The following is a 141,922-nucleotide window of genomic DNA, read 5'->3' as shown; positions in this document are numbered from 1 at the left end:
CAAGCAAAAACTCAGAGACCATAGCCCTCACATACAAAATGCACAAAAGTTTTGTCCAGAATATATAAGAAATCTGTACAAATCAGTTTGAGAAAGAACAAACAACCAATGTATAAATGGGGGGGAAAAAACAGGGGTTTCAAATAGAAGGAAATATAATGATCCATAAACATTAGTAATTGGGGAGATGCAAATTAAAACCAAATTCGATGCAATTCCAAAACCACCAACTTGGCAAAAATTTTAAAGTCAGTTAATACCAAGTGTCAGGGAGTGTGGTGGGCTGAATAACGGCCCCCAATGTGTCCACATCCCAATCCCCAGACTCCGTTAATATGTCACCTCACATGGCAAAAGGGACTTTGCCCTTGGGTATAATAATTAAGGATCTTGAGATGGAGAGATGATCCTAGATTATGCAGGAGGCCCCAGTGATATGGTCACAAGAGTCCTGAAAGGCAGTCAAAGACAAGGTGAGATGATGGTGAGAGCAGACAGTGGAATGACGCACTGTCAAGGCATCCAGGCAGCTGAAAGAAGTGGACTGTCCCCTCAGAGCCCACACAAGGAGTCAGCCCCCAACACCTTGGCTGTAGCCCAGGGAAACTGAATTCAGACTTCTGACTCTGGAACATTACAAGAATAAATTTGTGTTGCTTTAAGCCACTAAGTTTGTCGTAATTTGTTAGAGCAACAATAGGAATCTAATACAGGGAAGATGTGGATCTAAAAGGTTATGCACTGCTGGTGGCAGTATAGATCGGTTTATTTATAGAACCACTTTGGAAAGCTTGTAATTATCTAGATAAGCTGAAGATGTGTATGCCGTGTGGCTCAGTCATTCCATGCTGAGGCAATGCAAAACAATGTTTACAGCATCACTACTCTTCATAGAAAAAAAAAAAAAACTACCCAAATGTCATAAACAGGCAAATTTATATGTAAATTACAGTGAAATCATACAATGGAACACTTTACAGGAGTGAAAATTAGTGAAATACAAATCAGTTTGAAAAAGAGCAAACATTAATACTGATGATTCTCAGAAACATAATTATGAGAGGAAAGAGCAGAATTTGGAAAAAACACACATTAATAAAATGTGTACATATTTTTATGTATATACAGAACAGGCAAAATTAAACTACGTATTACTTAGAGATACATATATGTCAAAACCATAACAAAAGGAACAATAATTATAAAATTCAAAAGAATGGTAAAACATCTGAGGGAGGCAGAAAAAAGTGACAATTATGTTTTATTTTCCTTATTAACATGCTCTTTTTCTCTTTTTATCCTTCAATTTGCCAACCTTATTTTAAAAAAAGAAGAAGAAACTTTTAAAATTCATTTCCTTTTCCCTCCCAACTCCTCTTGAAACATTTACAACGTTTTTCCTTACCCCTTTCCCCTGACACCAACCTCTAGATTACGGTAAGATAATTTAATACTTTCTTTTTAAGATTCTTTTTCTTGTACTTATATTACACAATTCCAGAAAATTTACTTATATAAAAATATATATATACATTTATATTTTTTCTTACCTTCCTCCACTTTGAGATTTCCCTCTGTTTTTTTATTGTTTTATCTGGATCTTTTCTCAATATTTTTCTCATACATGGTAGATGAGTGATATGCTCTATGCATTCTTGTCTATACACAAACATATTTTTCCCTGCAGGTGAATGATATTTGAGCTAGGTATAGAATTCTTGCTTGGAAGCCCTTTCTTTCAGTAGTCTATGCAAATTTTTCTACTTTTTTTTAACCAAAACGTATGTAACACACAAAAAACTATTCATAGAAATGTATAGCCTTAAATACTTTCATTATTAAAAGAGAAGTAGGAAAAAAATGGAGTTAATCAGAGGTGAATGTACTATAGCACTTATGTGACTTCAGAGCTCATTTTCATAGACCCTTATACTTAATTTTGTTCATAATTTTATAACATTTTTCTTGAGGAAGTTTCCCAAAATTATAAAAGTTTCAGTTTCCACAAAACCTGGCAAAAACCTTGTTGTTAAGTGCTCAACTACAGAAATTGGAAAAAGAACAATAAAAAAAAACTATAGAGAAAGAATTGATAAAGGTAAAAGCTGAAATTGATGAAATAAGAAAAAATAGTAGAAAATTTTTTTAAATTTCCAAAAAGTTGAGTTTTTAAAAAGCCAATAAAATAGATCAACCTCTCATAAGTCTGTCGATGAAAAAGAGAGCGCATACTCATTGATAAAGTCAGTCAGAATGACAATGACACATAATCCGACACAAACAAGAATAAAAAAAATTATCAGAGAACAGTGCATGCAACGTTATAACAACAGAAGCGTAAACTGAGAGGAAATGAAAACGCTCAAAAATCGATCCACGGAGAAATAAAAACCCAGATTCTTAGAAAGCCATTGAAAGGTGTTCACAGAATTCCTGTCACACGGCTTTGGCTCCGAGCCAGGGCGGGCTGCTCTCGCTGCGACCAGCGGGCTCTGCCGCCACCCCAGCACGGAGACCAGGGCAGCCCAGAAAGCCGGGACGAGGAAGAGGAGGGACGCGCGGGAGTCCTCGGAGGAGGAGCAGCGACCGCGCTCCCTCACCGAGGGCGGCCTCTTTCCGGGACCCGACAGTGGCTCGCTCCGCCTGCCGCCCCTGCCCGGGACCCCTCGCCACTGCTCCCCCCGTCACCCCACACCCCGAACCCCGCACCCCTCACCTCACACCCCGCATCCCCCCACCCCGCACCCCGCACCCCACACCCCCCACCCCACACCCCCCACCCCACACCCCGCACCCCGCACCCCACGCCCAGAACCCCGCACCCCGCACCCCCCCACACGCCGCACCCCGCACCCCGCACCTCACACCCCGCACCCCGCACCCCACGCCCAGAACCCCACACCCCGCACCCCCCTACCCCGCACCCCGCACCTCACACCCCGCACCCCCCCCACCCCGCACCCCCACACACCCCGCACCCCGCACCCCATCCCCCCTCACACCCCGCACCTCGCACCCCGCACCCCACACCCCGCACCCCGCACCTCATACCCCGCACCCCACACACTCCACACCCCACACCCTACACCCTGCACCCCACACAGCACATCCCCCACCCCGCACACACCCCGCACCCCACACCCCGCACCTCACACCCCGCACCCCCACACCCCACACCCCGCACCTCATACCCCGCACCCCACACACTCCACACCCCACACCCTACACCCTGCACCCCACACAGCACATCCCCCACCCCGCACCCCACACCCCGCACCCCACACCCTACACCCCCACACACCCCACAGCCCGCACCCCACACCCCGCACACCCCACAGCCCGCACCCCACACAGCACCCAGCCGCTGCGGGCCCTGCGGGCCCCGTGCGCACACCTGCCCTCCTGCACAAGGCGAGCGCCCGCGGAGCCGCACCCCCTTGGCGGTGGGGACATTGGTCGGGAGGCCCCTCTCTGCTGCCCCCCCCCCCCCCGTTCCCTCCGGCTTCCCGTATTGGGGCTGGGAGGGCTGCCCTGGCCTTAAAGGGGCCCAAGCCCCATCTCATCCTGGCGCCCCGCTCCGCTGTCCTGGCAGCAGCAGGTGCGGCCAGCGGAGGCGGAGCCTGCCCCCAGCCGCCTGTGTCTTTGTCACCCTGTGGGGCTCACACCCGCCTTTCTTCCTTCCCACCTTCCCTAGTCCGTGCACTAGGTGGGACAGCCCCCTTGGGGTACAGGCGGGAGGGGTGGAGTCCCCTCCCCTCTCTGCACGGGCCGCAGCCCACCCTGCCCCCAGCCTGGGATCCGAGTGCTGGAGGTGCAGTCACCCCTGCCCAGGAGACACCCAGATTCCCTGTGGCGGCCACCTAAGGTGGGCTGGGTCTGCTCACCCAACGCCACCTGCTCCCACCCTGCAGCCGGGGCGCAGCCCGCCCCAGCCCTGCCGCTCCTGCCCACCCGCGAGGTTCCGGTTCCACCTTCCCTCTGCGCACAGACTACCTCCGCCCGCTTGTGTCGCCTTTGCTCCCTGTTCCGTTCTTCCCCATCCGTCGTCGCTGCTGCCAGCGCCAAGGTCATCGCCACTGCCCGCTGCTCTGCCCGCACTCCCTCCCCCAAGGTACTCTTCGTGGCAGGGGTGCTGGGGCACAGCAGGCTGGGTTACCGACCACCCCAGTCCCAGGAAGGGGGGCCCCGCCCCTAGGGCGCTGCAGCGCATGAGGAGGGGCCCAAACTGACCTTCAAGGGCGTAACGGCCCCCTTCTCCCCCTGTTCTGTGGGGGGCGGATAGCCGTCATGCGTCCCAGCCTGGGGCTCCCCACTCTGGTTTCCTATTTGCAGTTACTGGAAGAAAAAAAAAAATCCTTTTCTGGAAACAAAAGATGTACTACTTTAAAAAGTTCCATGACCTTTTAGCTAACCTTTAAAAACTACATAATTCCAATGTGTTTTACATTGTTTACATAGAAAAAGATGGAAAGTTCTGCAATTTTTATGAAGCCAGAATACATTTAATACAAAAGCCTGAAAAATAAAAGGAAAAAAAAGCCATAGACCAGTCTCACTTATGAATATAGATGCAAAATTCATATAGATTAGCAAGTAGAATTCTAGCAAATTATCAAAAGAGTAGCACACTTCGAATAAATAGAGCTTATTTTAGGAATATATGAGACATTCAATAAGTAATCAGAAATCCCTCAAATTAATCTGCTACAACGGCACTGAAAAACTTTGCCTTAGAAGGCCAGTGACATTTTAGACTTTCAGGCTATATGGGCTCTGTTGCAGTTACTCAGCTACCACTGTGGTGCAAAAGCAGCCTTAGCCAAGAGCAAAGAAACCGGTGGGAATGTGTTCCAATAAAACTTTATTTTCAACAACAGGCATCTGGCCCTTGGACTGTGGTTTGTCAACCTGCATTACATCAATAAACTAATGGGGAAAAAATCACGTGATTATGCAACTGTCTTGGTTTAGTTTTCTCCAGAAGCATGTCCTGAGACAAGGATTTAGGTTCAAAAGATTTACTAAGAACATGATCCAGGGAACACTAACTGGGGAATGAGGAAGTGAGACAGTGAAGGGAGAAAACCAATACAGGCATGTGTCACTAAACCCGTAGCCACTACGAGCAACTGAAGCTCAGTCCTGCTGGGGAACTGGGATGCACTTTAGAGTTATCTCTACACGGGGCAAAGAAGCCGGGGAAGGGCCCCCACCCCATCTGTCAGTGGTGGGACTGCTGCAGGGGTGTTCCCTCTCTGCCACTTCAGGCTCGCCCTGCTGTGCTTGGCCAGAAAGAAAGACTCCCAGGCAGAGTCACAGCTGCTTGTAGCCAGCCACCCTGGGCATGTAGAGGTGAGCCCTAAGGGCACATGGGCAGGTACTGATAGCATTTGCTCTCTTAATAAATCCTGGGAAAATGTGTGGTAAAATTCAGCAGCCAATCCCAATAAAAACTGCATAAAATAGAAATAGAAGAAAGATACTTAAATATGCTAAAGATGATTTACCAAAAGCCACCAGCAAATATTGTCCTAAATGACAAAACACTAAAACTATCTAGACAGAAATCTCTGCTATCACCATCAGTTTTTTTAAGGTCTTGGAAATTTTAAACAATATATTAAGATACATATGAAATAATGTGTAAAAACATTTGAAAAGAAGAAAGAGTTTGGGTTTTTTTTTTTTCTCTGAAGATTGTATTGTAATCTAGGAACCCCAGGGGTCTTTAACAACAGCAACACAGACCATCTACTAGAAGATTTAATATAATTTGGTTAGGGGCTAGAATGTACTGAATTGTGTCCACCCGAAATGTTAACACTTTAACGCCCCCATGTGGCTGTATTTGCAGACAAGGAGTGTAGGGAGCTAATTAAGGTTGAATGAGGTCACAAATCTGGGGCCCTGATCCAATGGAACTGGTGTGCTTATAAGACAAGGAAGAGACAGCCAGAGACAACTCTCCCCATACACGCCCAGGAGGAAAGCCATCTGAGGACACAGACAGAAGGTAGTCATCTGCAAGCAGGAAAAGAGGTTTCACCAGAAACAGCATCACCAGGACCTTGATCATGGACTTCCAGCCTCCAGAACCGTGAGAAATTAATGTCTGCTGTTTACTCCACCCAGTCTGTGGTATTTTGTTACAGCAGCCCGAGCCGGCCCATACAGGGACACTTAGGGTACTTAGGAATAATTTTATCAGGAAAGACACGGAATTTATATTTTAAAACTATAAAATCATATTATAGAATATAAAAGGTCAAGACAAATAGGTAAACTATGTTTTTTTATGGGAAGGCATAATATAAAAATGTCAATTCTCTTCCGTTAATATGGCAATTTAATGCAATTCCCAACAGAACCCAACAGGAAATTAATATGAGGTTTTCTTGTTTATGTTTTAGAAATAGATAACCTGGCCTCAAAAAAAGTGAAAAGAATAAATGCCTGACAGTATCTCAGAAATAAAAAAAGAAGGTAGGAGTAGCCAGAGCCCTGGGAGATCTGCCGACCGTCAGGCGGCGCACATAAGCCACCACGCTTGCGTCGGAGACCTCGGTCTGCAAAGCGCATCAATAAAAATGAACAGAGAATCCTGAAATTCAAATGTTTTAAATGACAACTTTGGGATTCAGTTCCAGGACCCTGAGAATACCCAAATCTGTGAATGCTCAGGTCCCTGATATAAAATGGCATAGTATTTGCACAAAAGTAAATTTTATTGTAAAATTTAAAAAACCTATCCCGTCAACCCAGCAATTCTGCTCATGAAGACAGTCCTAAAGAAATACGATCACCAATGCGAAGGACACGTACAAAGACAGTTCCTGCAGCGTGTTCATAACGGGGAAACATTGGAGAGGAAGGGTCAGGCGCTTGCCGGGGAATAATATGCAGCCACTAAGCGACGACACCAGCGTTTTCAACCTTTCTTCTTACCGCCCCCAAGGAGCTCCTTAGACACTTTTCCCCTGACCGCTCCTCCATAAATCTCAATACCACAGAGGTACAGTGTGTCTGTTTCTGTGCTGTGCATATCTGTGCTTTGTATATTAAATTTTTTCACGCACCCTTTGAGAAGCGATGTTCAGCCCTCAAGGGCTCTCTCCCATTGCGAGGCTCGGATTACATCCATTGGTGTGGAGTGATCTTCTCAAGGCGTTTTTAGGTGAGAAAAGCAACATGCAGAAAAGAGCACATAATATGATTCCAGTTGTCAAACAATGATTGAAAAGCTTATATGTGTATTTGTGTGTATGTGTGCATATGGGTAAACGAACAGAGAGAGAAATATGGAAGGCCACGTTCTAGGTTGTTAATAAAGACTACAATATAATCACGTGTCTATCAAATTATACATGTAAATAAGCTTTGATCTTTCAGATGGACGTTCCAAGCCTCTAGCCTTATGGGCATGGGAGGGAAGAGAGAGACCTTAGCCTGCTGTTCAAGGACAGGGAGGGAGCAGCCCTCGTGCCTCCTGCAGGACAGCAGCACTGTCCACGGTCCACAGTCCAGGCTGTGCCGCCCACTCAGGTCAGCCCCCCCAGTCCGCAATGGAGAGAAAACAGGAAAATGCTTTTCTGACATTTTGTGACTCCTCCAGATCTTTTTGATATGTCACATTTAGCTGTGGATATGAACATTCCCATCTAAGTGGTGCTTTTCCCGGTTCAAGGAGAAAGGGGACAAGTTATGCTAGCACTTCCCAGACCACCCCTCCTTCCAAGACTTTATGTTCCTCTGGCCTGGAGGTCTTTGTTCCAGAAGGAGAAATGCTTCCACCCTGAGGTGTGAGCTTTTTCTCTGGGGCCTATCTCTGTCTCACACCTACTGTCATCTAACTCTGAAAACAATCACCTTTGGGTGACATCGGTTTAATTTCACAAACGTGGCTGAGGTCTCACACTATGCGAGGGACCATTAGGAATGATAACAGGAAGATCCATGCTGCCTACGCGGAGATGACAGTCGAGCTCCAAGGAGGGTAGGAAGGAGCCAGGACGGCTGTGGGCTAAGATGGAGGAGAGAATTAACCAGAATAGCAGGTCTGACCCTTGCCAAGGCGAGGCCAGGGTCAGAATTACCAAGTCCTCAGAGCATCACGCACTGGAGTCAGATGTGAGACAAGGTGACACCCGAGGGTTAGAGGGAGATCTCAGAGCCTGGGGCCGAGCGATGCTGCAGAGCCTCTCAGCGTCAGCCAAGAGGCAGAGGCGTGGTAGCGAAGGCAAAAGGCAGGAATGAGGAACCAGGTGCAGCGAGGAGCTGGCAGGAAAGAGGTTGCACAACAGTGACCCTGTGCCAAGGCAGGCTCAAGGAAGGCTTCCACCCCAGTGGATGAAGCCCGGAGCCAAGACAGAGCAGGCATGGCCTGGTCATGGCTGTGGAGTTGGCAGGGGCCCTGGGCTTTCCAGCACCGGGGACAGCCACAGGCTAGGGTCCTCTCAGCCGGGCAGATGGGGCAAGTCTGCAGAAGGAAGCCTTTAGCGACAATGCCAGTGGAGGAAAGAGCTGGCACCAGGTTACTGGGAAGAACAGACACCTAGGCGCAAAGCAATTAGAGAATAATTTGGAACACAGCACAATTAAATGCCAAAACATGTGGCACGGGTGAAGAGGGAAGAGGGCTTGTCCAAAATGGCAGCAAATCACTCCCTTCACCTATGTCTTTCTTGCCTTAGGGAGGAGACACGGTTATGGATTTCTGGGGTCCCTGGCAAACTCTATTGCTAAAACTACATTTCTTGAAGGTTTTGGGGGGATATTTTTTCCAAAAGTCTCATCTTGTCACTGAGCCCTGCGCAGCTGGTGGGCTGTGGCCAGGATGGTGTGGCAGGATCTCCACGGCTTCCTCCCGAGGGAAGCACCAGTGTCCCTTTCTGAGAAAGCTGACTTAATTGATTTGGCAGGATCACGGCCAGCTGCCCTGAGGAGGAGGAGGGAGAAGGTCTCCTCTGAGGTCCGGCCGCCCTGAGTGCCCGGTGGCCAGGCCGGCAGGGCCGAAGCATTTTCTCTCTCCAACAGCGTGAATTAGTGGGCGCATTTCAGTACCAACCTCGGGAAAGTCAGATGCCCTTGAAATAGATAACTCCGTGCAGGATCATGCCTCCTTCCCTCTCTTAACACCATCTTCTTTTAAATGAAAACAACTCAAAAATGCTGCAAAGTTAGTGATCCTTTTTCTTGGTGAAAAGAAGACTGATTAGATGAGAGAGTGGGAGGCAGAGGTGCAGGAAATCCAGGAGCACCCAAAGTCGGTGGGAAACTGGAGATGTTTTTGATCTACACCTCATCACTTCAGCATTTTCTGGAATGTGATAATTATTTCTGAGTATAGATATGGAAATAGGCATGACCATTTTGAATATATTCATTTATACAAATAATATATGTGTGTGTGCTATAAGGATGGAGGGGTGAACAGATGTGTGGAGGGACACAAGGATGGATGGATGGAAGGATGGAAGGATGGATAGAAGGACACAAGGATGGATGGACAGATGGAAGGATGCATGGATAGACGGAAGGATGGATGGGTGGGTAGAAGGACGGACATGGATAGATAGACAGAAAGACAGATGTATATCAGGTAGTGATACCCGCGTTTCTCCCTTCATACACAGTGGGCATAACCTGAGACTTTGGGCTCCGCCTGCAGCAGACAGGTCGCAGGCACTCTCAGCTGGCCATCTGGGCAGCAGCTGGCCTTCTGCCCCCACAGGGTCTGTCATTCCTGCCTCCCCAACCTGCTACCTGCGTCTGTCCCCTTCTCTGAGGCTGAACTGAGCCCTTTTGAGTGATCACAGTTCTTTCATCCTGTTCATGTTTCCATTCCCTGGAGGACTTAAGACAAGCCCCAGGGGTTGGTCTACCCCCACCCGTGCCCACCATGACCAACGAGCATCCGCCAGGCCTTTCTGCTCTCTCCGTGGTCGACATTCATTCTGTGACATCCCAGTAATCTTTTCCTACCTACCTACTTCCTTCCCACAAAAGCCCATGGTTCCTTATGAAGTTTATATAAAAGTTTGCGTCTGATGCCCCCAAGGCCAGACTGACAGCTCTTGACTGTCTCCCGGGGGTCCATGAGCCCTCGGTGAAGGCTGAAGTCCCAGGAGCCGGAGGCGACCCCGCAGGTTTCCTGAGGAGAGTGTGCAGAGCTCCGCTATGACCAATGCTACACACTTCACACACAAACGCACAGTGTACACGTGTGCACGTCTATTCATTCAGCAGGCATCCACAAAGGCTCACTGTGTGCTGGGTATAGACAGAGAGTAAAAATGCCCACAACTCACAAAACAGAGAGAAATCGAGAAAGAGGAATCTAAGCCAAGACACCAGCAAGGAAACACAAAAAATAACCCTCCCACGCCCCCATAATATAGCCACTCCTGCGGCTCTGAACTCAGGGCAGCCTGTCTTTGGACCCCCCGCCAGCTGCCCTTGAGCCCATCCTACCTCCACCCCTGCCCACGAAGCTGCCTCTTCATCCTGGCCCCAGGCGTCTGCCCAGCCGGACAGGTTAAGGGGGACGCTATTCCCACAAGGCTCCGGAGGAACCCGGGACTCTCCCAGACTCTACTCGGCCAGGCTGGCACCATGCTCTCCTCGCTCCCTTGCTACGGACACTGGTTCTCTGTCCACTTTCTCTCCTCCTAGGCTCCTGCCAGCACCCACACCAGCGCTCGAAGCTGCCTTTCCTACCACCAGCTTTTAGACGGGACACAGTCTCCGTGCCCTTCCTCGCTGTCTCTGGATGTGAACACTCCATGAGTGCATGCTACTCATTCCTGGGAAATGGGAACGGTTTTGCTGCTCTGTGCTGAGTTTTTTAACTCATTGCCAGGATTTAGAAAGTGAGACATTTCACATTAAGTATGTGAACTTTGGGCTTCTCTTGAAAATTTGCAAGCTTGGGGACACCGGGCCACATTTCCACCCAGCAATGATTGGCAGAAGTGATCCACCCTTCTGAAAATAGAACATGTCACTCCCCTGTCTCACCAGCACTAAGGCTTCCCCTGGCCACGGAACCACCCACCCAGCTTGCTCCAGCAAGTCAGGTCTCCTCCCAGGCCGTCGAGAGCGTTTGAGCTCTTAGCTCCTGTCCTGGGGTCTCAGACCAGGGTCCTGACTCTTCCCCCACAGGGGAGTGGTTTGAATTAGAGGGGATGTCTCCAGCCGTCAGGACAGAGACCAGTGCCTCGGGGAAAGGTAGGCTTCACCCCAACATGAGGGAGAACTTCTGCACAATCAGAGAGGTCTGCGGTGGGAGAGCTGCCTCAGGAGAAAGTGAGCTCTCCTCTCAGTGGATTCCCAGGACCTGATGTGTCTGTTGCTATAAGACAGATGCTCCAGGAAGTCAGAGTGGGGGACATCTCTGAAGGCTGGGGAGCTCAAGGAAGACCCCACAGAGTGGGGAGAATCCCTTCTGGGTCTAAAATAGCAAATAAGGCCCAGTGTGGTGGCGTGAACCTGTAGACCCAGCTACTTGGGAGGCTGAGGCAGGAGGATCACATGAGCCCAGGAGTTGGAGGCTGCTATGAGCTATGATGGACACCCCTGCACTCCAGCCTGGGTGACAGAGTGAGACTCTGTCTCAAAAAAAAAAAAGCAGATAATAATTTCTATTTGATTGTGCAGTAGATTAAGACAGAGTTTTATTTACTTAATTTTCACACCTGACGTGCCCCCCTAACTCAGCTGGTCGATTTCTAGTCAAAGCTGTGTGGGGAAGGGGTGCCAGCCAACTCAGGCGGTGGAGGACAGCCAACTGCCCCCCTACCCCAGTGGCGGCAAATCAAGAGTTAACCCCGTTTTCCCCTTGGAGCAGCTCCCTGCTACAACTGCAGACTGGAGATGCCCTTTGCAAACAGCAGAATCAAGGTGAAAAAAATTACAAGGCAACTTTTCTGGTTTCAACTTGTCCCCTACAGAAAGGAAGTAGATTTTAATATAAGATCTAAGAGACAACATGTTTAATAAACTGCAAAAAAATGTACTTTTGGCTGGATGTTAGCATGATGAGCTTCAGGATAAAAGGAGGTATTTTTTTCCTTTTTTTAAAGAACAGTTAGACGTGGATCCAAAAAGGGGCTGGAATCTACCTCCCACTGCACCACCAGAAAGCTCTCTAAGCAGTTGGGAGCAATCACCCAGCCCCAGCGCAGATACCACCCAAAGGCAAGATTAAAGGCTTTCCTGCTCCCTTTTCACCCAAATGGAAAATTTTATTGCAAAATCTCTTTGTGCAAGCCAAGCAACATGCAGTCTCCCTGTGATGGGACGTCACTTCCACACTGAACAAATCACATTCCCCAAGTTGTGGGGCCCCAAGCCGGCTGTGCCGGGAGCCAGCCCCAGGGGTCGGGGATGGGAATATTTCACTGCATCCACCCTGGCTCCCAAGTGAAGAAATATTTCATTCCCCTTCTCCATCGCCCAGTTCGAATCTCCAGTCTAGACAGTTTTCAGATAACAGCCACCGGAGACAGCAAAGGGGAATGTATGTGACTCCCAAAGATAAGCAAAGGCTCAGCTCTCTCGTAAGTTTTCTGGAAAAAGCTCTCAGAAGGCCCCTCTGACGAGCAACTGAGGGAGAGTGTCTGGAAACACACCCCAAGGTGCTGGGACACATTTTACCCGTGAGAGAGCCCTGGCCTAGGTCCTGCCGACGCAGCGGAACGAGGCGGCCTCCCCGCCAGGCGTGCTGAGACTCAGGTGCAGAGGCAGCCCACGCAGCGTGGGAGGCAGTGCCGGCGTCCGCTTCAGCCGCTCGTTAATTCTGCCATTTCGCAATTGTTTATTGAGTGTCTCCTACCTCTCAGGCATTTCCCTGGACACAGAAGACACAACCGTAAACAAGTCCAATAAAGACCCTGTTCTTGTGAAATTGAAATCCCTGCTAGAGAGTCCAGCAAACCTTCGTTCGAAGTGTGACAAAATCTAGGGTGTGCCTAGCTTTGAGACATAGTGAATGTCACTTTCCTGCCTGCACCCCCAAACCGCAAACCCCTCACCCTCTTCCCACGTCCACTGTGGTCTGCGGTGGGTGAGAAGAGCCCTGTGTCTCCACTGCAGCCAGGGACCACGTCTTCAGTCTTCCTCAGACTCCCTGAGTGTGAAGCATGGCTCCAGGCCCAAAACAGGCGCCCCCAAAATATGTGTATCGTTATTCATCGAGGAAAGTATTTTATGAACAATAAAAGGGGCACTCTATGGCTGTCAGCTCAAGGGTTGTCATAAATGCAAACTTCATCTTTCTGCCTTTGGGGAAAGGTGTATTCATGCTCGTCTAACTCTGTTCCCTTTAAGCCTGACTAGGCTGAGACTCACACCGTCTTTGTGTAACATCAATTCCTGAAAAAGCAACAGCCAGTTGACCGGGTCAGGCCAGATCCTAAAGCAGATTTGCAAATGGTTGTGTTTCTGCCACTTTTCTCACGTGAGCTGGGAACTCTACCAGCCTCTGAAGTGATGCCGAGTCTGGTTCCAACATCCCCGGGGCGGCAGCAAGGGCACACGCAGCCCCTGGGAAGAGGAAGAGGCAGCTTCTGACGGCTCTGTCCTTCTTCCCTGAAGCTGGACGGATGATGTCCCTGACCTCGTGCTCCAGTGCCTCCAAGGAAAGCAGTCAGCCTGGATCCCAGAGGGGATCGCCTGGATCGAAAGCGTGAGTGAGATTTCACCTCTTCTCTTGCCAAGATGTGGCTTTTCGAGGCTGGGCTGCTGATGAAAATGTCAACGATGCTCAAATCAAGAGGAAAATGCTCGTTCCACCCGCAAAGGGCCATCAACATTCCAGCAGATCAGTGATGGTCTGAGGTACCCTCGCTGGGCAGAGAGAACACACTTGCCTTCCCAACACCAAGGGGTCCAATGCGACTAGAAAATGTGCCAGCTCCAGAGGGGCCGTGTGCAGAGGAGGAGCTGAGGCAGGTGGTGCCCTCTGCCCCCAGAGGGATCCTTAGGTCCCTTAGAAAAGGCAGCTGGTCTCTCCTGAAGCAGTAGAAACTTGGGATCCAGGCTTGGAATCTGACCCCCTTTTCAAGATCTTACCAAGCACGTGCAAATTAAATTCGGTTTCAAGGGGCAACTGACTGGACAAATCCCAAATGCCAAAGATCCAAATGATGGCAGAATTAACTAGACGAAGGCTAATGTCCCTATGAGTCTATCTAACCCTAAGCCCAAGGCTCACAAATTAAACTATAAATGAATTATTTAGGGCTAAAGGACCTGACTGCTGAATCTTGGTTAAGAATAAGCTTAGAAGACCAGGGTACTGAGTGTGTTGAGATGGCTGAGAGAGGACTGGGTTTGTTTCAACCCAGGTATCCACTTGCTTTAACATTACTGACAAAGGAGAAAAAGATGTGAGAAAGTAGCAATGATACAATAACTGGCTTTGCAGGGATTCTGGAAAAGGAGGTGGCATTTGTTATAGAAATAAACACCCAGAATTAGCTGTGTTCTTGCACAGGATCAGACGCATCTAGTTGTGTGGTTTCCAGACTGTGCTGTGAGGAGAACAAGGAATTCCTGAGAAATCTCGGGCTCCGTGCGCCCACCCTGCTCGAGCTGAAGCAGCTGCATGAGCACCTGTTGATCGGATTGGGGTTCTGCGTAGGATGCTGTTTGAAGAAGTAGTTTTGCTGCTTGTATCAGATATGATTCCAGTTGCAAAAGCCAGACACCTGGTTTACACAAAAATTGATTTGGGTGAAAATAGTGACACACATAAGTGAAAACTGAAAGGCTGTGAGCTGCAGGCACAGCCGGACACAGTGGCCTAAGCAGTGCCCGCAGGGTGGAGGCCTGTCGGCTATGCTGCCACCTTCCGCGCTGGCTCCGTTCGGGCAACCTTCCTTCCCACGCAGCGGCACCGTGCCCGCCCAGCCGGTGTGGCCTTCCGTCCCCTCGTCTCGGAAGGGTGTCCTCCCCAACAGCTCTCTATCACTTGGGACTCGGTTAAGCTGCCAAGTAACAAAACTCGAAGTGACAATTGTTTAAATTAGCTAGAAGTTTATTCTGTCTCAGACAAACAAAATCTAGAGTAGGCAGTGCATGGCTGCGTAGTTGCCCCACAAACGTTAGGTATCCAGGCTGCCTTTTTTTTGTTGCTTTGCTATCTGCCAGAGGTGGCTTCCAGTTCATAGTCCAATACAGCTGCCTGAGCTGCAGCTATCTTGTCTGTGTTCCAACCAGCAGGAAAGAAAAGGTAAAAAAAGAATTCCCCCCTCCTTCAAAGACACTTTGGAGAAATAATATGTGATACTTCCTCTCATACCCTTGGTAAAATTTAATCATATCCCCACACCTCACTCTAACAGAGGCTGGAAGTACACTCTCTGTTCTTGGCCACCTATGAGCCTAGCTAAAAATCAAGAGTTCTATTACTAAAGAAGATGGAGAAAATGGATTTGGGAGGAAGACTGATAGCATCTGCCAAGCTGGGACTAATAGTTCCAACAAAAGTTCCTAAATTTTAGTCTCACAGGTGGGACTTTCATCGTGTGCCCATCCTGAACCAACTCCTCTGGCAGGATGGGTCAGGCCTGATCCTTGTGGCCTGCCTGGTCCTCGCAGAAAGGGAGCAGGGAGGGTGTGGGCAGGCGGGAACAACGGAATCCCACAGGGCACCCGCATTCTGGTGTAACTGCTCCGTCTTTCTCTTTTCCAGATGCAGAAGCCGAGAGTGCCGTGCAGTAAGTGCACAGCAAGCACTACTCAGGCACAAGGGGAGACTCTGTCTGCTTCTCTTCTTGCTTCCACCTTATTGCTCTCCACTATCAGATATAGTTCATAGAAATGTGAAATTTGAAATGGAGGGTCTATAATTTACACCATATTTGACTGAATACAATGAATTCAAATAAACTGCTCCTTCATATTTTTAAACCTTTGTGACAAAGATTGGAAAATGGCCAATGCATGGACATAGTTACGTAAATAGAGACGAAAGTGAGACTCCTTGCTTTCTTCCTCCGATGCTTCCTAATGAGTGTGTACTTGTGTTTCAACCACTGTGTGCAAGCTGTCCTCTCAGCATCCCAGATGCTCCCTCCTCCTGTCCCCTCTCCGCCCTTCCTCTCGTGAAGCTGTGTGCCAAGCACTCGTAGACAAAGCCGAGAGAGGTCCTTTCCCTCAGCGGCCCACCTTCCGATGGAGCGAACAGGCAAAGAGGCGATCCGGTAACACAAGGAAAACAGGTTTGCATGCTCAGGACTCCGAGGGGAACAGAGGGGGAAGGGCTCACTGTCGGAGGCCACAGGGAGTAACACTCAAGAACAGGCAGGACAGAGCTCAGGCACAGAGACCAGAAAGTGCAAACACGTGTGCACGGGAGGAAACTGCACGGAGTTCGGTGTGGCTGGAGCCGGACTGGAAAGGACCTGGAGAAAGAAAAGGCAAAGGAGGTAACAGCGTGTCTGGAAGGCGTTCGTGTGCCTTGGAAGCAGGTGGCTGGACAGCACCAAGACCCGGGGAGAGAGAGCGGCTTGAATTATTCTTCACTTGAAAATTAAAATTAATGCAGTCACCAGCCAAGTTCCAAAGCAAAAGAATCCTGTCTATTCTATGATTGTCTCTTCTTAAAACTCTGGTTCTGCCAAAGGGTGCAGGGGACAGGAAAGGGACGGGAGCAAGGAGAGTACCGTCGACCCGCATCGTTCACAGATCCCGTATTTGCAAATTCTCCTACTCACTGACACTTACTTGTGACCCCAACATCAACACTCGTGACACTTTTGTGGTCACTCGAGGACACATGCACAGCGGTGAAACATCTGAGTTGTCCGACGCCCGCGTCCTCAGGTGCATTGGACAAGGCGGCGTCTGCCTTCTCGTTTCCGCTCTCACGCTGTAAGCAAGTGCCCTTCCTGTGGGCCATGTGGTGCCGGGTTTTTGCACCTTTGTGCTTTTTGTTAGAGATTTCGCTGTGGCCCAAGTGTCAGGCTGATGTGCCGTCTCGTGTTCCCAGGGGCCAGAAGGCTGTGCTTTGCCTTGTGAACAAAATCCGTGTTAGATCAGCTTTGTTCAGGCGTGAATTCACTGTTAATGCTCAGTGTTAAAGTAGCGACAATATATATGTCAAATAAGGCAGCTTTAAACAGAAACACACATGAAGCAAGGTTACATATTGACTGGTTGATGGAGACACAGTGCCCAGAGGCCCGCAGGAAACTGACCGGTTTCCCCTGGGAGCGGTGGGTCGGCGTTCACTAACTCAGTGTCCACTGTGACTCTATAAAACCAACACTTTGAACCACGAGAAGCAACTGTATATCAAATGTCATTTTACTCTCTTTGATGTGTTTGATTTTAGAAGAACAGTTATTCAATGCAATAAGCACAAGGAAAGACTGCATGGGGTTTAAAAGTTGCCTTTAAACAGACAGGCTCCACTTGTGCCGGAGTGGTAACTGCTGTGTCCTTACAGCAAGTCCTTTCACCTCTCAGGACCCCAGGTTCTGCACCTGAAAAATAAAAGTAGCCTGATTGGAGACGGGAGTCTCTTTGAAGGAGCTACATTTTGGGGAACGTAGAGGAAGATTTAAAAGGTTTGGTGCCTCTAAAAATGTATCTCTCAGTTCCTGTCCCACCTATCCTGACTTCGTTCTGCACACCTGAGGGAAGGAGAGTAAGCGAGTTCTCAGAAGGTGCATCTGCAAACTTCTAAACATCGCCAACCTCTGCCAGGAGGTCTGACGGGCCCGGCAACCACGTGTCGCAGGCTTCCTGGTGTGGCCTTAGCTTCACGTGCTCTGTGTGTCCACGATGAGCTCATCTACATCCGTCCATGTGTCCTGACATGGAGTCCAAAATACACAGCGCAGTCTTTAACCATTTCTATGCACAATAGCCTCAAAGTCTCTGGGATGACCTGGTGCCTGTCCCCTCACCCCTACCACCACCACTCCAACCAGGCTAAGTCCCAGGCCACCACACACACACCCAGCCCAGGCAATTTGGCCCCAGTTACAAAGAGACACACTGAGTGCCTGTCACCTCCTTGTCTCCATAGCCCACGCTCATGTCCCCACACCATAAGACACCACGGATATCCCTTCATGGTGACTGAGGAGGGCATAGGGCAGCAGAGACTGACGCTGCCATCGGAGTTCACCTGGGGCCCCACCATGGCCCCCACAAGTACCTGGCCCGGAGTGCCACGCCCAGCCTTGCGACAAGGCAGAGGGGCAGAAACTGTCTTGCCAGCCTTGCCGAAGGGCCATCCCCATTTCAGCAGAGCCTCCGGGAGGGATGAGAGCAGAAGGGCAGGCAGCACGGATGGCACAGACAGGCAGAAAGCAGGGAAGCTGGCTCTTAGCATCACGCCAGGCGCTGTGTGGGCACCTGGTGGATCAGGTGTCATTTAATCCCGGCTGGGGATAATCCCACGGCACCTACCAGGAAGCTGAGCCTTAGGAGAGTTAGTAACTTACCCAGAGTCACAGCTGTTAGGCCCAAAGGCAGAGTCAAACCCACGCCCACTCAGCGCCAGCCAGTCCCTGAGCTGTCTCTGGCTCATTCTGCTCGGCCCCCGTGGGAAAGTCAGGGCCAGTGGCTTTGTGAGTCCTCAGGGATGGGAACCATGAAAGTGCTTTGAGAATTACGAAGTTCTGCACAAACACAAGGGGATATTATTACAAGAAGCCCTAAGGGATTGCCCACATGTTCTCAGAGCCCTAGAATCCGGTTGTGTCAAATGCTGCCTACAGGGAGAAGACAGGGCTTCACCTTGCTCCTGGCGTTCCAAGGATCCAACTTCTGGGCGTAACTTTACTTGGAGGCAGAATGTGTGAAAGGCCGCAGATGTCAGCACCTGCCCTCTTCATCCTTGCTCAGTACAGGCTAACAGGACCTTCAAGCGGGAGGCTTGTCCTTACCTAGTCACCACCAATTTCACTCTGCCCAAGACCTCGCTGGGTGCCCAGCCAGCAAGGAGCAGGCTACGTAGTCTCGGGGCCTGGCCCTGGCCCCTGTGCCCCTCTCAAGCAGGGAGCTTTTCCTAAACCCCCGGAGTGCGTACAACAGAACTTTGACCCGGTTTCCTGCTTTGGGCCCCAGTTCTCCTCCACAGTATGAAAAGTCCTGCCTTGAAACTCTTCATTTAAAAAGCTGAGAATTTAGCCAGGAATACAAGACGGACTGGTGGATCCAAGGATGCTCTGAGAGCAACCTGCCCCCTGTGGTGTGTCCCGAGGACAAAAGGAGGAGCCTTGTTGGGAACAAAGAGCAACCACCAGTGACCAGCCGGACATCTAAGGATGAAGACTGCTGCCCTCGAGCTTCAGAATGCGGGGATTTGGGTTGGATTCCCAGCCGCACCGTTCGCCTGCCGTGCGACCGTGGGCAGCTTGTTTCACCAGTGCCGAGCGTCATTTTTCCCATCTGAGAAGTGGGGGTGCTAAACTCTGCCTAACAATGCGATTAAACAGATTGTGCAAAATCACGAGTGTAAAACGTCCAGCTCAGTGCTGGGCACATAGAAGGTCCTCAATAAGTAGCAGATTTTGACTGACTTAAAAGACTAAAGAATTGAAAGGAGCCGTGTTCTCATGACCATGCCTTCGTGACGATGTCTCTGACTCCCCCGTTGGAAAAAAACAGGCTCTTACCTTCACCCTTCCTCGGCACTGGCAGTACCTCATTTATGTCCCTTGTCATGTGCTGGCTGGCATTTGAGCTTTCTAAATAATTACACGAAAATGACGCTATCATTTGTTGGACTCCTATGTTATACATGCGTACATACTTCTCGCTCTCTCATATGTAGTTGAAGAAACACAGCGGAGACGGTAAGTAACTTGCCTAACACACAGAGCTCCTAAGTGAAGAACCTGTCTCAGAGCTCAAGTATTCTGACCCCAAAGCCCACAGTTGTCCACTGGCTTTGCTGTTTCTTTGCTTTGCTTCCTTAAGGACAAGGGTATGTGTTCATTTTGCATTCCAAAGCCAGCGTAAACTTTTCAGGATTTTCTATTTTACTTTCACTTATTCCTTCTTTGATGCCTTTCTGAGCATGATAAATACATCTATTTACACACATTCGAGTTTCTGACCTATATCATTTTTCTTCTCTGTAAAAAACTTTTAACATTTCCTGCCATGTTTGTTTGTCTGAGAAAGTCTTCATTTCCCCTTCATTTTTGAAGGACAATTTCACAGAGTATAGAATTCTAGGTTAGTGGATTTTTTCCCCTTAACACTTTGAATATTTTGCTCCATTCTTTTCCTGTTTCCGTGGTTTCTGAGAAGTTGGATGTGATTCTTACCTTTGTTCCTCTTTAGGTGGGGTGTTGTCCCTCTGGAGTCTTCCAGAACGTCTTTCTTTATCTTTGATTTTCTGTAGTTTGGATGTAATACGCCTAGGTGTAGCTTTTTGGCATTTATCTGCTTGGTGTTCTCTGAGATTCCTAGATCTTTCGTTTGGTATCTGATATTACTTTGGAGAAGTTCTCATTTATTGCCCCAAATATAGTCGTGCATTGCTTCACAACAGGGAGATGTTCTGAGAAATGCGTCTTTAGGCGACTGCGTCCCTGTGTGGCATCAGCAAGTGCTCCTGCACAGCCTGGGTGGTCCAGCCTGTGCCCAGGCGGGCTGTGTGGGGCGCCCGGTGCTCCCACTCACCTGTGCCGAATGCTGCAGGCAACTGTAACACAGTCCAAACACAGAAAAGGCACTGTGCTGTGCTGTGACATATGGCAGCTATGATGTCACTAGGTGACAAGAATTTCTCAGCTCCATCGTCACCCTGTGGGACTGTCGCACACACAACCCACTGCTGACCAAAATGTCACATGCAGCACAGGACCGTACTTCTTCTCTTCCTTTCTCTTTCTTCTCCCTCTGCATTCTGCAGGTGCTATATATTGTGTACTGGTCTCGCAGTTCTCGGGTTTCTTTTTTTTTTTTTTTTGAGACAGAGTCTCACTCTGTTGCCCGGGCTAGAGTGAGTGCCGTGGTGTCATCATAGCTCACAGCAACCTCAGACTCCTGGGCTTAAGCGATCCTCCTGCCTCAGCCTCCCGAGTAGCTGGGACTACAGCATGCGCCACCATGCCCGGCTAATTTTTTCTATATATATTTTTAGTTGTCCAGATAATTTCTTTCTATTTTTAGTAGAGACGGGGTCTCCCTCTTGCTCAGGCTGGTCTCGAACTCCTGACCTCTAGCGATCCAGCCACCTCGGCCTCCCAGAGGGCCAGGATTACAGGTGTGAGCCACCGCGCCCAGCCAGGGTATTCTGTTCTGTTTCTTCCTCTTCGCTTTTCCATTTAAGAGGTTTCTATTAAGATATTCTCAAGCTCAAAGATTCTTTCCTCTGCTGTGTCCGGTCCACCAGTGTGCCCGCCGGAGGCGTTCTTCATTTCCACTATGGCGTTTTGATCGCTGGCATTTCTTTGTGGTTCTTCCTTAGAATTCCCCTCTCTGTGCTAACACTGACCATCTGGTCCTGCTGCTGTCTGCTGCATCCGTTAGGACCCTTAGCATATTCATCATAGTTGCTTTAAATTCCCAGTCTGATAATTCCAACATCCCTGCCACATCTGAGTGTGGTTCTGATGCTTGCTGTCTCTGCAGGGTGTATTTCTGGCCTTTCAGTATGCCTGGTAGTTGTTTCTTGATAGTCAGATGTGACGTACTGGCTAACAGTAGCTGCGGCAAGTAGGCCTTTAGTGACGTGGAGTGGGGGGAGTCTCAGTCTTTCACCCAGCTCACGCCACACGACTGTGAACTTCACTGGGGGCTCTCGATGCCCCCACCCTTGGGGGGACAGGATGGCTGGAGGGGGCTACGGTTGGGCTTTTCCCTTCCTCCAGGTCAGCGAGGCCCTGATTGAATAGCTTCTTCTGAGCGCAGGCCCTGCCGAGGAAGAGTGCCAGGTGTATTTCAAAGCGGATCATCCTCTCTTCCCGCGCCGGAAGCATGAGGGGGTTCCCCAGTATTCACGTGAGAACCAGGCTGAGTTCCTGGAGGTAAAACTTACAAAAGCGTGCTGCCCCCACCCCGTCGACTGGGTCCCCTGGAGTTTTAGCTCCCTGAGTTGTGCGCAGGGAGCTTCCAGCGGGTCACCAAGTGGAGCCCAGGTGTCCCTGTCGCGGTGCCGGCTCCCGCAGAGGTTCTGCCTGTGGGTTCCCCTACAGTAAGCTGTGACTCTCTGTATCCGCCCGTCTCTCCAACTTGGGGGCAGCAGTTCGCCCTGGGACCTCACTTCTCGCACACATCTAACAAGAGTTGGAGATGTTTTCAGTTCGTTCAGCTTCTCTACTTGTTAGGACGGAGTGACGATTTTCAAGCTTCTTACGTGCCCAACCAGCAAGCAGAAGTCTCCAGTGGGAGCTTCAGAAGGAGAAGAGAAAGGAAGGCAGGGAGGCCACACATCTGGGCACACCTGCGCTCCACGTGTCCTCCCTACTGGGGCTCCCGGGCAGAAGACACGCCAGACAATGCCCCGCAGTTGAGAGCCTGGGAAAGAGCAAGTTCCCTCCTTCCACCGCGACACCTGCCTCCTGCTATTCCTCCCAACTTCCTTGTGTCCCCCTAGGGTGATGTCCCTAGTGCACGCACTCAATGAGCCGGACACAGACCTTGGGCGTCAGGAGCTGGGGGCGGCTCTGAGGCCTGGGTAAGTTTGCACAACGCGCTGGCTGACGTGTCGGGTGTCCGGGCGGCGCACACAGCGGGTCTCCGCGCACGCCGACCCCCACTCCTCACGGCGCCTGCCCACCCCCCCACGCAGGCCTCCTGCCCTGGGCCGGCTCCGGCGACTCCAGCCAGGCCCCACGTGGGGACAACGCTCCGCCCCGCGGCCTTGGGAGCCAGGCAGGATGGTTAGCAAGGGCCCCCTGAAGGGGATGGATGCCCCCCGGGATGCGTCGGGAGCGCTGGCTGCTGTCCAGGTGCCTGGGAGCTGAGCCATTAGTTCCACTGTCCGATGGCAGTCTCTGCCTGGCCCCGGGGGCGGTGACGGGGGCGGTGACAGAGCCGGTGCCCTTGCCCGGGGCGGGGGGGGGGGCGACAGAGCGGGCGCAGCGAGGGAGGAGGAGCTGCGGCCGGGAGACAGCGCGGGTGCCACGACTGGCGACTGGCGACTGGCCTAGGCCAGGAGGGAATCTGGTGGGGTCGGGACGGAGCCCAGGGAGAGGCAGCGTCCGCCCCGTTGACCTCCAGGACGGTCCCCCGCGGGCCGTGACCCCGCGGAACCCGACGCGATGACGCAGGCACAGCGTGCGTGCGTGCGTGCGTGCGCCCCCCCCCTCCGCCCCCGGGCCCCAGACGCTCCGCGGCGAGACAGCCGGTGCCGGCCTCGTGGGCTGTCGTGGGACAGAGAGGACAATGAAGAACAGGGGTGGGGATACGCCGGGGGACCCTCGTTACTCTGATGCAATCTAGAAAGAAAAAGCCAATGCTCACAACCAAATAGTTATCGAAGGAAGTTTTGGAGGCACACGGGTGCAAAATAGTGTGAGTGCACAGAGTTAAAATACCGCAATCAATTCATCAGTGACTACCTGATAGATTAGCAGTCCTTAATCAAGACAGGGATAACATCTTTTCAATTCTGGGAAGTAGGAGGTAGCTTGAAAACACTCTCCTCCTCCCTCCCATACCTGACTGCGGTAGAAACAACCCGGAGGAGTTACAGACATAACCTTAGGATAATTTAGCATCTCTGGCCTTGAAGAGCTCACGCTCCTATCAGAGAGACCAGACTTTCCCACCCTAAACTATAACCAAACCAGGGAAGGTAGAAAACACAGAGATTCGGTCTCCTTGTTTTAGATAAGAAATCTGAAGCCCAGAGGAGGGAACAGAACTCGCCGAAAAACCTAAGTCCAGCTTTGCATATGGGAAAAATTACAGGTTTAATGTAAAACAGACGAAAACCTAACTGTGAACTGGTCCGCTCAGCAGCGTGTGGTGTGTAGCACCGTGGTTCTGGGTCCGCGGGCCCATGCCGCAAGCCATGGCAAGCAGCTTCTGGTCAACATGTAAGCGCATTTCTGAGACCTGCCAGTCCAGCAGTCCCTGGTGGGTAGAGCGCTGAGCTAAGAAGTCGTGCAACACGCGTGGGCGTGATCTGCAGTTACACCCCTAAGGCTCTGAGCGCCTGTCGCCTGGAGCACGCAAGACCTTTATGTCCTGAGTGATTCCAGGCACGATCGCGGCAGGAAGCAGTTCTACTCGAACAGCGAAGAGAGGCCGAAGGAAGGCAGTGAGGGTGAATGCAGACTGATTACTCGGAGAGGACTGCAGAAGTTCTAGAATTCAAAACGGGCCCTACATGGAACACTGGAGTCCCGCTTCTTAATTGACAGGGAGTGCTCGAGGCAGGCGGAACCTCAGGACAGCGTCCCAGAGCACGGGACGTGGCCACCGCAAGGCTGAAATGGAGATTTCCCTCCAGACCAGCCCTTCCCCAATCGTGGGGTCTCCCGGCCTCTCCTTTCGGCAGCCCTCGTGGCAGCTTTCTGAGGCCTGCAGGCTGCCATCTGTCACTGCGGGCTCTCTCTGAGGCTTGTCTTCTTGTCCCCAGTCCAAATCCTGGCTGTCAATCAGAAAGAGCTCGGGCACACTGACACTAAAATGCTTATTGGATCACTCACATGTCAAGTTTGTAACCTAAAGAGATAAACTGTAGTCCTGACAGGCAGCACTGGAAGTCAGCCCTACGTGCTAGGCCTTCCTGGGCGCCCCTCAAATCATCACATAGGGGGTCGCTTTCTCCCCCTCCGAGTGAAGGCAGATCCTCGGCTCTCAAGCAACTGCGATGGTAACTGCCCCCACGCTCCCTGTGTTGTTCCTTCCCTTGTAGCCTGAGTTTTCAGTGTTTGTGTAAATTGGAACCATATTCCAAGATCTGGCACTCACTTTCTCTTCTTTTAATAATAGCTCTATTGAGATATAATTTACATACTGTACATTTCACCCATTTAAAGTATACAATTCAATGGTTTTTAGTATATTCACAGAGTTGTGCGACCATTACCACAATCAATTTCAGAACGTTTTCATCACCCCCGAAAGGACCCTCTGACCCGTTAGCAGTCACTGCCGCTTCCCCAACCTCCTGAGCGACCACCCACTGCCCTCCTGTCTCTGTGGATTTGCCTCTTCCCGATGTTTCATATGATGGGGTCGTGCACTCTGCATCCCTTTGTGACTAGCTCTCTTTGCTTAGCATGATGTTTTCAGAGGTCACCCACGTGCTAGCAGGCTCAGTTCTTCATTTCTTTCTATCGTCCAGTGACGCTCCACGGTGTGGCTGGGACACACTTCTTTATCCTTTCATCAGCTGGAGAACTTCTGGATCGCTTCCACTTTTTGGCTGTCATTAATGATGTCGCTGTGAACGTTCGTGGGCAAGTGTTTGTGTGGAATGTGTTTCATGTCTCTTGAGTAGATACCTAGAAGTGGAATTTCCGGGTGATGTAGTAACTCTACGTTTAACTTTTTCAGGAACTGCCAGACTGTTCTCCAAAGCAGCGGTACCACTTCCCACTCCTGCCAGCGGTGTGTAAAGTAAGGATTCCAATTCCTCGCCACCAGGTTTTACTACCTGTCTTTCTGACTCTGGCTGTCCTGATGGGAGTGAAGTGGTATTTCACTGCGGTTCTGATTTGCATTTCCCTGATGGCCCATGATGTTGAGCATCTTTTCACGTGCTTATTGGCCATTTGTGGACCTTCTGAGGAGAAACGTCTATTCAGATCCTTTGGGAAAAGAACTGTAAAACTTTACTGAGGTGCATAAAAGATATTCAATAAACGGAAGAATGTGGTTTGTTCTTGGATGCACAGACTCAAAAACAATAAATCAATCCTCGTATATATTCTCTCATAAATTTAATGCAATTCTAATTTTTAAAATGGAAAACAAATGATCTAAAGTTTATCGGAAAAAATTAGCAACTATTTGAGCTAACAAAATCTAAAGATGTTAACAGTGTTGACTGGAAAGCTGGGAGAGGAGGGAGGGGCCTTTACATTTTATTTTACACCTGTCTTCACTGCTTAAACCTTTGGCCAAAAGCATGTATTGCTTTTATTTTTTCATTATGAAATATTTATGTATTGGTTTTTAGAAGAAAAACTACTTAAAATATACAATAATAATAAAGAAAAAATTTTAAAATGATATATCAGTTATTAAATTATAGTTAAGGTAAAATAAGCAAAAAGCTATGATAATTAACTCTGTTAAAGTAACATGCTACAAAAGCTCTAGAGAATAAAAGGGAAAAACCCAAATATGTATAAATATTTGGTATACCATAAAAATGGTAGCTAAGACTCCTGGGGAAATAATAAATGACTAATAACATCAAGGTAGCAGAATAAAGTTTGAGGGGAAAGAGTTAAGTTAGAGCTCTTGCTCATAACTTATTCAAAATTCCAAGTAGATTAAAAAGTTAAATGTAAAAATAACTGAAAGAAAATATAGGAATAGATTTATATAATTCTAATATGAAAGAAGTTTTTTAAGCTTAACACCAGTGGCAAAAAGCATGAAAATGACCAATAGATTTGATTAAGTAAAATGTTTACATTTCTGTTTTTAGAAAAACAAGAAGAAATAAAATTGAAAGATAAATAAATGCAAATAATATGTGCAACATGCATAATGTGAAAAGCATTTATAAATCAATAGCAAAATATTAACATTCCAATACAAAAACAAACACAGGACATAAACTGTGAATACACAAAACACTGTAAAATTTCAAAAAACATGACTAAATTTTTAACTTCCTTAGTAACCAATAAAATAAAAATTCTAACTACAGTAAAATAGCACTTTATGTTTATCTTACTGTAGAAAGAAATTTGAAGATAATATCCAGTGCTGGCAAGAATATAAAGCAAGGGGCAGTTTCCTACATTTCAGGTGAGCAGTTTGACAATTTGTCCAAAAAGCCTTTAAAAATGTGGTTCACCATTGACTCAGCAATCTAATTCCTAAGGCATTTATACTAAGAAAGCAATTTAGAATGCACATAAATATTTATGTACAAAATGTTTATCACAGCTTGACTCTTAATAGTAAAATATTGAGGAAAATGTCCAAAAATGAAGATTAACTTTAAAAATCATAGGACAATATTATTCTATAATTTTTATGAAAATGCAAAGGGCCTAGAATAATCGACCTTGAAGAAGAGCAGCTGTATTACCTGCATTCGAAACTCTTTCTTTTTTTAAAGAGAATTTTAAACATATAACAGAATATTAACATTTAGTAAATGCAAGTGGTAGAAACATGGGTATCCTACTATTTTCTGCGTTGGAAATGCTTCATGATTTTTCATCTGTCTCTAAGGAAAGCAGACTTGCTCTCGTGGGGGGGGGGGGGGGGGACGAAGTGAAAGTTCCGGCAGTGGGACCAGCCGCCTCCTGAGGAGGAGAACGCCAGCCTGGCTGCTGCGGACGCAGTGACGGTCCCAGTGACCTCCGAGGCCCCTTTCAACACTAAAAAGCCTGATTTCTGTGACTATGAAACTGGAATTCCTGCAACTGGACAGAGACTTCAGGTAACTTAGTAATTGTTGAGGGAAGATGATGAACCCGTGTCCATGCGTCTCACGAACATGCAGAGCGCAGCCCCAGCGCAAGCAGGACACGGACAAGCGAGGCAAGGGGACAAGGCAGAACCAGAAAAAGGCGAGCAAAGCCGCCGCTGATGGGACCGTAAAACCTAAGCAGATACAGGGGAGTGAGCAATAAGGAAGAGGGGATGGGTGGCGGGTTGGAAGGCTCGGGGTCCTGAAACACTGTCACTTGTCATTTGGCTTTGATACAAACACTCTCAGCAGCCAGCGTGCTGCAGAGCAGTTGGCTTCGTGTCACTGAATTCCAAGAGCGATCTCAGACCCTGCTGATGAGAACTTCAGTCTGTTCAGTCAGTCTGGGAGGCAATTTAGCAACATATACAAAAACTAATATACACTTTTAAATTGGACACAGCCTTTGACCCAGTAATTCCACCTGTAAGATTTTTTTCCTTCTGATCAAAAGGAAATGAGCAAAAATGTCCTTGAAGGTATATGTATAAGGATGTTTATTGCAGAGAAGGTATACATTTATAAAAATCAGAGAAAACAAATATCCAAGAATATAGTACTAACTAATTAGATTATGACATATCCAAATAAGAGGAAGCAACCATTTTTTAAAATGACATTCCTGAAGAATATTTAAGAATTTTAATAAAATACTCAGAGATTGCATTACCTGAATACGGCAGATTATAAAATAGTCTGTGTACACCGGGATGGAAGGAAGGCAGTGAGGGAAAGGAAGAGCGTCCCTTCTCACCCTCTAACCTTGGACAAGAAGCAAAACTTCTCTCAGTCTAAGCTACCTCTTCTGTAAACAATGATTTAATCTTTTGTAAAGATTAGATGCGTCATATTTAGGTGAGGGCTCTTTGTAAACTTCAGTGACAGTACAAATCAAAGGTGGTGGAGAAAGACAAAAACACTTTAAATAATTAGAAGGCACACGGCTGTGTCCTGGAGGTGTTTTCTTGGGAAACTGTGAAGTAAAAACTCCAAGTAAAAAACACAGAATCCTGGCATGGTCCCCCCATGGCCCTCCTGGCAAGGGGCTCAGCTCCCTCCCTGCCGTCCCACCCAGCTGCCCCCCCCCCCCCCCGTCTCAGCTCCCCCAGTTCCCTGTGCGCCTCCTTTGTCCAGCCTTGGCCATGCTCTTGCCTCGGCCAGGAACATCCCGCCCCATCTCTTCCCCTAGAGGACTCCTGGTCATCTTCCAGGATTCGGTTCCACTGTCATTTCTTCAAGGACACCTTCTCACAAGGGGCTTTGTTCTGTTCCTGCTCCTGCAGCATCCTGTACATCCCCAATAGCTCTTGATCGCAGCCGGGACTCATGAGTTCCACAGCTTGCTTTGTGCCTGCCCTCCCAGCTTCTGCTCCAGCATCTCACTCTCTGGCGTCTTCCCTGCACTGAGCACAGTGCCTTGCTGCCATGGACGGAGTGTCCCCCCCAAATTCACAGGTTAAAACCTGTCCCCCAAGGTGAGGGCTTGTGGAGGTGGGTCCTTCAGGAGGTGATGGGTCATGGGTGGCGCCGTCATGGATGGATTAGTGCCCGTACACAAGAGCGACCCCGGAGAGCACCTCAGCTCTTCCACTGCGGGAGGACACAGTGCGAAGATGCCCTCAGTGTGCCAGGAAGCTGGTCCTCACCCACACCGAATCTGCCCACAGCTTGACCTTGGACTTCCCGGCCTCCAGAACTGTGAGAAATAAATGCCCGTTGTTTGTAAGCCACCCCTTCCTGGGATTTTGTTACAGCAGCCCAGATGGACTAAGACACTAACACACAATGATGACTCTATAAACACGTGCCCAGTGAATCACAGTCTACTGCAACCTGGGTGGCCACGGAACCTATGAAGCATCCCTGGTATACATGGGAATCCTCTGAAGAAATTGAAAACATACCCTTGCCCAAGTCCCACCCCCAGAAAAACTATTTTCATTGGTCCAGTGAGGGCCTGGGCATGGGTACCATCTAAACTTCTCCAGATGATTCTAACATGTAGCTGAAAGTCAGAGTCACCAATGAGCATCCAAGACCTGTCTGAGCAGGTGTGCGTCTCATGTCTACTCGAGTAGGCGCAGAGGGCAGAGAGCCTTGGACCCGGGGCGCACCTCTCCTTCCTGCCCCGCCACCCTAGGCATGCGTGAAAACGCTCAGGGATGGATTTGACACAGCCCAGGCCCCTGGCCAGGCCGAGGAGAGGTTTGTTTTTACAGAACCAACACTTGATAGGTTAAAATCAAGCTAGACACCCTTTACATCCTTCTTGCTGCTTTTCTGGCGTTTCGGTTCACGGAGAGGGTGCTGTCCGCTTTCGGAGATCTGAGGGAGGCCGTGAGAACACGGGTTACACTAAACAGAGCCTCCAGCATCGGGAAAGGGCACACGCAGGGCCGGCTGCTCGTTTCATTTAAACAGTTTCTAAACAGTGTCATGAGATTCAGGGTCCATTTATCTGTAGCAGATGGATTTTCCCAATATACAAACCATCTCCAAACTGGACTGTCTCTCAGCAAAAGCTTTCTGTTTCCTGCTGCAGATGTTGTTTCCGTCTCCCCCCGTCACAGACTGCACGAGAGTAAACGGAATCAGACGAGCGCTTGGGAGCCTGTCGTGATGTCATCTGGGCCCCGAATACTCAGCGCGGTCCTCGGACCCGCGGCATGGGCATCACCTGGGAGATGGATAGAAGTGCAGCGTCCCGGCCCCGCCCGCAATCTGCATTTTCACCCCGATCCACGCGCTCGTGTGAAGTGGAGAAGCACCGGTCTCAGACTCCGTGTGCGCCGGCATCACCTGGAGCAGAGGTTTTAAAAAACTGTTAATGCCTAAGTCCTACCCCAGGGGATTCTGATTTAATTGATGTGGCTTAAACAACAAGATTTTTAAATTTTTATGTGAAGCAAAATGTGAGAACCCCTGATATAAGCCCATCAGTTCCTTCCTGCTGAGCAGACTGAGGCTCAGGGAGTTAAGTGACACATCCTACGGCCCGCAGTCAAGGCTCCAGGCTGGTGGAAGTGCGCAGCAGCAAGAGATCTTAGGCCCGGGGGGAGCACAAGCGCTAAAGTGTGCAGTATTTTGATCAGATCCTATAGTTGGTTGAGTGGTGTACCCCAAAAAGACACATCTAAGTCCTAACCTGCTGGTACATGTTAACGTGAACTTATTTGGAAATGAGGTCTTTGCCAATGTAATTAAGTAGAGATCTCAGGATGCACACATCCTGGGTTTAGGGTGGACCCTACCTACACCCAGTGCCTTGTAAGAGGAGGGGAGGCCCCTGCTGGGATCCCTGGCAATTTTGTTTTCATAATTCTCGATTCTCTTTCTTAGAATGTCCACCCCACCACACCCCCAAATTTTATAAGCTTCAAAAGACACAAAACATGAATCCACCCTTGCCTTCAGGGTAAAATGTAAGTTCTTAGCTGGGGAGTACTCAGCCCAGCCTCAGCCTGTCTCTCCAAACTCACCTCCCACACGCCTGCCCGAACCCTCCCCTCCGCTCGGCTGATCTCGGGCTCCTGCGCCTGCAGCTCCACTTCATCTTCCCAGCTGCAGCTCAAGACAGGCACCACAGCCAGCTCTGCATCTCCAGCCCAGACGGGGGACATCTGGAGCCTGCAGCAGACACACCATCTCTGAGTGACTTCAAAAGGAAAGATGGCCTGACAGCATCCCTAGAGACGTCTGCTTAATTAGCACCTTGGTTCTTGTGGGAACCTCAGAATTGTTGGCCACATCCCTTTATTTGGATAGTAAAGGAAAAGGTGACCCTGGAAAGCTAGACTACTTGGGGACATGGAGGAGATGGGATCAAGAATTTTCCAAATATAATTTTATATTATTTTGACCTTTAAACTTTATAAGTATCTTACATATTCAAAAGCTAAAATTAAATCAGAAATGAGGGGAAAACCTAAAACCTTAAATTAAACACAAACAGAAACAAATTAACCTGCCAGCTATCAAATTCATAATAAAGCTGTATTAAGAGTGCAGTGTTATTGTGAGTAATTTCCAACACGATACTCTGCACATCCTCAATGGCTCTATTCCCACCACCTGACCATATTCCAAGGACAAAAAGTTCTGCAAGGAAATATTAAATTTCTTTGATAAGTTTATTTTTAATAGCAATATTGTACTTATAATCATCTCAGCCATGCTCTTGGCTTCGGCCCTATCCCAGGCCTAGTTTGTTGTTACTGGTATATTCTAACGTAGAATCACAAACCAGTGAAAAGGATTTCTGCTTTTCAAGGCGCTTTGATAACCGTCATCTCAGCCGACTATTCCAACAGTCCCACGGGCTGGAGAGACGAGAAGATGAGTGAGTTTTGCAGGTGAGTCCACTGAGGCTTATGCTGTCCTGGCCAAGGGCACGCAGCTGGCATGTCACAAAGCTGGGCACACAGTTCAGTGCGTTGGCCTCTGTGGGCTGCAGCCCCGGCCGGGCAGAGCCTGCCGCTAGCATCGCGCCTGGTCTCTACCGCCCACCCCAGACCACCCGCTTGTGCCCTCAGCTGCCTTATCTCTGCCTGTCAGTCCGAGCCCCTCCCCCAACCAAAGCTGTCCTGTGAAGCTTCAAAGCGTCTATAAACCACAAGGGAAACGAGCAGGACATAAACCTTGGGCATCACCAGCATGTGACAGAGATGACAATAGTTCCTTGCTCATTTTCTTCCAGGTTCTTTGCTGGAGGCCAGGCATCGAACTAGCAGAGATCGTGGAGATGATCTAACCCTGTGGTGGCTTCCCATGGGAACCCGCGAGGTCAGTTAAGTACCAAGAGGACTCGCAGCCTCACGGTGGCAGTTGGAAGACTGATTGCAGAGAGACCAAAGAGACTGGCCCCAGGTGGCACAGCCGGACAGTGAGCTACAGCCCTCTAATCAGAGTCCCACGTCATCAGTCCTGTGAGGTAAGTGGGAAGCCCTGTGTCCGAGGCTCTCGGAGGGAAAGAGGGGCCTTTTGGGTCCTCTCTGCACCTTCTTTGTATTATTACAGTTCGCCGACGCTGCCTTAGCAAAGAACCTCCGACAGAACCCATGGTGTGGACCGGCGGTTTCTTCTGAGGCCTCTCTGCTTGGCTTGTGGGACGCTGTCACCGTTCTGTCTCCCGTGCGTGGGTCTGTGTCCAAATCTCCTCTTCGTATGAGGACACCAGTCGTACTGGAGGGGGGGCCACTCTGATCACCTCATTTTACCTTGTTTGCCTCGTTACCAGAGCAGTCACATTCTGAGGGACCGGGGGTTAGACTTCAACATAAGAATTTGAGGGGGACACAGTTTAGCCCATACCACTCTCCCTACTCCTAAGTGCTGAAATTGCTACTTGATTTAGATTAAAATCAAGGTGATTAGGAAATAAAAACTAACCTTTCAACTTTAACATTAATTAAGCATTAAAAAGTCCCCAAATGTCTTCAAGGTACAGGTAAGTTTCTAGGAAATGCTATTTTTGAGCTTGAAATCTTGTGTTCAAATTTATTAGCACAGAATGCTGTAATTCACAAGTAATTAACATTGCCTCTTTTTTTAAAAATCTGATGAGTTTTGATTTTAAAAGAGAAACTTCTAAAAATAGATATTAAAAAGGGACTAAAACAGGACACGTTGGAGCAGCTGAGTTTGAGTAACAACCATCCTGACGGTTCATTAAACAAAGTAACTCTGACCTCGCTTGTGTCTTGCGAAGGCAGGATGCTGGAGGTCAAAGGTTAATTGGTCTGGAACCGATAATATATTTATCAGCAAAATAAACTGAGAAATAGTGTGTGAGTAAAGGCCAATATGTTCGCACTGTCTCAAGTTCTTAGGAAAACACAATGAAATTGACAGTCCATGCAGTATTTACACACAAAGAAGGACGTTTTTCCTTTGTTGTGGACTTGAAGACTGTGCCAACACAAACTTCTGCTTTTCATCTTCTGAGCCGTCCAGGGCAACAGTGTTATCTCTGACCCAGGGACATGTTTTAGAAGCACTGGATGCTCTTCACACAAAATTAATGATCAGTGTGTTTTCAGATCTTTCCTGAGTGCCTCTGCCCCGATGCTCCCAACTCCACTCCCAACCGCCCTTCGCTAAACAAAAAGTTTGTGCAGATCAGGCTGTGCCCGGGGAGGCCAGGGCCAGTCGACCAGCAGTTTGCAAGTTGGATCTGCCACCCTGTGTGTGATTTGGGGCCAGTGAATTCAACCCTCTGGGCCTCCATTTTCTCAACTGTGAGACGCAGGGTGACTCAACGACCTAAGTGTTTGCAATGAGCTTTTTGTTCTTATTCTTTAAAAGGACAAAATACAAGATCTTGAAAAACATGTCTGTAAGCTTTACCCGGCTGAGAGAAGAAGAAGGAAGAAGAGGAGGAGAAGAAACCCAGCGGGTTGAATGAGCTGTGCCCCACGCAGGCGTCGCTGCCGCAGAGGGGCGCGAACCCTGGATGGGGTCCCTGCAGACACACCCCACAAGTGGAGAGCAGCGAAGCTGGAAGAGACAGAGCTGGGACTAGAACTCAGGTCTTCTGACTCCGAGCACGGTGTCGTCACTGTCCCACTGTGTGACCTTGGGGAAGTCACAGTACCTTCTCCGGCCCTCAGTTTCTTCACCTGCAAAAGGAAGGAGTTAGATCAGAGGGTCTCTGTCTTCTCTGGGATTGTGTTAGAGAGGCAGCTGGGTATCGTTAATTGATAAGGAAGCATTTCAAAGAGGATCCATCTGTTTTTAATTAAATTCCATTTGCAACATCTTTATAAATGCTCTGGGTCTAGGAGATAACATATTAGGAGATACTGAAAACATACATATTGAAGCCATATGGCGATGTATAAAGGACAGACCCAATTACATGGAATTAAACTCCTGACTGGTGAGGACTGGGGAGTCTGTGGTCTGAGAGATCTGAGGAGGGAGTTAAAGTTTACTGGGCACCAGGAACGTTGAAAGTATTTTCAGTGGGAATGGGACGCTAGCAGAGGCATTATTATAGGAAGCTGACATTCTATAGACTTTGACAGAGGGAAAGGAGGTAAGGAAAAGAAGAAAACAGAAGGCAGAAGTGAAATAGGAGAAGTGGTTGGGAACGTCACCCGTGGGGCTGTGGAGCGAGAGGAAGAGGCCCTAAACTTGGAGCAGATGACGAGTCTTACCCGCAACCCTACAAAACCCATGTTTTTGTTTTTATTTTTTTAATCATTAAACTTTATTTTTCAGAATAGTTTTAGGTTCAAAGCCAAACTGAGCAGGACGTACAGAGTTCCCACACCCCACACAGGCACGGCCCACCCGCTAGCAGCGTCCCTCATGGAGAGGCACGTTTGCGGCCATTGATGAACCTGCATTGACACTCCACCATCACTCGAAGCCCACACCCTACGCTTGGGCTCACCCTTGCTATTGTACATCCTGTGGGTGCTAATAAACATCCAGTGACACGTGTTCACCAGCACAGTGTCAGGCAGATGGCGTCACTGCCCTAAAAATCCTCTGCGCACAGCCTACCCATCCCTCCCTCCTCTAACCCCTGACAGCCGCTGATCTTCTTACTGTCTCCATGGTTTTGCCTTTTCCAGAACGTCAGGTAGTTGGAATCTGACGTGTGCAGCCTTTTTAGACTGGCTTCTCTCACTTGGTAGTACGCATTTAAGGTTCCTCCCGTGGCTTGATAACTCATTTCTGTTTAGCAGTGAATAACATTGCTTTGTCTGGATGCACCACAGTTTATTTATCCATTCACCTACCGAAGGACATCTTGGTTGTCCCCAAGTTTTGGCTGTTATTAATAAAGCTGCTATAAACATCTGTGTGCAGGTTTTTGTGTGGACATAAATTTTCAATTCATTTGGGTAAATACCAAAGAGTATGATCGTTGATTGTACAGTAAGAGTATGTTTAGTTTTGTGAGAAACTGCCAAACTGTCTCCAAAGGGTCTGTGCCAGTTTGCATCCCCCCAGCAGCGGAAGAGAGTCCGCGTTGCTCCACACCCCCACCGGTGTTGGTGTTGTTGGTGTTCTGGGTTTCGGCCATTCTAATAGGTATGCAGTGGCATTTCTGCTGCTGTAATCTGACATACAACGTTGCACATCTTTTCATATGCCTCTGTGCCATCTCTGTCCTTGCTGGCAAGGTGTCTGCTCAGGTCTTTTCAATTGGGCTGGTGATTTCCTCATTGTTGAATTTTAAGAGTTCTTTGTTTATTTTGGGTAACAATCCTCTATCAGACGTGTCTTTTGCAAATATTTTCTCCCAGTGTGTGGCTTGTCTTCTCATTCTCTTCCCCATGTTTTGAAAATAGGCAACATCTGGTTAAAATGAACAAGCCAACCCTGAAGGGAAACATAAATCACAGGGCATGCCCCCTGAGGGGGACACAATGGAAAGGTGGCCAGTGGAGGGACAAGAGGGGACAGAGCATAGTATATTTCTGTCCTGGTATTTATGTTCTAGCAAATATAGCCAAGGTGTGGATAAAAGTACTGAAGCAGATTTCTCATACAATACTGGAAAACCCATTTGAGAGAGTGTATAAAGATCTAGAGGATGACTGGAATGATGAACACCATGCTCTCTTCTTCCCATTCTTCTCATAGTTCATCCGAAACGTCTTGCAGGAGAGGGAGGGCTCTTATTACTACTAAGCTTAACTGTCCCTTCTTCCAGGAGGCTTTCTCTAGCCTTCTGGGCACTGAGCTGGTGCCTGCTGTCGTGCATGCTGCACCGTGCTGACCAGAGACTGCTGGCTGCATTCTGGCGGCCCGGCACGTGTCCAGCCCTCACTGGAGCGTAAGTCCCACGAAGCAGGCGTTGCTGCCTCATCGCAAACTGTATCCCGATGTCTAGCCCAGTTTCTGGCATACTATTAGCTCTCAACACATTTTTGCTGCGTGGATAAATGAAGCAAGTATTGGAAGATGAGACAGAGCCTCGTTGTGTTATATTAGTTTGCTAGGGCTGCCCTAACAAAGAACCACAAATTAGGTGGCTTAAACTACAGAAATGTATTGTCTCACGATTCCAGAGGAGGCCGGAAGTCTAAGATCAACGTGTCCGCAGCCCTGCTTCCTCTGAAGGTGCCAGGGCGGGATCTGTTCAGGCCTCCTCCCTGGCTTCTGGCAGTTCCTTGGCTCGTGGCAGCTTCACTCTAGTCTTCACAGGGCATATGCTCCTTGTATATGTGCCTCTGTGTCCAAATTTCTCGTTTTTATAAGGACACCAGTCATATTTTATTAGGGCCCACCCTAATGACCTCATTGTGACCTGCTTGGCTCCAAATAATATCATATTCTGAGGATCTGGGGGTTAGGACTCCAACATCTCATTTTGGAGGGACAAAATTCAAGCCCTAACACTCACCTAGGAACTTTGAAATTTACCCTGTGGGCAGATAGGCCCTTTAGAAAAGAGGGTGACACAATGAAATGTGCATTTTGGAGCGATTGTCCTGGCGGAGATGTGGAAGGTGGAATGAAGCAGGTGGTGCAGGACGAGGAAGGACACCAGGTAGGTCCAGGTGAGAGGTGAGGAGCCCCAGACACGGGCAGCGGCAGTGGGGATGGAGTTTGGAGATATTTTAGAGGTAGGTAGGCAAGGATGGTGACTAATTAGAGAGGGAGCCGGTTACTTGTTTAGGGATTACACACAGGGGAGCGGGTAAAGGAAGAAGGGAATTAGCTCAATTTGGGGCTTGCAGAGTTTGAAGTGTTTCACCCCAGTTCTGTCTCCCTGACCCTCTACCCTGTAAATGAAATGCAGGATAATTTATTAACACAATTCCCCATTCAGCACCGTCTATTGACAAAGAGATAAATACACGCGGATTGCTACTTAGCAAAGAGACCCTAGTCATTTTTTTTAATTTTCAATTTTTCATTTTGCAATAATTACACAAAATGTCTTTTTAAAAAGTCTTATATATCTTTCACTTAGCTTCCCCAAGTTACCATCGTACAGAACCACAGTATAATTATCAATCATGCTATTAATTAGTTATACGATTATTAATTGTACCACTAATTAACATGATTAATAATTGTATTATTAATTGATTCTAAGATTAATGTTGACACATAATATTAACTAATCTACAGGCAACCCAGTACTTTAAATTTTTGTCAAGGCAATAGTTAAAGAATTTCAGAATAGCGCCTGACACATATTAGGCACTCAATAAATACTAGTGAAAGAATGAATGAGTGAAGGAAGAGAAATGTCTGGAGGGAGCAAACTAACAGCCAGTGAGTTTCACCCCCAGAGCTGAATTAAGAACTTTACCTGAGTTATCTCATTTCATCTTCATTACAATCTGAGGCCAGCAAATAATTACCTCTGATTCCATAGAATGAAATTAAAGGTATAGCATTTTTGCCCATTTAAATATGCTAGATGGGGCTGGGCGCAGTGGCTCACGCCTGTAATCCTAGCACTTTGGGAAGCCAAGGAGGCAGGATCGCTTGAGACCTGGAGTTCAAGGTTGCAGTGAGCTATGATAACACCACTGCACTCTAGTCTGTGTGATAGAGCAAGACCCTGTCTCAAAAAAAATGCTAGAGGGGTTGAAAAAATAAAAAAGAAAGAGAAAAATCTCAAGGAATAAGTACAGCTTAGAGACACACCACGAGGAAGGGGCCTCCTCACCCTCAGAAGCATGGGATGAAGGGCCTGTTTCGACGTGTGGCCTGGCAAGGTGAACCACATACCAGAGATCACCTGGTTTTTCACACCTGCAGACCTGGCCTCCTCAAGCCCATTAAATCCTGAAGCAGTTGGTTCTGACAGTCTGCTCACTTTGCAGCAGGACCATGTCAGGAAAAGCGCCAGACAGGAGACGTTTGTGTTCAGGCCTCCCAACCCGCGCCTCTTCCCAAGTCCTCACCCCACCCACCGGCTGGAGATCGTCACGCAAAAGCCCATCAGCTTCAGATCTTCCTCCTCTGCCTAGCCCAGGCCCCCCTGGCCTTTCTCCTGTCCTCCATGTCCCTGCCTGTGACTGACTACTGAGGGACAGTGGAGAAATACAACTCTGCAGGTTAGACACAATACAGGGCTAACTTGTCCTCTTAGCAAAACTGTGAATGTGTGATGACAGCCTAGACAAGCACCCACTGTCCCCTAGTCAGGCCCTTCCCCAGGCACCTGGTGCCTGAGGCAGCCTGTCCCCCAGGAAGCCCTCTGGGAATCCCCTTGGGCCGCTCTCTGTTCCCCACTATTTCCTTCCACACTTCTCCAGGGCACTCGTCCACATGCTGTCCTGCCCTCACAGACTCTCCAGCCTTTGGGGAAATAGAGAAATCAGTCTAGGCTAAACATCCGTGAATATAAACATGCCTCGGGTAAGGATGGGGCATTTTACCAATTGTCCGAGATCAAAGAAGCAAATCTAATAGGAAGGCTTTGGGCCATTTCTTTGGTTACATAGTGATTTTTTAATCTCTGTTATGCAATGACCCTGCACATTACACACTGTCGTGTCAATGACTTAAATGGAGTAGAAACCTTGCTGACTAAATGCAGGGGATTCACTAAATTAGGCAAGGCACAAATCAGACTGATTTTCAAGGGTGATATGGAGTTTAATAGGGACATTATGCAAGTCTTACATTAAAGAAATAAAAACATACTACAGATGATATGGAGACCACTTGGTCCAGCATCACTGAGCTAGAAAAGGTATGCGGGTGTAGGGGACAAGTGCGCATGCGCTGCTGCACACAAAGTAGACTCAACCTCTGTTGCAGTTGTTGAAATTCAATTTGCAAAGAGAATCATTTACAAGTAGATCTGTTTCCCCCCAGCCATTCATTCTCTCAAGTGCCTAGTTATCCTCCCTAGAGACTTATTTATTGCCCCTAAACAGAATTACCTGTATTCCTCATCCCCCCCTCCCCTCTAAAACGAGGGTATATAAACTTCTGGACCACACTGGGGTATTGAGTAACCACTCTATGATTCTCCCTGTGCGCACAGTAAACAAATTTCTTTCTCTTGTATCTGCCTTATTGTGCGTTGATCTTTTGGGCAAACCTTCCAGGGTGAAAGGGAGGTTTCCCCTCATCCCTGCATATGTATGTTTATCCCACCTGTTTAGTGTCAAACTCCTACCTCACCCTGTCTCCAGCAAAATGCCTGCTTTTGACTCTGCCTCCCAGCCTACAGACTGCAACCCTTTATAAGGAACAACGTTCTCCTTTCCAAATTTATAGATCTGGTGACTTTAACTCAACACGTGTATCCAAGAACAAATGTCAAAAGAGCAATCATTTCACACTCTCAGAAGCAAAGATCTAAGTATGCATCCCTTTTTCAACAGTGCTAGTTCTTGGCGGGGGCTCGAGGGAATGTCTTAAATGTAAAGATAGCCTCATTTCCCATTCTGCCAATACCCCAGAATGCATATTACTATAAAGCTACTGTAGGAATTAATCCCTTGTGCTGGCAGCTACTTGTCCTTTATGAGAAAATTAGGCATGACTTCCAGTGCCCATGGAAGGCCCCACTGGGGAGTTGTGAGTTTCATCCCTAGAAGTCACAAGGATAGCTCAAACACTGCCCTACTCTAAGAAGGATGCTTGGACCAGATGTTCACCTGGCCCTTCCAATCTGAGGGAGATACAATTCTAACTCGTACTGAGTTAGGCTCCACGGGAGACATGGAAGCTCAATTGTCTGTCCCAGGTAACAACGGGTGTGTTCCTACTAGATGCCCGCATATTCCTTCCAGCCACGACTAGCTACACAATTTTTGAGGCCCAGTGTAAAATTAAAATGCAGATTTCCATCTTCAAAAATTATTAGGAATTTCACAATGACAACAACAGAACATTAAGGCAAGGCCCTTCTCAGTGCAGAGCCCTATGCAACTATATAGTGCAGAGCCCTATGCAACAAGCCCACAACACTGGCCCTGCCTCCAGCCCTGCAATTCCACATGTGCTGGTAAAGAGAGAGTCTGTAATTTCCAAACCCTCTTCCGCCTCCAATGGCAAGCCACAGATATGAACGGTCTTCAACATGAGCCTAAATAATAAAGGCAACGGACCCTCACGAATGACATCATTCGATCTGCTCTTCTCCCGCACAATGAAAGAAACACAAAAACACAAGTGAGAACAGCGCTTTCTTTCACAGGGAGAGTGCTCAGTACAACCATTGGGCATCTGTTCAGCCTGTTTCCTGAAACTGGGACACATGTTGCTTTGGATGGTGGAATTTAAATAGGAAGGAGCAGATGCTGTCAACTCAGGTATGCTAATAATCTTATCTCAGAATGCAATAAAGACAGACAAGCTTGTAAAATGGGAGCTGGCTTGAAATTACCAACAAATGCATGAAAACAAACAAAATATGCCTGGGGTTCTGCACACTGTGCAAGTGCACTCTAGGAACCAGAAATGAAAATGAGGAAAGTGGATCTGACCTCTCCCCACCCCACCCCAGTCATGCCGCGGAGCTTCAGAAGGAAACAACCACCAACAGCAACATTAGATGAAACAGGTGTGGCTTTGGTTAGCAGAGTGGCACGGCCAAGGACAGTTTAAAGTTTCTCTGGTATAAGGACACCTTTCAGTTGGATTCAGATCTTTGCAAAGGACCTGGGAGGAACTGCTTGGACACAAATAGAACAAAGCTCGGGAGGAAAAGGAGCTGAAGAGGAGAAATCGCCGGGGTGTGGGAAGCTGTTTGTAAGCGGGGTCTGAAAACGACCCATGATGGGTCAAAAGTTGAAGGTGAGTCAGTGATACAGACTAGGACCCCGTGTGGAAAAGTAGCTTTGTTCTGAGGGGGAAAGAGTTTAAAATGAAGGGACTAAAGGAATTCTCTCATACTATTCAGCACAGATGAATGCTCTCCCTGGAGCCTCTAAACACCAGAAGGTTCTGAGAGTCATACAAAAAGCTGAAGCTTTGGAATGGAGATCCTATCATAAAAGACAAAAAAGAAATTGGTTCATTTACCTTGACGAAAAGACAATGGAGGTGTTTGTGAAAGAATGTAAGATTTTTATCACCGTCTGCCTTCTCTAGTAAAGTCCTCTCACCCCACCCCCGCCAGCCTCACCTTCACCTGAGCAGACACCAGACATGAGTCACTCCAGGTACTTCGTCATTACCTGGACATGGGGGCTGGAATGCCCAATTACCTTTCCATCTGTCAAAACCCCTTCTCTCCTCCAAAGTTGATCCACCTGTTATAATCTCTCTCCTCCCACTCTCCCAATCTCCCCTCAAGAATGTGAGCTTGGATAGGACGTATGTGCTCCACGCTTTGTTCATTCTTCCACCCCCAGCTCTTAAGTGTCAATAAATATTTGTAGCATGAATTCATTTTAAAAGCATTTCTTGAGACTCTATTATGGACAGAGTAATATCACAGGTAACAAGTAGGGTTTGAGAAACTAGACACAGACACTCAAATTGCAAAATGGAGGAAAGAATGAATTTTTTTTCCTTTTTTATGTTGAGACAGGATCTCGCTCTTGCTCAGGCTGGTCTCAAACTCTTGACCTCAAGAGATCCTCCTGCCTTGGCCCCCCAGAGTGCTAGGATTACAGGCGTGAGCCACCACACCCAGCCTGAATTTTCAATACTATAGACTAATAGTTTGATTTCAGATCACTTAAAATATTAAAGGGTTTTTGAAAACATATAAAAGAATAAGATGATAGTTTGGGACTAGCAAAGATTCATGGATTATAGCTCAAGTCTGAACCATATTATTATCATTGTTTGGCCAGGGTTACTACATTAATAGATATAGTGGAGATTATATTAGAGAATGCATATGAACTTCTCAGCCTAGTTCTTGACACTAGTAGCTAAGTGAATGGTAGGTATTACTATGATGTTGATTTTAGCAAAACAGTTGACTACATCTCTAATGAGTAACAGTAATAACAATAAAAGCAATAGCTGGGTGTATTGGTGTGTGCCTGTAGTCCCAGCTACTCGGGAGGCTGAGGCAGGAGGATCGCTTGAGCCCAGGAGTCTGAGGTTGCTGTGAGCTATGATGATGCCATTGCACTCCAACCTGGGCAACAGAGCCAGACCCTGTCTCCAAAAGAAAGAAAAAGAAATGGCTACCATTTACTGAGTATTTATTATGTGCCAAACACAACCATAGTGTCTTACGTACAATATCACAGTGAAACCCCCACAAGGTAGATATACTGGGTCATCCTGGGTTGAATGATGTCCCCCAAGTCCATGTCAGTCAGGAACTTCAGACCCTTATCTGGAAATAGGGTCTTTGCAGATGTAATCAAGTTAAGATGGTCAGACAGGATTAAGGCGAGCCCTAAATCCAGTGCCTGGTGTTCCTGGTAGGGAGAGAGATATTTGAAGGCACAGAAGAGACATAAGGAAGCAGGCTGGTGAAGACAGAGGCAGAGACTGGAGTTAAGCTGCCATAAATCGAGGAACTCTGAGAATTGCTGGCAACCGCCAGAAGCCAGAAGAGGCAAGGAGGGATTCTTCCCCAGAGCCTTCAGAGGGAATGTGGCCTTTCTAGCCTTCCGAACTGGGAGGGAATATACTTTCGTTGTTTTAAGCCATCAGTTTGTGGTATTTTTTATGGTAGCCCTACAAAGCCAATACAATAGGTATTATTATATTCATTTACAGAGAGGACAAAGCCAGGAAGTTGCAGAACCCAAATCTCAGCCCCATCTGACTCCACACTTTTGACATGAAAACTGGCCCACACAATTGTAGCTGGTTTTGGCATCCAAGACCACCAAGCCCTAGACTGATGTTGGTGGGGTGTGGTGGCTCATGCTTATAATCCCAGCACTTTGGGAGGCTGAAGCAGGAGGATCCCTTGAGGCCAGTAGTTTGAGATCAGCCTGAGCAACATAGTGAGGCCTCGTCTCTACAAAAAATAGGGAAAATTAGCTGGACATGGTGGCTCACACCTATAGTCCCAGCTACTCAGGAGGCTAAGGCAGGAGGATCGCTTGAGCCCAGGAGTTTGAGGTTACAGTGAGCTATGATGACGCCACCGAACTCTAGTCTGGATGAGAGAACAAGACCCTGTCTCAAAAAAAAAAAAAAAAAAAAAAATTAAGAGGGTTTTAAAGAAACAAAGTCTGAGTGAGAATCAACCACAAGAAGTGCTATGTTAATGAGTCCGGTGTCCAGGCCCCAGAAAGCTGCTGCATGTGGCACGGTCAGAGGGACATTGATACACTGAAGTATGATGACGCCACACAAAAATTACATTACATGAGAAAGCAAGGATACTTACTCTGACTGGGGGGTGGAAGGGCAGGGTCTGTGCACTGCCTTAAAATATCTAAAGACTTGTCCAAATCTCGAAGAGGAAGTAGATTGAGTCTGTGACCCTCGGGGGAGAGGATGGGGACAGATGACTGGAAGCGTAACAGTCTCACTGAGTGCGAGCGGGACGTCCTCTTGTTCTTTCTCCCGCTGCCCTGCCCAGTCTGCTCGCTGGACTTGCTTTGTTCCACCCCTTGATGACATCTCTCAGCAGGTCCCATAGTGTTCTGACCCTCTCAATCAACTACGCAGTTCCATTTCAGCACTTAGAACATCCCTCCAATGGCACAGCAACACCCCAAACCCATTTACCTTAAGGCTTCCCTCCGCCCCTCAGAGGCTGGCAGAGAGGAGGTTTGGGGAAGAGGCCTGGTTGGCTCAGTCTCTCTCCTTCCCCATGTTGTCAGCCACTATTTGTGGTCCTTTCAGAGTCACACACGAGGGGGCAGGAGGCTGGGGGAAAGGGTGATATCATCCATGGTCCATATGGCTGTAATCTAGTGGCCATGCCTGCTTGGGGTCAGAGGGACAATGACCTTGTGTTTTGCAAGCACGTGGGGGCTCCCTGGCGGAGGCAATGCATAGTGCACAGCTCTTCCCTGGCATCCACTCGTCTGCTGGGCTCCCCTTGCCTCTCCCAAAGCTCCTCTTTCATGGAATCCCTTCTGAGAAGACCCAGACCAGCTCACTTCTACCTGCGGAACGTTTGATCCTGGGGAAACTGCTGCGCCATCAGGGAATCATGGCTCCCTTCTAGGGCAGCCTCTTCCCAAGGTGCCCGGCACGGGCAGCTGCAGGCATGAGCTCCTCAAAGTCCACAGGGACTCACTGGAAGCTCTCAGAATCTCTTCTAACTTGGTGTGAGGGGAAATGTCACAGCACTCCAATAGCCCCTTCAAAGAAGGTTCCCGGGCTGGCACAGAGAGCAGCTGACGGGTGATGCTGAGGAGCAGGTTTCACAGCCTCTGTAATGCGTGCGTGTGGGTGGCCAAGCTCCCAGCTCCGGCATGTGAGGTCCTGGCACCCAACTGCTGTTCTTAGCATTCAGGGATGTCTGTCCCCTCCCAACCTCATGTTGAAATGTGGTCCCCAGTATTGGAGCTGGGGGCTGGTGGGAGGTGTTTGGGTCCTGGGGGTGGAACCCTCACGAATGGCTTGGTGCCCTCCCGGCAGTCACAAGTGAGTTCTTGCTCTATTAGTTCCTGTGAGAACTGCTTGTTGAAGGGAGCCTGGCACCTCCCTTCCTTCCTCTCCCACCCTGTGATCTCTGCACGCACCTGCTCCCTTCACCCTCTGACGGGAAAGGAAGCAGCCTGCGGCCCTCCCCAGGAGCAGATGCTGGCACCATGCTCCTTCCACAGCCTGCAGAGCCATGAGCCAAATAAGCTTCTTAGAACCTCCACACCTCAGCTCCACTATCCCCTTACAGCAGCACAAACGGACTAAGACAGGGCCTTTGCAGAATTCTGAGACAGGGTAGCAGAAGTTACAGGAAGGTGGATTTCCAGCCAGTAAACAGTTATCTTTCTAAGGAAATATCCTTAAGCTGCAGTCTACCAATCTCTAAAATGGGTGCTCAAGCAGAGGCTGTAGAAGGAATTTCTGTGCTGAATGGGAGGTGGACAGGTAACACCTACCATCTGCGTTCTCACTCTGGAATTCTATTCTTTATATAACTATATCCATCCCTACACTTCAGAAATGTATACATTTTAGAATAAAATAACCCCACGGGGCCATGGAAGCGAGTGCCTGATAGTGTAGTGCAAACGGTACTCAGAAGCATTGAAGAGAATTAAAAGGAAGGAACGCTCTTGAGAGGGTACAGAGCTTAGTTAGAGGGGATATCTCTGCTATGGTGCTACTTATGCCACACTTTTAATGAATATCGTTTTTGATGTTCTGCTAGGCTGTGAGAGGCTCAAGGGTGTGTCTTACCTATAACCACATCCCAAGGCTTGGCGCAGTACCTGGCATGGCCGAGGTGTTGATGAATATCTGTAGAGTGAACGAATTGAGTGAAGAAATGATGACCTAAGAAAGGATTGAAGTAAGTATGCAAATATTTGGATTTGATTTAGGCCAAGAGAACATGAAATGTCCCTTAGGTGAAAATGTGGTAGGAACTTGGGGTGGGAGGGTTACCAGGAGGTCACGAAACACAGTGCCCAACTAAGAATAAAGGGGCTGTGTAAGAAAAAAAAGAGAGCCACATGGTAGAATTAGGGAAAACCAGTTGGTTTACCACCAGCGTTAGATCCAACAGATGTCAGGAAGGCATTCGAGTCTCCAAGCAGTGACCAATGCTATGAGACTGGAATTTTAGAAGGATTAATCTTTAGAGATAAAAAGACAATTGGAGCTCCCAGCTATAGATGGACCAAGGAAATGATTTAAGCCAGAGTAAGGAAATTAGATTAGGTATAAAGAAAGCCATTATGTGGAAAGGTTGTAAAATCTTTCCTAGAGTCCTTAGAAATCTGTGACTGCAGTTTCTGCTATGAGGCAAGGGAATTGTTTAGATAACTTTTCAAGGGCATTTCCATGTCATGGTGATAGGTTTCTCTGATAACTAAAACTGAACATGGAGTAGTAGTACAAAACTCCAAATGTGCTCAAATGCACAGAATAGGCTGGGGTTGTTCCAAACCACTCAATATCGCTAAGAGTAAAATCAATTGATAAAAGACACAAAGGAGAAAAAGAAGAAAGAGGAGGAAAAGCAGAGGGAGGAGAAGAAAATATTAGACTAAAGACTGATAGAAATAGAAATGCTTCATCTATACCACAGTCTTTGATCTAGGCACATCCATGGAAGTGTGTCTTAAATGGGATTGTTGCCCATTGAGTGTACAGAGGCAGAAAAACAGCTTGAGAGCCACTAGGTAAAAGTATTTCACCGATCCAGTCTTAACCAATCCTGCTTGGAGAAAAGCAAGTCCAGAATCACACACCTATCTCCCTCAAGCCCAATCACCAATCCCAAAATACTCATAATTGGAGGACAGAGCCCACCTCCCCAAGTGAACTCCTACTCACATGAAGACCCGATTTCACTCCTTGGGGACTCCTCTCCAGATGTGGCTATGTGAAGTGATATGAGTAGGCTGTGACAGGTGGACTAAAGAAATAAAACTTTATTTCCTCTTTATTCCTACTTGGTAGCAAGGGGGAAAAGAAAACTTCTAATTTGTTCAAAAAAACCTCTCTTTCACGTATTTTTTAAACCAGGTTGGGTTTTAAGCTCAGGCAATTCTGAGTTCTCCCTTGTCCTGGAGGAACCCAAGATCTAGGTGAGGGTGCATGTCATTCGGATCTGTAGGGAGGAAAGCTGGGCTCTTGTTCTGGAGTCCTCTAGAGTCTGCCTCGCCCTGCCTCGTCTCTGGGGATCCTGGGTTGTTATTCACTGGCATGTGGAGGTCCCACCTGGTCCTTTCAGGCACCACGCTGACAGCAATGTAGAAGTCCGCGTGTGCAGCCAAAGGCCGTCACACTCTGCAGCCTCCTCATCCCCGTTCCAGGCTTCTTCCATGTTACAGGATCTCTTGGCACTTCCACACTGGCTTGCCCGGTCATGGGCACAGACTGCAGAACAGGAGATTTGGAGGTACCACCTGAGACTCTCCAGCCTTGGCCATCTCCAAGCTGCCACCTAGATGGCACCTGGGCTGCTCTGGTTCCCAGTTCTGTGCTGAAAGAAGAGCTTCTGGTGCAATCCTTGAGAGGCAGTGAGTGAGACGCCCTTCCTCGGGCGTTCTGGACATCTCCACTGCCCCTCAGCCCCTCGCCCACTAGGCTCTTCCCAAAATAACATACACGAGTGTGTTTAGGGATGGGTGTAGACAATGACAGTATGACTTACTGTCCTTCAATTTCTTTTTCACCCAGGATCCACTTCCCAAACATCAAGAGAGCTTTCCTTGGGTTGTATTTGCTCTGCCATTTCCTGGGGTAAAAATAATCTGTTTTACCACCTAGTCTCAGTGGCCAAGGGCTGCAGGAAAAACCCCAAATATGCAATATACGAAAATTGTTTTCTTTGTCTACTCCATTCAACTGAAACTTTGAGGGAAGAGACTTTTACCTGTTTGAGGATGTTCTTAACTGTAAATATTGACTATGTAGGAAAACAGTTCTTAGGAGATCTTACTGAGTCAGTAAGGAAGCATCAGTTTTAGAGACAAACACTAGCAGACATTTAATGCAAAACGGGATCAGATGATGGAACAGAATAGAAAGTCCACAATAGCCACACACGCATACACATAAAAACTAATTTTTGACAAAGTTACAAGGCAATTCAGTAAAGAAAGGATAGTCTTTTCAAAAACGGCACAGAAACAACTGGATAATCATATGGGGGTATGGGGGACGGGAATATCTTCAATCCTTCCCTGTGGGCGGCAGAATAATGCCCTCCCCAAGATGTCCACATTCTCATCCCCCCAAATCCATGAATATGTTAAGAGAGTAAAATGATAAGCCATAGACTATGAAAAAATGTTTTCAAATCATATATCTGATAAAAGATTTTTCTCTGGAATATATAAAGAACTCTCAAAACCCAATAACACCCCAGCTAAATTCGCAGACAAATATAAAGGCCTCAGGAAAACATTTTTAAACATACAAGAACCCAAGAAATCAAGTTCCTTAAAAATTTAAAACTGACCTTAAGTCCAGCCAATAAAGATATAAATCAAAACAAATAAACAAACAACACCCCTCAGTAGCAGGAAAATAAATGCAAACAAAAAGTGGGCAAAACATTTGAACAGACAATTCACCAAAGAAAATCTATGGGTGGCAAATAAATACAGGAAAAGGTGGTCAAAATCATTCATCATGGAAAAATGAAAATTATAACCACAGGGAGATACCACTACACAGTGTTAACAAAGATACGGAGCAACTGAACTCTCATACACTGCTGTGGGGAATGTAAAATGGTATAACCACTTTGGAAACCAGTTTGGTAGTTTCCTAAAACGTTATACCATATACCCTATACCTACCCTATGATCCAGCCATTCTACTCCTAGATATTTACCCAAAAGAAATGAAAACACACATCCATGCAAAGATTTGTAAATAAATGAATGTCCATAGCAGCTTTATTTGTAACAGCCCCAAACTGGAAGCATCTCAAACAAGTGATGAGTACCAATGTAACAAAATAACTACCCGCATCTAAACAGAATGCATTGTTGACAACACAACAAGAGATGAACCTCAGAATAATTAGTCTATGTGAAAGAAGCCAGACCAAAACAAAAAGTGCACACCATATGATTCAATGTATATCAAATTCAAGAAAATGCACATTAATGCACTATAGTGACAGAAAGAAGATAGTGCCCGGGGAATGGCAGCTGGGGAGAAGCAGAAAGGAGGGATTATTAAGGAGCAAGAAGAACTTTTGGGGGTGATGAGCGTTTACTATTTTGATTGTGATGATGATTTATGCTGTACACATATGTCCGAATGTATCAAACTATCCAGTTTAAATATGTGTGGTTTATTGTATGCCATTTATACCTCGATAAGGCTGTTTTAAAAATACAATGAGGAAATTTTTAAACATATAAAAAGCAGGATGTTTAAAATATATTAAATACATAAAAGAGTGGTGCTAACAAATTGTATTGGCCAAGAAGCACCAGACAAGGGTAAGGTGGGTTTCTCTGGCTGCCTTGCAAAGAGATGCCGGTGGCCCGGGGAGCAGAACTGAGGGCTGGGTGCGGGACAGGAGTCTGGCGGTTGACAGGAAAGCCAGAGTTGGGGACGGTCCTTCTCCCGCACTTTCCCGGGCCTGTCCCGGGAGTTACCGAGGCGCCACGTGGATGCCCAACAGAAAGCAAGGATGGCCTGCTTCCTACTCTACTTCCAAAGACGAGCGAGCGGCTTGTTTGGCGTTTGAGCGGTGGGGTTGGGGTCTTGTGTTTGTGTCTGAGTTGGGAGGTGTAACCCACACGTAAACTGTGACGTCCAACCAAGACTAAAAATGACCCCTTGCCCTCAGCGATCAGAAACCACCGCGCCACAGTTAATAGCGGAAACGACACCAGAGGAAACGCAGAGCCTCAGCCCCCAGCGCCCGCGGGACGCCCCCCCCCACGGCCCCGCCCCGCGCGCGTCCTCCTTCCGGGAAGACGCCCCGCCCCCCAGGAGGCGGGGTCGCGCTGGGCCCCGCCCACGGCGCGCGCCCTCCCCCTCCGCAGCGCGCAGCCTCGGCGGGGGCGCTTTACGGCCGGAGGGGAGGGCGGGTCCTAGGCCCTAGGTAGGAGGCCCGGCTGAGGGGCGGGGAAGAGACCTTTTGCGGCAGGACGTAAGTGACAGCGAAGGCGGTGCGACAGCTGCTGGAGGGCAGAGGAGGCGGGTTCGTGTTTCCCGGGCCGAACCGGGCTGTGAGGGGCGCGGGGCCTGGGCAGAGGGGGTGACGAAGGCCCGCCGTGACGGCATGGAGGAAGGGGAGCGGGGCGGGGCAGGCCGTGGGCTGCTTTGGGCGGGGTAGGCTCGCGGGGCTGGCGGGCCGGAGTCCCGGTCCAGGCCGGGGGTCTGACCCATGGTTGGTGTCCTCCGAACCCGCAGCGCGGCCCGTCCTGTCCCCGCCATGAGGCCGCAGCAGGCGCCGGTGTCCGGGAAGGTGTTCATTCAGCGCGACTACAGCAGTGGGACCCGCTGCCAGTTCCAGACCAAGTTCCCCGCGGAGCTGGAGAACCGGGTACGCGGCTCAGCTCCCCCACCTGCCCGGGAGCGAGGGGGAGATTCCCCAGGGCCGGGACGCGGTGAGGGCGACACCCGGCCTGAGTGACCAGCGGTTCTGGCGAGGGCCAGGCACATTCCGGGCCCAGGAGAGGTGTAGGAGGGTCGCTGAGCAAGACTTGGTGTTTGGAGGAGGAAGAGTAAGGCCCAGCCTAGGATGTGATGACCTTACGGAACTTTATGTTGCCCGGTGCCGGGAATCTGTACCCAGCCGTCTTCTTCCCCTGCTGTCACCGGATCCCCTCCCCGGGTTATTGACAACCGTGATGAGGCGCTCATTCCTGAGGCCCCAGGCCACCTCACTCAGCGGTTTGTAAGCAATATTCTCCTACGTGTCCATGCAAGAGAAATCATCATCATTCTCGTGACCGGCGTTTGTGGTCAGCGCCTGTCGCACTGTTTGGCCGAAAGGGTTTGTTAAGTGCGATGCCAGGCAGTGCAGACAGGCCCTCTTGGAACCTAAAAAGTGTAGAGCATTAGATGGACCTGGACAGGAAAATATCCTAGAACAAGGCCCTAAACTTGTCACTCTCACTGGGAGTCGCCTCTTTTGTCTTGCCTGTCAGAACTGTTACCAGGGTATAGGTCCTTTGGCCACCCGCATGCAGAAATGAAAGAAGAGGATTTGTTTCCCCTTCCAACTTATCAAAAAAAAATCATTGTATCTTATTGTAAAGGTACAATGGAATGTATTTGTGTGGTTTTTTGGTGCCCATATGTGTATACCAGAAATTCTTTTGGTCTTGAGCCATGTTAGATTCTATTTCCTGTTCAGAGGTCAATTTCTGGTTAGCTGGAGCAGGTTTTGTGGCTCTTTACTCTTCTACAGGGAGGGTGAGGGCCAGAGGGGTGATTAGGCATCGCGTGGGTGTGGGGCTAAGAAATGTTGGTCATGGAATAAGTAGGTGTAGATGAGTCTGTGCTAGAGAAATGTGTAGCAGTCATTTAGTCAGTTTGTATCAAGGTGGGTTGCTCTACCTGATTGCAAAGGTTGGGAAATCACCAATGATCAATTATAGCTTCCCTCAGCTTGGTTTATAACTGTGGTTAGTGGCCCAAATATGTTTCTGCAAATTAAAGATCAAACATACCTTAAAAAGCTGGTGTGTAAATTAGTTTGTTGAAATGCTGCAGTGTGTTGTCAACAATGTTGTGAGTAAACTCTGTGTGACAACAGATGGACATTCACACAGTAGTTTGAAGAGGTAGAAATTGAGCAACTTGCTTATTGGCTAAAGCTAATTGGCTAAACAACATTCATGTTGTTTTTAAAATAATTTAACATCACAGTTAACATGTTTTACATAATAAGCCATGTGAAATCTATCAAATGTTTTATTTTTAATCCTCTTATGGAAACTTACACAATTTACGTACTTTAAAATCAGAATGTAAACTATTCTTTTTCACCTCACTTACTTGGATGTTACGAGATTCCTTTGTTTATAGGTTTTAAAGTCAAACTTCTACCTCATATATTTGAGCTAAATATATGTGTGCAGAATCAGACAGTAGCCTTTCACTGTGTGTGGTAGAGCCTTTAATTTTGTCATCTAAATACAGAAGCATGGTGTAATCACAATACTCCACTGATTTTTACAGGAAATTGATGTTTCTAAATTTTGGAGTCCTTTTACTTCTTTGATTTCATTTAGCCCAGAACTGCTTGTGGTACTGAGTACTATGTGGAGTGTTACATGGTGCTATTCAATAGTGCCTTTGAATTTTTCTTTTTGTCTTTAAATGTTTGGGTTAAAACACTAGCTTATACTATAGACCACTTAGGAAAGCTTTGATTTTTTTTTTTTTTTTTTTACTGTATTGAGATTAAATTTAAATTACAGGTTTAAATTTTCCTAGCTTTGTTTGATGGAAAATTGAAAGGTTTCTTTCTTTCTTTCTCTACTATTTACCCTAGAAATGTTCTGATTGCTCTGCCACTGGGATTGATTTTCCTTTTGTGAGAACATCACACTTGGCAACTTAATAGAGGAAGAAACCAATATACAAATGTTATGTATTACTTTAAAGCATTTTAAAAAATACACATTTGTGCCCTTTAATTTGGAAGCGAGGACATGTTCTGTTCACAAATTTACTTTCTCCACTGGCTTTTAGAATGTAATGCTTTGATGCTTAAGTGCTTTGTTGTCAGAACACTCTTTAAAGGAAGCTTTATTCTCATTTTAGCCAAAATACAAGTGTCTTAGTCACCCTTGGTCTGGGCAGAAGAAAAATGAGTGAACTATAATTGAGGCATTTGCTCTCCTACATACCTTTACAACTGTGTTCCTCCAATCTGGTCAGTAGCAATTACCTTTGATTTGCCACCCTTGGTCGGTGATCACATTAAGCTTCAGCACCATGCTTTCTACCATGTAGTTCAACAAGAAACAGAAATTCTGAAAAAATGAGCCTGATTCCTCTTTCCATTCTGACTTTGAACATTTATGGGGCCAAATTTGTATTTGGCTCCAACTTCACATATGTCTAAATTTTGATGTAGCTCTTATATCAGTGTCCAGGTACCTGAGGGAGAACACTGGTGGCAGCGCTGTATGTAGTTCCTAAAGGCAGTGAGATACAAATGCCTAATTTACTCTGCTGAGTCCTTGCGAGTGAAGTTTGTCATTTCTATCTCATGCTTTTTACCTTTTATTTCCCTTTTCTTTTTTAATAATCTCTCAAAAACTTCTTGACATTTACTTTTTTTTTTTTTTTTTTTTTGAGACAGAGTCTCACTCTGTTGCCCGGGCTAGAGTGAGTGCCGTGGCGTCAGCCTAGCTCACAGCAACCTCAAACTCCTGGGCTCAAGCGATCCTACTGCCTCAGCCTCCCGAGTAGCTGGGACTACAGGCATGCGCCACCATGCCCGGCTAATTTTTTCTATATATATTTTTAGTTGGCCATATAATTTCTTTCTATTTTTAGTAGAGACGGGGTCTCGCTCTTGCCCCGGCTGGTCACGAACGAACTCCTGACCTCAAGCGATCCACCCGCCTCGGCCTCCCAGAGTGCTAGGATTACAGGAGTGAGCCACCGCACCCGGCCGACATTTACTTTTTTTAACCTTTTATCCCTTCTTTATTATTATTAATAATCTTTTTTTTTTCTTTGAAATAAATCCTTGACCTTGGATTTTTTTTTAACTGTCTATTGATTTGCCGCCGTCCTGTAAGGCATTGCAATCTCAGAATAACTCTTAAGAGTTAGTGTTTGTGGTATGAACAGTAATTCTAATCTGAAATAAATAAGATGTTTCTGAGTTGGATCCCATGGTTTTGAATCATACTGTATATAAAGAAATGTAAATAATTCAAAGGACTTACGAGATCATAACATAGGCAGTTCAATTATTTAGACTTTTATAGATTTATCAGTAGACAAACTGAAGGCATTAACATAGGCATAGGTAGGTGAATGTAACAGTTTACCATTAATATTCGCTCACTGGAGCTCTTCTCCTAAGTCTGTTTTCCGGGAACGAGAACTGTGACTTAGGCACACAGATGGCTGTTCTTGACACCAACCACGTCTTTAAGGACCAGGTCAGTGAGGGAACACTGCCCTGCTCCTAGCACCACCTCCACCACCTGGCCCTTGTCCTGAACTCTGGTATTGTGGGAAATTTGAAGTAATTCCTATTGAAGAACAGGTAGAGCTTCCACCATTTTAAAGGTTACATTAAATTTTTTCGTGTCACTGGCTTATTGACTGTTCACAACTTTTCCACATGAAGGACAAAACAATGACTACGACAACTTCTAACCTGAGGGATTTGATTTTTTTTTTACTTTCTATTTTTTTAATTTTTTTTTTACTTCAGCATATTATAGGGGTACAAATGTTTACATTATGTATATTGCCTTTGCCCCACCCGAGTCAGAGCTTCAAGCATGTCCATCCCCCAGACGGTGCGCACCACACCCATTAGGTGTGTATGTATCCACCCCCTCCTCCTCCCTCCCATCCGCCCTACACCCAATGAATGTTATTACTATATGTGCACTTAAGTGTTGATCACTTAAAACCAATTTGATGGTGAGTACATGTGGTGTTTGTTTTTCCATTCTTGTGATACTTCACTTGTAGAATGGGTTCCAGCTCTATCCAGGATAATACAAAAGATGCTATATCACCATTGTTTTTTGTGCCTGAGTAGAACTCCATGGTATGCATATACCACATTTTATTAATCCATTCATGGATTGATGGGCACTTAGGTTGTTTCCACATCTTTGCAATTGTGAATTGTGCTGCTATAAACACTCTAGTGCAGATGTCTTTTTTATAGAATGTCTTTTGTTCTTTTGGGTAGATGCCCAGTAATGGGATTGCTGGATCAAATGGTAGTTCTACTTGTAGCTCTTTGAGGTATCTCCGTATTACTTTCCACAGAGGTTGTACTAGTTAATCTGAGGGATTTTAATAGCGTAAGGGTGATCATAAATCGTTTCACACTTTAAAAAATTATGTTCTTGGGAATGTTTTGTCTCATACTGTATATTGGGGTTCTTCGATTTTTTTTTCTGAGTCTATTTCTAATATATATTAAGAAAAACTTCATAAAAGAAAGAACTCATCAGTAAGTAGTTTTAGAAGTAAGGGAAGCCTTATGTGAGAGAAGTTCTAGAGTGAGGACAGATAAGAGTGTCAGTATTGCATGAAATACTCTCCCAATGGGCCTTGAAAGCCCTAGGATGAAGTAGTGAGGTTTGAAATCTACAAAGTACTATCAGAAGAAGAAAGTAAAAGCAGATGATTAGAGTGAAAAAATGGATCACAGTACAGGTTGAGTATTTCTTATCCAAAATGCATGGGACCAGAAGGGTTTCAGATTTCAAATGGTTTTCAGATTTTGGAATATTTGCGTATATATGATGAGCTATCTTGGGAATGGGACCCAAATCTAAACACAAAATTCATTGTTTCATATACACCTTATACACATAACCTGAAGGTAATTTTATATGATATTTTTAATAATTTTGTGCATGGGCTACACAGTGGCTCATGCCTGTCATCCCAGCACTTTGGAAGGCTGATAGGAGGAGGATTGCTTGAGCTCAGGAGTTTGAGACCAGCCAGGGCAACATATCGAGACCCTGTATCTGCAAAAAAATCTTAAAAATTAGCTGGGCATTGTGGCTCATGCCTGTAGCCCCAACTACTCGGGAGGCTGAGGCAGAAGGATTGCTTGAGTCCAGAACTCAAGCCTGGGTGACAGAGCAAGATGCTGTCTCTTAAAATATAAATATTAATAATTTTGTGCATGAAACAAAGGTTTTTTTTGTACATTGAACCATTTTATCCCCTTTGTAGGCATGCTTGGATGGGGAAATCTGGGTGTGCATGGGAAAGATATATGGCAGCTGAAGGGTGCTGGGAAGGCCTTTTTCCACTTGGGCACACTGAATGAATTGTGTGTTGTGCGCCTGTGTTTTGACTGTGACCTGTCACAGGAGGTCAGGTGTTGAATTTTCCACTTGTGGTGTCATGTCAGCACTCAAAACGTTTTGGATTTTTGGAGCATTTTGGATTTTGGATTTTCAGATTAGGGATGCTCAACCTGTAGTATTATTAGTGTAAATGTAGGATAAGGGTGTCACCAAATAGAAAGAGGTTAATAGGAATGACATGTACAAAGAACTGTGTGTTTGAGATTTTAGCTTGTTCAATGTGAGTAACAAAATAGTTACTTGAAAAGAGATAGATTGAGTAAACAGAATTCAGAACTTGCACATTTTTAATCCTTTTGCTTAAAATGTCTTTCCTTTATGCCTAGTAAATTCCAGTGTTTAGGTACTTGATTTAATATCACCTGCTCTCCCCAGATAAAGGGAACTTCTCCTTCCTTTTGGGCCTTCACTGTAGTTTATACATGCCTCTGTTAGAGTGCTGTCAGCTCGGTGCATTTTTGTGGTTATGGATCTGTTCTGCTTGCATAACTGTAAGTTCTGAAGGTTTAAAGACAGTGCCTTATTCATCTTTCTCTAAGGCCTGTCATAGTATCTAATAGTAGGTGCTCAGTAAATGTGAATGTAAGTAGATGAAAAGAATGTATAATGAAGTTTACTTGAAATTCAGTAGAAAGAGTAATGTACCATATTGAGCCTTGAAGATATCCAATACCCATAAAAGGGATAAAATTAAACCCTAAGCAGTTTCAGGAACTTAGGTCTGGATTTAATCACCTAAAAAATTGTTTAACAACTATTAGATAAGAATTTTGACAAAATAGCAAGATAAGTTAGTGATAGCAAGCATTAATAAGTTGCTGATCTTTTTTCTCAAAATTTATTTTTAAATTCTTCCTTCCCTACAGATTGATAGGCAGCAGTTTGAAGAAACAGTTCGAACCCTAAATAACCTTTATGCAGAAGCTGAGAAGCTTGGGGGCCAATCCTATCTTGAAGGCTGTTTGGCTTGTTTAACAGCATATACCATTTTCTTATGCATGGAAACTCATTACGAGAAGGTAAGACTACATTTGTTTTCACAAAATCTCTTAAAATCGTAAAGAGATGATTACATGGTAACAATTGCCATAAAATTTTGGGGGGCAGTTATATTAATAATAATTCAGATTTTGTTGCTTCTACGTCCAGAGCACATAGGAAAGTCCTGAGTCTTTCAGAAACAGGTCAAAATTGGTATGTCCATTTGCAATTGACATATTGATGCTCAGATTGGCCTAGACTTAAGAAGAATATAGAAAATCTATACGTTCTCATTCTACCCAGCTTTCTGAGAATCCTTTGGCTTTATTTCCCAATTTTCTATCTTCAGTCTTACCTTTCACCTAAGGTCTTGTTTTCTCTTCTCCCAAATACTGATATATCTTCAATTTTCCCATGCATTAACTTTTACTGATATCCTCTGCCAGTATCCCAGGTTGTGCCCTTATCTCTCTCCTAGACCGTTAAAGTATTCTGACTAATCTCATTTCTTCCCTCCTTTTGCTTTTCCAAACTATCTGCTGCTGTCTTAATAAAACATAGCCTTACTTCCTCTGCCGCTCCTGCTAAGTCAGAGACCTTCCCTGGCCTTTCTCTTCTATGTGTCCCTAAAACATTTTATTTGCATCTGTTCTCTGGCACTTCTCACTCTCTGCTTTGGGATGAGACAGTTCATGTTCTTGTCTTATTTGCCCTTTGAGTGTGTATTTTTCTTGTGGACAATGCCTTAACCATTTTTGTATCCTTCTTAATGCCTAACACCATGCCTTGGGTCTATTAGGCACTCGTTGGCTGTGTATTAAATGAATGTGCATTAGATTTCAGTCTTAGGGAACTGAATAACTTTTCCCTCTTCATCCCCCACACCTGAAGATGGTATTGAAAAGGCAGGTGTGCTATTAAACAAAATGTGGAGGTGGGAGGTTTGACTTCTGGACATCTTAAGTTGAGAAGCCAGCAACTCATGGGTCCAGCAGCCAGCTGGAAAGAGAAGGTACTTAAGTTAATCACAGTAAACCCCTGATATATCACTAAATTCTGACAATGTGTAGAAATGAAATGCTGTGAGAATATATTATACCCCACCTGACAGAAATGTCTTGCACTCCATGCAGTAGAGAGTGGATATAGTTGCAGCTAAGATATTTTGATATGTTGGCTGAAAGTGCTGCTGTATTCTGCATGAGCATCCTGACGTGTATTCTCTTATTGTTATTATAATTCTATCTACTGTAAAAGGGTATATTTAAGTATAGTACCTTATATCCTTCTCCATATCACATAGAGAAGCAGCTTTCATTCCTGTGTGACTTTCAAAATAAGTTATCGAGGACCAGTAGCAGCCTTCAGTCTGTGTTCAGCCTTAGTATCTTCTGTCTAATGTACTTAGTGAGGGAAGGGTCAGGGGATTCATTCATTTGATAAATATTTATTGAAAGCCTACTGTGTGCTAAGCAGTGTGCTGGGACATAACTGAACAAGGCAAACGTGGTTGCTGACCTAGTGGAGTTTATAATTTAGTGGTAACAACTGATAAGAACAAGGCAACAAAGCGAACAAAGTTATACATTGTGACAAGTTCCTGGAAGGAAACAAACTGGCCTATGACAGAAGATAGGCAGAACCTAGTTTAGACCCTGTGGTAAGAAGAGGCCTCTGGCGTCGTGCCATTTAAGCTGTTACTTGAAGGACGAAAATCCTGGGGCACTGAGGCTGAGAAATGAAATACACAAAGGCCCAGAGAGCTCACTTGGTCTCGGGAACTGAGAGAAGGCGGTTCAGCAGGAGAGAGGAGGGGCCCTGAACGGCTAGAGGTGGATTTGGAGAATAAAGCAGGATCCATATCGTACATGAGTATGTACTCCATGGAAAGAAGTTTAAATTTAATTTTTGGTGCAGTGGAAAGGTACTCAAGGTTTTAAGAAGGAGAGTGATAAGATCAGATTTTCGTTTTTTTTTTTTTTGAGACAGAGTCTCACTCTGTTGCCCGGGCTAGAGTGAGTGCCGTGGTGTCAGCCTAGCTCACAGCAACCTCAGACTCCTGGGCTTAAGCGATCCTACTGCCTCAGCCTCCCGAGTAGCTGGGACTACAGGCATGAGCCACCATGCCCGGCTAATTTTTTTTTTTTTTGTATATATGTTTTTAGTTGGCCAGATAATTTCTTTCTATTTTTAGTGGAGACGGGGTCTCACTCTTGCTCAGGCTGGTCTCGAACTCCTGACCTCGAGCGATCCACCCGCCTTGGCCTCCCAGAGCTAGGATTACAGGCGTGAGCCACTGAGCCCGGCCAGATTTTCGTTTTAAAGAGATCTCTTTGCTCTGTGGAAAAAGGCTTAACAAGTTAGGAGGCTCCACCAAATTCCAGAGGAAAGATGGTACAGCTTGGACCAGGAACGGTTAATGCTTAATAAACAATGTTTTCTTGAGATAGGTTTTAAGTGACGTGAAGTAATGTTTTAACTTGCATTTATAGATAATATATAATGTACTACTTTATAGGCCTAATCAAAGTCTCTTTCATTTTTGTTTTCGTTTTTAATTTTTACGGGCAGACCTCCAGACCAGAATAGGTTCAGATAGTCTCCCTGTATCTTTTTATAAAACAAATAATATAAAGCAAGTAAAAGCCAAGTAAAATTAAGAAACCAAGACTTAAGGCATAGCCACATTTTTTAAATAGGTGATTTTTTTCTTAAAGAAAGTGGACATGGGTAACTAGATCATGCAGAATTAATAACTGGAATGGTCATAATTGTGATATAATGTACCACACTTTTAAAAGAAAACTTTTTAAATGTGTATTTGTATTTTTGATAAAACAATAAAAATGTGAGGTAACTGCCCTCTCCCTTCCCCAGTTTGTTCCCTAGGAATTTCTGTGCTATTATTTTCTACTTATGAAATGACAGGGTTGAGTCATTTACTCTCTATTGTTTTAAACACTAAAATCCCTAGTCTACGAACAGTAAGCCAAATGTAATAGTGCTTATACTTTGTCATGTGTGTTAAATTTTTTGAAATTGTAAATAGGCCTTTTAAAACTCACTAGAACAATCATGCATTTTTCCCTATAATGTGCTATTTATTGATTTAATTAAAATGAAGATAAAGACTTCAGTGTTATTTCTCTATTGTTGGTACCCATTATAATTAGGGAACAAATGGGCTTGTAGAAGGTTCTCCTCTCAGTAGCTCTCTGCTTGTTCATCAACTAGAAAACATCCCTTCTGCCTATGTGCTGTAATTTCTAAAACAAACACAGGAGAGAACTTGGATATGTTCTAAAATACCAAGGTCCTGGTGTTCTCACTTAGCCTGAATCAAGCTGTTTTCATTGAAGCTCCCCAGATTACTATTCTCAGGGAGAACAGTAGTTTCTCCTGAGGTTTGATTGTGTTTCATTTTGTCGGTATTACACAAATTGAGGTTTTGTTGAAGGTTTGAGAATAACGGACGGATTTGATAAATATTATGGCCTGTTCTGACATCAATTTACCAAAACTAAAGTATGAATAAAATGTCAACATAAGGTTTCTTAGGGTGAGAATGGTGCATTGTCGTGTCTGGGACTGCAGTATGAGTTTACTCGTATTAATGCTTTTCTATTATTAAAGAGACTAAGAGTTTAAAAGCATCTTGTTAAGGACAGTGTTGCCTTCACCAAAATAGTGTAAGAGGATTTGGAGCTTATACAAAAAGAAAACTAATTGTTTTCTTTCTGAACTGATATCCAAGTGCACATGAATGTTACTAAAGTTTAAATAAAACCTTGCAAAACAGAGTTGTGTTTGAACCAAATACAGGAATGCTGTTTCTTTACTAGTAACCTTCATGTACCCAAGCTGTTCTGAAGGAGTCCTTTCTTTGAAACCAGCCATGCAGGCACTTTCTGAGTGCCTCCCCTAGTATTATGGACTGGAGCCGAGTGTCCAGTTTCCCATTCTTGCAGGTGAGCTGCGAAGGAAATTGGAGAGAAGACTGAGAATCCTGAGTTGGGCGCCTTTATGGGCTACTTCCTCTTATTCATTATTTTAGGATGATTGACAAACTCTGATATTATATAAAGATAGTGCCTAAGGATTTTTGTTTTTGTTGTTCATAAAGACCAAGCACAGCTCAAGTTCTTTGAGAGCTGACAATAAGAGACTCATATATGCATTGCTTCAGGTAATTAGGGGAAAAAACAAATCTCTTCTTTAGAAACAGTATTCTTAATTTACTACATAAAGAACCATGCAGATTGCTCTTTCAGTAATATCATGCTCTTTTTTAAAAAGTGTAAAACAAGAGATTTTATTAGCCCCAAAGATGTAACCTGAATAAACTATTTAAATTATTCTCCTTCAATAAGAAAATTCTTTATACAAACCATACAGAGTTTTAAACTCTAAATCAGTTTATGTATCAAAGCATCTTAATTGTGACATCCCACTTTGTTAGTTTGGCCTGGTACATTATACACCCATAATGAATCATTGTTTAATTTCCAACTTTATTTTCATATAGTTCTTTTTTCCCTTTATGGTTGTGATCACATTCGTGACTTTATCATTTGCTAATAGTGTGAATTTAAGGAAATATATAGTAATTTAAAGAGCTGGATCAAAGCCTCTTTGAACATTAGAGCCAGAAAGGGGTTATGATGACTTTGAGCCTGAAAAAAAACATGTAACTCTTTGATTTTGGATATAGCTTTTAAGATTTATTTTCTTCTACCTTATCTGTGTCAGAATTGCCCTTATTAAAGCTGGAGATTTGGCAATTTCCAGAAGTTCCTTTGTATCTTATCTGGTTTTTGTCTACATTTGCTTTGACTTTTACAAGCTTAATACTAAACTTATAAATTGAGGTTCCTGTCTAGGAAATGAGCAAGCCTCCGAATGGCACTACATGCAGTAATGGAAATGATACAAGACACTTGTAGTCATCAGAAACTCTGCAGCTGCTAATGCCCACATGCTTTATATAAAGGAAATAAGCTTTCCGGTTTTCAAATGACTGGGCTACCTTTTGTTACAGGCCAACCTTATATCTTTACTAAAATTGATGAAAATGTACAAAGGAGAGAAAAAATGGTTCCCTAAGTTTTGTAGAAAAGAAGACCAAGAACTATCCTTGATTTTAGAAGATGTCACATGAACAACACTTTATGACTAGGGCGAGGGAAGCACAACTAGCTGTTGTGTGTATAATCGTCTGTGTATGTCTCTACATCCAGGATTGAGGTGATGGGGAGGTAAACAGGCGGGGTTGGTCCTCATCCTGCGTTTGTGTGCAGTTGCGTTGGAGCTGCCTCTGACTTGGAGCGGCCGCCACGCTGTGCTGTCTGTTGTGTGCAGCTGGTGTGAGCAGAGTGATCCAAGCTGTATTCTGCCATATGAGTATCCACATGACTTGCCTTAAAAACTAATTCCACTGCCTGAATATTTTGAGATCTAGCTGACACCTAAAGAGAAGTCTGATAAAATTTGTAAAAATCTGTGGTGTTTCTTTCTCTCAGGTTCTGAAGAAAGTCTCCAAATACATTCAAGAGCAGAATGAGAAGATATATGCTCCTCAAGGCCTCCTCCTGACAGATCCTATTGAGAGAGGACTTCGAGTTGTATCTTTTTAGTCCAGATCATAAGGTCTAAATATTTATAAAAGGAAATTTTTGTTATATTTGGCATTGGCTAGAGAGAATGTACTCCCACCTCTTATATTTGCCTTAGGAAGTTACTATGTGAATCACACGCTTACTATAAGCCTCCTGTTGCCAGCATTTTTTCTCAGAGCACGTCTCTCCTTTGCATTGTGCAGGTCTCTGTGGACGGTGTGGTATTCTACTTACCAGCTCTCGGTGGCTCTCGGGGCATCTTGTAACAATAACAGGGTGGCAGGAGTAACACATTTCAGCTGCAGAAACTCTGCACCCGATGCCCCTTTGAAATGCATGAACTCATAATGTTGGTGAGACCTGTCCTCCAAATGAAGTGCAGTTCCTTGGGTTCATCTGAGGAGTTGAAATTAGTTACAGCTGCCAGATGTATAATTTCATTACCTTTGACACATTGTGCATATATTTTGGAGGGCAGTGGGCTTTGAAAATCACTAAGTGAATTTGGTAAATAAAATTGCAAAAAAACTAATTTAGCTTGATAACTGGAGTAATGGGTAAATAAATTTTTTAAAAAATACCTAGGTCACATAATCCTAGACTTTCCAGCTGATAGTGATTTCAGCAGTTTTATTATACTCTGCAGCAAAGATTCTTAAACTTTCAGGGGGCACGAACCCTGTCCCGAGAAAGATTTCATATAATTTCAGGGCATTTTTGAATCCCTGAATTCATTACCTGCATGGATTCTCAGTTAAGAACCCCCTAGTTCTACAAATAAAGCATCCTTTTCAGATTTTTTTTTTTCCAAAAAATAAATCATCCATATTGGGAAGGAACTATATGTGGAATGCTATTAACAGAAACAATTGCATATCTTAAAGTTTTCACCAAGGAGAAACCATTATGTTTAATAGGAAAAAGTTTTAATAATTTAAACATAAGCAAAGCAATTTGAAAACAGAGTTTGTGCGGAAGATAATGCCATCTTGCCAAGTCCGTTTTATGTGTTATGTTCTGTAGTGTGTTTTCTTAACAGCCATGCTGTTTAGATTGAAATTACCATTTATGAAGACAGAGGCATAAGCAGTGGAAGATAAACCATAAAATTAAAGGTAAATATGAAATTATATAGTTTATATGCAGTTTTTGTAAATTTGGAGGATGCATGAATTGTCTTTGATGCATGGTAAATAAATCAGTAAATCATGTAGTTAAATAGTGGTATATTCACTGTATTAGCTTAAGCTAATCACCATATTAGCTTGATGTTTAAAATGTGTATTTAATGCAAGTTCTATTTGGTAATATAGAATTTAATCCTGATTCTCCCCCCCATATTATTTTCAGACTGTTTTTGTTGTTACTTTGTTTTTTTTGGTAGCAGGGGTGAAGGGGAGTGATATTTGCCTTGCTTGAATATTTTGAAACTATTCTAAGCATTTAAATAGTTGAGTTTTGCATATAAGAATCAGTTCAGAGATTTACATACCTATATGACAAATGACTTTAATAAGCAAAGGAACATTCCAGAGGGGGTGGGGAGATTCTGAATATTTCATTTGTTATGTTTAAGTGGCTTCAGAGCCCTGTAGAAGAAAACTTACCTACTGGGTAGAACCATAAATTTTACTCCTTTGTTTAAAATGTTAATGTTCTTGTATATCCAAATAATATCCTTTAATAGGTATGAAACTAATTAGTACTAATACGAATCTGTAGGCAGAATCATGGTGAAGCCATAAGTACATTAGCATAGCCTTCTAAGTGGCAGAAAGTAGCACTTCCCTGCTTCTGCCGATTTCAGTTACGTGCTCATTCCACATGTTCTGCTGCTGCACTTTCTAATTGACCTTGCTTGCAGGTGTCTGTCTCTAATGAACAGGCAGCACAGACATAGAATGTACCAGAGCGGACATACTTCTTTCTAGGGCAAAATTAATAATAATAGCTGCCCTTTTGAGGGCACCTACTATGTGCTAGGTAATGTACAAATGTACTTCTAAGTCTCAAAAGAACCCTGCAAAGTATTTTCCCTGTTTCATAGATGAGCAAACCGAGGTCCAAGTACATTAAATATGTTCTCAAGGTCACGCAGTTAACGAGCGTTGGGATATGAACTCAATTCTGATTACCCATAAAGCCCCTGTGTTTTACATCATATTTCCTCTCAGTACTTACAGCAGCAGGAACATGGAGAAGGAAAGAGTTCCTCAGATTATTCTGGATGTTTATCTGCTTTTGTTCTTTTTCAATACTTTTTAAAAGAATACATTTGTCTGCTCCTGTACCATTTATTCAGTCCTGCAAGCCGTCTGACACTCAAAGCTGCCTTCTTTAGCACTAGCGTGTCACCTGCATTCTTGAAAGCCAAAGATGTAAATAATGACATCCTCTGCCATATGTTTTATTTCTTTAAAAGGCTTTGTTTTGGAACACTTAGTGTTACTTGTTCATACACTTTTTCATGTACAATTTCCAAACTGGTATTTTTCAAGTGAGCAACCAGGAACCTTATGTGTGGTTTTTGTTACATGCCATTGGAATAAGCTTATTTTATCGATTGTAGCTGCATTGACTTGGCACAACCCATTTGTCATGACTCATTTTGCAGCTGTTACTGTGTAACAGTCTGTTTTCTGAGGTGCTGTGAAGTGTGGGGTTTTGAGCAATTACACACCAGAGGCTAATCTATCAATATTCAAGCAACTGCAAAAGTTTGAAATGGAAAGATTTACAGGAAGGACTTGTAGATAGTTTCACGAATGCACATATTTTTGTTTAACATAATTTAGTTTTCAGAGCTATGTGTTCTTTAGATCTAGGGTCCGGTATGGACTGCGATCTTGGAGAAGGGAGGAAAACTCTAAAAATAATTTATTCATTTCTACCATTTTTCTTAAGTCTGCAAGGTATCTGCAGGTGGGAGCAATATATAGGAATTAAATTAGTGATTTAACAAAAGAATACACAAACCATGGGATGGCTTTTATTTTTAAAAGGAACTGTAAACAAAAATATTTTGCTCTTTTTAAGTTTAATTTTTTTAATATCTTAACATATATCTTTATTTTCACATTTTTATTATTAGATACATTGTTGGTGTTTTCTCTGTCATCTTTATATAAAATGAAATATATGATTATTCTATAACAACAAACAGCTATTTGGCACTATTCCAAATGCTTAATTTTAATCATCACAACAACCCTATGAGGTGTATATACTGCTATCTCTCTTTTTCAGATGAGGAAACTGAGGCACAGAGAACTTAAGTTACTTGTCCATGGTTAAACAGCTAGTATGTAGCAATCCAGGCAGCCTGGCTCTGTGGTTGGCACTTGGCCTTCTGCCATCCTGCCTCTCGTGATTTGGTTGGTCAGAGATCCAAACGTATAGGACTTAAATTTCCAACTATTGAGCTATATACTCATTTAGACAAGTGGTACAGATTTTATTAGATAGAATCCTGGGTTAATAGAACATAACCCACATCCCATAAGCTCATACCAGTTGATGTCAGAGAAACGGTTTTAGAAGTTCTGTTTGGCGTTCCTTTCTAAAGCCTGTACTTTTCCCCTCTAATTATAGATCCCACCTCCAGCTGGGACCCTCATCTATCCACGGGCCTATCGCAGAGTGTCCCTACCTCCTCTCCAGAGCATCATTCCTTTGTATCTGCTGCCAGAGCCACGGTGCCATTTACTCCAAGGACTAACTTTCTAAAATTCCACCCCTGGAGTGACCTCTAGTCGCTCAGCATCCACTTTGTGTCTCCAAATTGTGTAGGATTCTGTAATCTTTTGATTAGTTTCTGAAAAAACACAATGAAGCATTTCACTTTTTTTATTCAAAGCCATTTAATAAAATATGCAGTTGGTCAGCCCAGCCCAGCGCAAAGTTTATTTCTTCTCTGCCACCAGTATGTACTATTGGTTCTCTCCATTCTTCGGGCCAGCTTTTTAGGTGGCTTTGGGCTTCATCATGTCATGGCTTAACCAGTATTCAGTCTTATTCCCCCAAATTAATAAAATGCTTTTCTTCAGGATTTTGGTGAGGGGTTGACTGTGTCTGTGGTTTTGCTAATGCATCCCCTAGATTTCAAAGAACTACCAGTTTTGCCATAACTCAGATCTTAAGATCTATTTCTGCTATTCAGTTTCTCAAACTGAAGCTCATTGAAAAAAATGTATAATGTTATTTGTTTTATTATAGCAATTATTCCTAATTAAAGCAGTATTTAATGCAATTTCTAATTATTTTCTTTGGAGAATTTTATGTTATTACTTCATTACCTTGAATGTTGGGAAGATGTGGTATGTGTTGCTTGTTCATTACAAAAATAAGTAAGCACAATAAAGTGGATGCTAAACCATCAAACACATAAATGTCCCTGCTGTGTCCCTGAATGTGTAATAAGCAAGTATAATAAATATTTTAATTATAGTTTTGTTATAAATATAACTTATGAGAAAAAATTTGATAGGAATAATACTGTATATTACTAATTTTTAACTATCCCTCCTGACAAACCTTACAACTCACAGAATTTCCTCATATACAGTATTCAGTACACAGAAATCTTATGATTGGGTTAAGTACAGTAAGTTAAGTTATTTCTAAGTAAAACTCTCCAGTCTGAGTCAATATTTCTAGCTCTCCTTCTGGCTGTTCGTTCTTAGTATCAGGGCTTCTTACGCCCTTTACTCATCTTCGGGGTTTGAGAGCAGTGTATTCCGGAGAAAGTTAAGAAATACATTGAGGAAGTGAAACAGTTAAAAGTTTTACTTTGAGATATTGTAGGTGCTAATATTGGATTTACTCTTTCAGATTTAATTTCTTTTACGGGTCTGTTAGTTACTCAACAAATCCCATAGGTTTGTGTAATAATGTGTAATTGTGTAAAAACTTTTGTTACTTTACAGCCTGTAATAGTGTGTCTGTCTGCCTTTTAAACCCGTTGCAATAACTTTGCTGAAATATTAACACATTAGTAAAACTTTTCTTAAACAAACTGTCTGTGTGTCGTATTTGGTGTGATTTGGTAAAGCGGTAAGTGATGTGGCCTTAAATTTGGCAGATGGACACATTACTAGAACGGTAGTAGTGTAGTATAGTACAGTGTAGCTTAGTGTTTTTAAAAAAACATCTAAAATTTATATAGCATGTCACACCTCTCAATTTCTTAACTGCTTTATCTTAAACGAGCAAATATAGTAGCACAGGTAAAAATCCAAGAAATAGTCCCTAGTAGTAAAAAAAAAAAGTATTTGTTTAAAGAAATAAGAGATTGGAATGTTTTGTTAGGAAAAAGCTATCAATTATTATTACTATCTTGGATCATCTGATGACTGGGTTTTTTAAATGCGGTAGATTTGGAGAGAATGCCAATTTATAAGGTACAGTCTCTATTCTTTCTCTGTTATGAGTTTATTTTCCTGTATAAAATTTTTGTCTTTTTCCTATCCAATGAAACCAATAGTAAATAACAGTCATGTAGCCAGTAGTCAAAAAAGAGGTCATAACACCCAATTATTTCTTTCCATTTCCACCGGACCCTGGCGCCTCGCATAAACTGAAGTCATAGTTTCTCAGGAGTAATGTGCTTTGTTTTTTATTTGTTTTATTTTAATGTCAAAGAAGGTCAGAGTATTGGTGCTATGTTAGGTTCATGTACTCCTCCCTCTGTCTTACAAGTCCCCTCCCTCGCACCCCTCCTTGAAACAAAGGAGACTGTAGATTCCAGGAGAGCAGATGTGGTTTCTCATCCTTGCATCTTCCCCAAATTCCACACATCCTCATACACCATGCTGCACGCATTTAGTGCTCACGTTTGTAAAGTGAGTAAGTGAGAGCTAAGCTGACCATCAGGGCATTAACATCAGAACGGTTGCTTTGCTATACCTGCTTTTAGTAAGGTGGTTGCCTGACTTGACAGAAAGTAACTTGTGCACTCCCTTTGCAGAGCTCTCCTGAAACTGGGAGAAGGTATCTGCAGCTTATTCTCCATTCGAGTGGACCTTAGCCTGGAGACCACTCTGGAGGATTCCCCTGACCTTTCTTTTCTAGATCAAGAATCCCCAGGGAAGGGAAAGGAGTTGCATTCAAACCTCTGAGGGTGGTAGGTAATGTAATAATAAATGAACCGCCTGCTCACACTTCATCCTTTATCATTCTATATGTCATTGACATCACTAAAGTGTGATGTTAAATCTAGCTATAATTAAAACTGAAAAACATCTTAAAGTATATTTCTCCTTAATAATTCTTTTCATTTACTTAATCTTCTGATAAAAGTTTATTTTTATTTATTTGTTTCTTGCTTTTTTGAGACAAAGTCTCGCTCTTTTGCCTGGCTAGAGTGCCGTGGCGTCATCATAGCTTACAGCAACCTCAAACTCCCAGGCTCAAGCGATTCTCACTGTGTTGCCCAGGCTGGTCTTTAACTCTTGAGCTCAAGTGATCCTCCCACCTCGGCCTCCCAAAGTACTGGGATTATAGCATGAACCACCACACCTGGCCTAAAAATTCATTTTTAGACAGTTTCCACTTTTCAGAGTTCTCTAAGGACCTAGTAAAGCATGAATAATACTTTGTACTCATTTGAGTCCTTGCTACTAAATTTCTCTATGTAAAATCAGTTACAAGAATGATATGAAAATGTGCTTGTCACTCTTAGTGGACAAAATGTGTCACGGATTTATAATCTAACATCACCAGAGACTATAGTACATATACCACCCGAAATAGGCCAAAGTGGTCCCCATCCTCATCTGTGCTAGATTGAAGGGAGATAAACATCAATAAATGTAACCATAACACAGTGACCAACTGCAATCTGCACATGTGTAGGTGTGAAGGGTTTTATTTTCCTTCCTCCCCAGAGCTGGAGTAAATGGTTTGATGATGGTACTCTCCAGGACTCCAGGTCTCCAATTCAGTTTCCAATAAGCCTTCAGGCCTGTTTGGCTCGCTGGTTCCCTTGGTCCTTAGCAGGCGTTAGCCTCTGAGCTCTGCTAATTCTAGTTATACCCCCTAAAAAAGAGAGAGAGATGAAAAATATGGGAAAATGGCTTTTTCTTGCAAGTACGTGAGCAGACCTCTAAAATAAATGAATTAAACTTGTAGCCTAGAAGCAACATATACCAAAGGTAAAGTTCAGGTTCAAGCTGAATTTCTCACTTAAAGTAAACATGTCTAAGATGAAGCACAGAGTAACTGGGAAACTCACAATCTCACTTCTCCACAGAGAAAAGTCAAGGCAATTGCAGCCTTCACAGAGCTCCATGGGTCACATTCTAACAAGTTAGCAGCTCACAGAATGGCAGCTGTTCACAGCAAGGTCAGCAATAATAGACCAATGACACAAGGCTTCTGGTTCTTGTTCCAAAAACTACCGATAAGCAACAATTTCATGACTAGATTTCAGTATTTTCAGTTGAAAATATTTTCATAACTGAACATAAACTGAAAAATCTAATAATTTGGGATACTCTAAGGGTAGAATTATGACATTGTCTGTTCTGAGCTAACTTAGTAACACACTCTGATAATGGCACGTGACATATAACCATCCTATGCTCTAGCATCTGATAAATAGAGGGTGAATGTTGAACTCAGTTAATTAAGATGTTTACTTTCACTGGTGAGAAACCTGTAAAGTGTTTCAATAAAGAAACCTATACATAATGCTAGAAGGTTTTAAGATGTCACAAATTTAAAATTTCACAATTTTCTTCAATTAACCCAAGCCTTTATTCCTTATGATTTTAAGTACTGACATCACAAAAGATGTATAATTTATAGATGGTACATGTAGAAATGAAAGTAATAATGGTAACAATTAGAATAGCTCTACCTCTATAACTCTTAATTAGAAAGTTTGGAACTTAACAAAAATTTTATATAAATCTTACTGTACTTTGTCAGCTCAAGAAAACCATTACCTGTAGTTGACCCTTGAACAACTCAGGGGTTAGTGGCATTGACCCCCCGTGCCATCAAAAATTTGTATATAACTTTTGACTCCCCATAAACTTCACTACTCATAGCCTATTGTTGACCAGAAGCCTTACAGTCGATTAACACCATCGATTAACACATATTTTGTATGTTATACATATTTTATACTGTATTCTTAAACTAGAGACAAGAAAATATTGTTAAGAACTATAAAGAATGATTTATTTACTGTCATTAAATAAAAGTGGATCATCATAAAGGTCTTCATTCTCATCGCCTTTACGTTGAGTAGTCTGAGGAGGAAGAGGAAGAGGAAGGGTCTGGCTGTCTCCCATGGAGGAGGTGGAAGGGATGGCAGGAGAGGCAGGCACCCACACGGTGTGACTGTTACTGAAAAACACCCACATTTAAGTGGACCTGCACAATTCCAATCTGTGTTGCTCAAGGGTTGACTATATACAGATGAATCTGAACTGTAGTCTTAAGAGTTGTCCCACTGAAAAAAATTATTTCAATTTAGTCTAAAGTTCTCAAAATGGTGCCCATGTCTATGATCCATTAACACAAAGAAAAGAAAGAAAAAATGGAGGCAGACAATAAATGAAATTTTGAAACAGGGCACATTCTTGAGCAACGTTACCCTTAGCCTTTTCCTTTGACTATATATTCAACCTTTTTCTATGATTATATTAAAATAGAAAGCATTGCCCGAAGTTGTAAGCATTTAGAAATACTGAATTTGGCCTGGTTTTTGTTTAGATCTCAGGACAATTACCTCAAGTAAATTCTATGGAAAACTTCCCAGTACTTAGGCATATGAGCTTTTCATCAAAGATGCCCATAACATAAAGGCACATGTACTTCCTTAGGGAAGGTCACCTTTCTCTTTGCATGACTCATGCAGAAAATCATTAGGAAAATCATTTTAATCAACATGCCAAATGCTATGTTGGCCAGAGTGTCTCAGATGATAGATTTAATTTTTTTTTAATTTATGGTCATTGTATATTCTGCAACAAGCAAAGGGCACGATGGTTTTTTATCTCCTCACAGTGTTTCAGAGGATCTAGCGTGAACTGCCCATCTCTTACATTTGTAAGGGGAACCCGGGCCCGCCCCTGGCCATACAGCAGGTTCTGGGCTTTACCACTGGCCAGAAAAATACTTGCAAGTTCACCAGCCAATAGCTTTCCTTATGAGGCTAAAAGGAAACAGTCTGAGAGAACTTTTCTGCCTTCGTTAAAAATGCAAGCTGTCCTCTTTTGTCCTTTCCTATTCTTAGTCCCAATCTTCATGCATTCAGAAAAACTGGGGTTAAACCTTGCTGAACTATGCACTCCCAAATCTTAATGCTTTGGTCTTCAGGATAGTGAGACCAAGCATGTGATGAAATTCAGAGGAAAGAAATGGTGAGGACAGCTGGTGACCAACAAGCAAAGGAGAAAAGCATAGGAGAAAAGTGATGATGGTATTACCTTAAGTTTTGAAAGCATCTTTCTCAGGAAAGCTCCCAAGTCTGTATAGATACACAGTGTGTATTGTCTCTTACCCTCGGTGATTAAAAGACTCTTAAGATTGCCGGGGAAGAGGCACTTTTGGGGAAGCCAGAAGTGGCACTTTGCACAGAAAACTGAGGACAGCAGAGAGAAAAGCTGACATCACAGTAAGAGGGAAAAGATAAATGTATGTAACTTTTGTGCTTCCTACAAGTCCAAGTAACTCGGGGAGACACTCCCGAGCGCAGCGGGTGTCACCTCGGCTGCAGGGGGTCACCTGGCGGGCGAGGCCGGGCACCGCCCCGGAGTCTCGGGCTCGGAGGCCGGGCCGGCCTGCTTCACCCGCCTCCCAGGCGCCGCTGCTGCTGCAGGTCCGGTGCGGCGCTTCCGGGAGTGAGCACAGCCCAGGCCGGGCAGAGACAAAGGAAGCGGCGCTGACAGCCCCGCTCCGCCGGGCGGCGCCAGGCCACGTCGCGCGCAGGCGCTCGGCCCGGCCCGCAGGTCTCGGCCGCGGTGGCGAGCGCCGCCTTGCGGCGGGCCCCGGCGGTGCAGTCGGGGCCGCAAGCCCGAGCGGCCGGCCAGTGGGCGGGGCTAACCCGGACCAGCCTCTCTCCCCGCCCCCTCAGGTGGGCGGGTCACAGAAGCTGCCGGGCGTTTCTCCCCCGGGCTGTGATTGGTTAGTGGTGCCCGTGCGTGGTGACGTTGGGCCTGGACGGCAAGTTTCTGAGAGGAGCGCGGGAGCTGGTCGGGTACGCGCCGGGTAGGTCTCGAACGCGTAGTTCCGCTGCTCTCGTTCTTTGGGAGCTCCCGCGGGGAGCTCGGCGGCTTCCCGTCCTCGCGCTGCCCCTCCGGAGTGTCGCTCTGCCCGCCCGGGCCCGAGTGAGCGTCCGCGCGGGACCTCTGCGGGGGGAGGGCCGGGCCTGTGTTGGTGGCTCTGAGACTAGGGGAGCAGAGGGAGGGGTCTGCTCGCCGTGCCCCTCGGGCTCCGGCGTCTTCCCTCGGCCCCACCACCCACCGCCCTGCGCCTTTGGGGTCACCGCCTGGTCTGATGTCGCCGGGCCTGGTGGCTCTGGGAAATGGGAAATGAGGCGTTGACTAGTTCTAGCAGCTTTAAGTGCCTGCTATGAGTTAAGGACCGTGCTGAGTGCGAGGGCTGCGCAGGCCATGGTAGCCCCAGTACTTCGTGCCAGGCACTGAGCAGATCGGCGCTTGGATTCATATTTGAGCTGAAATGAACACAGGCACTGAAGGAAAGGACCTCTCAACAGAGGCAAATATGAACAGTTATTGTTTGGTGCGAGATAGGTGCTCAGTTCGAGGTGTACACTGTGGAAACAGAAGGGGCAGCCTGTTCGAGAAACTGATACCTGACCTAAGCCTGGAAGGAAGAGACAAAGCACTAAAAAACTAAAGTCTGTGGTTCTCCAACTACTGTCAACTGGCCTCCACCACCCCAGTAAACCTTTCCCTGCTCCTATTCTTGTGAACAAATGGAAAACACATTGCAGGCTAATTGCTTCTTTTATTCTCATTAGGTTTCTGGTTTCAGGGAAGATGACAGAGGAACTGGATCTCATGGGACAGGACTCTGATGCGGGGAGTGAGGAGGTGGTCCTAACTCCTGCAGAGCTCATTGAAAGGCTGGAGCAGGTAAGCATTCCATGCAGAATCCCTTTGCTCCAACCTCAGCGTTTTTGTTTAGTCCATCTGTGTAAATGTCAGGGATCAGAAAATAAGGAAATGGAATTCAAGGCATATTTCAAGAGAACAGGGACTGGATCTTACCATCTACACAGAAATAGGAAGTAACGGAGACATCCTCCATCAGAAACCTCAAAATATCAAACAGAATCCTCAAGTGGAGTCAGTAAGGTAAGGGACAGCTTTGGGCACATTTAGAACAACTCACAGAGCAAGGATCTACTTGGTGTTTGCAGGGACTGTAGAGGTGTGGTGAGACTCGTAAGTTCTATACCTTAGTCCCTGAAACATCTGCCGTTTCCCTGGAAAATGCCTTGGTTAGCAAAAAGCTGCTGAAACACTTTCAGGGTCATATTCTGGTCATATTCTTCCTTTTCCTCCCGTCTATTTTCTTGACTCAGCCGTTCTCTGTGTTTCCACTGCTTATCTAAAAGCATTTCTGAAGTATTTCTTTTCATAATAATAGCTATGATTTATGGAGCTTTTCCTGTGTGCCAGTAACTGTGTTGAGTTCTTTTGGAGCTCTGGTAATTTAGGAGTTCATACTATCTGGACTTAAGTCTCTCCATGCCATTCCTCTATTGTATGACCTTAAACAAGTTCTGTAGTTTGAAGCCTTTCCTTGACTGGATGGACATGATAATAGTAGCTACTTCTCGGTGGTTGTAATGATTGCATGAGATAATGTATATAAAGTGCTCAGCATGTTGTCTGACACATGATAAGCACTCACTAGTTATTAGTTGTTACAAGTATTAGTAATTATCTTGACTCTCTCTCATTAACTGCCCCTTTCCAGAACTCTCTCATGTTTGCTACTTTAGTTTCCTTCATTCTTTACTGCCAAACGTGCTATCATGAGCAACAAAACTGAAGGAAGATAATTTTTAAATTATATGATAATCCTTACTATTTAGCAGTGATTTTTAATCTATTTTTATATCACAGACCTTTTTGAGAAGCTGCTGAAAATTCTGGTTCTTCTTCCCAGAGTAATGCATCTATGCAGAATTTCTGGGAGTTCACAGACCTCCTGAAATCTGCCCACAGACCTAGTCTGTGGAATGCAGTTGATGAACTCCTGCTTCATTAGGAAAGGGTTCATTAAACAAAAATCATAAAGCACAAAGCATAAAGGAAAAAAACAGGTACATTCAAGTACATTAAAATTAAGAATTTTTGTTTATACACCTTGATGAGAATAAAAAGAAAAGCCACCAAACTGGGAGAGGATATTTATAAAATATATAACTGACCAAAAACACTTATCTGCAGTACATAAACAATCCTTACAGATTTCCCAGTAGAAAAATGAAGTCTTAACAGGCATATCCCAGAAGAGGAAACCAGCATGGCCAATAAGCATATGAAAAAGATGTTCAACCTTTTTAGTAATCAGGAAAATGCAAATTAAAGTCACAATGAGATGATGCGATATCACTTCATACCTGTCAAATTGACAGAAATGAAAAAGATAAACAATAGAAAGTATGAGAAGAATGTAGAGTATTTGTACACTTACATAAGGCAGTGGGGCTATAAATAGGTACAATCACTTTAGAAAGTAATTTATTGTTTAGTAAAGTTGAAGGTATACATACCTTGTCACCTAGTAATTCTACTCCCAGGTACTTACCTAGAGAAAACTTTCACACGTACTCCAGGAGATGGGCACAGTATGTTCATAGCATTGCTTGCAAGAGTTAAAAATGAAAATAACCCAGATAGCCACCAGCAATAGAATGAATTTTTTAAAATTATGATGTATACACAGTGGGGGAAAAAAACAGCAGTGAAAATGAGTAAAACAGCTCCTGAAACAGCGTGGATAACAGGCCCATAATGTAGAACAGTAACAGCAATAAAATACAAGTTGCTTCTGCTAGTGGGTCACTGGGGGGAAAAATGCAAGTTGCCAAAGAAACTTGCAATGTATATAAAGTTCCAACTTGCAAAACTATTGTTCAAGACATAGCTTGCCCGCCTTGGGTGATAGGGCGTTTCTGGTGTGCTGCAAACACCTCACAATGGCAAGCTCTCCACCTTCTGGGACAGCCAAAGCCCTGGGCTGGTTGCTCTCCTGGGCGTCATCAGCAGTCCTTGGAAGGCAGCCTGAGGGTTTGGTAGACACTCTAGTGCAGTGCCCTGAGTTCAGCCGAGGAGGTGAGCTACCACCTGCACAGCCAGCTATAGACTCTTATGCTGTGCAGCACAGCCTAAGGGGCAGCCTGGCGGAGCCACCGTGTGGGCCAATGATGAGCACAGCTCCAGGAGCATATATAGGATACTCTTATGCCTGTAAAACATGATTTCAAAGTTACTATGTTACATGCCAAGTTTCGCATTATAATGATTGTTTTAGTTTACTGGGGCTGCAGAACAAAGGACCAAAGACTGGGTGTCTTAAACAACAGAAATTTATTTTCTCAATTCTGGCGGCTAAGATCAAGGTGCCTGCACAGTTGGTTTCTTCTGCGGCCTCTCTCCTTGGCTTGAAGGAGACGTCATCTCTAAGTGCCTCCCGTGGTCTCTCCCTGCGTGTGCCTGTGTCCTAATCTCTTCTTACGAGGACACCAGTCATATTGGATTAGGGCCAGCCTGATTGCCTCATTTTACCTTAGTTATCCCTTTAAAAACCCTGTCTCCAAATACTGTCACATTCTGAGGTGCTGGGAGTTAGGTGCATTTTGGAGGGGACACAATTCAGCCCATAACAATGATGAACAAATTGTCATTACAAATTTTGATCAGAGGCCAGGTGCAGTGGCTCACACCTGTAATGCCAGCACTTTGGGAGGCCAGAGGGAGAGGATTGCTTGAGGCGAAGAGTTTGAGACCAGCCTGAACAACATAGGGAGACTCCATCTCTACTAAAAAAAAATTAGCCAATTAGCTGGGCATGGTGTTGCATGCCTGTAGTCCCAGCTACTCAAGAGGAGGCTGAGGCAGGAGAATCACTTGAGCCCAGGAGGTCAAGGCTGCAGTGAACTATGATGACACCACTGTACTCTATCCAGGACGACAGAGTGAGACCTTGTCTCTCAAAAAAAAAAAAAACATTTATCAGGAGACAGATATAGCCATTTTAAGCATAGAACCTGATTATTTTTTAGAAGACCATGGATTAATACAAATTTCTCACTAAAAATTTTGAAAAGATTTTATTTGAACATTTTATGCTAATATAAATTTTCCTCTAATGTTTTATATTTGATTATCATACATTCATAATGTAAATGAATGATCTCCCCAAATCTCCATTTTTCCCCAGTGTACCATATAAGCGCTATCATTTTCTTTGAATTTCCTCTCATAAAAAGGTTGGGAAGCATTATGTAGAGGTATAAACAAATATAGTGAAACTATAAAGAAAATTAAACACTAAATTCAGGCCAGTGATTACCTCTGAGGAGGAAAGGACACAGGGACTTTTAAAATAATGGTAATATTCCTTAATGAAGTTGTGCACACACAAGTCTTTATATCATCGTTCTTCATGCTTAATGTGTATTTCATAAATATTTTTGTACCTATTCAATATTTAATCAAATCAGTTAAAAAGAAAAACTGCTTTCTAAGTCCTCCAGAAAACTTGATCTTTTCTCATTCTGTATTCAGGTTGCGTTTCTGGTTAACTTTATGTATCTGCGACACTGTTAGAGAAGTTCAGGCACTTGAAAAACATGACAGCAGCAACACCCAGTATTTAATGATGTGTCTTGGCGAGAACTGGAGAAGCAGAGACGCAAGGACGTCAGAAAAAATCAGTCGAGCCCCACTGGCCTGTCATTCTAAGCTGTGCTAAAACTGAATTTCCTGTGATTGAAAGATAAGCGTAGCTTTCCTTAGTCACCCGTGGGTATTTCAGCTCTCTAAGCCTTGGTAATCTCTGAAAGGTGCTGAGCAGCTGGGCCCGAGCCACACGGCGGAGATTTAGCCTGTTGCTCCAAAGCTGGGTGGGTGGTGGGTGTGTCACTTCTGTTGTGGTCCCTTCTGCTTTGTGACTGTTAGTAAATTACCCAGTCTGTATGTTTTCATCCATAAGGTGAAGATCACTATAGCCATTTCCTCTCAGATATTACAATGATGAATGGAAGATTATTTGCAAAGCGCTGTGAGCTTCAGGAATGAGGAGGTGTGCGGTTTCACGTAGTGGTACTTCATCTATCAGCGTGTTGCGGAAATGGTGCCAGTGCCCCCGGTGGGCAGTGGCGGGGGAAGAAGTATTAACAGAAACGTGCTAATGCTGCTTGGCAGAAGGTGCTAGGCAAAGCTCAGGTGTGGTGCTCTCAGCGATAGGTGTCATACTGACTCCTGCAGTGAGCAGTGAGTTTGCTTTCTTAATGTTGGTTGAATAATAAGGTTGTGAACATAGCATCCCCACTAAAAGAGCACGAGGAAAAGCAATTGTCAATGTAGTTTATTTTCAAAGCCTTTTCAGTATTTCCAACTGGGAGGCAGACAGTTTTCTTAGCCCAGGCTCTCTGTGGTTTTCATGGGGTTTGTACTGACTGACAGGGTTATGTTACTCCACTGTGAGTGATGCTCATTTTTTTTCGGCATTTGTCTTTTAGGCCTGGATGAATGAAAAGTTTGCCCCGGAGCTGCTGGAGAGCAAGTCTGAGATTGTAGAATGCGTCATGGAACAGCTAGAGCATATGGTAAGAGTTGCTGGTCTCAGGGTTACCAGGGAGGAGAAAGTTAAAAGCCCTTGGTCAGCATCGTGAGAGGTGGTGATCTGAGAGCAAATCTGAGAGCAACCCAGTTTGTTTGTTTTTTTAATACTGAATTAGTCATCTATATGTATGAAGCATGAGAGGTCCTGTATATATCTGGATATCAGCTTCCCTGGAAACATCTGAAAACCTGCCATCACTGGCCCACGTTTCTGTGTGAGAACAGTCGACTGCACAGGCCCCCAACTGCCCGTCCTTCTCTCCGACCCTACCCGCTTGGCCCCCGCGGACATCTGAGTTTGTTGTCCTAGGCTTAGATGATCTGGGCTCAACTCATTATCACCTGCAGAGTAGCTTTAAAATGTTGGTACTTTACAGGTTTCCAGCTGCTTTTTAGACCCATTAGACACTTCTGTGCTCTGTATTATCTCCTTTGCAGTGAGATTGGAGTTCTTCCGGGCCCTCTGGCTGAGCATATTCAGATTCTACTCAAATAGTTATTTTCTGAAAGCAAATGAGCACTGTTTGACCTTTATACAGTGAGACTGAAGTCACGTATTGTTTATGTAATTAAAAAACTAAAAGCAACTGAGAACTCTCATAGAATGAATTTTTTTCATTTTCCTTTGACTGAAACATAGTCTTTGGGTCTCAATGTTGCTTAAACATGTTTTTTATAAGCTTTAGTTTCTCTTTTAATAGGAAGAAAATCTCAGAAGAGTTAAAAAGGAGGATCTGAAGGTCAGCATCCATCGGATGGAGATGGAGAGGATCCGCTATGTCCTCAGCAGCTACTTGCGGTGTAGACTCACGAAGGTGTGGCATGGAGCTGCCTTAGGCATTGAGGCCGTGCGGTCTGCAGTACGGACCTAACGTCCCGGGGGAGGTTGGGCTGGGGCCTGGGAGGGTCCAGGGCCTGAAGATGCTGCTTGAGAGTAGTAGCAATGTAGCTAAAGAGTGAGGAGGGCACGAGATTGTCCTGGGGAAACACGGATGGCACGTGTGTTGCCCCACCCTGGGGACACCATACACAACTTCAGTCTATTTATCTGCCACATGAATGGTGTCCCCTGGAGTTACAACAGGGCAGTGCCAAGGGTAGAGTTGTTTGCATTGATTGAATAGGGAATAGTGACTGGAGGAGAACTGGTTCCAAAAATTATTTTGCACCTATCAAAAGGACAATGAGAGTGTCAAATGGACCAGGATGACTTGGCATTCTCCTGAGCTCTCCAGGAGCTCTCCTGAGCTCCTGACCATCTAACTTACAAAAATGGAATTGTGAAACATCCTTATTTTGTATGATGTCTGTTTTAACCCTGGAAAATTCTTACTTCATTGAAGTTTCTTTTCATTTGGTTCCATTTGTCTCCTTACTTATACAAGTAAAATACATGCTCTTTTCTGCACGAGAGTCCTTCGGATACCTGAAGACAGCTAATAGGTCTCACTGAAGTCTTCTCTCAGCTACACATTCCAGCCATTTGAATACATTCACTGTCCTGATCTCTTCTCTAAAAAGGTTCTAATTTGTCAGTATCCTTCTTAAATTATATTACCTGGACCTAAACACAGTGTCCCATTGTAGTTTGACCACTTGTATGAAAAGCAGGATTATCATTTTCCATACTCTGGGTATTGAAATGGGGGCAGTGCCGCCCACGTCGCAGTAGCGTGTGTGATGGGTGTGTCACGCTGAGTTCATTCCGCACTCACCATTGGCTGCAACCCTCCTCAGTCCAGTCAGAGTTACCCCGGCCAGCCACCATCCTGTATTTTTAGTTTTTGACCCCTAAGTGTGGGGCTCGAAACTTATCCCTCTGAAACTCTGTCTTTATAGATTGGGCCTGGGCTCTGTTGCATAATATATTAGCTCTCTCTTAATACTTTGTGTTATCAGCAATTTTGGTAAACATGTCGTCAAAAATCTTACCTGATTCATTAATCAGACTGGGGCAACAATAAGAGAATTTCACCAGAGACTTCCCTACAGACTGATGTCCACCCACTGAGTCAACGTTTTGTGTTCAGCCATTTATGGATCTCCCAGTCTCTACTGTCCCCCAGCCCCAGGTTTGCAGACACAAGGGTTTGTGACACAAAGGTTTGTGACACAAGGGTGTCACAGAGACATGGTCACATGTCTTAAAGCATGCCGCTCCACCCTGTCCCCAGCTACAGGCCACATGCCCTTTTCATGGAGGTGGGGATTGGGGAAACCCTCATCATGTTAACCATGTCCTTTCCTTTGACAGATGTTTGCATGATGGTTTTTATTTATCCTCACAGATAGAGAAGTTTTTCCCTCATATCCTTGAGAAGGAGAAAACACGCCCTGAGGGGGAACCTGCCAGCCTCTCTCCAGAAGAGTTTGCCTTCGCCAAAGAGTGAGTAAGCAGTAGGTGTGGGACCTGCCTTCCCCCGGCTTGTGGGCCTGAGCCTTGGTGGCTGCACCCATGAAGCCTGTCTCAGCCCTGGCCACTGTGGTCTCAGCCCTGGCCACTGTGGTCACAGCCCTGGCCACTGTGGTCTCAGCCCTGGCCACTGTGGTCTCAGCCCTGGCCACTGTGGTCACATAGCCCTGGCCACTGTGGTCACAGCCCTGGCCACTGTGGTCTCAGCCCTGGCCACTGTGGTCTCAGCCCTGGCCACTGTGGTCACATAGCCCTGGCCACTGTGGTCACATAGCCCTGGCCACTGTGGTCACAGCCCTGGCCACTGTGGTCACATAGCCCTGGCCACTGTGGTCTCAGCCCTGTCCACTGTGGTCTCAGCCCTGGCCACTGTGGTCTCATAGCCCTGGCCACTGTGGTCTTAGCCCTGGCCACTGTGGTCTCAGCCCTGGCCACTGTGGTCGCATAGTCCTGGCCACTGTGGTCGCATAGCCCTGGCCACTGTGGTCTCAGCCCTGGCCACTGTGGTCTCAGCCCTGGCCACTGTGGTCTCAGCCCTGGCCACTGTGGTCGCATAGCCCTGGCCACTGTGGTCTCATAGCCCTGGCCACTGTGGTCTCAGCCCTGGCCACTGTGGTCTCATAGCCCTGGCCACTGTGGTCTCAGCCCTGGCCACTGTGGTCTCAGCCCTGGACACTGTGGTCACAGCCCTGGACACTGTGGTCTCAGCCCTGGCCACTGTGGTCTCATAGCCCTGGCCACTGTGGTCACATAGCCCTGGCCACTGTGGTCACATAGCCCTGGCCACTGTGGTCTCAGCCCTGGCCACTGTGGTCACATAGCCCTGGCCACTGTGGTCTCATAGCCCTGGCCACTGTGGTCACATAGACCTGGCCACTGTGGTCTCAGCCCTGGCCACTGTGGTCTCATAGCCCTGGCCACTGTGGTCTCAGACCTGGCCACTGTGGTCTCAGCCCTGTCCACTGTGGTCTCAGCCCTGGCCACTGTGGTCGCATAGCCCTGGCCACTGTGGTCTCAGCCCTGGCCACTGTGGTCGCATAGTCCTGGCCACTGTGGTCACATAGCCCTGGCCACTGTGGTCTCAGCCCTGGCCACTGTGGTCGCATAGTCCTGGCCACTGCCACCAGCCAGTTGTGCCGCAGCAGTTTGAATTTGTGTCTTTCAGGTACATGGCTAACACGGAGAGCTACCTTAAAAATGTTGCCTTAAAGCATATGCCCCCTAACTTACAGAAGGTGGACCTCCTGAGGTCAGGTAAGCGGAACATTCTCTCTTCGGACGTCCCCAGGAGCGTTGCTTACATCCCGCACATCCTCAGCTGCCTCGGAGCAGCACTCCATCCTCACTCCTTTTTTTTCCACAAATATAGAAAGCAAATACGTAGATAGTCAGAAAAAAGAAAAGAGGAAGGGTTCTGGTTTTAAAAAAATCATTAAGACCCGACACAGAAATAGCCGTTGTAGCATGACTTTTGTGTTCTTCAGTTCAGTCGACTCAGGACTGCCACCGTAAACGGAGACTCTGGCGGATTCAGCCTCTTGTCCTCCGAGCTGGGCGTTCCTCAGCCCTGGGGTGCAGCTGGACGCAGCTGGAGGGGAGGGGAACCTCCAGTGAGTGCCGTTGGCTGAGTAAGGGCTCCTGATCTCGTTGTCGTGAGGAGTTTCTCTGGTTCTGGAAAGAGGCAGGATGGAGGGTGTGGGGAGAAAAAGCGACAGCAGCCGGGTCAGCCAAAGCCCCTGCCTCAGGCCCTTCCCTCACTGTCCCCTGAGGTCTGCTGAGCTGGGGAGAGGGGCAGGGTCGGAGTGCCGAACGGTGCGTCGAGCACCTGGGCCCTCTGGCTCGTGGGCTAAAGTCCCTGTCCCTCAGTCTTGCAGTTTGCCACACCCAAGCAAGGCCTTGTCGGGCAATATTTCTAGACCAAATCAAACAGCTCTCCAGGAGACTGGAATCCACCTTGTTCACAAGCTGAGCTGTTCCTCAAGCTCAAGTACAACTGAGCCCTGGAAATTCACCTCTGCCCCAGCCTGGACTAGGGCTGGGGGCCACACTGTGCCCCCTGTGCTGGTGGAACAGCCTCTTAGTCCAGCGGGCTGCGCACAGCTCTGGAGGCCGGGAAGTCCAAGGTGAGGCAGCAGAGTCGGTGTCTGGGAGAGCCTGTTCCTCACAGATGGCGTCTTCTCTGTGTCCTCACACAGGGTCACTAATTCCATCCTCTGTGTGTTCTAATCTCTTCTTATAAGGACACCGGTCAGATTGGATTAGGGCCTGCCCTGGTGGCCTCATTTTTGCTTGATTACCTCTTTTAAAGCCTTGTCTCCAAATGCAGCCCTATTCTGAGTTACTAGGAGTAGGGCTTCAGTGCGTGGATTTGGGGGGACACAATTTAGCCTGTAACCCCAGGAGCAAGCCAGTCCCCTGCCAGTTCCGTGGGACTCGGAGCTGGTCACTGGGGAGCTGCCTGTGGGGAACAAAAGGCCCAGTCCACGTCCGCGCCTGCCCCCAGTCAGCCACTTTGTACTGTGGAAGAGTAGGAATGGAGCCAGGGCCTTGACCATTTCCCAGTGCGTTCTCAGCGGGTGACTGTCAGCCCCGGGACTGCTGGTGGGCCTGCATGTGGCTCCTGGAATGGGCCGGGCCACTGTCCCAGAGCTCCCACCTGAGAAGGCCCACAGCTCCCCAAACACTCACCCTCGGCTTGTCCTGGATCCCTCCAGGGATGCAAGCCAGAACCCGGGGTTGGAAGCTGCTTGGTGGGACGAGCCTGCCCTCGTGGGATCAGGGGCTTCCTTGGTTGGCCCAGATGCCCTGAGTCCCCTGGGCCTCTGGAGCCTGAGCACTCGGAGACCCCAGTGGCAGAAGTGGGGGGCACATTGAAACCCAGGCTGCTAGCAGTGAGGCTAGAGGACTCTGGTGACATCAGGAGTTTCTTGGGCAGGCTCAGAGCCCTAGAGCAGCCTAGGGGACCCTCATTAGACCCTTGGAGCCAGTTATCCTGAACCCCTTCCTATAGATTAGGGAGCCGAGGGTTCTCTAGGTACAGATGGAACTCCAGGGGGTGACAGGCTGTCACGGAGCAGCCCAGCGTGGGCCCTCACTAACTGAAACGTTGGCTGCTGACAGCAGTTTCCGAACCTGCAATTAACCAGTGAGGGACCACACACAGGCTTAACCCTCTATTCCTCAGTCTGACGCATCCAGGGCTATCACCATGTGACCCAGTCTTTCTAAGATTCTCTCCTCCCACTCCATCATGGGAAAGTTTTCCTAACCAGCTCCACACAGCGTCCTCCTGAAACGCCATGCGTATTTCTACCTCGGCCCATGCATTTATCACTTCCCAGCCTCACTTCTCTGTGAGTCTGCCCTTTCCTGCAGAGCCTGCCACTGAGTGTAAGTGCCACCAGGTCACAGCCTCATCCACAGAGACCGTTGCACGCTGGTTCTTGTCCTCCAGAGTGTCAGAGGTCCCTGCGCACAGCAGGGTAGTCGTCTGTTGAACACGTGGTCGCCAGAAGGAGCCAGGGCTCGCCTCATGTCACCCTCCCCAAATGCTTTTATGTCAGAGGTCCCTTAGTGTTCATTACCATTAATCCCAGCAACTTTTCCCATATTGACCTTGGAAGCTGAGCATTTTCTGACGTTATTATTTTTCTGGCAGTTCCCAAACCAGATCTAGATTCCTATGTGTTTCTGAGAGTCAGAGAACGACAAGAAAACATACTGGTAGAACCAGAAACAGATGAGCAGAGGTGAGTTATGTGTGTGTCCTCCACAGTGGGAACATTCCTCCCATTGGGGACCAGCCATGCTCTGCAAATAAATCTTTTTTCCTCCTTTTCCAGGGACTATGTGATTGACCTGGAGGAGGGCTCGCAGCACTTGATCCGATACAAAACCATTGCACCTCTGGTTGCCTCTGGAGCTGTACAGCTAATTTGAAACTAAAAGTAGACAGGAATGAAGACACGGAAGCTTAGGGAAAATATTGGAAACCCCTCGAATCATTTTGTGCCTGAGGACAATAAGGAAGTAGCTCTCCTGGCATCACACTTTTCTTGACAGTGCTGTGGATGACTCGGGCATTGACAAGGAGCTTGAGGCAGGGTCCTCCTTCCTGCCGCGGTGGCCGGCATGTGTTGTGCGCACTACGCAAATACACGGAGACTCGCACTCTGTGCACCTTTTCCCTTCATGGTACTCACCGAGCTAAGGAAGGTAAAGGTGGTTCATAAAAGGCCTCACTGCCTGTGATCAGGGCACTGTATTTAGCCCTAACCGGGTAATAGTGGGAGAGTTCAGTTAACCTTTTTGATAGGAAGATTGTAAATAGATTAAAGAAAACATCTGTGGCCTTCGTCTGTAATACATCATTAGATTGTGTGAACTAACCTTTGGGATCCTCTAATATTGGACTTAAAACCAATTTCTGTCATGCTTAACCGAAAATCACAACTAAACCAATAAACCATTATTAAATTGGGTTTGGTGGCAGAAGGCACTTCTGGGCAGTTCTCAGCGTGTAGTCTAATGACCTATGTTCTCCCCGCTGTTTACCTGCAGTGCTCCTGCCTCCGGGCAGCTTCGCCAAGCCAGCCTCCAGGCCATCTGGCCGTCCCTGGGCGATGTGGCTTCCGTGTTGTGACCTCAAGCCGCTTTTCCCTTCTAAGCCCTTCGCTTTTCCAAGGGAAATGGCTGGCGGGGATCTACTGTGGGACCTGAGACATGCAGACAGTGACTGAGTCCTCATTCCTTGCAGCATGAGGGAAAGCAGCTGCAGTCCATCGTTCCTTGCTTGAGGAGCAGTCAGCAGATTTTCATTTACAAGATCCGGGCTGTGGGCGTGGTCGGTATAACGTTGCTGCTTTCCAAGGGAAATCACCAGGTGAAAGCAAGGAAGGCTTTATGCGTTGGCAGAAGGATCTGGTACTCGTGCAGCGCCTGCTTTTTCCGAGTCTTTGCCCTCCTTGGCTGCTCATTAAACAGCTGCGTGTGAGCGTCAGTGCGCCGGGCACAGTGCCAGGCAGCGGGGCTGCGCTGAGAGCAGGACAGTCACTGTCCCCACTCTGGTAGAATGAAAAGTGCTTTGCAGAAGATTAGAACAGGGAGACTTCGTTAGTTCATTTTGCTTTATAAAGAAAATCCCTGAGGCTGGGTAATCTATAAAGAGGTTTGTTCAGCTCAGGGTTCTGCAGGTTGTACAAGAAGCCTTGTGGAAGAAGCATCTTGCCGGCGTCTGCTGGTGAGGGCTTCGGGGACCTTCCCATCCGGGCGGAAGGTGGAGGTGAAGGAGGAGCAGACCTCGCACATGGTGAGAGAAGCAAAAAGGGAGGCGGGGTGCCAGGCTCCTTTGAACAACCAGCTGTCCAGTGAACCAGTAAAGTGAGAACTCACTCCTTATGGTGGGGAGGGCACCAAGCCATTCATGAGGGATCCGCCCCCATGACCCAAACACCTCCCACCAGGCCCTACCTCCAACACAGGGATCAGATTTCAGCATGAGATTGGAGGGGTCAAACATCCAAACCACATCAGTGACTTACCAGAGAGACTGGACTGGGGGTCTGGGAGGGCCTCGCTGGAGAGAGAACATTTAGACTGAGATCTGAGTAACAGGGAGGACATGCAGAGATCAAAAGGGCATTCCAGGCAGTGAAGACAGCTTGTGCAAAGACCCTGAGGCAGAAGCAAGCTCTGCCTGCAGTCAGTGTGGCTAGTGGTGCAGAGTAAGGTCACTTAGGCCCTTGTTAGCAAGGATCCCATTTGGTCCTGCAGTAGTCCTGAGACTCGGCTGGGCTAGTGTATGTAAATGGTGGAACCAAAGCAGATACTCAGTGGAAGTCTGAGATCAGAACACAAGTCTCCTTCCTCCCAGGCAGGCTTTCACTTTGTGCTAAGCAGCCAGAAAAGACCAAGCTAGAATCAAGGACCAGAAAAATGAAAAATAGAACAGTGCTTAAGCCTCAGTGTGCATGCCAGTCACCCAGGGAGCGCGGTAAGATGTGGATTCTGACTTGGGGCTGGAGTGGGGCTCACGGTTCTGCATTCCTGGGGATCCCCCAGGTTGTGCAGTTGCTGCCAGCCCGGGACACATGGAGTGGCAGGGTTGTGTCCTCGTCTCCAGCGGCTCCCTGGGTGCCAGCTGCTCGGAAGCGTTTACGTTCTCTGCTGAAGCCACAGAATGGCTTGCTGCATTTCGTCACCTGCCTCTGCAAAGGAAGACTGGTTTAGATACGTCGTTTTTAAATCGAGGGGAAGTTGAATTTCAAAACCAAGTAGAAGGGAAATGATGTGGCTTGGTCGACTTTGATTTTACCTTTGCAGTGATGGTGAGTATTTTGCTTTTTTGTTAAAAACTCACCACTGATGCATGGCAGAACGTTGCATCCAATACTGGCATCATCCTTTAGCGTAAGCTTGTCCCTAGCAAGACAGCTGTTCCTGAGACGTGTTTGCAGGTCCGTGTGTGGGTTTTTCCTGTCACAGCCATCACCTGTCGGCGGTGTTTACTCTGCCCAGGACCCAGCAGTCAACGTGGCTTTAGTGCCTCCCTCAGATGCATCGAACTTCCTTCTGTGATGTGCAAGGGTTAACCTTGAAGCTTTCAGAGTATATTTTTAAGCAAATACATTATATATAAATTCTTTATATAATGTTCTTTAAGTAATTTATCTTGGGAAGCCAAACATTCCAAACCATTGGAATTCTTTTTAAGAATTGATTTTTTAAATCTAGCTAATCAACTAGCTATGAAAGTACTCTCATATTGTCCAAAAAAAAAAAAAAAAGAAAACCTTCATTTTATAAAAAACAAAATAAGTAGTCTGTACTTATTTAACACATTTGGTTTCAAATACCTTGGCTGTTTCCAAAAAATTGGGTATTCCTTCCATAGCTGAAAAATAGCTACTGGGAGAATACAAGGAATATGCGGGGGATTCTGAAGGCAGTAATAATGTTTACTGTTTACCAAGAATCAGGCTGTTCTCTAAGTAGATTAACTTGTAAATCTTACAGCAACCCTATGCAAGGAAAAATCTGAGATTTTGGAATGGGCAAAAGAGCTTATCATTTCAATGGAATGCTTGGTGCCTGTAGAGTGTGTACCCATGTCTTTGAATAGATTATTTTACAACTCTGTAGAGGTACAAGTTGATTTATAGGAAACCTATAATAATGTGAATATCTCCAGTCTTGCTATACAAATGGTTCATGTCCATGACAACACAAGTAAATTTTGTCCTGTTGAGAATAAAGTCAAAGGCCCATTTGAACAGGTTTGAATATTTCTCTGGTTCTTTCATTAAATAGTAAGTTAAATAAAATCCTTGGCACATGTTCCTTTCATATCTGTATGCGAGTCAATAGTACCTACCCTATAGGTGTTAACGAACAAATTTTAAATTTTGTATATGATTATAAGGTAGGTACTGTTGATAACCCCATTTTACATATAAGAAAACAGACTCCTCTGGTGAAGGCTCATAGCTACTAAGTGGAGATGTGACCAAAGCTCAGTGAGCCCAGAGCTCGAGTCCATCCTGTTCAATGTCTTGCCAGTGCTGTCTCCCACGAAAGGAAGGAGGATCCAAAAGTGTTTTGAGCAATGACAGCCTCTCTGGAATAAATTCTCATTTTCCAAAAAGAGCCATTTGAGGGAATAACCACTACCATTACTTTTCTCAGCACAGGAGTTGAGGTTACAAGGAGCTGTGATGGCACCATTGCACTCCAGCCTGGGTGACAGAGACCGACCCTGTCTCTTAAAAAAAAATAAAAAACGGGCTGGGCGCAGTGGCTCACGCCTGTAATCCTAGCACTCTGGGATGCCAAGGCGGGAGGATCGCTTGAGGTCAGGAGTTCGAGACCAGCCTGAGCAAGAGCGAGACCCCGTCTCTACTAAAAATAGAAAGGAATTATCTGGCCAACTAAAATATATATAGAAAAAATTAGCCGGGCATGGTGGCGCATGCCTGTAGTCCCAGCTACTCGGGAGGCTGAGGCAGGAGGATCGCTGGAGCCCAGGAGTTTGAGGTTGCTGTGAGCTAGGCTGACACCACGGCACTCTGGCCCGGCAACAGAGTGAGACTCTGTCTCAAAAATAAATAAATAAATAATGACAAAAGTAAATCACTGTTTTTGCCCCCAAGAAATTTACAGGCAATCCTAAGATGCCTTAGGTAAATCCGAAAATATGAAATTGTTTGACTCAGAAAAAAATTTCTTAACAGCCAGGACTAAGAAGGTTGAAAGGAAATTGTTTTCTTGGGTTCAAAGCTTTGCATATGACAGAATGTGTTAAGCCTCTTACACTCCTGGGGACCCAAAGTTGTTCCCAGCTCAAATGTAAATTTTTTGAAACTTCAGTTTGCTGCTTCTGTTACCTCTGCATCTGTAATTATCCTTAAGCAGAATTCTCACCGTCTCCTTGCCCTCTTTGAAAGCTTCAGTGGAAGCAGAGCAGGAAAGAGTAAAGGGGACAGGTGGACGCTGACCTGCTCCTAGACGGGCAAATTGCTTTCCAGGGATTTCCTTGTTTAACCCTCGTGACAACCCTGTGAGGTAAACTCCACCTCAAAAAGAAATTGTCCCTTCTTTTTCCCTAGTTTCTAATCTTTTCATTCCTACAGTTTTACGATTTTATCTTTATTAAAATCCCACTGCAACTCCTTGGGGAACTAAGCGAGGCGTGCAGACGTGCGCGGGAGGAGTGGGCCCGTACAGCCCGGAAAGGTCTCGAAAACAGCGTAATGGAAGATGGCGTCTGCCACGTCTGACGTCGTTTGTCACCAGACACAGCGTGTGCCGCCACCTCCAGAGAGGTGGTTTGGCCCCAGTCTGAGTGAGACGCCTCGTTTCTATGACAGATCAGCGGCATTGCCGTCTTCTGGCCTCTGAAGCCTTTTGGGGTCCCACAGCGGCCCGAGATGTCTGCACTCCACTGAGCCCAGTCGGCAGGAGGCCACTGACTGCGGTTTTGTCAACAGCTTAACAAATGAAAGGAGAGCCCGAGGGCGGTTTCGTCCATTCCTCTTGGTTCCCCAAGTTTTGTTTCTGTATCAAATTTGATCCACAAACCAGCATCCCTGGATTAGTGTGTGAGTTCCTTGCTTTCAGCAGAGAAACAACCACCTGAATAACATCTCCATGTCTTCTGAAAGTTATTAATGCACCTGAAGACATTATTAATTACACATCCCTTGTTTTCTATATAAGGATCCATGTGATAAATTCTTCCCAGAATTTAAATAAATGTTTGTCTCAAACTTTGTGACCCATTTTATCAGACAAACGGGTCCTGCTGGCCCCTCCGGCCTCCCCACGGGGACTCGGAGCCTCTTGTGCACTCACTGCCCCCCCGCCCGGTGCCTTTCCTTAGTTTCTGGTCTCCTTTTTGTACCTACAGTTTCACTATTCTAGTTTGCCTTAGTTTTAAAAGCTACCCCTAACTTGGGGGAGAACTAAGTAACATCAAGTTCCCACTTTGTAAAACGCGCGTGGGAATGAGTAATTCATACGCCCTTTCACGGAGTACAGATGGCTAAGTGAGGCACACGGAAAGTGGTGACGAAGGCAAGAGGTGTAGTGTCCTGTCACTCAAGCACTTTTATACAAGAGTGACGAGATCAAAACAGCAGTGTGCGAAGTCGAACATGGTTCAGTGCAGTCAACGCACACGTGGGCTCAGAGCCCGAGGGACGTGCTGCACATGCAGAGAAGGAAGCTCCGACTTAAAGTTGCTTAGAGTCTCGTGAGGGAGACCGACGCAAACACCAACCACAGGCTGGCGTGCTTCTACAAAGGATGGGCACAGGTGTGGTGGAAGAACGCAGGAAGGACTCAGAGACTGGAAGCATCATGATCGCCTCCCGGAACAGGTCCTGCCTGAGACCCAGAGCACCGCAGGAATGAGCCAGGCCGGGAAGGGATGGGGCCAGAAATGCCACGTGCAAAGGCACGGAAGCCCCAGGGCACATGCAGGATTCTGGGAACTCCAAGGAGCTGGGCATGGCAGGTGCAGAACGTGAGAGTTGGGGTGTGGGGGAGGCCGTTTCCCATCCTGTAGGAGTCTCCTGGCAGACTCAGGTCAACAGACATGTCTTACGGCAGTCTGCATGTTGTGCCAAAGGGTTTGTATTTTGGACTGACATTTGAGAGCCTCTGAGAGATCTTAAAGCTAAGATACGTTTTTAGACATCTAGTTTACCTTTAGAAAGATCCCTCTGGTGACTGGAGAAAGGAGGCCAGACTGCAGGGCTCAGAGCCAGGGCTGTGCTGGTGACCCAGGTGAGACAGCACCTTGCAGCACATCCAGCTGGGTGGAACGTGGCGGTGGCAGCAGCTCTGCTGTGGCAATTGGCGGACTAGGGAGTGGGGTCAACTCTCTGAAGACAATAAAAAGCTGGATGAAATCAAAAAAGGATTTTTTTCTAAAGACATCAAAGAGCTAACAAGCTAGTGAGGAATTACAGCAAGATCTAGAAGACTGAGAGAGAGAGAGAAGAGGTGACTAGAGCATTTGCCCAGGCCGAGTGCTCGTGGAGAGACCAAGCAGAGATACTGACAGCCTGAAGCAACAGTGCCCGACCTGGGGTTCATGGGGCCTGCAGCCCAGGGGATCCAGGGACTTGGCTGAGAAAATATTCCCTCTTTCTTTGCACTAACCTCAGAATGAAGCTTAGACTGCCCTTCCGCTATGAATCCAGGCAACAAGCCACAGTAATATCATCAGATCTTGTGACTTTGTCACCAACAGAAATCATATTTTCCTACCACATTTACAGTTGTTGCAGATATCTGAAAACATCATTTACACTCATCACCATTTGGGGGGGAGGGGGACCAAGTCTCGCTCTGTTGCCCTGGCTGGAGTGTCACCATAGCTCACTGCAACCTCAAACTCCTGGGCTCAAGTGATCATCTTGCCTCAGCTTCCCAAGTAGCTGGGACTATAGGCTTGCACGATGACACCCAGCTAATTTTTCTATTTTCAGTCGAGATGGGATCTTGCTCTTGCTCAGGCTGGTCTGGAGCTCCTGAGCTCAAGCCATCCTCCCTGCCTCCGGCTCCCAGAGTGTTGGGATTATAGGCGTGAGCCACCGCGCCCGGCCCACCCTACCATTTATGGGAACTGCGTAACTATAATGCCATGCAGTCCTGCCATCACCAAACACCTGTACCTTGATCATCAGTGCTGGGCCATGTCACTCTCACTGGACATCACCAAGTGACTCCTTGACTCTTTATGAAGCAGAGATAATTCATAATAACCTAGCTTCATCTTTATGACACATTGAAAACCACAGAAAATATAACATAGCTTTTTGGTTGGTTGGTTGGTTTTTTTGGATTTTGGTTTTCTTTTTGTCATAACCTAACAGTACATCTTGCAGACCTTTCCACTGGGTACATTCCATAGACGATGTCTTGGATCTTCTTTCAGCTGCATAGGCTCTCATTGCCGGGATGCGCCATAGTTTACTTTAAAAGTTCCCTAGAGATGATTACTTGAATTGTTTCTGAACTCCTGCTACTGTGATCACTGCTGCGTTGAATACACTTGTATGTGGCTCATTTCATTCATGTGTAGGGATAGCTGTAGGATAAGTAGGATTATAGAGGTATGCTTTGTATACTGTACAGACTAATCCTTTGTTGGTCACGTGCATTGCAGATAACTTCTCCCAGCCTGTGCTGCGTCTTTCAGCTTTTCTTCCTGGGTCCTTTATTGTGCAAAAGTAGCCAATTGAATGTAGTTTATTTTCTGTATGGTTTGTGATTCTTATGTATTACTTAAGGAGATTTTTCTTATCCCAAGGACATAAATATATTTTCTAATATTTTCTTCCAAAATTTTAAAGTTTTGCTTTTCACATTTAGGTATTTAATCCACCAAAAATTAATCTGGGGCTATGGTGTGATGTAGGAATGGAACTTTGTTCCGCATGATAGCCAGTTAACCCGCTGTCTCTCACCGACTAGTCCACTCTCTCCTCCTGACTTTACTGCTGCCAAGTCCCCTGTGTGTGGCACTTCTGGCTGGCTGTTCCTAGTAGTCTATTAATATGTTCTAGGTCGAAACCACACTGTTTTGCTTACTGCAGCTTTTAGTTCTAATTTTAAATAACTAGTTATGACTAAAATATATATATCACTGTAAATGGAAAGAAAATCTGAGAGAAGAAAATAAACGTCACTTAAAATCTCACCATCCTAAAATAACCACTAATAAAATGTTGGTGTGTATACTTCCTTCTTAACAGCAGAGTTAAATGATTGAGCAAAATGATAAAATGTGTAGAAAACAGGCCTAATGAGGAAAGGGCTAAGTTCACCTAAACAGGGGAGCACAGAAAAACAGGTAAATATGTTTTTAAAAATTGAAGAATTTTTAGAAGAATGCTAAACAGTTATTCATCTTAAAAAAGGGCCAAACAAGAATAAACTACTTACGTCAAAAGGAATGTTCTCTGAACATGAGGTGAGCTCCTTGGCGACCAAGAAGTGAAAGAGTGGACCAGACAGTCTGGAGACCCAAGGACAGTCCGTCCTGGGAGACTCCGAGAACGATGTAGCTCCGTCCTCTGCCAGGTGGAAGCTGGCCTTCCCTGCTGCTCGCCACCCACCTCGGGCTCTGGTGACCTTTAAAACTGAACTGCTGGATTTTAGTGAATTAACCAGAACAGCCAGGAGTGTGGGCAAGATCGCCAATTTGCACCTGGTGCTTAGAGGCATGAACTAGAGCTGCTGATCCAATGTGATCCTGGCTTTTATGGGACAACTTAGTTTTGTGGGGTGAAAAGTTCAGGAGGAAAGGGTTAGGAAACTACTTAGTTGGAAAGAAGAAGGAAGGAATTAAGCAAGCTGTGTTTTGCTCAATGAATCTTGAAAGACCAAAATTGTCTGTGCCCAAATAGGAGGAAAGTATGGAAAAGAAACCGGGAATCTTGTAAAACTCAAGCTGCTTTTCTACAGCGTAAGTCCACACACTCGGGAATACAGAGGGCAAAAGAGTCAGAAAAGTGACCGAGACAGCCACGCCCAGAACTATTTATGAAGAGGAAAGAGACCTATGTTGCATCAGGAAGAAAAAGCAAACAGAACAATGGAAGGATCTACTAAAGAAGGCGTAGAAGCTTTTGTCTTAGAAATGTCAAAAAATTAATATTTTTCTGTCCTGAAAAGTGTAAGCAGTCGCTGGCCCAACACTTGCAAAGAAAATTCCTCCAGTTTCCCTCCGGGTTTCAATCCACCTGCAGCAAGCACTAACTCCTCACATTCCTGAGGGGCTTTTTGTTTTTCGTAATGTTTTCACAAGGAGCAGGGTACAATGAAATGATCGGGATTTGGAGTAAGAAAATTAGGCTCAAGTTCAGAATCTGCATTTTGATTAACTCAGCCTTGAAGAAATTACTTTCTTATCTGTAAACAATAACAACAATAATAATGAAACCACCATAACAGGGTTGGTGTAAGGAAAAAGTAAAATGAGGTATTAAAAGATTTCTGAGAACTCTAAAATACCACATACATATAAATTGTTAATCATGATCATTTTCGTCTACTTGCAACAATGCATGGACCTGTCACCGTCCCATTTGCAGAGGTAGAAGCTTCAGCTTTTCCACCGTGGGCAGGATGGCTGAGCTTGCAATCCAGCCCTACGGACTCGGAAAATCAGTTACCTTTCCCTGCCACCACTCTGTTTGTCCAGCAGAAATATGTCGTGGCCTTGAACCCTTCCCACAGCACCTACGAAGGCACTGCCGGCCCAACTGCCTGGTCCCACTGTGAAATGAGAAGGCTATTTAGTTTGTGGTAGATCATTTCCAGTTCTAACTTGGGTTGAATGTGTTCATCCAACCCAAGATGTCTTTGTGGGTGAAAGATTTTTAGAATCTTGACAACTTTTACATATGTGTGCATGCATGTGTGTGTTTGTGTATTTAGCCAGCTTTGCAAGGTTTAGGTGTGCAGGATAAACACATACAATCCTGACAAAAAGAGGTCCTAAGTGATTGTCTAAACAACTGCTCTTTTAGTCTCTATCACGCCAGGCTAGATACTTGGCGTCAGCCTGCAGAAATAGAGAAAGACGGCTCTTATCCAGTGATAGTTGATTGAAAACCTAGAGCTTTATTGAAAGTACAAAGAACAAGAGAAAAAGAAGAGAAATCTACAAAAACAATCCAGCTACTTTCCATTCCTTCAAAATAACCACACACCTAAAATAATAGGAAAGCAGATAATAGACAAATAAACACAGCTATAAAAGACTAACATTAACAAAGCAAAATAAGTGTGTCAAATAGAAAAATCAACATAAATTTCAAGGCAAAAGCATTAAATAGGATAAAGAGGTTTATCATCTATTTTATGAGATAAAAATCACCAAGAAGATATAACAGTAGTGAACCTTCACACACCAAACAAGTTAGTGTTACAATGTATGAAGCCTAAACTGTTAGAAATATAAGAATTTGAGAAAAACACAGTCATCCTAGGAGACCTGAAGAATGTTCAAGTCTCCTGAGACGTGAGAAATGAGAGAACTTCATTTTAACAAACTGAGAAAACATTTTCTTTTTCTTTTAGAAAATTGGATCACATACTAGCCACCAAAGAAAATTTCAGTAAATTCCCCAAAACACAGGTCATAAAGATCCCGTCCTCTGAATCCTGGAGAGCAAGTCCCCTGCGGTCAGCAACTTGAGCAGTTTGGCTCCCCTTCGTGCCCCAGCACCTAACACAGGCTCTGCAGCTCGCAGGGGTCCGTGTGTGTCTGTTACGTAAATGAGCGCCAGGGAGGAGGATGGCGACCCGCAATGCAACTCAGAGACAACACGAGAAAGATGCCCTCCCCCAATATAATCTCGGCGAGATCTCAAAAACACTCTCAAAAATAATTCTTGTGTCAAAGAGAAAACAAATATGCAAATTACAGCCTATTTAGAAATAAATGGCGATAAGGGCAGGGTGTATTAAAACATGTAGGTTTTCTCTGTGGAAAATATACAATCTTAACGGCATTTTTTGGGAAACACAAATGATTAAAAATAAGGGAAACAGCATTCCACTGAAGAAGGCAGAAACAGAGAGTAGAAAAATAAAAGGGGAAATCATAAAATGAAAACAAAATAATCAATTAAACAAGGAAATCAATATACTCAACAAATTGAATAACAAATAAATAAGAAAACCTCAAGTCTGACCATGAAAAAAAATAAAAAATACAGATAAAGAATATTAGGAATAATAAACAGGCAGATAACAAGGGGCTTTTTAAAAATTAGAAAAACACTATGCTTAACTTCATATTAAATTTAAAATTTAGGCCAGGTGTCGTGGCTCACATTTCTAATCCTAGAACTTGGGGAGGCTGAGGCAGGAGGATCACTTGAGCCCAGGAGTTTGAGACCAGCCTGGGCAATATAGCGAGACCCCACCTCTATGAAAAATTTTAAAAATTAGCCAGGTGTGGTGGCGCACACCTGTAGTCCCAGCTACCCAAGAGGCTGAGCCCAGGAGTTCAAGGCTGCGGTGAGCTGTGATTGCACCTCTGCAATCCAGCCTGGGCAAGAGAGTGAGACCCTGCCAAAAAAAAGAAGAAAGGAAAGAAAGGGAAGGGAAGGGAAGGGAAGGGATTCTCTAAGGAGTCTGAAGCACGAGAGAAAGGTCTGAGCTAAAGATACAGACTTGGAGTTCTCAGCATATGAAAGCGTCTAAACAGCATAAGGTTATCTAAGGAAGAGGCATAAAGTGAAAAAGGCAGAGGGCTGGGGACTTGGGGTAGAGAAAGTGGCCTGGGTCTGCAGAGCCCAAGAAGGGTGTCAGAGGAAAGAAGAGCCTGGAAAGGGTTGGTCCCGCTAGAGACAGTCTGACCGTGTCCAGCATGGGCTACAGAGCTGACAAGCACACTGAGTGGCATTCCTTATGCAAGCCTTTGTATCAGATGACCCTGTCACTCTGGCCACAACCGATGGAACCAGAGACGTGTGTAGGACCCCTATAGGAGCTTTCTGTGTGGACAAGTGCCCCCCCCGCCCCCCCGCCCCCTGACCCTCTCTCTCCTTGGATGCCACACACGGATACAGAGAGCACTGACATGGAAACAGAAGTGTGAAGAGGAAAAGCCACGAGCTGGGGAGAAGAGGCCAAAGAGCGGGTAGCTGTGCCAGCGTCAGGGAAGCAGCAAAGCTGACTCAGTTCCGGGAGAGGCAGAGAAAAGATCAGCATGTTGGGAACCCCTGGGAAATTCCACCTGCCTGTGCCGGAAAGCTTCTCCTGCCTCAAAGCCTGCCTGCTTCGCAGCCCAGAGGGTTTCCAGGTTCGTCATTGTCTCCCCTCTCCTGATGGCAAACACTCACCACAGGTGACCCCAGAGTGATCCCTAAGGCTGCCTGGGTCAGGGGCAAAGTGTCTGAGTCACACTCTTTTTCGTTATTTTATGTTAGTTAGTTGTTTAGTTATTTATTTAGTTAGTTATGTATTTATGCATGTGTGTAATTATTCATGCATATATTTATGTATATATGTACTTATTTATGTACATATGTGTATATTTATTCATTTATTTATGTATGTATTTATGTATTCATTTATTCATGTATATTTTTATTTTTATTTATTCATTACTTATTTAGACAGTCTCACTCCTGGCTAGAGTGCTGTGGTGTCAGCCTAACTCAGAGCAACCTCAAACTCCTGGGCTCAAATGATCCTCCTGCCTCAGCCTCCTGAGTAGCTGGCACTACAGGCATGCACCACCATGCCTGGCTAAATTTTTCTATATACATATGTTTAGTTGTCCAGATAATTTCTTTCTATTTTTAGTAGAGACAGGGTCTCGCTCTTGCTCAGGCTGGTCTCGAACTCCTGAGCTCAAGCGATCCTCCAGCCTCGGCCTCCCAGAGTGCTAGGATTACAGGTGTGAGCCACATTCCGGAGCAATTTTTTAATATTTTTTAGGGACAGAGTCTCGCTGTGTTGCCCATCCTGTAACAGAACTCCTGGGCTCGCCTCGGTCCCCGGAGTGGCTGGGACTGCTGAGTCTCGCTTCTTGTCTCATCCTCATCCTTTTTCCCAGCCTAAGATCTCCGGAATGGCCGCGCCGAGGGGCCAGCGCCTCGGCAGTGGGGGCAAATGAATAGTGACGCCCCTGCCACATTGCTGCCCAACGCTGAGAGCGGTGAGCGAGCCGGGCTCCGGGAAGTGCGCTGTCGCGTGGCTCCCATCCCTCGCCTCGCCCAGTCTGACCCGGTTTCACCGGACACGGGACGAGCCAGGGAGGGGGTCTGGTGCCAGGCCGGGGCCAGGCCGGGCCCTCCTGCCCTGCTTGGAACGGCGTCCCCTCGGCCGCAGGTCCCAACGCCACCGTCCGCGCTGCGGCCCCAGCGCCCCAAGAAGCAAGTGGCTTTGCAGGCCCAGAGGGCCTCGCACTGCGGTCCCAGCACAGCGTCCCGGTCCGGCCTCCTCCTGCCCAGGCGGGGCTGGGGGCGTCCGGAGGCGCCTGCAGACTCGGGTCCCTGCGGGGCCGGCGGGGTCAGGCTGTGCAGATGCGGGTCCCGCGGGGCTGGCGGGGCCAGGCCGTGTAGACGCGCTCCCCCTCCTGCCCGGCTCCTGCCGCCGAGCGCCTCGTGCTCACGCTCGGCCTCGCGGAGGTGACGCCGACAGCTCTGCCTTCCCGGCCCTGCGGGCACCAGCCGGCCGCGCTTCTCCATCAGGGGCGCGCAGCCTGCGGCCGCGGTGCGGGGCCGCCGCCCGCTGTGTGCCGGCTCTGCTTCCGGTCGCTCCTGGGACTGTCCTCGCTCTCTCCTCGGCCGAACCCGCTGCAGGGGCCGGCGACGCCCTTAGGAGGATGCTAGAATGCGGTGGGGAAACAGCGGAAATGTAAGCAAGTAAAGCGTTTGTGTGTAACTGTTGGAAAGGTCTAGCAAAGAGTCGGAGAACCGCGCGTGGTGGAGAGGCCGGATCCCTCCTACCAGGTGGGCAGGTGGGAAGGTGGGAAAGAAGGTGGGCAGGTGGGAAGGTGGGCAAGAAGGTGGGCAGGTGGGAAGGCAGGTGGGCAGGTGGGCAGGCAGGAGCCACCCAGCACAGGGCTTTGCACAGAACGTCCCTTTTCCTTCCTTCCCTCTCCATCTGGGAAGGGCAGGTTTCCTGCTGACTTGAAATGGTCTTGCTTCTTCAACTTATGCCAAAAGAAATGTTCATTAAAGCATCTTCAACGGTTCATGTTATGAGCACTCTTTTCCCCTCTTCAGCATGTAAGATTTTGTCTTGGAAACTCCGTCTCTGTCCACCTCAAAATAGGTATACTATTAAAAAAACAAACAAACAAACAAAAAACCACTTGTTTTTGAAGGTTTAGTGTGCTCTTTTGAGTGCGATTTACCTAACCCGGAAGCCTGACTCTTGCTCCCAGGCCCCGTTCTTCCCCGATGTGTATGTGTGGCCGGGATTGAAAGTGAGTTGAACTGTTTGCCTCCCTCGGGGTCTGGGAAGGCGAGGACAGGCCAGCCCTGGACACTGCTGGCCCCAGGCTGGCCAGCCCCAGAGAGTAGGACGTTCGGGTGGGAATGATGCAGGAGCGTTTGTGCCAGGTATGCGTCTGGCTGCAGTTTACAATATTCTGAGAGCTTTAGACATTGGAAGATTTTAACTCCTTTTCAGAGATTCTTCATTCTCTCAGATTAGTATTCATAGAAGACAAATTTAAATAAAAATATATTTTTTAATCTTTATCTCTTCCGATCCTTGACTTCTTGGGCTTCATTTGTTTGTGCCAATGACAGGTTGAGCAAGCAACATTCGCTTTATTTATTTTTTCCTCTCAAGGACCTGCCCTGAGTCTGTGTGTAAACCAGCCAGGGCACTCTGCCAGGCAATTATTAATAACAGGGCAGAGACAGAAGTAGCCAAACACACAGGCTTCCAGGGACAGCATGGGCACAGCTGCGGCTTCCTCATCTGATAAGGGATGCCACTGTAAGCACCTGTTTCCTCCCTCTCCCAACCTCTTGCACCTTCCAGAGGCCCCGACTCCGTTAAGGCAGGTGGACTCACAGGCTATGCTGTCAGAATTGGGGTCACTCTCAAATTAAAGCTGGTCAAAATCAACACAAAACATTAGTAGCCGGCTGGAAAGCTGACTTACTCCTAGAATATGTGGTGATCTATTTCTAATGAAACTAGAGTTTCTGAAATCTATCTCGTCGTGAACATCACAGAAAACACAACAGGTCAAGGGCTAGCACGGGCAGGGGAAGTCCTGGAAGACCATGTGGGTCAGGTGTCACACTTAGAGAGGGTTTGGGATCCAGCCTTTCGACATTATCTCCAAACGAAGTTGCACATACAACCACAGAGATCACTCACAGAACTGAAGAAGGATGCGGCTCACTGTTCATCTTTGAATTTCACATTTGTGTCTAACTGCCAGACCACACTACCTGGAGTGCACTTTGAATTAATATTTGATATGTTTATAAAAGCCTCATCTTGTAAATAGCACAATTATGTTTGTTGCCCCTTTTTCTGTTAAAGCTGTCAATTTTGGAAATATTGGTAGTCATCATGTAGTTTTCACTCATTCAGTAAACATTTATTGAGCAACTACTATACACCAGTTGGAAATAGAAAGATGAATAAAACAAAATTCACAGTCCAGTTGAGGGAGGGACCAGCCAGACCTAGCAATAAATAATAAAAGGAAACACCATCAGGGGCACCCAGAGAGTGTCAGAGAGTGAGCCCCTGGGGGGAATCAGAGAAAACTCTCTGTTGGGGTTCCCCTGAAGTGAGTCCCTAAAATATGAGTAGATTTTGCCAAAAATTACATTTAGTCAGTTCCAATGGCCTTATTTCAGGTAAATGTGTGGTTTCTACTAGACTTTTTGAATTATTAAAAAAAAAATAGGACCTCCTCTTTTCTTTCCTTGAGAAGCCCAGGAAGGCAGGCATTGTTTCAGCAGAGGCGATCATGGCGGGTGGGAGTGAATCTTGGAAGATGGAGAGTTGGGCAAAGGAAAGGTTTACCATGTTCATCCAAGAGGATGTTCTGCTCAGCCAACTTTTACCAACTGCTTGGCAGGTGCAGGGGGAGCTTTGCCGGCAGAGGACATTGCCAGAGCCCTGGGAGGTGTACATTTCCTTCTTTTCTTTTTAAAAAACTTTATAGCAAACAAACCACCTACTGATGGTGATTTGGTTTCCTGCTGGTAAAAGTGTAAGCTGACCTATCAATTCTATCAGTCCAGTTAATTTTGCATTTCCAATCATCCACCCAAATTAATAACTAAGGTTTCTCTTTTTATCAGTGTATCTTGTAGGTTTGAGTCCCCGTCACCAGATCATCCTGCCATGAATTGGCAAAAGTGGGAGGACCCTGGTGTGGATCCAGACTGAAACGACCTGTCTTCTTCACTTTGCTCCCAACAGTGAAGTCTCTACTTACGTCCGAGCTTTCTTGTATTATATTAATCTGATCCAACATGTGTTTCATCCATACTCTGAGGCCTCTCAAATTTATGTCACTAGCCGGATCTCTCCTCCCAACTCCAGACTCTAAAAATTAAAAATAGAATTACCATATGATCCAGCAATTCCACATCATGGTATATATTTGAAAGAATCCAAAACAAGATCCCACATGCCCATCGACACACGGATAAAGAAAATGCGGTGTATACAGACAGCGGAACTTTTTTAGGAGGGGCACAGAGAGCACTTTATTTGGTGAATGCTGACAGTGAACATCATCCAAGAGAGACAAGGTAGGAAAGGTGCTGTGGGCAGAGAGCCTGGGAAGCCCTCAGGCTAGACACAGTCTCACGGGGAAGGGCACCAGGCTCTGGGTCCTCAGCCACTCGGCACTGTATGGACGAACTCTTCATAGCTGATACGACCAGGGCTGTCCCTGTGCCCCGCCACTGACATCTCTACTTCTTCCTCCATCATCTTCTCACCCAGTGTGACAAGGACGTGCCAGATTTCAGGGCCCTTGTCAAACACCCAAAGGCCTTCAACATGATCCTCGTAAGTGCCCTGGTCCTTGTTCTGGGCTGCAGCCTGCAGCATGGGCAGGACGTGCTCAAAGTCCAGCACTTCCAAATTCATCTCTTCACTCTTGGGTGTCCCCAGGACCTCCAGCACCTCGGTGTCAGTGGGGTTCTGGTCCCACCAGATGTACAGCCACCATGTCCCCACACTGGCTGGACAGGACCTTGCCATCCCGTTTGGTCGCACAGCTGGAAGGCCTCCTGAAATCTGCAGTCTGGCCCTGGGTGAAGTCACACATCACGACTGCTCAGCTCTGTGGGGACTTTTCCTCATACAATGGAATATTAGCCCTAAAAAGGGAGGAAATTCTGACACGTGCTACAACATGGGGAACTTTAAAGACATTATGCTAAGTGAAATAAGCCAGTCTCAAAAAGACAAATACTGATTTCACTTATATGAGGTAAATCAAACTCCTATGAACAGAAAGTAGAACGCTGCTTACTGGGGGGCAGGGGGAGGAGAAATGGATAGTTCTGTATAATGGGTACAGAATTTCAGTTTTTTGAGATGAAAAAGTTCTGAAGATTCACAACAATGTGAATGTATTTATCACTCCTGAACTCTACACTTAGAAATGGTCAAGATAAGGCTGGGCGTGGTGGCTCACGCCTGTAATCCTAGCACTCTGGGAGGCCCAGGCGGGAGGATTGGTTGAGCTCAAGAGTTCCAGACCAGCCTGAGCAAAAGCTAGACCCCCATCTCTACTAAAAAAATAGAAAGAAATTATCTGGACAACTGAAAATATATATAGAAAAAATTAGCTGGGCATGGTGGCACATGCCTGTAGTCCCAGTTCCTCGGGAGTCTGAGGCAGGAGGATCGCTTGAGCCCAGGAGTTTGAGGTTGCTGTGAGCTAGGCTGACGCCACGGCACTCTAGCCCAGGCAACAGAGCGAGACTCTGTCTCAAGTAAAATAAAAAAAAAGAAATGGTCAAGATGGTAAATTTTATATGTATTTTACCGCAATTAAAAACTTAAAAAAATATATAACATTTCTTTTGCTTTATTTGGTTTTTTTCTCTTGGTGCTTGGAAGTGAGCATTGATGTTGCTGGTTGTGAGTAAACAGCTGTGGATTCACCTCTTAATGAAAGTCAAAGGCTTTGCACACGTGAAGGTGATGCGGAGGGAAGAGGAGTCGTGTGGTGCACGCGTGGTGTTACCCTCCTGGGGAAGGAGTATCTTCCCAGGTGTGTCGCACTGTGTGCCACAGACACAAGAAACACAGTGACTGTAGAGGTGCATTTTGAGAAATGAGTTCAACATTAGAACGGGGTACGGGCTGTTAAACCTCTCACTGGGACCTTAACCACTGTGATCTTCTTCTAATGGACCACCCTTCGTGAGGTTTTTAAAATTGGTCAGTTTCTGCAGTACGAGAATATTTTCATTCTAGAATGTAAAAATACCTTCAACAATAATCTAAAGACAGTCCAAATTCCCACAGTGACAAAAAATTCAGTGTTGGATATAAGCCTGGCCATGCTATGGGCGGTGGCCTTCTCTACAGGGACATCTGCTTTGTGTCTACATTTCCAAGCCTTACTTATTTACCTGCCCCACTCATATTCCTTGTACCTAGAAGCAAGTGTAACAAAGATCTGCCCAGATCATTGACCTTCACAAACAAAACTTTGCATGTTGGCCTCCTCTTCAGAGAGAAGTTTGTCCTCCTGCACTAAAGAAGTTTAGAGAACGTGCCAGTGAACATGTGCGTACTCTCACAGGCTTGTGTGCACCTGTATTGACACCCAACAACCAGTCTAATATTTCACTGGGCAAAGAATCAATCAGCACTATTTTTTGTTGAGCCTCTAATATGTGTGAAACCTTTTTGCACTTCAGGATGTGCAGAGCACTGCAGTAGATGGTGAGAACTGTGAGAAACATAAGTCAGAGCGCCCCGGAGGGCGGAGCAGACACGTGGGCCACTTTCAACCTTGGACTTGTTCTGGGGACCAGATATAAGAACCCAGAGAGCAGGAAGAGGCCAGTGGCAACGTTGAAACCGTATCCCTTGCACTGTGAAGGACATAGGAATGTGTGAGTTTCTTCTCTTAGGGAATTGAATCTAGTTGAAGATGAGACATGGCCATGCATTGTTCAACCTCATATCATTGGGATCCTCTAAAAAGGCTGGGAATGTAACAAGAGCTCAATGAATGAATAAACGATTGAGTTAATAAAAGTGTAGTAAGTCCCAAATGGGTGTGGTAACATTTAGTGGGGACAAGTGGTCCAGTGTCTTGGAGCAAAGCTATCATTCTTCGACACAGATTTTAAGGTCTAAGAATGCGGACTTTGCCCTAAAGATGGTATTATCAGATTGCACATTTAGCACAGAATGACAAACTGACAGCAGTGCTGGGAGTGACCTATGCCCAGGGCTTGGCACTGGCGGCAAAACCGTCTTTTAAGAACAGGAAAAAGGAAGGTGAAAGTTTTTTTAAGAAGCACCAGTCTTAGGGGAGACGCTCGGCTGGGTGCGACGTGGAGCTCCAAGCCGGGTGGCCTGGGGAGCTGCGGTCTACACCGACGCCTAAGGCACAGCGAGACGCAGGGACGACGACGATGAAGATGAGGATGGTAACAGTGACGTCAGCTGACATTTCTCGAGCGTGGCAGGCCTCGAGCTGAGCTTTTGCGCGCAGAATCCCGCCGGACACACACGGAGCCCGAGGAGTCGGACGGTTCCGGCCGCCCGGACCACGCGCGCGACCCGGCCCAGCCCGCCGCCCGCCGCCCGCCGCCCGCCAGGCCCCTGCGCGCGTGCGCCAGAGCGCGGGGGCGCGCGCGCGGCGTAGACAAAGGCGGGCGCGCGCACGTCCTGACGCAGCCCGGCGGCCGCGCGGGCGGGAGGCCAGTCAGCGAGGGACCCGCGCCGCGCCGCGCGGCCGGTGAGTAGGCGGCGGCCCTCGTGAAGGGCCGCGGACTCGGGGCCGGGCGGGCCGGGGCCGCGACCTGCGGGCGGGACGCGCTGCCGCGCCGGGAGGCACCGTCGCCGGGGCCGCCGCCGCCGCCGCCGCCGGAACGCACCGCCCCCGCCGCGGGGAGCCGCCGGCCCGCCCCGCGCCCTCCCCGTCCCCGCCCGGCCCCGGCCCGCGCTGTGCGTTCGTCCTCCCCCGCGCCCGCCGCTCTTTGGCTGCGCGGCCGGCCCGAGACCCCCGCCGGCCGCTTCCCTCCCGCCCTCGGGGCCTGCTCCGCGCCGCCCGGCCTGTGCCCGCCGTGCGCGGGCCCGGAGCGGCCTCCGCGACACCCGGAGCCACCGGGAGAGTTTTGTTTCTGTTGGTTCCCCGTCGTCTCGGCTGCGCGGGGAGAACCTGCCCCGGTGTCGCGTCTCGCAGATTCTGCCTCAAGGCGGGAGCGCCGCGGTGGTTCTGAGTCCGGGAGACGGAGCGGTGCCGGCCGGTACTTCGCGGAAAGTGTTTTCCGGGTGTGACTTGCGGTCAGGACCGCGCACGAGCGCGGGGTGCGTGTCCCGGCCCCGCCCGCAGGGCCCGCGTGTCCCCGGGACGGCTCCTCGGTGCGGGTGGGCCCGCGGTTTCGGCAGGAGCTTCGGGTTCGGGATAAGAATCTTAGTGTCGTGTGAAGCCGCAGTACACGCTTCTTGGATCTCAGACTGATTTATAAGTCCTCCTACCAAGGAGCGCGTGATAGAGGGGGAGGGAACCAGAAAGGGTTAAGTGAGCAAGCTGCCGGGAGCAGGTGAAAACAAAAAGCATTTCAGATTTGGATGGGAACTTCCAGATCATCTTGTCCAACTTTTCTTTTTCTTTTTCTTTTCTTTCTTTCTTTTTTTTTTTTTTGAGCCCGCGAGGTCCAGAGAAGTTGAGCGACTTTTGCAGATGCACAGGTAGGAAGAGGCTGAGGGGCTGCAGACGGCCCCCAACCTGCGCCCGGGCGGCTCCCGCCCTACCGCGCTGCTCGCCCGTAGGCCGGTCCCCCCCGGAAGGAGAGTGAGAGGGGTAAACATTCACCCAGTCCCAGAATAATAAAAGTGGGGGATAGGCCTTAAATTAGTTTGAGAACTATTTGGGACAAATGAGAGGTTCTAATCGTAGTTTTTAGGAGACATGGGAAAATTCTGACCTTAGGAGTGAAATAATCAGATTGAGAATAAGAACAAGCTATAAAAGATTTAAATAACATTCACAGCTATTTAATAAAGAGTAACTAAGGGAAACAGGAATGATTTGGAGTGCACCCCTGTTTTACACTTACTGTCTGGGAGAGCAATAGCATCCTGTCAGAAATCCTTTCCTGCCATTAGCAGAGAAGAATCTGGGCTGCTCCAACCATAGGTTAGAATTTTTTTTTTTTTTTTTTTTACAAAACCATGGTATTCATTTCCTAACAAACTTTATGCTATTAAATTTTCTTATCTCAAGAAAAACAGGTAAATTCAGTGCTTGTGCCTCAATTTTCTTCTACTCTTAAAATGGTGATAATTCTGCCTCTTCAAGGAGTGCTGTGAGTGAGTCCTTTGTGTGTGTAGAGTTCTTTGAGTTTGGGTATAAGTTCAGATTATTTTTATGACATGACATAATTGCAAATTTACTTTCAGGATGAATTGTTTTTCTGTGAGTTTGTGACCTAAATGCAGTAGTCGTCATGCACAGCCAGTTGGTGGAAGTACCACTGAAATAACAAGAGTCTGGTCTCTCAGTCACAGTAAACCGTTACCCTTAAAGATGGGTGAGGGGAGAAGCAGCTGGTGTGTCTGTTTTGTGTTCCGTTTCAGGAGTGCTGTGGCTAGTCTGTCAGAATTCTAGCCTAACGTGCTCAGTGGTCTCTGCTAAAGAATAAGCCACTTTTCTCATGTGTGCCTATCACCAAAAGTTACCTTTTATTAAAAAAAAAAAGTGCTTTCTGGAGGTTATTTGGACCTGGTTCAGCTTGAACTGTACTGCAGAGTTGTTTCTTCCAGTAAAACAGAACCCCGTTATGGCATGTCATTTACTTCCTACTGTGTCATTGTGCTCACGGGGAGAACTTGACCAAGTATCACCATCCCATGTTATCACAGAGCCACATCATAGTTTTGTAAGAGAATAGAATTTTAGAGTTAGAAGCAATGTGATAAGTGCTGTGGTTTTCCCCAACTCTTTTAAGGTATTCTTCCTCCTTTAAACTGTGTGGACACGTGCACATGCCGAGCAGTTGCAGGGGCTTGTCTCCTTGTTTGGGGCACTCTGTATTTTTTCTGTATACTCATAGTATGTTTGGATCCCACCTCCAGTTAAGCTGTAAGCTCAAGATCTGCGGTAATAAAAAAATGCTTTGTAAAACACAGGAGCTTAATAACATTTTTGTTGAGTTTTTTGAATAAAAAAAAAAAAGGTCGGGAAACTTAAATCCAGGGAAGCCAAGTGACTTATTCAAGGTTACATAAATCAGATAATAACAGAGTTGAAAATAGAACTTGAGAAGACTCCCGTTTCCAGTTCTAAGCCTTTTTGCACAATACCATTTTCTTAACACCTCAGAGAAATAGGGTAGGAAAAAATAATATATATAGATATTTTTTTCCTTATCAGTTAGTGATATATTATTTTTAGAGTTTCCTTTAAATTTTTTTGATCCGTGCTGTCAAATAAAAATATAAGGCCGGGTGCATTGGCTCCTGCCTGCAGGAGGATCAGTCGGAGCCAGGAGTTTGAGGCCAGCCTGGGCAACATACTGTGACCCCTGTCTCTACGAAAAAGAAAAAAAAATTAGCTGGGTGTGGTGGTGTGTGCTCATAGTCTCAGCTACTCAGGAGGCTGAGATGGGAGGCTGCAGTGAGCTGTGATTACACCACTGCACACTAGCCCAAGCGACAGAGCAAGACCTTATCTCTACCAAAAAAAAAAACGTGTACAGATATATTATATATATATATATATATGAAAAATACAAGCTATGTGTGTAATTTTAAATTTTGTAGTAGTTACTTTAAAAAAATAAAAGTGATATGTTCCATTAGTTTGTTTTAAGCATTCTATAATGTATATATATGTATCAAAACATCACATTGTACTCCATAAATATATACAATTGTCAATTTTTTTGTTTTTTTTTTTAACTGACAAGCCTGAGAAACCTCTGGGGTCCTGCTCCAGGGCATGTCTCTTCTGTTTTTTAATTGATATATAATTATGCATATTTGTGGGATACACGTGATATTTTCATACATGTATACAATGTGTAATGATCAATTCAAAGTATTTAGGATATTCATCACCTCATTTTTGATTTCTTTGTATTGGGAACATTTCAAATCTCTTTTGTTTTGAAATATAAATTATTATTAACTATAGTCACCCTGTTGTGCTATCAAACACTAGAACTCATTCCTTCTACTACCTGTATTTTTGTACCCTTTACCCAACCTCTCTTCATTACCCACCCTCCCCCGTAACTATCATTCTATTCTCCACTCCATAAGATCAACTTTTTTAGCTTCCACATATGAGTAAGTCAATTACTGTAAAATTTTAAACATTTCTTAAAAAGTAAAAACAGGTAAAATAACTGTAGTAATATATTTTATTTAACCCACTTCATCCAGACTATCACTTCAATATGTAATCAACGTTAAAAATCATTAATGAGATCTCTCACTTGCATTTTTTCATAGTAAGTCTTTGAACCCCAGTGTGTATTTTACATTTACAGCACATGTCAAGTGTTCCAGTCACATGTGGTTAGTGGCTGCTCTGTTGAACTGCACAGAGTCACTGTCAGCAGAACACAAAGATGAAGGAGCATTTTATTTTGCTTAGTAATATTCAGTTCTGAGGTTAGAGTTTGTGGTTGTGGTCATTGGTTTTTTTCTCTCATGATGTAGTGATTTTCTTTGCACAAATAGGATTATTTTGAGTTTGTGGAGAGTTGAACAAAAAAGTCTGATGTCACAAATTTTGTGCCTTTGCGATGAAATGCCTTCTCATTTTTTGTCTGGAATCAGTCTCATCTTTTTTTAAAAACCATCTTAACCATTTTTAAGTGTACAGTTCAGTAGTAATGCTTTCTCATTTCAAATAAGACTATTGCGTCACTTGGCAAAAACAGCTTGACTTCTTAAAAATGACCAGTAACAAACACAGTAATAAAATAACCTGATAAAAAGTGGGCAAGAGATTTGGACACTTTACCAAAGAGGATGTGTGGATGGCAAATAAGCACATGAAAAGGTGCTCAGTGCCATTAGTCAGTAGGGAAATGCAAATTGAAACTATCAGATACCACTTTAAATCCATTCGTATATCTAGGATTAAGAAGACCTTAATGAGGATGAAGAGCAAATGGGACTTTTCCATCATGCTCATGGCAATTCAAAATGGTACAGCCAGTTTAGAAAAGTTTCACAAAAAGGTTCTAAACCTAAGTTAGAATTAGTCATTCCACTCCTAGGTAATTACCCAAGAGAAATTAAGTGTATGTGCAAACAAAGACCTACAGATAGCAGCTTTATTGGTAATAGTCCCAAACTGGAACAACCCAAATGTTCATCAGTAGGTGAATAGATAAGAAATTGCGGTATATCCATATAACCGAATGCCGCTCAGCAATGAAAAGAAACAAACTGGGGCAGGCATGGGTGGCTCACGCCTGTGATCTCAACACTTTGGGAAGCTGAGGCAGGAGAATCACTTGAGCCCAGGGGTTCAAGACCAGCATTCATAGTGAGACCTCATCTCTACAAAAAAATTTAAAATTAGCTGGGCATGGTGGTATGCGCCTCCCAGCTCCTTGGGAGACTGAGGCAGGAGGATCAGTTGAGCCCAGGAGTTGGAGGTTGCAGTGAGCTATGATCGCTCCTCTGCACTCCAGCCTAGGCAACAGTGAGACCCTGTCTCAAAAATGACTAAATAAGTAAATCATCAAAAAGGAACAAACTGTTGACATATGCAGCAACATGGGTGGTTTTCAAAATAGCAGTGCTGAATGAAATAAATCAGACAAAAAATTTTTTTAGAAAAGAAAAAGGCCAGGAAGTTGCTTCTAATTGCATATAAAAAACTGAAATATAAAAGCACCAATATTGAAATTGAGCTATCAGAGCAGTGTTTAGGTTGAATAATGAATTGTATTGAGTCTTAGAGACTCAACAAATTGAATTGTCCTTATAAAAATATTCTTTCTCCTTTTTTTTTTTAAGACAGGGTCTCACCCTGACACCCTGGCTAGAGTGCAGTGGCTTGATCGTAGCTCACAGCAACCTCAAACTTCTGGGTTCAAGTGATCCTCCTGCCTCAGCCTCCCGAGTAGCTGGGACTACAGGTGTGCACCACCATGCCTGGCTAATTTTTCTATTTTTTGTGGAGCCGGTGGTCTTGCTATTGTTCAGGCTGGTCTTGAACTCCTGTCCTCAATCAGTCCTCCTACCTTGGCCTCTCAGAGTGCTGGGATTACAGGTGTGAGCCACCACACCTGGTCCTTTTTTAATTTTTTTGCCAGGTTCAAGAGGCTGTTAATGTTGCTTTGGGGTGAACTTGGTATGGTGTTACTTATTATCCAGTTTTAATTCAAGATAGGCCTTTCTAGGCAAGGGGAAAGTTGTCTAGGTCAGAATGACCTTAGATAAGACCAAGGCCCTGAAACTGGCCATATTGTCTTCCTGGTAAGTTGAATCATCCTTGGCCTGGTGCATCCTGGCTTTGTCTGGGACATTTATTTTATCCAGGGTTGATGTCAGCTTTGTGTATTCTTTGTTTTTCCAGCTCTTCAGGTTCACTTCAGCGTAGTGGCTCTAACAGCCACCCCTGTCTCTTTGGAAACATCATACGCTTTTCTTACTAAGCAGCGACATCCTGTTCAGGCAGATTTCTTATGCTCCACTACTGCTGATAGACTTGACATTACATTCAGCCCAACTCTCCTGTCCTTTGTGCCTGTGTGTGCATTTACCATCACGTCAGAATTGGGCCTGTGACGGGTCTGTGTCCCGAGTGAGTAAACTAGGAGAAATGGATGGCTTTTCTCCGAAGTGTAGCCCACCCCAAAGCAAGTGAGCGGTCAGCCTGGGGGACAGAAAGACCACTAGACTCAGACCACTGGATCTAAGTTTTAGTTCTGCTTCTGTTAGAGCCAGTTTTGTAACTTGTGCCAGTTGTTTAATCCTCCCAAGGCTCAATTATTTGAGCCATAAAGTGAAGAGGTTGCATTAGAATTGTCAGTCAACTAATAAAGTTGTGGTTTGTTGTGATTTTATTATTACATTATTGCCTCTGGCTTTTATGGTGATGAATAATAGTAGCAGCCCCTGTTCGTGGAGCAGCTGGTGCCGAGCACTGCACTGGTGGTCGTGTTGGGTCTTCGCAGCGTGCGTGGTGTCCCCAGCGTGCAGCGTGGAAAGTGTCTTCCTGAGGCCACACAGCTAGGAAGTCACGGAGGCTGGTTTTGCATGGAGCTTGTCTGATTCCTTGTATGTTTAACTGTCATGCTTTACTGCTTCCTTGACATTCTGCAATTTTAGGTAAAGACACAAAGACAAAATCTTGTTTTAAGGAAGAAATTTTAGAAGACATCTGCTCTAATCACTGTAATGTGTCTGCCACCCTGCAGAATCCAGGTGGAGTTCCGTGTCTCTAAACAGAACAGCTCAATCTTAGATTCTTTTTTTTTCTTTTCTTTTTTTTTTTATTTCAGCATATTATGGGGGTACAAAAGTTTAGGTTATATATGTTGCCCATGCCCCCCAGCCCCCATGATTCTTTTAAAAATAGCTTTATTAAGATACAATTCACATACTATACAATTTATGTACAGTTCAGTGATTTTTATTACATTCATAGATAAGTGCAACCATCCATAGTCAGTTTTAGAACTTTTCCATCACCTCAGAAGGGAAGCTCAAGCCTTTTGCTGTCACGGCCACATCTTCCTTTCTTGGCCCTGAGCGACCACTAATCTGCCTTCTTCTGTCTCTGTACATTTGCCCGTCATATAAGTGAATCATAAAATACATGGTCTTTTGTGACTGGGTTCCTAGTATGATGTTTTAAAGATTCATCCATGTTGTAGCATGTATCAATACATCATTCCTTTTTATGGCCAAATACTCCATTGTATGGATACACCAAATTTTGCTTATCTGTTCATCAGTTGATAGACATTTTAGTTTCCATCTTTTGGCGATTCTGAATAATGCTGCTATAAGCATTTATGTACAGTTTTTTTGTGTGGACAGTTTTTATTTCTGCTGGGTATGTACCTGGGAGTGGACCTGCTAGGTCGCATGATAAGTCTGTGTTTAGCCACTTTCCCAGCTGCGCTGTCTCTCCTTCCTACCAGTGGAGTGTGAGGGTTGGATTCTTAGTATTGAGCTGAAATTTGCACCCCACAGCTGCCAGCCGTAACACCAATTCTCTGGTCTCGGAGTTTCCAGAGCAAGTCTGCTCTTCTGAGCGTGCCCTGACACTGAGTGGCTTCTACATGTTTTGTGGTGCTATGATGTAGTCTTTAGATGCTCTCACCAACTCTTTGTGAATGTACTTCAAGTTTGTCTATATTCCCTCTCCCTTTTTTTAGAGAACTAGATGCGTTTTCCTTATGGGTAGTTTGTGATCAAGCTGGTTGTTTTCTCAGCCTGCAGTTGTCCTCTCTCAGTTAAGCGGTAAGAACTCTTAACCCAGGAGTTCTCAACTCTGGCCACACATTAGAATCAGTCAGGTCTCTTAAAAACAAACCCAGGTCACACCCGCAGAGATTCTGATTTACTTCATCTGGGCCGAGGCCCACCTGATCCACAGGTGCTTCCTGGGTGGAGAATGGCTCTGGCTCAGTCTTCTGAGGCTGCACTGCCCACACCCTGCCGTGTCTGTGTGGACTTCCACTGTCTGGATCCAGAGCCGCTGAGACAGAGTCTTTCTCTTTGCTGATACATTTGCACAGGGTGCCGACTTTGAGCATGGAGCATTTATCTCCTGATTTCTGCAGAGGTTGTCTTTTGCCCCTTGTGCTCTGCAGATGCTGGCTGTGGCTGTGTTTGCCACCCTGCCAGGCCACATGCACTTTCTGCCTGCGGTTGGCACGCTCCAGCCATTGTAGGGAATTGTAAACACCCTTAGGCAAGGGTGGTCGTTGAAAGCAGATTTCTCATTAGTGCAGCCTCATTCCTTCTTGAATACCTTCCTAGTGACAGGGGCTTAGTAATAATAATAATAGTTCATATATTTTGAGGGTTTACCATGTTCCAGACACTGAAAAGAGCTTTCTGTTTATTACCTTGTAATCTTTTCAGTAGGTATTGTTGAACAGAAGCTTAAAGAGATCCTAAGTAATTTACCCAAAGTCACACTCACATTGCTAATTAAGTAATGAAGCCAGAATTCAAACCTGATGTGTTTCTTATGATTTTTGAACCATGAGACTATTAACTATTCAAAATGATAAGTGGAGTTTTAAAAATACCAGAAGGATAAACAGTGATATCCCCCTCCACTCCTAGAGACAGCTACTATAACCAATGTCTTGTGTGTCTCCCCAGAGATATTCTTAGCAAATGCATATAAACTATGTATATTTTTCCTTTTCCTCCCTTCCTCACAGTTGGTATTTATTGTGAACAGTTATTCTGCATCTAACTGGAAGATTGTTTCTTATCAGTGTATACATTGATGTCTTTTTTTTAACAGATGACTGGTGTTCCATTATGTCCTCTACTGGTGGACATTGTGTTTCTTTTGATATTACAGTCAGTAACCTAGCACGTTACCACTTTGCGCCTCTTCATTTATCAGCCTCAGCACTGTTGACATTTGGGGCTGGATAATTCTTTGTTCTGGAGGCTGTTCTGTGCATCATAGGGTGTGCAACATCATCCCTGCCCTCTGTGCACCAGATGCCAGTAGCACCCCCATCCTGAGCTGTGACAACCAAAAATATCTGCAGACATTGCCACATGTTCCTCAGGAGGGTCAAAGGTCGCCCTTGGTTAAGAACCACTGCTCTAATTTAATTTTTCCTTAGGACAAATTTCTAGAAGTGGAATTGCTGTATCTAAGGTGATGTGTATTCAAAATTTTGTTGGCAATTGCTAAATTGTTCTCCATAGAGGTTGTACCGTTTTACAGTCCAACCAGCAGTGTTTGAGGATATTTCCTCATTCTCACCAGTTCAGTGGTTTATCAAAAACTTTTTGCCATGTCACTGTAGTTTTAATTTGAATGTCTCTGTTTTCCAGCTAACCTCTTTTTTTTTTTTTTTGGAGACAGAGTCTCACTCTGTCACCCGGGCCAGAGTGCCGTGGCGTCAGCCTAGCTCGCGGCAACCTCAAACTCCTGGGCTCAAGCGATCCTCCTGCCTCAGCCTCCCGAGTAGCTGGGACTACAGGCATGTGCCACCATGCCTGGCTAATTTTTTTCTATATATATTTTTAGTTTTCCAGATAATTTCTTTCTATTTTTAGTAGAGATGGGGTCTCGCTCTTGCTCAGGCTGGTCTCGAACTCCTGAGCTCAAGCGATCCTCCCGCCTCGGCCTCCCATAGTGCTGGGATTACAGGTGTGAGCCACCGTGCCCAGCCTGGCTAACCTCCTTAAATGAACACTTAATTGCTTGCTAGGCATGTAGTGTTTTGTGGCTTGTGGATTTTGTGTCACACTTGGTAATGCCTTCCTCTCTATGTCATCTTAAACTTTGGTACCTAGAACCAAAGACAATACTCAGGGTTTCTTCTGATCCTAATGAAATGATAATAAGTACCATTTAATGAGATCTAATATCTGACAGGCATTGTGCTTGGTGCATTTTATAAATGCATGCATCCTTTTGTGGTTTAAGCTTGTATTTTTAATAAGATGGCCTTTCTTTTACCTTTTGAGTTGGTATGGGGCATCTCTGTGTACCTATTGTAGCAGTCATGGTCTCCTGAGTTAGGATGTATCACAGAAAGCTAGCTGAAAAGTATTGATTCTGTAATTAGGAGTCATAATGGCCCCTACCAAATACTTTGTGATTGGGTCAGAATTGGTGTAGATGGCCTGATCAAAATTAAGTTCCCTCTGTTACTTTTCCAGGAGTCTGTTCTTTTACTTGTGAATGGTCATCAAAGTTTGAAGTTTTGACTTTGTGCATGTTTATTTACTAGGCATTTGTCTCTAGGCATATCTGTTCACTGCTAAATATCTAACACCTACCTAGTGCTTGGCACATACTGTGTGCCCAGTGAATATTTGTTGAATGAATGAACTAGTCACTCCAAGAAGTGAAGCCATTTGGGGGCCTAAAGGCCCAGATTTATCATTCAGTGGGTTGAAGAGTTTAGTGATGGGGTCTGGTGCCTTCCTAGGATGAAGCTGTCTTCCTTCCTAAAAGACTCAGAATTAGTTGACTCTTATATTTTTCTCTGGAACATTTGGCTGTTGGGGAACTTTGGTCTAAATGATTTGCAGTGAGGTTGGCTAGAATCACGCTGTGGAAGTTGAAGAGAATGGGCAAATACTCCTGGATTAATGTCTTCTCCTACCTGCACTCTTAAGGGGTCATAATTGTATTTATTTGAGGCAGAGTGATACCTTCTTCTAAATGAACTGTTGTCTACAAATTGTGATTTGACTGAGTTCTGATGTGAGCAATTTTCTGATATTTCCAGACATCAAAGTCTGTGTTAGGGGGGCTTAAGACACCAGTTACCTTTGGCTTTAATGATTTTTCTGTTAATCCAGCAAGATGTTTGGAAACTTTCTTGGTAACTGCGGTTTGCTTGCTGTTTCTTCTCCTTCTAAGAATTTATATGAGGTTTGTGTAGTGTTGGCCGCATAACTTGTTTGGCCAGTTGACTGTTCTCTGTTCTGGAGACTGGCACCTGCAACAGGACCTCAGAGGGTGGGGTGGGACAAGCCAGAGAGAGGTCACTCCCTCCGAGGGGGGGGAGGGGAGAGGAGAGGCTGCTGGCTCATGGGTGGCACGCTGCGTCCTGTTTCTGTAAGGGGCGGGTCAGGGGCTGGAGAGTGGATATTTTGGCTTTGCTGGCTGTGGTCTCTGTCACATATTCGTCTTTGTCTTTTACATCTCTTTAAAGATGTAAAATCATTCCTAGCTGGTTAGCCTTAGAAAAACGGGCCGTTGCCAGAATTGGCCTATGGGCTGGGGTTTGTCAACCCCTGAACTAGGTGAAGAAATTAGTTTATTGCTACATGTGTTTACTTTAATGTTTTGGGGACATGAACCCAGAATAACCTTGAGATTTCTCAGTTGGTTGTGATCCAAAGAAGAGCGATCTAAACTCTGGCATGGAGGTCAAAGTGACCCTTGTGTTGGGCACCTTGGGTCTGTGGAACTCAAGGTAACTTTGGCCAGTGGGACAGAGGGCTCTTGCTGCCTTTTTCCCGTGGGAGGGCTGGCCAAGGGGAGCAGGGAGGCAGGCAGGGAAAAGTGTTGCCCTAGGCAGGTCTGAGGAATATGGTGATTCAGGTGCCCACACCTCTTCTGGAGTGTCGTGAGAAAGCTGGCATGTGCAGTGAGTGTAGCCGGTTTATGAAATTGAAAGAGTAGGTCTGTACCTTGGATTCTGAGAACACCAAATTCTGATGCATGAATCCAGACCCTTGTGGTTTTCTCTAATCACAGGTGGTTCTGTAGAGCTGGCTGGCACGACGGAAGTTACTTGATCTCAAGCTGTGCAGTCTGGGAGATAGGAAGGGGCGGCGGTTACAGAGCAGGGGCTGGCGGGCACACGTGCTCGTCCCGACTCCTGCTCTGCCACCTACTAGCTGTGCAACCGCGTCACTTACTTAACCTTCTCAGGCTCGGCATCCCCACCTGGAAATGGTGCTGCCTTGGAGCTGTGAGAATTAAGTGAGGACAGTGTGTAAAATGCTGTTGGCTCCATGCCTGTCGTGTTGTAAGCATTGCATAAATGTGAGCAATCGCAGTGATAACGTGCAAGTGGAAGAAGTGGGGTACCGGAAACAGCCAGTGTTTGTGACTCAGCGCTGCTGAGCACCGCTTGCGTGGTGAGCCTTTAATTACTAAGCATGTCTGAAGGTAGGGGCCCCACATGGAACTGGGTCTGTGTCTCCCTGCCTTAGGTTCCTGACTTGTAAAATGGAAATCATGCAGGTTGTGGGCCAAGCACGTGAGGTAACATATGAAGGGCCTTAAGTTATCTAAAGCAGTGGACAAAATTTAAGGTGAAGTCAGTACCTGTTTTTGTTCAATTTCTTAAACTTCTAAATGTGTGGAAACAGCCAGAAAGTGACAGGTGTGAAACCAAAATGTTTTGCCAGTGAGACTTGATAGGATGCTCCTAAGTTTAGGATTTGCGTAGGTTACTTGTAATTTGGAAGGAGAGATACAAAATTGAAATACTTTTATAAAATCTTTGAAATAGTGGAATTTAAAAATGAGTGGCCAGTGTGGGGAGATAGGCTGGAGGAGTTTAATCTCTATGTAGAAAATGTGACAATATCTTACAAAATTAAAAATGTATATTTTCTTTCTCCCTACAATTTCATTTGTAGGAATTCATCCTGAAAATATATTTGCCATGTGCATTTTGTACACTAAATCATGTGTGCACCTAGTTATTCATGACAACGTTAGTTATAACAACAAAACAGCGGGAGTATCAGTATCCGGCCTTCAGAGACGGGCAAAGTCAACATGGTGCATTCTTACAGTTGAAAACTGCGCCTGCAGGGAGGGAGCTCTGTATGCACTGGTGGAGCTGGTGGAACATTCTTCAAAGCTATGTTAAGCTAAAAAACAAAACAAAAAGCAAGGTGAAGAACAAAACGCTGCCTGGCCTGGGGCAGAAGTGGAGGGCGGGGAGTACAGATAGTGTTTCCTTCCATGAGCATAGAATATCTTAGGAAGCGTTTGAAGCTGGTAATGTGGCTGCATCTGTGAAGGACTCTGGCTGCCTGGGTACAGGCAGGAGGGAGGTTTACTTTTCATAGCGTACGCTTTATATCTTTTGAAACATGTCTTGGGTATGTACATATACTTGCTATTCAGAAAGTGTGAGTGACCACAGGTCATATTGTTGGGGTTGCAACTGCAAAGCATCTGTGTGTTTTCGTCCACATCTGTGTTGGCCACCTATCGCTTTGCCTGATCCCTTTGACTTTGATGACTTGAGATGCTGGCGCTGCCCGTATGCTTACCCTAAAACAGCCACCCTGTGCTTACTGATGTTTCTCCTCTAGATTTGTGTGACTAATTGTGTTTCTGTTTTCACCCCCAGCTTTGGCAGCATGTAAGCAGCTTTTTGCCAAGAACCCAGGTCACCGCTGAGGAGGGGCCTTTGGGAGAAGAATATCCAGAGGAAACCAATGCCAGAGGCACCTGGAATTACACTTACCGCGGGCAGCATGAGACATTCTGTGCCAGCCTCTCTGTCCTCCTGGCAAAGACCGTAGCTCTCCAGGTAGGAGGGTCCTGGGGGCAGCGAGTGCTGGGAGCCTCACTCGCGGAAGAATGGGGCCACATGTGAACTCTCTACAATGAACACGATTTTCAGCTTATGAAGGAATTTTAAGTAAAATAATTATTTAAGATCCACATATTCAAGTTCAAAAGCCTTCTATGTGAAGTGCCAGCAGTCACCCTCTCCACAGGAGTAATTAGGACTTTTTTGGCACCCAGTTGAACTGTTCTTGGTACTTCTGGCAGTGACAGAGCTGTAAGACAGATTTATCTGCTACGTGCTCTTGGGCAAGGAAAAAAAGTATAACCTCTGGAAGCAGCATCAGGACAGCAGAGCAGAGGCCCTCCTTCGCTGCTCACTTGCACGGAACTCAGCCTGGACTTGGATGCTTTTACTGAAGATCTGTCCTGCCTTGCTCACCACCCAAGTCCATCTGTTTCGGGGAGACCTGGCATTTTCAGCTGCCTCTCACGGTCCTTTTCGCCAGTCATTCTCCTCCCAAGCCTTCTATTCAGGCACCTTGGAATGGAGTTTGTTTTCCCTCGGGGACCCGCTTCCTTACCCAGACTGGTGCTGTCGGAAAGGCCCATCTGAAGGCCGTGGTTTGTTCTCGAGACAGAGGGCACTGGCCTTCCCGGAGTCGTCCACCATGTTCCTGCTGCTGCCTTTTGATAGCCTGATTGTCAACCTCCTGGGCATCTCCCTGACTGTCCTCTTCACCCTCCTTCTCGTTTTCATCATAGTCCCAGCCATTTTTGGCGTCTCCTTTGGTATCCGAAAGCTCTACATGAAAACTTTGTTAAAAATCTTTGCGGTGAGTTGCACTGTTACAAGAGGTTGCTTCACTGAGGAGGGAGGAAGTGCTCATAGCAGAAAGAATTGTTCTTACCTGGTTCATTGTTATCTCTTTCCTGGGTATGGAGAAAGTTGGGAGAATGGGAAGTGGTATTTTGAGTAAAAAGAGTAACTAGACATGTATTTGGGAAAGCCTCTAGCAGTCGTTCTTACTGCGCTAAGGTACTTGTATGCTTGATTCCTGCCAAACAAAGGGACCTGTTCCATGCCTCTGCAGCTCCTGTGTGTGTCACTCTTTGAAACAGACAGGCGTAGCACTGAGGGAAAGGACCACTGCCAGGCCCGACCTCCTCTTCCCTAGCAGGTGCCCGAGCGCAGGCTGCTGCTGCCGCGTTCCTCATGACAGAGCACAGGAGAGCCTTTTCTCTCCTTCAAGCATTTGTCCTAAGTAGACTCTTGCATTTCAGACAAAAAGAATAAACAGAAAAGCGCATTTGAATAGTTTTGTTTACTTAAAGATAGAGGAGAAGGATAAAAAATTTCTGAACATATGTCAAAACTTAACCTAATTCTGCCATTGAACAGAATTGGTTACGTTGTAAAGGCAGTGGATAAGAAGTGATGTTTTCTGGAAGTTGATCCGTACCACAAGACTGTCAATGTCTCTGTGCAGAGATTGGTAATTTAATTGCAGTGTGTCTGTTTTTAGTAGCCACCAAATCTTTAAGAATTCTCATTGAGATGATGTATAATTTGAGATGTATACTCATAATAGTAAAAAAAAATACATTATTTGTTCATTAGGGTTTGCAGAATAATTTTTTTTCATTTTCTTTTGGTTCCTTATGGTTCTGTGGTGGACAAGGTAAGTGTCTGCATTTCATCAGTGAAGACGGTGACTCAGAACGATTAAGTGAGCTGTGTGAGCTGTTGCAGTGGGAAATATCTTTATGTGTGCCATTAAATCTTGGGTTGTATCTTTTATAGTATTTACTATTCCTATAAGAATATGATTTTTTCACAGTTTAAAAAATTGAGGTGAAATTGACAACATAATATCAACCATTTCGGAGTGAACAATTCAGTGGCATTTAGTATATTCACAGTCCCCACCTCAGTTCAGTTCCACGACATCTTCATCACTCCAAAAGGAAACCCCATGTTGCTTGTAATGATTTCAACAAAACAAAACAAAAACACGGAAGGAAACCTCATATTCATTAAGCATTCAGTCCCCGTCTCTCCCTCCCACAGCCCTCGGCAACCACAAGTCTGTAGCTGTCTCTGTGGATTTACCTATTTTGGACATTTCCTGTGAATGGATTCATGCAAAATGTGCCCTTTTGCGTCTGACTTCTTTCACTTAGCATAACATTCTCCAGGTTCTTCTGCATCATAGCGTGTATCAGTACTTTCGTTTTGTGTGTGTGGCTGAATTATTTTCCTGCGTATCTGTACTGTGATTTGCCTTTCTCTTCAGCCATCGATTCGCATCCATAGGCTGTTTCCACCTTCACTGGCTGTGGCGAACAGTGCTGCTGTGTACTTGTGTGTCCGTGGATTTGTTTGAGTACCTGTTCTCAAGAATAGGATTGTTGAGCACTGCTTAGGATAATTAATCTCCAGGGTTATCTGTACCTGTCCCTTGCTACTCAGAGAACAGTGTGGAGATCGGCAGTATGAGTGTCACCTGGGGGTTGGTTAGAAAGGGAGATCTCAAGCCCACTCCAGACCTACTGAGCTGTCTTTACGTTTGATTGACATGTGTGTTAAAATCTGAGAAGTGGTGGTCCAGACAACCTCTGGCCTGGCTGTTTTACTAATGTATAGTATTTGTTTTAATTAGTCAATCAGGAAATGTAATTTTCATATATTTCAGTCCAAAAAAATCTTGAGTAGTACACAGGATCTCTGTAGAAGAGTATAATTCTCCCCATGCCCTTTTGCCACTGTGAAAAACATCCACCAGGATAGCATTAGTAGAATAGCTGATAAGCTTAGGAGATGGCAGTAAGTGATGTCTGGCTTTAGTTCACATTTATAAACAAGTGATTAATTCATGGACCTATGGAAGTCCTTTTGGTTTTTTGGTTTTTTTTTTTTGAAATAGGGTCTCTCACTATCACCTGGGTTGGAGTGCAGTTACGTCATCCATAGCTCACTGCAACCTCAAACTCCTGGGCTCAAGCGATCCTCCTGCCTCAGCCTCCCGAGTAGCTGGGACTACAGGCATGTGCCACCATGCCCGGCTAACTTTTCTATTTTGTGTAGAGGCTGGTCTCGAACTCCTGCCCTCAAGTGATCCTCCCATCTCGGGCTCCCAAAATGGTGGAATTACAGCTGTGAGCCACCATGGTTGGCCTTGGAAATTGTTACTTTTGAAACATAGAAGTAAGAGTTATGAGCCTAGAGTTCTCTTGGAGTAGTTAAAATAACTTGGATGACTTTGGATGGGACAGGAGGCCTGGAATCCATGTATATTCCTTACTCCATTTTGAAAATGTCCCCCAGAATTAATATTTTAAAGTTCATAGGCAAGTAAGTCCTTCTTATTATGACTATTATTTTTGAAATGTACATTCTTGTGATTTTTAATGTAGATTATAATTATTCAGCAGAAAATTTATTAAATGATTGGCCAAGAATGTGTAGGACATGTAATCTTGAGCCATCAGAGACTATTTGCAGGCTGTATCTTGAAAATCACTGGTTTGGGGCATAGTGATTTAGAAGTAATGGAAGTAGCATGTATCTATTTGTGACCTCAAGATTTAGAATTTCAGAAGCTAGATTTGTACCCCTTCTTCCTGGAGGGGTGTGCCAGACGCTGGAAGGGTTGTGGGTTCCCTGTGGATCCTGTCCTCTTGGGCTTCGTGGACAGTACAGCCCGCTGCGAGCGGCGTCGGGTGACCTAGAGCGGACTGGCGTGTCGCAGCAGGGCCTTGGCACCTTGGAGGTGTGTCGGTCTGTTCCCACACTCCGTTCCTGCTGGGTCCATCTAATGGGCAGTAAGAACGGAATGCTGCTTTTACCAGTGGTAGTGTCGGGTACAAGCTGGACTTGGCCAGGCTGGCTTCAGACCTTGGAATGTTTATGTCTGTGTTTGTGTGCGTACACATCTAAAATACACCTATGCTGTGGGGAGTGTCTCAGTCTGTTTGGTCTGCAATAACAAACTACCATGGACTAGATGGCTCCTAAAAACCAAATTTATTTCTCATAGTTCTGGAGGCCGGGAAGTTCAAGATCAGGGTACCAGCAGATTCAGTGTCCTGGTTCATAGACATCTGACTTCTGTGTCCTCACGTAGCAGAGGAATGAGGGAACTCTCTGGGGTCCCTTTTATAATAAGGGCACTAATCCCGTGCATGAGGGCTCCACCTTTGCCTTATCACCTCCCAAAGGCTTCACCTCCAAATACCATCACCTTGGAGGTTAGGTTTCAACGTGTGAATTGGAAAGGGTCATAGACACTTGGTCTGTAGTAAGGAGAGACCTTTATTTTACTTTTTTTTAGCCCCTTTTTTACCCCTTCTATATTTGGGATAATAATACATAATTTTAGAGCAGGAAGAAAACTCTAGGATCATCTTAATTTTTATGGTTCTCTCTCCTGACTATACATTTTAATCACCTGGGGAAGCATTTTTAAAAATATGTATTTTGGGCTACCAGAATCTGATTTAATTGGTCTGGGTGGGCATTTTTTAAAAGCCCCCTGGATGATTCTGCCATCTGCTGTCAGAAGCTAGAGCCTGACTCCCCGCCTCCAAGTGGGGACTTGGCTTGGGGACTTGTTCCTGGCATATAGGAGCCAGTGGTGGTCCTGACACCGTGTGGTGTGTGCAGCTGGGTGAGAAAAGGCAGGCATGTGCCTGCCCCTGGGAGCCGGTCCCGTGTCGTGGGAAGCCCTGGTGCGGGGAAGTGCCCGGCTCACAGCCAGCACCAGCGTCCCATGCAGGAGTGCACCAGCCCCCCAGGAGTCCTGCCCCCGGCCTCCGGGCCCCCAGCTGAGGCCACACCTGTGCAGTCTGCACATTCATGAGCAACATACATGGTGGTGGTGGTTGAAGCCACAAAGTTTTGAGGTGGTTTGTTATATAGCAAGACATAACCAGACAAATATTAAAGAATTTTAAACATCCATATCCCACAGCTTATGTTACCTTTAAATTTTTTTGCATATTTCCTTCCAGTCTTTGGTAATACTTATCATATTTTATGGTTGTGTTAGTAGCATATACTTACGATTTTGTGTCTGTTTTCGTTTGGCATTTTATCAACCATTTTTGTATCTTAGTACCAGGTAATCTTCGTAAAGATCATTAAAGCTGGATGTCTGTGCCTTTGGCAGAGCCACATGAGCTCTGGCCTAGCAGTTTCCCATGCTTAGTTCACCCAGAGGAACCAGGAAAAAGTATTTGTATGCTTCCAAGAGAGGAGGACTCCAGAGAGGGCATGCATGGGTGGGTCAGTGACGTCTGTCCCCTTTCCGGAAAGACGGAATTCAGTGCAGATCCTGTGGAGGCTGAGTCGCTGAGGATCCGGGCGAGCAGGCAGCAGGTTTCCAGAAGTGTTGTGGTCTGCGTCCTGAGTCCTACGCCGCAGAGGGACCCTCTGCACGGTGGTGATGGTATGTAGAGTGGAATTCCTAGGCGTGGGCTCTCAACTGAGTTGAGAATGACTTGGAAAAGGGGAAGAGAAGAAAGCCCGGCTGTAAAGGAGAGAGATGAAGGTAAATGATATGAAAGGAATTGGTCAGGTCATGGTAGAGAAGGTGGGACAGTTAGAATCTGAGCCGTGTTAAACTCCAGAGCAGAATTTGTTGGTGGAGAGTCATGGAAACCAGTGGTGGTTACGAAGAAGTTGAAGAGACTCTAGCGGTCAGGGGGTTGTGGTGGGGTGGGCATTAGTTTGGGGTCAGGCAGCCCTTACTTGAATACCAGGGCCTTCCTTACGGGCTCTGAAACTGAAGCCGTGGAACTTTCCAGTCTGTTTCTTTATTGAGACAGCGGGAGTCATAGTGAGAAAGATGCTGCTGCTCATGGACATCCTCCCTACCCATTGGGAGGCGTGGTTTTGACATAACCATGAATAGGTTAAAGGTCAGACTGAAAGAGGTGGGAACAATTTGTGGGAGGAAGTAGTTTTAGGTTTTATCCTTTGAGGTCTGTTTTTTCGTAAGAAGACCTTGATGAAGAGAAATACTAGGAGTTAATGAGTTAAATACAGCCCTCAGTGCCTGCCTAGCAAGTGCAAGGCACTGGGTCAGACTGTGCTGGAACCCACGTGTGGGCACGTTCTGGCCCCGCCCCTCCAGGTTCCTGTGGTCTGGTGGGAAAGACAGGTGTGTGCGTACATAATGAATTCAGAATGCGACACCGTGAAATACACAGGCAAAGATTAATTCTGACTGCAGGAATTGGGTAGGTAACATTTCATAAGAGATTTGACATTTGAACTGGATCCTAAAAGGGAAAGGGCTAGATCATTCTAGAAGCCTAGTGGATAAAGATGAAAAAGTACCATCTTGAGTGGAGATGACCCACAGTTCAGTAGAGCGAAACATTGGATATATGGAGGGAATGAGGTGGGTGAAGATGTTGAACACTTCTTTAGGCGTTGAGAAGTCCTTGAAGGGTTTTGAACTAGAAAGTGACAGGGTCAGACTGGCCGCAAATCTCCTTGGACTGGAGGGAGGAAAGGGGAGCAGTTCAGTGGAGTCAGGGAGTGCACAGGTGGCAGTTGGCGAGCATGTCCTCTCAGATGGCCAGGGCCTGATGGCAAAGAGCCTGAAAGCTTTGTGGCCAGAGGGCAGCGAAGGCAGCAGCCAATTGGGAGTGCCACCGAGAGGGGTGGCGGGCTGTCAGGAGGCAGTGTGCTGCCTTTGGTTGGCACGCTGGACAGTGCAGGCCGGACAGCCTGCGCGTTGGAAAGGTGAGGTTGCCACCTCTGCGACGTCCAGGATGAAGATGTAGGGAGATTGGACAGGAGCTGCCAGGATTTGTAGCTGAAGCAGGGAGAGGAGAGAGTTGTTCAAGGCGGGAGGTTTGCACGGGCCGTGGAAGGTGAGCAACGAGAGGAGCCTGATTCTTCAAGGCTCTGGCTCCTTGGCGGTGTCTGGTTAGTTTGTGGGGACATGGAGTAGAGACTGACGGAAAAGGAGGCGGGGAAGGTTTCTGCTGGGATTCATGTTGCCAGGATCGTTAGACCTTACTCGTGTCATTAGTTCCTAAACTGTAGTGTTCAGCAGAATGAGTAACTAGCAAACGTACCATGGAACCGGGTGTGGTGCACCTGTCAAGGGCTCTATTCAGTCAGATGTTACTGAAGTGCAGTGTTGTTAGTACTTTTAAATTGTCTCTTCTCTGGGAGGAGCTAAAAAGGGAATAATTAAGTTTCTGGTACTAAATTGCCTAGTAAATGACATTTCATATCAGGGGAAGGGAGAGGAGTTTTACAGTGAAATAAACTCTGAACCTAGGATTCTTAATTTTGATTAAGAATTTTAGGTATCTGAAAACTTTTTTTTTTTTTTTTTTTTTTTTTTTTTAAGAGACAGAGGTCTTCCTATGCTGCCCAGCTGGCCTCGAACTGCTGGGCTCAAGCCATCCTCCTGCCTCAGCCTCCCAAGTAGCTGGGGCTACAGGTGTGCTGCCATTGCATCCAACTGAAAACTATACTTTTTAAAGTGACAGCTCAGAGAAGCCAGTTGCGTAGTTACCAGACATTGCTATTGTACATTGGCCTGTGGTGTAATATAAAATACACTTGGTCTTTGCCTCTAGTTCCTGCTACAGAGATCCTAAAACCCTAGGGATTTCCTGCATGATGGGAGTGTCTTCTGTTATTCACAGTGAGCCCCTCCATCACACCTGCATCTGTGCTGACAGGTGACCAGGGCCCACTTGTGTGTGTGCTGACGGGTGACCAGGGCCCACCTGCGTGTGTGCTGACGGGTGACCAGGGGCCCACCTGTGTGTGTGCTGATGGGGACTTAGGGCCTACCTGTGTGTGTGCTGATGGGTGACCAGGGCCCACCTGTGTGTGTGCTGACGGGGACTTAGGGGCCCACCTGTGTGTGTGCTGACGGGTGACCAGGTCCCACCTGTGTGTGTGCTGACGGGTGACCAGGGCCCACCTGTGTGTGTGCTGACGGGTGACCAGGGCCCACCTGTGTGTGTGCTGACGGGGACTTAGGGCCCACCTGTGTGTGTGCTGACGGGTGACTTAGGGCCCACCTGTGTGTGTGCTGACGGGTGACCAGGTCCCACCTGTGTGTGTGCTGACCGGTGACCAGGGCCCACCTGTGTGTGTGCTGACGGGTGACCAGGGCCCACCTCTGTGTGTGCTGACGGGTGACTTAGGGCCCACCTCTGTGTGTGCTGACGGGTGACTTAGGGCGGGCCTGTACAGCCTTGGGCTAGGGCTGCGGCCCAGAAAGACCAAGTGCTTAGAGGGTTGGAACTTTCAGACCCCTGCCCCCGGCAAACGACCTGTGGCGAGGTGGGGGCTGGAGACTGAACTCTGTTAAGCTCTGTGAAAACTGTTGAACAACAAGATTTGATGAGCTTCTAGGTGCTGGAGGGCGGTGCCCCAGAAGGGTGTGGAACCTCCCCCATACCTTGCCCTTTGCATCTCTTCCGTCTGGTGCTTCCTGAGCCGTGTCCTTTATAGTAAGTCCATAAACATAGGTAAAGCATTTCCCTGAGTTCTGTCAATCAGTCTAGCAACATATTGAACACCAATTGGTAGCTGGTCAGCCAGAAGTGCACATCGTAATCTGGGACGTCAGCTGGTGTCCGAAGGTGGGGGCAGTCTCGTGGAACTGAGCCCTTAACCTGTGGTGTCTCTCGCGTGCTCCGGGTGGCAGAGTCAGAATTGAATTGGATTAGAGGACACCCAGCTGGCGTCTTGCTGAGGATTTTGCTTGCTGTGGGGACCAGCGCCAGTGTGTCAGAAGTGTGATGTGCGAGTGTATTGGAGAGGACACTGTTTCCCCAGGGCCCTTTCGAGCAGCCTTCGCTGGGGTGTGCAGGGCCCAGGGAAACCTGCCCTGCTGCACTCTGATGGTTCCCTGAAGATTAACTGAGAAAAGGCAGATACATAGAAGAAAAGGCACACTAATTTATTAACATGCACAGGAGTCTAACAGAGATCTCAAAGAAATGGCCAGAGAATTGATGCTTTCATACCATCTTGAGGTTGCAGAAAGAGGGGGCCCAGGGCATGGCCAGAGACGGGTTATGGTGGTAAATCAGTTTAGGGCAGCAGGACGGTCATGGGGGACAGCACAGGAGGCCTGGCCAGCCAAGCTGGTCCTGCAGTGCCGATGACCTCCCTGCCCTCTGAGAGAGAGAATAGATAGTAGAGGTTTCCTTCAGACCTTTAACACATTAACTGCCATGTGAGCTGTATTTAACTCAAGCTAGTTTTGAGCCTGGGGCCTTGTGAAGCATATGTAACTCAAATGTCTCTTCACCTTGTGAGTTACGAGAACTCTTTTCCAAGTTGCATATAACTCATGTACAGAAAACAAAAAATAAATTTTTCATTAAATTAGAAAGGATTGGTTTGCTTTTGGAGCTTTTATTCTGTTTTCATAATAAAACACTGTGGCCCCAGGGAAAATTATTTTTTTTCTAGTGTGGCAGTAAATGTGTTAAAGTGTCAGACCCCCTGTCAGTCTTCTCTGGATCCTGGCAAGAGGTGGGGCAGGGGTGCTTCCGAGAAAGCCTGTCTGCACGTATTGTTTACTTCCCTTTATTTCCTCCACAGATGCCGTCTCTCCCACAAAAGACAGCTTTTCAGCTATTCTTGTATTTCTAGCCCTTCTAGCTGTCTTGAAATATGTCAAAGAAGCATATTTTGGGGTGAAATATTTTGGTTTCCTTCAGGTAAAAAGAATCCAGTTCACTGAGCAGCCATTTTCTTATCTTGTCTTTTTCTTTCTTTTCTTTTCTTCTCCTCTCCTCTCCTCTCCTCTCCTCTCCTCTCCTCTCCTCTCCTCTCCTCTCCTCTCCTCTCCTCTCCCCTCCCCTCCCCTCCCCTCCCCTCATCCTCCCCTTCTCCTCCTTTCTTTTCCTTTCTTTTCTTTCTCTTTTGTGAGACAGGGTTCTCGCTCTGCTGCCCAGGCTAAAGTGCAGTGGCATGATTATAGCTCACAGCAACCTTGAACTCCCCGGGTCAAGCAGTCCTGCTGCCTCTGCCTTCTGAGTAGCTGAGACTACAAGGGCAAGCCACCATGCCTAGCTAACTTTTCTATTTTTTGTAGAGATAGGGTCTCACTATGTTGTTCAGGCTGGTCTTGAACTCCTGGCCTCAAGCGATCCTCCTGACTTGGCCTCCCAGAGTGCTGGGATTATTGATGTGAGCCACCGTGCCCAGCCCGACCAGCCATTTCTTAACAGGCTGTTCTCAGCTAACCAGCCCTCCCCTCTTTTGCCCTGCCCTTGTGACTTTGGGCAATTCTTTCCTAAGCACAGAAGCATTTTGTAATGTTCCTGAAATACTGAAAAACAGGAGGCCAAGGGGATGTTTATTACTGAGCTGTTACAGAGCTAGGAGATGTGGAATCTCAATGAGCAGATGCCTTTCCACTGAAGACAGAAACCCACAGCCATCTGGAATTCTGCATGGCGAAACAGTCTTCAGACAAATTCTCCTCAAGAGCCCTGATCTCCTGTGTTCCCTGTCTGTTGCAGTCTAATCTAAGTATCAGGATTGTCAGCACAGAATCAGGTTTTTCTGTTCTGACTATTCTTGCAACACCAAAACAGAGGCCTGCCCGAAGTGTAAAATGCTTGTTGCAAACTCTCTTGCCCTGTTTCACCTCATCCCTAGTCCAGGAAACCAGATGGAATTTACCTTCTTCCATTTCAGGAATTACTACCATTTCCTTCTGGAAAAGGTCTTCCATGCATAGAACCAAAAGATATCACTGGCCCAATGTCTGAAGTACAGAAAATGGGTTACCGGAGTTTTCTTGCCTTTGAACTTTTTTCGAGTGGGTGACTCTGGGAGCCGCTTTTTTTCTAGACAGTGGAGAGTAAAAGAGTTTCCAGGTGAGATGAGGTCAGGTCACTGATGGAGCTCGGGTTCGGCGCTCGGCTTTGCCACACGGAGCGTCTTGCTGATCCCTCAGGCTCTGCCGGAGCATCCGCGCCAGATGCTTTGGGCCGCGTGCATTTTGCCGTGTCAGGGAATGACAGCATTCTTTCCCACCGTGCATAACTGCAGAAACAGATATTTGGAAAGGTATCTTTTAAAATATCTGTCCTATTTTGTTAACTCATTGTGGACTTAGCTTTTTATTCAGTGATAACATATTCAAGAGGGAAGAAGTAAGCTCATGTTTTTACCTCTCTTTCTTTGATAGTGGAAGAGACCCAGACTCTGGCTTTTTACTTCAATGCAGAGGATTTTTAATTAAGGAAGAGAGTTTTTCCATATCTCTTCCAGAGTTTGTGTATTTCTGTGATAATGAGGACAATTAGGGTGCTTTGCATTTCCCGGGTTCTACCAGACACATGATTTCAGTGGTTCCTAAGTGACCCCATGAAGCAGGAGGTCAAGATAGTATCAGTCCTGTTTCGCAGATAAAGAGACCAGGAGTCAGAGACTTGGCATATTGCTTAAGGAACACAGCTAGTGAGTGTTAAACTTGGGAATTGAATCTGGATTTTTCTTTTCTTTAATCTCTATATAGTGTTCTTTTTTTTAACGCTATTAAGCCACTCCAGGCCTTTCTACGTTACGTTGTGGGATTCTCCCGTTACTGGGCAGTCCAAACACATGCATCTATATATATCCTTGAAAACTGAAATTGTTGCTTTCTTGGATTAATTTGGTGGCGGGAAGTAGTTTACAGGATGCTGGGTGTTCTGGTTTGTGAGTAGCTGCTGTGGGGCAGTGCAGGGGACGGCGAGGTCCGTGTGCCATCAGCATGAGCTCCTGATGTGACCAGGGGACAGAGTCCTGAGCAGCTCACACGAGCTTCGAGCTTCCTGAGTGTCCAGCTGTTGGCTGTATCAGCTGAACTGGGTCCTGGTTATGGGGGTGGGGGTTGAGTTTCCTCGTTGCCCTTTAGAACATGTGCTTCTTGGCTGCATCTGTCTCAGGTGCCTGGGGTTGAGGCTGTCACAGAATGGAGGGGGGTGCTTGCTGACTGGGCAGGGTCTCATTCTTGCCCTGTGTTCTGCGTCCCCGCAGTGGGCCACCTTGAGAATGGAGAGAGGCGCCAAGGAGAAGAACCACCAGCTGTACAAGCCCTACACCAATGGTAAGTGCCACTTGAAAAGTGTGCCCACGTGCTTTTCATTCCACACGCGCTGTTCAGCGTGTAAAATGTAGGATGTGACTCTGGCTGTTTCTCCGTGCTGCCTCCCAGCGTGCTGCTTCACACGTCTGCTCTTCTGCAGGAATCATTGCGAAAGACCCCACTTCGCTAGAAGAAGAGATCAAAGAAATTCGTCGAAGTGGTAGCAGTAAGGCTCTGGATAACACTCCAGAGTTTGAGCTCTCCGACATTTTTTACTTTTGCCGCAAAGGAATGGAGACCATTATGGATGACGAGGTGACAAAGAGATTCTCAGCTGAGGAGCTGGAGTCCTGGAACCTGCTGAGCAGAACCAATTACAACTTCCAGTACATCAGCCTCCGGCTCACCGTGCTGTGGGGCTTGGGAGTGCTGATTCGGTACTGCTTCCTGCTGCCACTCAGGTGAGGGGGGACGGCAGGAACAAGCGGCCGCCGCCCCAGCATGATGCGAGATGGGCCCGCGTGCCTGTCCCTGCTTTGTCTTCCTACTCAGACAGAAGGGTAGTGTGATTCTCCACTGGCCAGGCCGTCTGACTCTTGGAAGGGTGCCCTGGAGATTGTCCTTGAAAGGCCCTTGGATTCTTGCATATCAGACAGAAACAGTTGGGTTTCTTAAAGATAGTCACCTAGGTGGACCCAACGCAGGGACAGGGAACACCTTGTACTTTCTGGTCACTTGGCCCTGGGCACGGCTCGTTCTTCCTGAAGCTTGGGAGCCAGTACAGAGGCAATATTGATCGCTCAGCTCTTGGTGAGCCGTGTGCCCTTCTGGGTATGTCTTGCCAGATGCTGGTACCTTCAGGCTCTGCCTCCCGTGGCTTCACAGAGAAGCTGTGCCAGGGTGTCAGGCCAAGAGGGAGGAGAAGGCAGCGGGGCCTGCAGGCAGAGCAGCCATCTTCAGGGTTTTCTGTCCTTCCAGACGCCCGATGCCTGAGGAGAGGGTGTCAGCCAAGGGCAGCTCCAGAGTGCACTGTCGGTTTGGGATCAGAATGACCTGTGGTTCTCACAGGCCTGTTCGAGTCTCTAGAGGGAACTCCTATCCACATCTTAGGTGATCAGATCTTGGAGGTGTTTTTTGTGATGTTCACTTTCATTTTCACATGTTGGATTCTATACTTGTTGCAAGAATGTGTTTGCTGTATTTTAACTTGTCTTGTTCTTACAGGATAGCTCTTGCGTTCACGGGTATTAGCCTTCTGGTGGTGGGCACAACCGTGGTGGGATACTTGCCAAATGGGAGGTGAGTAGAGTGCAGGAGTTGTGTCTTAGGGCAGTCAGTCCTGGGAACAGTGGCTCCGACACTGAAGGCCAGGCCATGTGTCTGGATACAACCAAATCTATGGGATCTTAGATGCATGAAACAGCCCAGTGGTAACAATGGCACTAGCAGTACAGTTTTTTACTTTTTTTACTTTATCTGTGACTGTTCTTTTTGCCCTCCAGTCGTTATATTTGTCTCATTTTAAAGATAAAAAGGAGAAGCCACAAAGTCCAGGACTCAGATGTTAACAGATTTTACAGCATGTTTAGTTTTGAGCATTCTAATATGTTAATAAATTGGTGAGAGGGTAAGCTTTTAGAAAATGATTTGAAATGTAGGCAGGTTTTGTCTGGGTGGGTTTTTTGGGGGGTTTTGTGGGGCTTTTGTCTTTGTTTTTTCAAGAAAATTTTGTTCCCTTGGGGAAGTTGTGGGGCTAGTAAGCTAGTAAACCTCTCTTCTGCCTGGGCTGGCCAGGAGGCTGCCTATGCCTTTGGCCTGTAGCCTTTGGCCTGCCGCTGGGTGCTAACTGGAGACGTCCTGACCCACCTGTGCTGGAGAGTCTAGGGCTTTGAATTCTCAACGTGTTAACTTAGGTGAATGTAAGCAAGTCTCGTTGTTAAGTCTTTGTTTCCTGATGTGTAAACGTGATGCTAGTTTATTACAGGATTTTATACCACATGTACTAATGTTTATACAAGTACTTTGCACTATAAAGGACTGTTAAATTGTTGGCGCCTGCAACTTTTCCTGTCTTCGTATATGTAAAACAAAACTCAGAATCCTTGCTGTGTTGCAGGTTTAAGGAGTTCCTGAGTAAACATGTTCACTTAATGTGCTACCGGATCTGCGTGCGAGCACTGACAGCCATCATTACCTACCACGACAGGTGAGGGGGCTTTTGCTACAAAGGAGATGGTGCCGGCAGAGACCACCACTCACCTGTCCGGGGCAAAGGGGAGGCTCTCAGGAGGTTTCAGGCAGAGCAGATGAAGCGTGGGAGGAGAGGGACCTGTTCCACATGAACTGTTTCACACTAATTTTTTTGCTTTGCACACGTTTTAACCCCAGGGAAAACAGACCGAGAAACGGTGGCATCTGTGTGGCCAATCATACCTCTCCTATTGACGTGATCATTTTGGCTAGTGATGGCTATTACGCCATGGTAAGGTCTCTAGAGGCAAGACCTCTTCCTTCAGACTGGTCAGGATGGGGAGGCCGTGGGCCCTTTACAGGGCTGTGAACACGCGCTTGCGCACGGGCCCCTGGGACGCTGAGAGGAGACTCTGAGCAGAGCGAGTGTGTGTGTGGCTGCGGGGGATGGGTCAGACGTGGAGGCAGACCCGGGAGCGGGGAGGCCGTGGGCCTTCGAGAATCTGCCCAGGGAGGGGCACTTTGACACGAGGGAGGGCTCAGCTTTATTATTTTGTTGTAGAGTTTTCAGTTATCTTTTTCTTTATGTATCTCTGGTATTACCAATTAAAAGTGAGCAATCTGCAGGTAGCAATCACGTGTCCAAGGTTGCAGAGCTTATTTTGTGGGATCTGGAGCTTGCTCCTTACGGTGGGGGACCGAGTGAGGATGCCGCAGCACTCACGAGTTGTGTTGGGCCAGGTGGGTCAGGTGCACGGGGGACTGATGGGCGTGATCCAGAGAGCCATGGTGAAGGCCTGCCCGCACATCTGGTTCGAGCGCTCCGAGGTGAAGGACCGCCACCTGGTGGCCAAGAGGTAACGGGCACAGCGCTGCTCTTCCGTGTGACCAGCTGGGAAGAATGCAGGAAGCGTTTCAGGGATAGTTGTTCCCCACAGCGCAATTCTAGTATCTTCTACAACGAGCCTATACTGTTTTCATAATAAATTTTTCCTAAAACGTAATATAAGAAGTCTAGAGACCCTAGCGTTATTTACCAAGTTAGTAACGTTTCTTTATTCATCATACCCATATGTAATAAACAAAATACCAGCTTTTACTGTGATGTGAAATCTCAGAATGAATCCATTATCACAAAAACAAGCTTAAGACAGTGGAATAAAGTGCTGCTGTGGCTTTCAAACTTGGAAAACAAGGCAAGTCTGGCACCAGTAACGGAGGGAGGTGTGCAGTGGACAGAGGGACGTGCAGGCGCAGTGGAGACTGTCTTCCGCAGGGACCGGTGAGCCCTCCACTGAGTCCTCTCCGCTGCATCTCAGGGACAGACGCCGAGCCGGGAGCTGGAGGTCCAGCCCAGCGCGGCTGTGCGCAGTCAGGCAGCAGCGTGTACCGAGGGCGCCTTGTGCCAGGCCCTGAGGCACGTGCCCCTTTTAGGGGCCCCAGAGCTGAGCAGTGTCCTCTGCACAGGCGCTAACACCGAGCTGAGCGACTGCATGAACTAGGCAGTGGTCGTCTGACTTTCTCTCCCCTTACAGATTTCTTCTTTATGAGCTTTAGTCGTGGGCTTAAAAAAGGTCAGGTCATATTTGTTAACTTGTTTTTATATATCTAAACTGGCGTCACATAAAAATAGGTTATTTATAAATGCATTTTGACAGTAGTGGGTGTAAGATTGTCTCACCCTTGTTTTTTTCCTTTTCTAAAGACTGACTGAGCACGTGCGAGATAAAAGCAAGCTGCCTATCCTCATCTTCCCAGAAGGTAAGAGGAGCTGACTGCCACCGGCGCTTCGTGGGCGCACGGGAGTGTGACTGTGGCGTTCCCAGGAGCCAGGCCCTCAGCCCGTGCCGGGGTTAGCTGTCTGCACCTTGATTGACTGTAGGACTGGAACTCGGGGCGTTCAGAGCCGGAGCCAGGGTGCACTTTGTGTCGGGGTCCGTCCTGCGCTCCCGCCAGCAGAGCCCTCAGGTCCTTCCCACGGCCACTGAGCGCCTCTGCCCTGGCTGGGCTGGCGTGTGCCACGCAGGGAAGGGGTCCTGGGAAAACAGAACCGAAGCGTTGCCATGTTTTGCCAGTCAGTGTTCGTTCATAAGTTAGGGATGTGACAGATGTATCTTGCGTGAGGCGCCATTAGAAGAATTTTGATTCTTAGGTTTAGTCTTCAGGAAACACCTAGTATCTGGGTAAAGCACTGACAGAAATAGCATTTTACCCTCTCCTGCGTTTTAGGAACCTGCATCAATAATACATCGGTGATGATGTTCAAAAAGGGAAGTTTTGAAATTGGAGCCACGGTTTACCCTGTTGCTATCAAGGTACAAGACCTGTGGGGGTGCATGTTGTCACTGTCACAGCAGCATGAAGGGGATGCAGTGGGAGGGGCGGAGGAAGGCTGCTAGGCAGTCGATCCTCTGGGCCGCGTGGCCCGGGGCTGGGCTGGGTGGGTGGATGGCCAGGGGAGGAGAGCGCTAAAAGCCCTTAAGGGCCCAGGAAGAGTTTGGACGGGGAACAGACACATACCAGCCTACACCCGCCACTGTCATCGGGCAATGGCACACACTTCTCAAGCTTTGTATTTGTCCCTCACTCCTTACCTCTTTTTCCGGGGACCTGGCTGGGACGTGGGCTGCTCTCGGGAGGAGGTGGCTGACTGCAGGGGACGGGTACGGTCGCTGGGCTGGCTTCTGCCTCTGCAGAGAGGGGAGGTGGGCGGGTCCTCGTTCCAGTGGGGTGGAAGAAACAACCCCCCACTACGCAGAGTTACCGCGAACCCCAGCAACGGCTCCTCGCAGTGAAATGCCTCCTGAGAGTGCATCTGATCTGTCCCCACCCTCTGGAACTTGTCCCATCGCCCTTCAAGCTTCCTGGAAAGAGGGCCGTGATTACCCCCTCATCTTCGCTGCTTTCCTCCTCCTCCTCACCACATCACGTCTGTCCGATTTCATGATAGACACGTGTTGTTTCCAGAGGAACCCCGGTCTCATGGCGTTGCTCCTGAAACACACAGGCTGTGTCGGGGTGATTATGGTGCTCAGGCTCGTCTGAGGCAGGCAGCAGGAGCACGCCTGAGTCAGAGCCGTGCCCTGCGAGGGTCTGCGTTGTCTGCAGAGCTGGTTCTCGACGTTCTTTTCGCCTGGTGCAGCTGTGGGGTGAGCTGTTCCTCTTGGTCAGGTACACGCTCACCAGCCGCTGCCCTCCACCACGTAGGCACAGGACCAGGGCAGGTGACAGACAGATACTGGCTGCAGGGGCCTCTGATGGGTGGCTGGGACTCGCCAGGGCCGCTTGCTGAGGGCGGCTGTCTGGGAGCACCGTGCGTTAGCAGCGCCCACGTTGGTGTGGGAGTGGCAGAGGCGTGTGGTGTGCGCGAGTGCCGTCCTGCCTCCTACATCAGTCGGTGGTCGGTGCTCGACGGTGCTCGCGTCACGAGCTGTTGGCGGAAGCCCCCGTTGCTGCCAGCACAGCAGGGCCAGACGCTTCAGCTGCATCAGCATCCCCTGGAGGGATCCTTGAAGTGGCCAGAGTTTCTGAGTTCTCGTTCTAACGTGTTTCTGGGCAGTGTTGGTGGTGCTGGTCTGGGGACCGCTGTGACGCCCACAGTTCGGGAGCCGTGGCTCCTGAGCGCTGCTGGGACGTGGACCCTTGGGAGCGGCGCAGCTTCTCTCCAGAGTAAAACGCATGGACGTCTCACTGTCTGTGCATTCGGTCCCCAGAGCAAAGCCACCTGTGGTTAGGAATGCCCGTGCCTCAGATTCATTCCTCATTTTTGTGAAGCCTGGGTTGGTAACCAAACTTGGATCACCTTGGCAATTTCCAGGCTCTTACTACATTTCCACCAAAATTAAGTCAGCATTTAACTTTGAGGCATTTATTGCTATTTCGAGCTTTTGCCTTCTTTCTCTCTCTGCAGTGTCTGCCCAGCATGGAATAGAGTCAGCCCTAAACAGAGGGCTCTCACCCGCAGATTCTGTCCACGCTGTGCCTTGTGAAGCACAGTGACGGTTCCTTTCTAATTACACATGTAAGCTTAGTTTTTAAAATGTACTCTTTGCTCTTATTTCTTTTTGGTGTTTTGAATCCATTGAGCCTTCTGTAGTGAAATCCAAATGTCTTTCTGTACTGAGGGCTGTGATTTTGGCAAACTTATCCAATTTTTATTCTGAGAATCATAAGACGTGGGCTGGAAAGGCCTGCAAGATCTCACAGTTCAAACCACGCGCTGCCCACGTGTCAGTCTCGCCTGCAGCACCCTCCACTGTTCCCTCTCCATCTCTCCTGAGGAAAGACAGGGTCTCATTCTGTCCCCCAGGCTGGAATGCAGTGGTGTCAGCCAGAAATCTCAAACTCCTGTGCTCAAGTGATCCTCCTGCCTCAGCCTCCCGAGTAGGTGGGACTGCAGCCGTGTACCCCCATGCCCGGCTAACTTTTCTGTCTTGTAGAGATGGGGGCTCCATCTTCCACACGTTGGTGTCAGACTCATGGCCTCATGTGATCCTTCCGGAGTGCTAGGATTACAGGCGTGAGCTGCCACACCCGGTCAAAAGGGCATTTTTGGCATCGGTGGCAGCGTGGTCCTGTGAGATGACTCTCGAAATTGTCTCTTTTGATTTCCCACTTTCTGGTCCTGAGTGTTTGCTCTGTAATTACACAAAGCCTTGTCTGCAGTAGCCCTTCAAGTGTTTGATGACAGCTCCATGGCACCGTGTCTGGCCATTCTGGAGGACTCATGGCTCCTGTTGCTCCCTGTCCAGCTCCCTCCAGCACGTCACCCCGCCTGCCCTCTGTGTGGCGTGTGGCGATGAGTCCCCAGCTGCAGCCGCGTTGTCTGCAACTCGCCCCTGGGGTGTAGCCTTTGCCGCAGTAGAGCTGGCACACGGGAGGACCTGGCGCTCCTGCCTCTTGGTAGGAGGCGCGGGGCCCGCGCGGGAGGCCTGACACTGGTGTGTCACCTGCTCGTGACCAGTGACGCTTCAGTGAGCGCAGCGCCGCCTCCTGAGCAGATAGTTGGCTTGGTTAGAAGTGTAACCACAGAGACATATCATACACTTTCTGATTGTTTCCTCCGTGATCTGGGCACCGGAAATGATACAAAAAAGCAAATGGTTACATAAGAAACTACCTTTATTAGCCGAATGGCAGGATGGTGGGGACAGGCCTCCTGAGAGGGGAGGGGCGGAGGGAACTGTGGGGACGCCGGGGCACGGGTGTGTGGAAGCATGTTTTCCTGGCTCTCTGTTTTTGGGTGCGTGTGGAAATGTGGACACGGAGCACACGCCTGCAAGCGAGACCGGAACCGGCCCCAAGGAGGCTGTCGGGGCATCTTCCCTGGTGCCCCAGCAGAGACCGGCTTGGTCGGGAGACAAGCAGGTGCTTCAGAAGAGCACGCAGGGCCTGGGGTCCCCTTCCACACCCTGACACTGCCCAGGGGGCCTCCATGGAGGTTGCTGCTGGCCCCCACATTGTGAGAACCACTCGCTTCCCACGATGCAGCTCTGCCTTGTCTTTCAGTACGACCCTCAGTTTGGGGACGCCTTCTGGAACAGCAGCAAATATGGGATGGTGACGTACCTGCTGAGAATGATGACCAGCTGGGCCATCGTCTGCAGCGTCTGGTACCTGCCCCCCATGACCAGAGAGGTAGGGCCTGGGCAGAGGCCTTCCCTCGCCTCTGGGTGGCCACGCCTGGCCACGCCACTTCCTTCGCCTGGGCTGAGCGGTCCTGTCCGTGCTTTCTTGCAGGCAGATGAGGATGCCGTCCAGTTTGCGAACAGAGTGAAGTCCGCCATCGCCAGGCAGGGCGGCCTCGTGGACCTGCTGTGGTGAGTGCAGAGCCGGCTGTGAGCCAGGTCTGAGACCTGCATCTCCGGAGCAGGTGCGGAGTCAGCGGCTCCCCGACGTGCAGTGCTCCAGGGTGCGGGATTAACGCGCCAGCTCTAGAGGAGCGTTTGACTCCTTGTCCCTAGTTCCAACTCAGAGGTGCCCTGTGCTGCCTTGACCTCAGAGAACATGGCATCCAGGGTGCCGGGGCTGAAGCCGTTGCTTCTGTGCACCTTTCTGGGGTCGGGCCAGTGTGTCAGGGCACCGAACAGTCCTCGTCTCTAGGTGGGGGTGACCTGGGCTTACCTGAGATCCTCACAGGAGGATGGACCTTCTCTGGTCTCAGTGCATTTGGCAAAACTGGACCATCCTTAGAAAGGCAGACGCTGCCTTCATTGCACTTGGCTTGTTAGCGAATCGAGCAGGAGTTGACGCACTTGCTCTGTAGAGAGTCGGTAGATGTGTGGGGCTCTGTGGACCCTGTGATGCTACTGTCGAGTGACAGCATCCAGAGCCGATGCACACACGTGAGCGTGCAGTGTCCCCACGGAGCTTCAGTGACAGGAACAGGATCCGGCCTGGCTGTGGCCCATGGCCACAGCTGACCAGCCCGTGCACTGGAGTGTGAGGTGGTTGCACCCCAGTGACGGGAGGTGGACGGGGGCGAGTGCTGGTTCAGAGAAGCTTTCCACCCTCTAGGCCCGCAGGTTCACGTGCAAGGACTTAGAGGGATGTTATGAGAAAGAAAGGGTAGAATTTCAAATTTTAAACTGAATCGTGGGTTTTCAGGTCATGGCTCAGCCCTCGCGTTTATTGAGCACGTGTCACATGCCACTGTGTGGCTGGTGCCCCATGCGGTAACTCACTCCGTGCTCATAGCAGCTCCATGAAGGGCAAAGATTTTGTTCCCATCCTGCGGACAAGAGCTGACACTCGGGTTAAGTCACTTTTTTCCAAAGTCATAAAATAAGCACTGGAGCCAGATGCTCAGCCGAGGGCTGACAGGTCTCAGAGCTCAAAAGCTCGGCCTCCACGTCCCGTCTCTGAGGCTGAAGGAAGACCAGGGTGGCTGCTTCTGAGAACGTGCCTTTGCTGTGGATGTCAGAGGGCGTGGTGGCAAGGCTGCAGTGGGCTCAGGTGTCCACAAGCCAGGGGGTGGCCATCGCCCCGGAGCTTGGGCGAGGAGTGGGGTGGCAGGTGGGTGGGCGTGCGCCCCTGAGCAAGCGGCCCCAGCCAGGTGGGTGCGGTGGGCTGTCGCGGAGAAGCCAGGACTCTGAGGGGCAGTCGCAGGAGTGTGAGCGTCTGTCCACTCTGGCACTGTCTCTTGGGCACGGGAGAAAGAACGAGCCTTTCCCCTCGTGTGTGTGCTCAGCATGAATTCGGAGCCTCCCTGGGTCTGAATTATGCAGGTTACATTTTGCAGATCAATTTTACAGATGCATTATGAGCTCAGTATTTCTGAAAGCGTGGCTCCCTTCCATGGTGCCAGAAAACCTCCTCTGTCCTCCGCGTTAAGGTGAAGGTGAGTGTCGGAGCAGAGAGTTTCAAAGGCCTTGGCAGCTTTAAGCAGTTACAAAGAACCTTGGACATGAGGAGTGAATTCTGGCCCCAGGGCAAGAGTGAGCCTTTCGAGGTAGAAAGGTGGCTTGGGGGCTGGGAGCCGGTTTCGGAGGTCGTCCTAAGGAGAGAGCCGTGGAGTGCTCCCGTTTCTGGCAGGCTTTTCTTGAGTTTCCGGCAGCACCGTGCGTCCCCCCTGGTGTGAGGGTGCCGGGAAGCCTTCCTGCCGTCACAGCCGGGCTCTCTGACAGGGACGGCGGCCTGAAGAGGGAGAAGGTGAAGGACACGTTCAAAGAGGAGCAGCAGAAGCTGTACAGCAAGATGATCGTTGGGAACCACGAGGACCGGAGCCGCTCCTGAGCGTGCCGAGTCCCGACCGGGAGCCCGCTGGAGCCGCCGCCACCCCGCTGCTGCCCCTTCCACACTCAGGCTCTCCGGGCTGCGCTGGATCCCAGGACGCAGCCGCTTAGGGCCGCGCCGGGACTCCTGAGCGCCGGGCGGCCAGCCTGCCCTCCGCGGCCTGAGTGCACGCTGCCGGGCGGCGCCACCCAGGACGAGATGCCTTATTTCTTTCGAGGTGGTCGCTGGAGGAATGCCATTAAAGTCAACTCCACCTGTGCACGTTGTGGGGGCTGAGTGGTTGGGAAGCGCCAGCCGCGTGCTTGTGTCAGGGACGGCGGGTGCTAGTCTGTGACGAGTGCCCACGTGCCAGGGACTTTGCGGGGTGGGGCACCCGCGCCTGGGAGAGGCACTGCCGGGGCTTCCACGTGGCCATCACCCCTGCCCTGGAGCTCCGCAGACTTGGTAAAAAGAACAGTGTTGTCCGCAGGGACTTTCAACAAAATGAAGTTTTCAGTTTTGTGCTACTGCTTGTGGAAAGTCCCAGGGGGGTGGAGGGGCCAGGTGGGCCACTGAGTGTCGTGGGGAGACCTGAGAGTCACTCTGGGTTCAAACTCCAGGGCTGAGCCTGAATTCCCCATGTGACTTGCTGTTTGTCTAATGTGTGCCTCAGTTTCCCCATCTGTAACATGGTCAGGAGGGGAAGGGTGGTGACACCTACCTCACAGGGTTGTTGTGGGGATTAAAGTGCTCCTATGAGTGAGGGACATGTGACGTTCAGTGTTACAAGCGCAGGGCCACGACACAGGGCACGACAAGTTCTGAGCCCAGAGCTGCCACACAGGGCTTTGGATTTGCTTTTGTGAGTAAATAAAAGTGGACGGTGAATGAACTTGGGGACTCGTCCCTTCACTCTTGCTCCCGGGCTGCAGCCCCAGCAGCATGTTCCTTGTGACACTTACGTCCTTGTGCTGGAGCACAGCCTGGGGTAGCAGGGTCCCCTCGACTTCTGGGTGAGGAACAGCGCAGTTTAGAAGGAGGTTCGTTAGAGTCCCAGCATCGACATGGTTTCTGCACAGACGGGCTCCGTGCAGTGGCATGTGTGGGTGGGGACGGAAGGCGGGGGCTGTCTGGATGTGAGGACGGGAACCAGGGGGGCACACGGGCCTGTCTGGATGTGAGGATGGGCACCAGGGGGGCACACGGACCTGTCTGGATGTGAGGACGGGCACCAGGGGGGCACACGGGGCTGTCTGGATGTGAGGATGGGCAGCAGGGGGCACACGGGGCTGTCTGGATGTGAGGACGGGCAGCAGGGGGCACACGGGGCTGTCTGGATGTGAGGACGGGGCAGCAGGGGGCACACGGACCTGTCTGGATGTGAGGACGGGCACCATGGGAGCACACGGGGCTGTCTGGATGTGAGGACGGGCAGCAGCGGGCACAGGGGCCTGTCTGGATGTGAGGACGGGCACCAGGGGGGCACACGGGGCTGTCTGGATGTGAGGACGGGCAGCAGGGGGCACACGGGGCTGTCTGGATGTGAGGACGGGCAGCAGGGGGCACACGGGGATGTCTGGATGTGAGGACGGGTAGCAGGGGGGCACACGGGGCTGTCTGGA

At 46.8% G+C, this 141,922-nt stretch overlaps 3 protein-coding genes, 1 long non-coding RNA gene and 1 pseudogene across 18 annotated transcripts; 3 read left to right on the top strand and 2 right to left on the bottom strand.

Moving 5' to 3' along the window:
- The first annotated feature begins 50,165 nt into the window (after positions 1-50,165).
- On the top strand, positions 50,166-67,695 carry GOLGA7 (golgin A7). Of its 2 annotated transcripts, none has more exons than XM_045535760.1 (6): positions 50,166-50,240; positions 50,453-50,585; positions 56,952-57,104; positions 62,586-62,687; positions 63,734-63,796; positions 66,273-67,695. In XM_045535760.1, exons 2-5 carry the CDS (start codon positions 50,475-50,477, stop codon positions 63,779-63,781), a joined length of 414 nt encoding a protein of 137 aa, XP_045391716.1. In that variant the 5' UTR covers positions 50,166-50,240; positions 50,453-50,474; the 3' UTR covers positions 63,782-63,796; positions 66,273-67,695. The 2 variants fall into 2 exon arrangements, with proteins under 2 accessions (XP_045391716.1, XP_045391717.1); XM_045535761.1 differs by having other exon boundaries at positions 63,729-63,796.
- A 5,121-nt stretch (positions 67,696-72,816) lies between these two features.
- GINS4 (GINS complex subunit 4) lies at positions 72,817-85,411 on the top strand. Of its 6 annotated transcripts, none has more exons than XM_045535754.1 (8): positions 72,817-72,899; positions 73,675-73,789; positions 78,415-78,501; positions 79,219-79,332; positions 80,806-80,903; positions 82,096-82,184; positions 84,589-84,679; positions 84,773-85,411. In XM_045535754.1, exons 2-8 carry the CDS (start codon positions 73,694-73,696, stop codon positions 84,867-84,869), a joined length of 672 nt encoding a protein of 223 aa, XP_045391710.1. In that variant the 5' UTR covers positions 72,817-72,899; positions 73,675-73,693; the 3' UTR covers positions 84,870-85,411. The 6 variants fall into 6 exon arrangements, with proteins under 6 accessions (XP_045391710.1, XP_045391713.1, XP_045391709.1 ...); XM_045535757.1 differs by having other exon boundaries at positions 72,879-72,899; positions 73,689-73,789; XM_045535753.1 differs by lacking the exon at positions 72,817-72,899 and adding an exon at positions 72,912-73,018.
- Positions 85,284-93,683, bottom strand: LOC123626621. Of its 4 annotated transcripts, none has more exons than XR_006730945.1 (4): positions 93,381-93,683; positions 91,135-91,312; positions 87,244-87,500; positions 85,284-87,136 (listed from the first exon to the last, which is right to left on the bottom strand). It is a non-coding gene; the product is annotated as an uncharacterized LOC123626621 (long non-coding RNA). The 4 variants fall into 4 exon arrangements; XR_006730944.1 differs by having other exon boundaries at positions 87,289-87,500; XR_006730946.1 differs by having other exon boundaries at positions 85,284-87,500; positions 91,135-91,329.
- Positions 93,684-101,706: 8,023 nt separating this feature from the next.
- Positions 101,707-102,639, bottom strand: LOC123626619 (annotated as a pseudogene).
- Positions 102,640-104,805: 2,166 nt separating this feature from the next.
- On the top strand, positions 104,806-141,192 carry GPAT4 (glycerol-3-phosphate acyltransferase 4). 6 transcript variants are annotated; one of them, XM_045535749.1, is made up of 15 exons: positions 105,223-105,394; positions 105,796-105,839; positions 117,435-117,695; positions 118,160-119,156; positions 130,349-130,418; positions 130,558-130,858; positions 131,622-131,696; positions 132,514-132,603; positions 132,786-132,879; positions 133,329-133,444; positions 134,293-134,348; positions 134,817-134,902; positions 138,096-138,224; positions 138,327-138,406; positions 140,213-141,192. In XM_045535749.1, exons 4-15 carry the CDS (start codon positions 118,728-118,730, stop codon positions 140,319-140,321), a joined length of 1,635 nt encoding a protein of 544 aa, XP_045391705.1. In that variant the 5' UTR covers positions 105,223-105,394; positions 105,796-105,839; positions 117,435-117,695; positions 118,160-118,727; the 3' UTR covers positions 140,322-141,192. The 6 variants fall into 6 exon arrangements, with proteins under 6 accessions (XP_045391703.1, XP_045391707.1, XP_045391705.1 ...); XM_045535746.1 differs by lacking the exon at positions 117,435-117,695; XM_045535747.1 differs by lacking the exons at positions 105,223-105,394; positions 105,796-105,839; positions 117,435-117,695 and adding an exon at positions 104,806-104,883.
- The last annotated feature ends 730 nt before the right edge of the window (positions 141,193-141,922 follow it).

Source organism: Lemur catta, chromosome 22 (genome assembly GCF_020740605.2).
Source record: "Lemur catta isolate mLemCat1 chromosome 22, mLemCat1.pri, whole genome shotgun sequence".
In the NCBI taxonomy this organism is placed as follows: domain Eukaryota; kingdom Metazoa; phylum Chordata; class Mammalia; order Primates; family Lemuridae; genus Lemur; species Lemur catta.
Note: the sequence above shows the minus strand (reverse complement) of the source record. Positions and strands in the feature narration are given on the sequence as shown.

Excerpts from the sequence above, each read along its gene's own strand:
- GOLGA7 (XM_045535760.1), top strand. The coding sequence starts at position 50,475 with ATGAGGCCGCAGCAGGCGCCGGTGTCCGGGAAGGTGTTCATTCAGCGC. Across the intron at positions 57,105-62,585 it reads TGGAAACTCATTACGAGAAG|GTTCTGAAGAAAGTCTCCAA; the intron begins GTAAGACTACAT and ends TCTTTCTCTCAG. Across the intron at positions 62,688-63,733 it reads TTGAGAGAGGACTTCGAGTT|ATTGAAATTACCATTTATGA; the intron begins GTATCTTTTTAG and ends CATGCTGTTTAG.
- GINS4 (XM_045535754.1), top strand. The coding sequence starts at position 73,694 with ATGACAGAGGAACTGGATCTCATGGGACAGGACTCTGATGCGGGGAGT. Across the intron at positions 82,185-84,588 it reads GGTGGACCTCCTGAGGTCAG|TTCCCAAACCAGATCTAGAT; the intron begins GTAAGCGGAACA and ends TTTTTCTGGCAG. Across the intron at positions 84,680-84,772 it reads CCAGAAACAGATGAGCAGAG|GGACTATGTGATTGACCTGG; the intron begins GTGAGTTATGTG and ends CTCCTTTTCCAG.
- GPAT4 (XM_045535747.1), top strand. The coding sequence starts at position 118,728 with ATGCTTTTACTGAAGATCTGTCCTGCCTTGCTCACCACCCAAGTCCAT. Across the intron at positions 132,604-132,785 it reads ATCATTACCTACCACGACAG|GGAAAACAGACCGAGAAACG; the intron begins GTGAGGGGGCTT and ends TTTTAACCCCAG. Across the intron at positions 134,903-138,095 it reads TTTACCCTGTTGCTATCAAG|TACGACCCTCAGTTTGGGGA; the intron begins GTACAAGACCTG and ends CTTGTCTTTCAG.